Source organism: Platalea leucorodia (assembly GCF_965183815.1).
Source record: "Platalea leucorodia genome assembly, chromosome: 3".
Taxonomy (NCBI): domain Eukaryota; kingdom Metazoa; phylum Chordata; class Aves; order Pelecaniformes; family Threskiornithidae; genus Platalea; species Platalea leucorodia.
In genome coordinates this window covers 14,110,336-14,220,932 of record NC_138825.1, presented here as the reverse complement: position 1 = coordinate 14,220,932, position 110,597 = coordinate 14,110,336, and the positions used below count along the sequence as shown (strand labels likewise).

Genomic DNA, 110,597 nt, shown 5'->3' with positions numbered 1-110,597 from the left:
GGTTCATTTCATTCATGCAAATGTTACAAGTACCACGACAGCATGCCCAAGGAGGCGGATGAGACGGGAGGAAAGCCCCCACCACTCCGCACAGCCTCGGCTTAGGACACCGGACACGAGGGTGCGGCTGCGCATCCCCGAAGCACAGAGGGGGAAAGGCGAGGGGCATGTGGGGGGAAATGCTAGTCGTACACACACCAAAATGAAAAAAAAAACCAAACCCAACCCCAAATCAATGACGAAAACGGTTTGTGTTCTATCCTTAGAAAGCTCCCAATTTCCCCTTTTCTTCAGTCCGGTCTCTCGCTTCTCTCCAACAGGGCCAGAGGGGACGTTCCCGAGTGGCGAAGGCAGGCGGATGGTGGTCGGAGATCAGGACCCTCGCTTTCCTCTCCATCCCTTGCCTACTGCTCTGTTTCTCATCAGCCACTCTGGCCTTCCCTGTACCGACGCGCCCCAGTCACCTTCACATCCATCCTCCCAGGGGGCCGTGGGCAGGAGAGAGCGATGGGAAAGGGCTCGGTGGCTATCAGCCGTTCTTGTTGGTAGAGTTGCAGAAAGGGCCCTGCCGCCAGGCTCCTGGCTGGGGCTGCTGCCCGGGGAGGGGTCCTGCTGGCTTTGGGGTCCTGCCTAGTTCAAAGGATGCTCCAAAGCCGCTTTCCGTCAGCAGGTATGTGAACATGGCAAATCTCTTTTATTCTTTCTCTGTTCATTATACACAGCATTATATCTATATCTATACCTATATATCACTCTATATAGATACATATAGATATATATATATATTTACTATCTCTGATTGTCCCTTTAGAAGCCCTTTATGTGGCAGTAGGCTTCCAGAGATGAGAAGAATATGTACAAGAGCCAGAGGAGGATAAAGAGTGAGGATGTGAGCAGCTTGGAAGTCCGCGGCCCGCCCAGCTCACCTCCAATCTCGGGTCTCCGCCGGTAGAGCAGCACGCCCACACTGATAAAAGCAAAAATGGTGAAGAGGGTGACGGAGAAGGCCAGGGTGCCAGGCGAGACTTGGAAGGCTTGTCCATGCGCTGCGTGGTAGATGGCCGCGATGGACCAGGCCACTCCGATGCCCAGGAAAACGTTCACGGCATTGCTTCCGGTGACGTTCCCGATGGAGGCATCTGCGTACTGGTCCTGTGTCGCTGCTACTTTGCTGGCAAATGTGTCTGCAAAGGGAAGGCAGAGGGAAACCCTCAGGAAACAGCCAGGTAAGGAGGGACAGCAGCAGGCAGCTTGGGGCCAAATGTCAACAGCATCACTTGGGGACTGAAGATAGTGCGTAAGGGGACAGGGTACGGCCCCGTCTATGGGCACTCCCAAGGAAGGGCACATCTGGCCAGAGCCAGAGTGACAATCAGGGTCCAGAAATGCCCAGGAGGGAACTCTCAATGTCCAGAAATATTGGGCTTCCCCCAATATGGGCCCAGATGCCCCACAGTGCTTCAAGCAAGAAACAACACTTCCCAGTGCTACAGTTTGCTGGCCCCTTCTCCCACATCCACTAATTTGTTGACTTGCAAAAGAACTGAAAAGGTTGGAAAAGCTTTGTGGGAGCCAGAATGATTTCTATCTATCCTTCAGGTCCCCTGAAGTTTTGTATTTGTGTTTCTGTGTTTGCTTTTTAATGATGTCTCTCCGAAACCTTTTGCTTCACTAAAGTCCAGTGTCTTGTGCAGACCCTGACACTTTGGTAAATAAGTGGTCGTCTTTCACCCCTTAGGGAGAAAAACCATGCAGGTGAGTGTATGCTTGCCCAGGTGCTCCACCAGCTTTAATACCGGTGGCAAAAGAGCTGTGATAAAACTCGGCTGGCCTTTTACAAGGCAGATCTTGTATCGAGTAGACCAGCACGACGCTGCTCTGCACCATAGGGAAGTGCTGATTTTACATCCAAACCCACTCAGGATCTGTAGGAGGGGTAGCAGGAGGCGGGATTAGCATCTGGGTTTTGTCCAGGTGAGCACTCTCAGCTAGTGATGAGAACATGAATCCTTAACACATCTGCACTCCCAGATCACCTTGGGTACAGGCAGCAGAGTGTGGCTCAGAAAAGGAAAATGGTGAGGTCAGATTTCATATTTTTTAATTCTACAGTTTCCTTTATGCTCCTTCCCAGCAGGGCTCCAAGGTGAGATGGTGAAGAGCAATCTGACATGAAGACCCAGTTTCATGTAACAGGAGGGGCTGGGCACCTATAAGCACAGCAAGAGTGGCCATTTGCAGCAAAGAAATCAAAAGACTGCTTTATTTTTTAAAAAAATCTCCCATGGAAATGCATCTGACTGCTGAGGGAAGGAAAAGGCATTTCCCCTTGTTCTCAGCCTTGGTCATGGTGCAGTAATGTGGTTGTGGGACAGTGCTGATGCCTCTGAGGTGCTACAGCTGCCACTGCAGGAGAAGGGATGGGGCACATCTGGGGCATGCTGCCAGCGCCAGCCAGAGCGTGGAAACAACCACACGCACTTCTGCAAGCTTGAGCGGTGCTTTTAATGCAGGGAAGGCCCCTGTCAGTCTTGATTTCACTGCACGTTTTTCTGATGCCTGTCCACCTCCTGGAAAGCACCCTGTACCTCCCTGGTATGGAGGAGCCCAACTAGCACCCAGCTAACATGACATGGTCTCGACCATCTGCTAGTTCAAACAGGAGTAGCCAAATGTATCCTAAAAAGAACTTCTTAAATGCCACCTTTTGTCGACTAAAGCAGGAGGGAAGATTTTCGCTGTCAAAGGTGTGAGACAGCCCTACAAACCTCATGCCTAGAAGTGCCAGAGGTCTAAAAAATGCTCCTTCTTCTGTTCCTTGCCCAAATCTGTTCTTCATTTTGGTTCTGCCGCTCCTTTTTTGGGCTCTGATAGCATTAGGACCATATCAAGATCTTCGAGCACCCGCATGCTGATCACTGGAAGTCTGGAGTTGGCGAGGGAAGGTGTAACCGACGCGGGGGGGTGCTCGGGTTGGGTTAGAGCCCCTTGTCTGGGAACCAGGCCGTGCCTGGCCAGCACAGCCCATGGAAGAAGGTGAGTGAAAGGCCCAGGCCCTCTCACACAAGCTGACATTGGACTTCCCAGAACAACCATGTCATTGGGACCATACTCTCCAGTGCACCAGCTCATCCCTAAGAGGGGCCCTTTGCTGAGCCGGCAGAAAAGGAGGCTGGGTTGCAGCAAGTCAATGTGCATTGGGAAGACAAAGTGGCATGTAGGTATGGAAACTCGTGGTTTTTTTCTCTCCCTGGTCAGTCCTCAGTCTCTGCTGTCTTCTGACCACTTTATCAGAGGTGTGTCTCCAAACATTTGTGGGGCCAGGGCCTTCTAGGGGCTTCAGAAGTCGCATTTTGAGTAGCTCCCCCAGCTCAGCAACCTCACCTCAATCCATCTGACCCAAAGCTGAACCTGATCTCACACAAAGGTGTTTGCACTGGGCAGAGCACCCTGAGTATGGACTAGCACCTAACTCACCTGGGAGGCAAGGTTAAAGGAGCAGATGTTCAGAAAGAAAATGCAGGACTGCCAACACAGGCAGCATTTTAATCAAAGACCAATTTCCTACTCTGAGAGTGGATGCCATGCAGGCTGTCCACAGAAATCGATACTTCACAGTCTTTGCAAGGGGAAGATCCTTGAAATAATTTCCAGAGGACTGAATCCACATCCTGGTTTGATCCTCCCGACCCATCTGAAACTGAAAAACAACTTCCAAATACACTTCAAATCTGTCCTTGGGGGTCCTGCAGAGCACAGCCAACGACCTCGCTGTGCCCAGCTTTCCCAGCCCAAGCCCAAACCCAGACTGGGCAGTGATGGACTTTTACAACAAACCTTGCTGTTGTCCTTACCTGGCACCGATGTCCCCAGTGCGACAAACACAACTGCGGTGACCGAGTCCTTCAAGCCGATGGTGCAGCCAAAGTGGGATGCCAGGTCACCGATGAAAGCTGTCAGGAGGCCGATCATGAGGATGGAGACGACGAAGCAAGCCCAGCCATTCCAGTAGTCTGTCGGGGGTACGAAGGCAAAAAGGACCTTCCAGAAGACAGTCAGAAAGTGCATCACGTAGTCGAAGCAGGAGGGCAGCTTCTCCTCCCCACATTCATCGTCATCGTCATCTTCCCCTGGAGAAAATCACCAGTGCCTGATTAGACTCACCCATGCTGGGGGAGGCTGGGCAAAGCTCCTCTGCATACTGCAGCTCCCCCAAATGCTGTGTCTCATGATTTAGGCCCTAGAAGGCCTTGACTTCCAAATATCTTATTTTCTGGGCAATCATCAGAGGGGCTTGAAGGCTTTTCCTGGCCCCTTCCCACAGCACAGAGAGACCCTCCAAAGGCATCAGTCTCAAAAACCAACCTGCACTTCAGAAAACGCAGAGCCTCATGCCAGCACCTCTGCCGGGGTTTAACCACCAGATGCTTTCTGGGACTCAGCCCCTGCTCAGGAGCCCTTTCCCCAGAAGACATGGGAAACGACTGGCCTCACGCTGGCTGGAGCCGATTGGAGCAGGTGAACCTACCAAGAGCAACAACACATGCCTCATGGAGACTCCCTTAAGGAAGTTCTTTTTAAGCCACTTTTCACAAGTGCCTGTGATTGCTTCCAGCTCTCTGGAAAGACAGATGGTTTTGGTGGCTGCTGAGCTGCTAGCTCTGGTGCTTCACCTTTTCTGCAAACCAGCCATGAAGAATATCTGCCCTAAAACCTTCCTGGTCCATCACTGCTGACTGTCCTTCCCTGTTGCATTTCCCTGCCCCTTCACGTGCCTGCCTATGAGCTCTGGCTGCTCATTCCTTTCAGTCTGGTCTGACCAGGACAGTGGGCACCCCCTGCACATGAAAATGCTTCCCCATTTGCACCCCTTCCAGGTAGCTGTCAAGCACCCCAGGCCATGAGCCAGCTATGGAGTATCATCTGTCACAGCAAAAATGAACTTTCCTTCTTCTGTTTTCTGTCCCTGATCCAGGTCAGCGCTTCACTTCTCACCAATCTGTTGTTAATGCCTCGCAGGGGTCATTTTTCCCAGCATGAGCCTGCCAGCAGTCCTGGCCCCATCTCTGCTCACCAGGCACACTGTGTGGGTTGGACCCTGCCTATCCTGGTGCTGTTCTGAGCGCTCAACCCCACACAGCACACCACTGCTCACGGCTGTGGCCCCTGCAGCACCTGCAAGACCTGGGTCTCCAGCACAGATGGGGAGTTGGGGATGTGAGTCCTTGTGCCCATCCTGCCTGATGTCCCGGGGGCTCTTGTACCCCGAGTGCCAGCTTGCTGCATGCCCCCAAAGGCTCTTGGGGAGTTATGCATCCACAGCCATGCCTCCTGGACATGCAGGCTGGCTTGTGCCCACAAGCTCTCCTGTGGGTTGCAGGGAAAGAGCTCAGCAGACATCGGACTGTCCTGGCCCCCTCCCCTGGCTCTTTGGCCCTTTCCTCTGGCACTGGCCCAGCACATCTTCATCTTGTTGGTCCTGGCAGGGCCATGGGGATCCAGGCAGGTGTCTCGGTTTCTCCCTTCCCTGCTCCAGGCATCGGCACCTCACCTGTCTCTCCAAAGCCACTTGACATCCAGCCTCCAGGGAGTCCCCATTGTGTGGGGCTGACCCTGCCAGTGAGCCCCTTGGGGCTGGTGACCTTCTGCCCGACTCCAGCAGCTCTGATGAGGCACCTCGCAAGCCTGCCAGACAGCCTGTCCTCTGGGCAGGCTGTGTGGCGAACACAGATCTCCTCCAGCCTGGCACAGTGCATAACGCCAGAGTTGTGACACAGTCAAAAACTCCTTCAGCTTGCGCTCAAACCACCCCCAGGCATGAAGGGGAGGTGACGCTTTCCCAGTGAAATCAGTGGGAGCCTTCCTTCTGCCTTCAAAGAACAAGGATGTGTTTCTAAGTCATGGATGTCAGAGATTCCAAGGGCATTGCAAGTTGTGTTAAAGACATCCCTTGCACTTGGGTTGGTGATTTGTCATTGTCTTTGATGCATTTCTTTCCCTCCAAGGATGTGGACCACCAGATCTCCCTGCACGGCTGTTGGCAGAAGCCCCTTACCAAGGGGAGGACGCAATGTGCAGTCCATCCCCACCAGACGGCATGAGTGATCCTGGCTCTCCTTCCCAGGAGGACACCTCGGGATGGCAGAAAAAGGCGCCAAGTCCCAGAGCAGCCAAAAGCACCCACTGAAACCTGAGTCTCTGCTCTGCTCCGCTCCACTGCAGTGGGCAAGGGGACAAGATCCCACCTCGCCAGATGCTGGGTTTAAGGGGATGATGGCTCTGTGCCTGGGAAAAGCTGCTTCTCCCAGCAGCCACAGCACTGATCAGGCTGGCATAAGCTTTTGAATGAGACTGTGCTGTTTTTATCTGCCCCGCTGCTGGCCGGGGTGAACATTCCTCCTTTCACATCTTCCTCCACAATGTGGATGTTTGATTGAATAACAAAATGTATAAAGCCTCCCACAGGAAGAATAAAATGGTCTTGCTGTACGCTGTGTACCAATACGTGGGTATCAATTAACCCCATGTTCAAATGGTGGCTCTGTGCCATGAGAACAGTTACTCGGGGAAGCTGCTGGTGAGCTGCTTGCTCTGTTGCTGCTCATAACAATAATTGCTTTCTGCCTCATTGCAGAAGTGGTGATGAAAAGCCAATTGGGGGATCAAGACATGGCATCCTTCCTGGGAAAGTGGAGGCCAACCCTGTGCACTGAAGTTTCACCTCTTGGCTATTCCCCTTTGTGGTCCCGCAGAGAGCACACACAGCACATGGGAGCAAGAAAAGGAAAAGGCCCAGGGATCACCCAGATTGTGATCACCCTCAAAAGATTTGGTAACCTATAAGGGGAGTCAACCTGCTCTTGGTTTGGCCCAGCTCCAGTATATGTAAACTTTGCACTCTGCTGGCATCCTTGGGGCTCTCAGCAGAGATGCGGCTGCAGGGGAGAGGGTAGTGATGGAGCCAGTGAGATCAAGGCAGTAGGGAACCTCTAATGCAGATATCTGTCTGTACACAGGGGATACGGCAACCCACATGAGGGCTGGGGCGAAGCTGAAGGGGATTCAGTGGGGCCAGCAAGATGATTGGAGCTTGGAGGATGTTGCCTATAGGGAGAGGTGGGAGGAGCTGGCTTGGTGCATCAGGGAGAGAGGAGGTTGGAGAGGACCAAGCAATAGCCTACAGCGACTTGGAGGGCATGTACAGAGAGGATGGAGCGAAACTCCCCTCTGCACTGACAAGCGATACAACAAGGAGCAATGGCCACAAACTGCAGCTTGGATGGTAACATCAGGAGAAACATCTCCTACAGGAGGGTGGTGCAGCCCTGGGACACACACTTTGGAGGTTTTCAATATTTGGCTAAATAAAGCCATGACCAACCAGGGAAAAGTCCTACTCAGCACCCTGTTGGGGTGCAACTTTGCACATATTGTTTGCCTTCAAAGCACCTTTTCAGATCTAGACCAACACATAAGATAGAGGTAGAGGGAAACTTGATGTCTCTACAATAACTTGATGGAAAATTATGCGTTGTTTGGCTTTAAAGCTTCAAACTCACTATGGCAGAAACAGTAGCTAATCAGTGGCATGGTGTTATTATTTTGGCAGATATAAATACCCTATTCCTGTGCATTGTCGTGGAGATAAGGAACAGTTTTTCAGCCTGGGAAGCCTATGCTGGCCTGTTCTTTTTGCTCATTGCACAAAAGCTGGTACTGGCAGGATACATGATGCTGTGCTCACACTGTAATTTTGCAGCGGGTATTTTAATCCTCTCCCAAGCTGCACGGCAGCAGGACTGTCATGGATCTAAATCTTTACGGAGATGATAAAACAGACTGAAAAATGAACATGAGTGCCACTGTCATAACGCTCATCCAGATCTGTCTATCATTTTGTTAAGCAGCAGTAGCATCTCTCTTTCGAAGAGCTGGCCAGATCCTGTGAAGGTGACTTGAAACGCAGGGCGAGGTCAGATGGTGACCCAGGGGTGCAGTCAGGAACAGGCTCACAAACCCCAGGATGTTTTTGCTGTGGAAGAAACTTTATGGGCTGTTGGGTGCACACTGAAGGCAGCTATGGGTGAGAGGCTCCTGCTCAGCCCCACGGATAGCGTGGTATGGCACGGCATGGTGTGGCACAGTCCTGCCTGCACCTGCACTGCCCTTCCACAGACCTGACCTCCTGCTGCTCCATTGCTCTGCCTCCCTGCCAACATTGCCACCAGCTGCTCATTGGGTGGGACACAGGGTTTTAATGTTTCTTTTCTCAGCTGGCATGTTACGTTTTGAAGTGGGAATGTGTGACTTTCAACTGCTCTCCATGGTGGGCTGCAGGGAAAAACTCAAACCCAAACTCCAGTGTTTGAGGCATTTTAACTAACTTGCTCGGCACAAAGCTTGAGGAGCTAAATGCTTGCAAAATAAGCAGGTCCAGAGCTCAGAGACAAACTACTGTTCCCCAACTGCAAGGGACAGCTCATGTCCACCAAAATATGCCACATTTATTAAATCTTTATTAATCATCCTGCTAGCACTGATGGTGGCTGTATATTCAAGACGCGGTGGCAACGGGGCTTTCACATAACTGCAGTCTTTACACATGTCACAGAGATGGGATCCAAGTGCCAGTGATTATCTTTGCTTTAATATGGGATGCAATTAAAGAATTGATTCTGGCATAGATTAGTTTAGCTGTATTAGCTGCAAAACCTGCAGCAAGGATTGTCTTGTATGATATGTTCATGCTATATCTGAAATAATGGGAGGCTCTTGGCTGGAGGCTCTAAGAGTAACTATGCTACAAGAGGAGGGAACACAATTTGAGGAGATAGCTGCTGCACAATGTCCTGTCCTCCTTTTCAGAGGTGGAGGGTAAATGGTACGGCCATCACTTTTAATTACTTTGTGCTGGGCAGAGGTTACCATGTACAGCAGAGCTCGAGGTAGGAAATGTGAGTGTTCCCCCATGCATTTCAATGCACAGTTAGCCAGATGGGCTCAAATTGCCTTCCCCAGTGATTTAATTTAAGCTGGTTGATTTTGCCTTAATGCATGCACACACGCAGCCCAGGCTGGGCTGTGAGGTTGTAACATCCAGCCAGTGAGTTATAGTGTCTCCAGCTGTTAAAACCACACCTGGAGGAGACCTTTCTTTCATATTCCACAGATGTGGGAATGCTAATATATCCTATACTGGGCATGCTGGTAAACATGGCACTGGTGCCCGTGTGAACAGTACAACAGGGCATTTCTGAGGGAAAGGCAATTCTCCAAGAGAGGGAAGATATGATCAGATATGATCTGATATGACCACAGATATCACATGCTGCTGCAGCTATTGGGCTGCTAAGCTACAACCTCCAGCCACAGCTGGCTGGAGCAGCAGGAGTTCCTGAAAGCAGGGGGTCAAGGGCAAATTTTGGGCCACAGAGAGGGGGACTCAGTGGCCGTCTTCAGGGCTTGGCACCCTCGCTACCGTATTTTCCTCACCACAGCAGTACGGGGAGTGCCAGGGATGGGGAGCACTGCTGCTTTGCACCAACATCATTTATGCCACTCTGAATTTAAACACTGCGTTCGCCTCGTGAATCTTTCTCACTGAAATGACGTTTCCCCTCTGCCATCTGGTAACAGCCAGGGTGTTTCTTTGCCAGGTGCTACAGACACACTTAATTCAGGAGGTTTCCTACACATCAGACAAGGTGATCTCACGAAAGGGTTTAATCAGCTGTCTTATTTATGCAGACGCTGTAAATAACTCCACCACCTGTTTTGCCTCCTGCTGCTCCACTATGGTCTGTATTACTGGTACAGCCAAGCCGAGACATAAGCGAGGTTGATCGTAATTCACCTGGAGCTGTGGTCCAAACTCACCCGCACTGACAGTAATAGCCTCAATAAACTGCTCCCTCCAGCTGTTTGTGCCAACCACCAGGGCCAGGTTTGTCTTCTTAATGAGCTTGTCCACCGTGTTCTGTGGATGGAGACGCAGAGGAGAGAATTAGGGGCTATTGGGCTGGAGATGCTGGGCTAAAGCCCACCAGTGCTAGTGCTTACAGCCATGCACTTAAGGAAAAAGCTTAGTAGATTTTAAGCTCAGGTCAAGAGCCCCAGCAGTGAAAGCAAATGTAAGTACTTGCAATTCCCCTCGCTGCCGCTCAAAAAGACCTTTTGAAACCTGCTCATGATGGGAGTTTGAACTATCTCAGCGGAGATTTAACAGCAAATAGTGCTGAGGTGCCACAGCTCCTGTTGTTCCCAGTGCCTTGGGAAGAATTTTTACCAGGCTGCTTCAAAGCACTAACTGGGACTTGATCAAGGCCCATTTGCGGAGCTGGGCTCTACCTCTCTGTGCTGCCTGGGAGCCAGAGCTCAGCGTTGGCAGGGAAGGTGCTGTGGCAGCAGTGGGTTGGAGATGCTCCTGGTCAGGCAGCCTGTGGGCTGCCCGCACACTGTGATGCCTCAGACGCGCGCTATTGGCGGGCAGCAAAACCATGGGAGGGAGGCAGCCACCACTGCGACACAGTAAGGGCGGTCTGTTATTTTTTATACTACAGAGAAATGGAAAAGATAATGGAATGGCCAGTTTTCAGCTCTTGGTCTGGCACACGCATTCACACAGCTTGGCTTCACAACCATTACTTGCATTTAGGGTATCAGGCCTTTGTGCTGGGAGTCCCAGGCTCAGGGCTCACTCAAGACCGCCTGTAAATAGGACCTGGATGTAGCACATCACTGTGAGAACGAGGTTATATTTTAAAGCAACCTGCAGCATTTTGGAGCCCAGTCAGCTTTTAGGCTTGCCAGATTTATGTGCTTGTATAATAATAACAACAAACAGTCTGTGAGTGGGACAGAAAGTCTGGGATCATCCCCCAAGGACCATGGCTGTGGGCTAATGGACAGAGTGAGGATATAGAGTGTATTTTAACCCACCGCCATCTCACTGGAGTGACCTTCACCCTTTCATCCTGCCTTGGCTCAGCCACCTTTCAAAGTGTCCCTTGGTCCTGCTCTGAGACCTTGTGATGCCAGGAACTGCCTCGCTTTGCTGCGATGCCATTAACATCTGCTTGCCAATGCTGTGCAAACCCAAAAGGAGGGTCCCCAGCTGGAGGGGAAGAAGAACAGGGACAGGGGCCATGGACAGTACCTTGAACTCGTAGGATTCCTCAATGATGATTTCAAGCTTGGTGTGCTCCCCCAGGACTGGGCGTCCCATCTCCGCGATTCGACGGTCTTTCTCCTCCTTGCTGGTCAGTGGCTGCTTTTCTTCGTTCTCCTCTGCAAAGCAAAGAGCCAGTCGGTGAGCCAGGCCCAGCTGGTCACTCTCTGGAGCTGGCTTCCCGTCAGAGCGGGAGGGCAGGAAGCCTCCGGGTGGGAGCATGAGCGACAGAGCAGCTGAGGAGGAGGAGGTCATGGAGCCATAGACAATGTAGTTTTGCTGGGAAATGCTAGCAAGAGGTTTGCAACTCATCCAACCTCAGAAGGAGTCCAGTTCACCCTCAGGGCTGGGGAATAGCTTACCACCTGGTACCTGCTGCCTCTCCCACAGGGATGCTGGCAGTGGACAGATCATCACTAAGGCTGCTCTATTTCCCAGCTCTCCAGGTCTGCACTGTGGCATGGTCAGGACATTTCCATCAGCCTTTTAACAACCAGAGAGAGCTGCCAGCAGCCCCAGGGCTGAGATGGGTATGAAATCTTGGCTCTGCCTCCTTCTGAGCAGGGCTGTACCTTCGGGAAGAGGGGCTGGCATCCAGAAAGCATGAAACTCCTGCTGCGATGGTGGGGCTGGAGGAAATAGTGCCGGGCCATACAGGTGCGAAGAGCCATCCACAGGGCATGGCCTGGCCCCAAACCCTGATAGAGGAGGCAATGGAGAGACTACAAGAGCAATGGAGCAGGTCTGCACCTCCACTGACATCTGTGCAGCCTTTGGGGCATGGGGACCCCAGGCAGCATGGCTTTTGTCACTGTCCCTGCGCAGACCCTTCCAGTCCACCCCAGGGACGAGCAGAAGGACATCAGGGCTAAAAAGGGCTGGATTCACTGGAGACAGGAGTTAAACTGTCAGTAGGCAAACACCCTAATCAGTATGTGTTAGACCGCCATGGCCCTCAGGTGTCACGCTGTGGGTACCTTGGATGGTGACCACGGTGAAAGGAAGAGGATGATCTCTAGCCTGGACCTTCCTGAAGACTGGTTTGCCTATCAAAGCGATCAGCAGGAGATCAGCAGAAGGGAATGTATACCCCGTGCAAACCGCCGCCATGTGGTTAGTAAACTCTACTTCCACTTCACACAGGGTTAGTGTTGCTCCCTTGCCGGCTGCCCCTCATCTGCACAGGCAGCACCATGCTGCAGGAAAGCCCTTCTGTGGGTCAAAGGGACCAGCCTCGCAGCCAGAGCCTCCTTAGTCTGAATTATTATTTTCAGGGCTCCTGAGGGGCTGCTCTGCAACGTGCAGGACCCGGGACCTTCTCCCCCTGCAGTGCTCGGCCTAGGGATGGATACTCAGCTGGCTAATGATGGATGATCAAACCCTGCTGCCAGGTCTTGCTGGTGGGAAGGGCAGGGGCTGCATGCCTGAAGCAGCCATGGGGTCTTGCACCTCCCACAGTGCTGAGGCACCCTGGCTACTGCCTGGGGAGTGAGGGCAGGCTCCCCGTGGCATGCAGAGCCCTGTGCACTCCTCCCATGCAGGCAGCAGGGAAGGCTGGACCAAGTGGAGAAGACCCCCCTGCTCCAAGAGATGGGGGGGGCTGCCTGTCGCTTCAGGAGTGATGGCTCACCCTCCCCGAGGTGGGGTTAGGCATGTGTGGCAGGCTGAGCACTCTGTGAGAGGACATGGTGTTAGTGTGACCGGCCGGGGCAGCGGGGCCGCGGCACGGCGCCTTCTTACCCTTCCAGAGTTTCCCTCCATGACAGAACAAAAGCAAAGAGGAAACGAAGAGGAAAGAGCGGGGTGAGCACATGGCCATTAAGAGGAGGGAAGAGGGGGGCAGGGGGAGAGCAGAAATCCATACCTGTGATGGTGAAGCCACCTAGATGAAACCAAAAATGAGAGAGAGAGAGAGAGAGAGAGAGGATTAGCATCGGCACAGCAACATAGACACCCTGCAGCCCGCAGGGACGTGGTGGTCCTTCCCTTCCCCACGGCTGGGGACTGTGGACATAGGGAGCTGCTCCCCGACACACACCCCAGGGATAGTGCAGGGAGACCTGAACACAGGCTTTTCAACCCACATCTGCAAGCTGCCACCCCCCAGTATCTAATATATGCTGTGTAGTGGGTAAAATCAGTGCCAAACTGCCCTAGGGCTGGGGGTGCTTCAGGGAACGAGAGTGGCTTTGCTTCCCTCCCCAGCCACCCTATCCTGGCGATAGCCAGCAAGGAAATTCAGAGGCTGGGTGGGCTCTAAATCTTCCCGACTGGAGGCAAAGTTTGCACCATCTCTTCAAAAAGGATTGGCCAAGTTTCCTGTCCAGCCACAGGCATCCCTAAGTCGCCAGGCAATCCTATTTCTGCCACACCAGTGTAAGAGACAATAGGCTAATTTGCACAGTGCAGGTTTGTAACTCAGGGTGTTGGCGGGTTTACTACGGCTGTAACAACGCCACTCCCAAAAAATGCTCCTTGCCACAGTGGGTTACCGCTCATTAATGTTAGTGACTTTGGGGCTCTACTCCAAGGAAAGATGTGGCATTAGATACCTGAGCTGACTTAAATAGTGCTGACCATCCTAAAAGAGAATGTCTTGAGCAAATAAAAATGTAAAACAAAATCAATTGTCTTCTGAAAATATGCAGACAAACTGGAAAAATGGAAAAGAAAAACAAATGCGTGCTTACCAAGCTCATTCAACAACAGGGCTGTGAAGGAGACAGACAGAGACAAACACAGAAGAAGAAAAGTAAATGAATAATGAAATCAAAAGGGATATCCACAGAAAGACTCCAGATCCCAGGGCAGAGATTTCAGATCTGTAAAGCTGCAGGATACCATTAGTGTTGAGAGAAAGGCACTAAAAATAAAGGAACAGAAACATTTCACGGGATTGTGGATTTAAAATAAAAACTATTGCAAATATGAGGTGGATATGGTATTAAAAGGCACACTCCAAAAATTCATTTTTCCCCTTTGAATTGTATGTGCAAGATCTTCCATTGGTCTCGGAGGCAGTTCTGCCCTGGGGGAGGACACAAGACGTCCCATGTGCAGCGGCTACTGGCTTTGACCTCCTCCAGCTGCCTAATGGGGAGCAATAGCTCCAACAGGCAGCTGTGCTTCTGGCATATACAAGAAGAGAAGAAAAGTCTGTGGCAAGGCTTGGCTCAAGGATCTCGTCGCTCAACATTTTAGGTCTCCAAAACAAAAGAAAATGCCTCTCCCTTAGTGCACCGGTGGGTCTCTGGCCCCTGAGGCGCGGATCCCACCATGGCTACATGGCCCAAAGGTGACATTTCGGGGATGCTATTGTCTCCAGAGTGCTCACCCCCCCCCCCCCCCCCCCCCCCCCTTGCTGCCTCTCATACTAAACCAAGCACAAAGAACGAGTTAAAAAAAAATCATTGCATGGCCAAAGCAGCAAATAGCATCCTTAAAAATCTTGACTTGCCTTCCAGCTAGTGAGTTTGCAAAGCTGAGCTTCCCTCAGGTTTCCTCAGTTATCTTTGTGATCAGGAAGACGAGGAACTTACTTTCCTTTTCCTTTTATTTTTAATTAAAAATTTCATCTGAGATCTTGTGAGTTGGTACCACAATTCTCAAACCTGGGGCCTGGAAAGCATGTTTGCTCTTGCTGGACTCGCAATGCTGAGCCCATGCTGGTCCCTGTCAAGCTGGGCGAAGCCGGAGCTGCTGAGTTGAGTTGTCCATGTGTCACTTTATCCTGGCAACACTGGCTATGCTCCAGAGATGCCACCAGCACCATTTAACAATACAAATCCCACCTGCAGAGCCTGGGCCATGCCAGTGTGTCTGATTTTTTAGCCCTGCTTTGGCTACCTAGTCAGCAGGAAATCTGATGGAGGGGACAATGCAGCTGACCTAGATGGCACCTGCGCTGAAGGGGAATGTGGCATCTCTGACAGATGTGTTTTTAGCCTGAAATACATCAGCGTGTCCCCACTCAGCATGGGGACCGCTGGGGGCCCTCTCTGTCCTGAACAAATGTATTACAACTCCATGCCTGCTGAAGGGAGAGCTTATGTCCCAGAAATTAGAAAGCAGCTCCAAGGCAGACAGACCAAATGCTGCTGTCAATTTTTCACAAAGACTTTAATAAGGGTCTGTTGTAGGGCAACTAATTATCTTAAGTAACTAAAACTGCTTCTTGCTCAGCCACCAATAGTGCACAGAATTAGCTGTTGCCATTAATTTTCACTTAATTTCCTAGCAGAAAAAAATGAATGGAAAGATAAGTGAACTCTGTCTTTTTGGGAAGGTTTGCAGTTGATTTAGAAATGTGATGAAAGAGGAAATTGTTTTTATTATTCCTATGAGAAGCTATTATCCAGTGCAGAGCCATGAACCTTTATTTGAGTATAACCTGATTTCTCCTAGACTGATCGCATCTTATGGTATTACCTGCTTGTGCCATGATTCTCAGCTATTTTCAGATCCTAGTGCCAGTATAAAAAAGCTAAAATTACTGCTCTGGCCATGCATTTTATTTCAAGTGAAGGCTATTTTATCTTCCGATAAAAATGATGCAGCGTTGCCTTTTTACTTCTCGAGACTGAATTTTCTACTTGATTAAATGAAGGTGTAGCTGCGACGTGGCAGGGCAGCACTCTCAGAATGTCTTTGGGGGCTGGCAATGCTCATCGTCCCCTGCCTGGGTGCTCCGGGGCCCTCCCAGGAGCATGCCTTGCTCCCGGGGGGCACTGGTGAGTGAGACGGAGTCCTCCAGAAATGAAAGAGGAAAGAAAACAGAGCAAAAAGGTGCAGTGGCCAAGCTTCGAAGGAGGGAGGGCAAAATGGCCAGGAGCCAAAGTGCGAGGAGAAAGGAGTGTGAGAGTAGGGAGACACAGAGAAAGCGGACGGCAGCGTCTCGAGAGCTGGTCTGGTTTTACTCTCACACCTTTCACTCCTCGTCGTAGCCACACTGGATCCCCAAGCACAAGGAAGAAACTGCACTCTTTCTCATACTCCTCACGGTCAAGTACTCTAAGGGTAATGAATTTCCTGTGGGAACACAAGACAAAGGCAAACACATGATTGGCATCACACACGCATGCAGTTCACGTCCACCCGGGTGCCGTGGTGCCGGAGATGGTCGGGTGGGGGGAAGCAGCTGCACATCCCCCCTGGGGCGTATGGGGAAGGGCAGGAGCATCCCTGTCACCTGGTTGGGGTTGGACCTTGGTGGGCTGTGGAAAGGCTGAGTTCAGGGGGGATGGGAAATGTTCTTGCTCCTGCCCTTTTCCATAGGCGTTGGGGATGTGAGCTCGGTGTTGCAGGTGCCAGGCATGAGTGAGCCAGACAGGGACACACAGGCTGGGCTCAGCCCCGGAGCACGTCCCCCACCTTTCTTCTCACTCATCTCCACCAGCCGGGGCTCCCCGATCTCTAGGTAGAAGGTCTTGTTTTTCTCATACTCCTCATCATCTATCACCTTGATTGATATCGTTTTGCTGGAACAGAGAAGAAGAAATAGAGATTCAAGAGTAAGGGGGGAAAAGGGAGGAGAGGAGACAGGGAGAGGAGGAGGAGGGTGGAAATGGCAGGAGAAGAGGGCTGTGGACAGAAAACAGTGGGTTTGGTAGCACAGGCTGGAGGAGCAGCACAGACGAGAGCAAAGGGCAGGAGCCAATGGGCCGAGCTTGCCTCAGGATGAGCGCAGACCACAGGGTCAGCGCACCAGCAGCTTGCAGGGTGCCATCGTCCCTGGCATGGCCAGAGGCCATGGCTGGACATGATGCAGCCTGGACCAGCCTCCCCCAGAGGTGCCTTGGCCCAGGGACAGCAAGATACGCCCCTTTTCAAAAATTCAGGGTGCAGAACGGCCCCTTGACAGTTTGCATACACTGCATGGGCTCCTGGGGGCACGAGCACTGGGAACCAGCACAGACCAAGCCCCTGAAAGCATGATGCACTGCTTAAACCAGCCCCTGAGCATGGAATAGGCTCTGTCTTGCCAGGCACAACAGATCCACGCACAACATCATGATCAGCTGCTCAGTTTGGGCTTTGGAGGCTCCAATTTACAAGCTCAAAAGGCATGCTGGAGTTAGGGCTTTTTCTGTGGAAGGAACATAAGGGAAAGATGGTCTTTCTAGTTAGGGCATAGTGAAGGAAAGCTTCACTGACGGTGAGATTTGACTTTTTTATTTTCCTTTGCAAGCAGCACATCCTTCCCCAAGCCCCGAAGATCTGGTTCTCTCCTGTTTGGGAGTCGTGCAGCAAGCCTCTCCTCTCACATGGCCCAGGGTTGCTGAATTTGCCCCTGTGGCATCAGCAGGGCAGGTCCAAAGGCAGAGCCCCTGCTCAGAGTGCAGCCACAAAGCATGCACCATGAAGGGTGAAAGCCTCACAGGAGGCTGTGGCCACCAGCAGAGAGATTTGCTCCCTGGGACACCCAATAGAGTGAATGAATTGCTTTACCAGGGGAAAAAACTAGCATGAAAGAAGTTTTCCAGCTTTTTTCAGGGACTCATGTTAAGTAGCCCAGAAACACTCAGCTGAAAGCTGCTCACCAGAAGGTGACCAAACCCTTGGAGTACAAGGGGCTAGTGCATGGAGGGAACTACTGTGGTCTTTCCTACAGTGCAAAGCCCTTGCAAAGACAAGACTGGGGGCAGAAATCCAGCAGCCCCTGCTCCTGCCTGGAGTGCCCTGTTCACGAAAGTGAACATGTGCGCATGGCATTGCTGCCAGGATGGGACCTCCTCCTGGCTCTGACCTTGTCCCAGATGAGAAATAAAAAGGCAATAACAACAAGAAATAAAAAGGCAATTCAGTGACTGCCTGCAGCACTCTGCTTGCTGCCGACCTCTTGGCTGGGTTTGCTTTTTCCCCATGCTAGATGGCACTGCCCTCCTGAGAAAGCTCTTGCTTAAACAAGCTTCCCAGTTGCTCTCCCCCACCCAAGCCTGTCTGTCCCATCCTTCGAAGAAACGCTTCTTATCCCATCTCTGTCTTCTCTGCGCTTTCCATGGGCAGCCAGCACAAGTCGGAGCCGCCTCAAGGCGGCTCTAATATATGATCACGGAAGATCTGCTGTTCCTGGAAGGTCCCAGCACTGAAACCCCATAAACATGGAAGAAAGCCACGCTCTAGGGGAGTGAAATTCAGGCGACACTGCCATAATTTCTGGCTTTCTCCCCTCCTTGCATGTCTGTGCTGCCACCCAGAGCCCCTCTGTTAAGCTGACAAGTATTTGGCAGCAAAGTCGACATTTTATTCTCATTCAGAGCAAACACCGCCAAGCACTTGGAGGAACAGTCAGGATGATTTCTTGTGCTGTTTGCTATGAGTCAGAAGTGTATTAAGTTTGCCCTTCATGCTCATAATGAAACCATTTACTCAAGAACAAGCAATAGTTGTGAAAAATGTAACAATGCAGCATGGCTCAGTGTAATTGTATTTTATAATGAATATCTGTAATAATTTGTTCTGTTTATAATTATTGCTGCAATAGGTTTGTACATCAGAAAAATGGTTACCAAGCATGCAGCTGATCTTGCTTTGCATTGATGAGTTAGGGGAAATTATCATGTATTAAAAAACTAATGAAGGATGCAAAAATGCTCTCAGCCAAGCTATCAAAGAGGACCTGACAGAATTAACAGAACGTCACAATTTCAAAAACATTACTAACAAAATCAATAATTTTCCTGACAGCTCCCATTAAAATGTACACTTCACCCTGTCCCCATGTATGAAAAAAAAGCGCCTTTCTCAGGAAAGTTAATTAAAAAACCTGCCTTCATCAGTTCTGAGGGCAGCAGAGATATCAAGATGTAAACTTCCTATGGGTGTGCTCTGTCTTGCGGTGTGTGGCATTCCTCAAAGCCCCACAAAATAATTCTCTCTCACAAAAAGAAACCTGGGTGCCAATTAAAAAGCTGTTCCTGATGGAACACCAATAGGACTTTCTTGAATAATGCAGCCTCGGGGCTTAAGGTGCCACTGCCAGCAGGTGCTGCTATTATGCAGTTTTCCAAGTGATCTTTCTAGGGTGCGAGCAAGTGCTCTGTGTTGTGTAGACATGTGCACTGCTGCTGTTTCTGCTGTACAAGGTTGTTGGGAAAAAGGGTGGGAGGAACAAATGGCAAGTCCGCTCTCTGGATGAATCTCCAATCAGCAAGAATTGCTGAGGCAAATTTGTCCCTGGAATGAGACTGCAATCCTGGAGAAAAGGATTTCCTCCTAATGGTGTTCGAGATTACATCTGTTTGAGAAACAGCAAGTTTGTGAAAATAACACAGGCTATTCTTAGAGCATGCCTGATCTCCATCACACTGCCTTTTGCCTGCTGCAAAGCCCCTCCACAGGGTCCCACACGCATCTGGCCATGTGCCAGGGTTTGATCAGTGGAGAAGGAGGAGGATGAGGCAACTGCACAATTTATCCTGTGTTAAAGCAAAGACTGCTCTCTACAGTAATCTGGGACGTGCACTGATGACACCTTGTTCTTGCTAGACCCTCTGACATGGCCTCTGCTTCCCACTCCTCTTCCAGGCAGAGATTTGCTGGATAGCACAGGCTGTGACAATGTGAGCCGCATCAAGCTAGCGTGGGGCTGCCTGTGCAGGCTGTGGATTGCAGCCCATGTTCCTGGTGGCCTCACCTAGTCCTGTGCTCCTGCTGCATTCAGTGTCCAGTTTTGCAAGCCTGCTGTCTGCAGTCCCCTTTTTCAGAGGTACGTGTTGCTGTGCGAGGCTGATTTTCTCGCATGACAATACACGGTGTGAATGAGGCAGACCAGGAGCACCTGGCAGAGCCAGGACAGCTTGCTAAGGCTCACGGAGCAACGTGGGCTGCAGTGCTGAGCACAGCAGCTCACATGGCTGCCCCTTGGTTTCTCTAGCTGAACACACTGCGATGAAGTATGCCGAGATCCAAAGTCCTGACAGAGCAAGTACGTGCTGAAATTTGCATTTAAAATCTCTCTCCTGTGGCTCAGGGGCTCTTTCAGCACAAGACGTGATAGTGCTTGTGTAAACAGAAAACAAAAGGGACACTGTATAGCACCCTGAAACCCCCACTGCTGAGTCACTGCAGGGACAGACACCAGGAGTCCTAAATCCACGAGACGGAAAAAACAGAACATTAAACCAGAAGATTAAAGCAGCCTCTAAACCATTACACATTTTCTTCACCTTGTGCGAATCAATCTAGATGGAGTTTCCAAGCTGTCCCTCAAATCCTCACAGAGTTCTAGAATGAGCTTTGATTTGGGGACAAAAGTGGTGTTTCTGCCATAATCTAACGTCTCCAGGAGCTGGGTGTTCAAGCCAAACACTCAAGGTCTTATGAGTGGGCGCAACACCACAGCCCTTGAAAAAGCTAGAATATTTTTTTCCTGCCTTGTCCCTCACTCACACTGCAGGAGCAATTTCTGGAGCATCTCTCCAACAGATTTGGGTGCATGGGGCTAGAGGTCCCTCTGGCAAGCCAGGCTGTGTGTTGGCTTGTCACACCTCCTGCCTTCCTCCCTGCCTGCTGCAGGGAGCTCCAGTGACACCATGGGGCGACTTTGCAGCAGACCACTGTTGCTGCTGGGGTTTTCCTTCCATTGGTGTGGAGTCCATTTCACCTGAGCTAAAGAGCCCTGGCTCTCACATGAAGGCTGAGGGCATCCATGGCACATCCAACTGTCTGCACTTCTGTACCAGAAATTGCTCTTCCCTGAGTCTGTAGCCAAGGCAATTGCTGAGGGAATGAATTTCATCTCATTTCCATGTACCGGAAATCAAAGAATAAAACAAATCTTGCAGAACTGCAGCTCCAGCTCTTCTCCTCTTGCTGACTTTCAACTGCAGATTCATAGTTACAACATTCAGGGTAGGCAGTTGGGAGCGGAGTCCTGTTGCCTAAGCCTGGTGCTGCCAGCCCTGACCCCCCAACAGCCAAGCACTTCCCACCCAGAGGGTCAGCGATCGCAGCAGAATAGCCACGAGGCGTGCATGTTCTGGAGGTGACATTTCAAAGCACCCATTGGTGCTGTCCGTTCCAGCACGCATTCTCGGACTCCTGCAGAAAGCTGCCACATATTGATTTCTCATACATTTGCTTGTCAGCCAGTCGCTTAATTAGCTGAAGTTAAAGCTTGCCATGAGAGACAGGCACGTGGCTTGGGAGACTCCCTGCCTTGCGCAGCTCTTGTGAGTGCTGGGCACCGGGCAGTGCCTGTGTAGAGGGGCAAGCAGGCTGCTGTAGGGGACCAGGTGCCATGGGGAAGAAAGGTCCCGAATGATCATCAGGGCTGGGCACCACCAGAGCCAGCAACCAGGGCCATGCAAACTGGCTGTGGCCACAGCAAGGAGCCTGGACCAGACCCCAGGGCATGGCTGGAGCCGACCACCAAGAGCAAGGCAGCTTTTTCTCTCCCCATCCCCACCTTCACTACACTTTGCTCTCCATCTCCCTGTCTGTCCTTATCTGCTTGGTGAGCCACCCCAGAGGCTGCAGGGGCTCGAGGCCCTGTCCATGCTGTTAGAGACACAAAGAGACCTAGCTCCTCCTGTGTCTGTCTCTGCAGCACACAGCTCTTCTGACCGGGGCACCAGGGAGTGCTTTTATGGACTTAGCAGCTTCATTGCTCAGATTTCTGACAGCTGCTGGAGGAGGGAAGTTGTCTTGTTGCTGGGAGGGAAAAGGAACAGATCAGGCTTTTCTTCCACCAGTTGACAACAAAATTGCACCTGATGGTAAGGAGACGACAGCCTCGCATGCAGAGAGACACCCAGGTCTGTGGTGGAGGCGTTTGTCCCAGCCGCAGGGGATGTGTGCCTGGCAGGGGACATGTGAGAGGGCAACGCGATACCTGCTCAGCCAGTGCAGGGACGCACCTTCCTGAGGGACAGAAGATGCCAGGTTATGTGAATGACCTTGTGTCACACATGATTTTAGCTGTAACCCAGTGGTCTCTGACAGACAAGAGGGTTCATTAGAGTTTCTGTCCCTGCTGATAGGATCCCACCTTTGTAAGATGTCCCATGAGTCACCCATGCAGGGTCCTTTGCAGAACCAAGCCTTGCTGACATGAAATGTCTGTACTTACTGAAAATTTTGCCTGAAGCATGCTGCAAATGTGTCATGGAGGGCAACTGAAGCTAAGCCTGACGCATGCTTTGGGAAGTGTGGATGTGAGCTGATCTGATGTGGCAGCTTGGTTTGCTGGTCCAGCAGCCCAAATCTGCACGGGGCTGCACAGTCCAATGCCTACCAAAACCATGACTGAGCACAGTAGCCTGGGTGGTGCAAAGGGAGGGGGAACCGGTCCCTCTATCCTCCCCCACCTCTGGAGCCAAAATTCATCTGGCTGCTCTTATTTCTTGGTTGCCCTCTACCTCCTTCTCCAAGGCTTGCTGAATCAATCTTTGCAAGACCACAGTTGTCATTTCCATGGCTGCATAAACCATCTGCTCCCCTGGCCTCAGGATGCAGAGTTTAAATGACAACATACAGCTCAAATACATAATGCTGGCCTGCTCCAGAGCATCACTACCAGGAAAATCCTGGAAAAGGAACCAGCCTACTCTTCCTTGGCCTTGCGGAGATACAAGACGTGGGAGGTGGTTTGCAGAGACAGGAGGACTGAGAGCTGTTGCTGCTCGAATAGCTGGGAGATGACAGGCACAGCTGATGCTCAATGCCTCAGAAAACACTTTTCAGGAGCGACGATTGCCAGGTAAGATGATTTCAAATGCTAGACTGAATGCTGCTTGACTCTCTTCTGAGGAAGACCATATTGGGCAGAATTTGTCAGACCAGAAATGCTTTTCTGGGGAATCCTAGATGTTTGCTCTGATCTGATTGTGAATTTTGCACTCTGGCTAATGCACTTGTTCATTTGTCTACCAATGTCACATTTTGCAAGGGGCCAGCTAGGCAAAGATGCATGGCACTCTCTTGATCTGCCCCAAAACAGGGCCAGAGTCCTTGGTCATGCTTAAATCTTTCGCTGTCCCAGGACAGCTGAAGGTGTGGCCTCCCCCTTCCCATGGCTCTGGATGTGGTAACACCAGGGCAAAACAGTGTTTTGCTGTTCTTTCCCAACCCCATTGCCGTGCATGTCTAGTGATGGTGATCCATAGTCCTTAAAGCTCCCAGAGTGCCTGCTGGAGGCAGGATCACTGAGGGATCAAACAGGAGACACTCCATCTAGATCAGTATCTGGATCTCCAAGGACAGCATGCACAACAGTGCAATACAAGTGCCAACAACTAGGAGGGAAAACACATTTGATGTGAATTTGATCAAAAACACCCCCAGCAGCAATTGCTTAAGGCGCCTGGGAAAGCTGACAGAGCAGAAATAACTTCTCCCTTGGCTTTGCACAACCCTGCCCATGCCAGAAAAAAACTGTCATTAGTTCCTAAAAATTCAGCCCGCGCTGCAACTAAAGGATTGACTGCCCAGGGCTCAGCCCAGCTCAACATCCTTGTTCAGTATAAAACCCTGCAAATCCCATTTCTAAGCCTGCAGATTCAGAGCCAAAATCTGGCATTTCTCCCTTTTCTGCCTTTCTGGGATTTTCTCCTCATGCCTGGCTGGTCAGTCAGGTCTGTGGATAATGAAGGCAGGTAGCGAAGGGGAGAGAAACTCAGCTCCGATGTTTTATCATGGTCCCTCAGCAAGATTTGCCCCGGTTCACAGGGAGGTGGGTGACGGGGGTGGTGTGTTGTAGGGAAGAGACATGCGCTGAGCTGAGAAGGGGTCAAGGCTGGATTTGAAATCCCCACTGGAAAACTTGAAGTGGAAAACAAGCATGGTGAGGAATAAAATCGTGAAGGGGTTTGGGTGGGAGAGGACCTCTGGGTCAAACCCCCACCCCTCTCCCTGATTGTCCTCATGCATGTTTTCCCCAAAGAAAGCAACTGGAAACTCATACAAGTGCTTCTTGCTTCTCTACACACCCACATACGCATGCGGCTTTTCTTTACAGCCAGGTCCCCCCTTACAACAATAATTGCTCTAACCTTTCAAATAAATACAAGTTGCTCTTCCCTGTGTGCACCTGGCATAGTTGCCATGGCAATGCTCCTCAAACAGGAGATATCACTCTTATTGAAATGGCTCTGGCACTCCCCAACTGCCAGCAGAGACGACATTTCTGCAACCCTGTAAATCATTTAGCAAACCTTGCTGAGTTAAAGCTGACTAAACAAAACAGTGGGGACCATGCGAAATAATAGGTCCATGTCTAATAGCATAGCTTCAGTGTCAGGAATTGGGACTCAAGGAAGCTCAAAAATACATCTGCTGTGCATCAGCTGCTCCAGCACCACAACTGCAGCAAGATTTTATATCAATCATAGCAGTGCTTCCCTCCCAGCGAAGGCACATTTCAAATCCTGCTTCCCTGGGTTTCAGGGCAAGGGAGAATTTCCCTTGTTGTTTGGGAAGACACTGGACAAGGGGTCTTGATTGTGCCCTGCCACTCTGCCAGGGCTGCTGACAGGTAGCTCTGCTGCTGGAAAAGCAGCTGTAGGTGGGAAAAGAAGGAGAGGATGAGGGGATGCTCAGCGACAGCAGAGGGCATGCCACAGAAATTCAAATGGCAAACATCAAAATAGAATGTGCAGGCTCCCTTTCAGAAGCAGTATCCAGCTTCATTTTAACTCCATGCTCAGTCAGGGATGCACCTGACTCCTGTTATTTGATGGCTGGCCCTAAAGATCAGCCCCCTCTTTTCAAGATACTCCCCCAAAACTCTTGGAGTTGTGACCCAAACGCAGGATCAAGGCCTCCTGATGGTGTTGCAGAAATAAGGACTTCACCATCACTACATTTATCATCCTTTGCCTAGCGATGCAAGTGACTGACTTCGAGACTTTGGAAGTACCTGTGACTGAGCCATTTTGTGCTGTGCTGCTCACACCGGCATGCCCTGCTGCTCTCAACAGCTTCTGTGCCAGCTTAGCAAAACACGTGTGCATGCACACACACATGCACGCAAGTTGCAGTCAAACTGCTGAACAAAATGACATCTGCCTCAACACGTGGTGTGTGCATGTGTGCAGATGTGGTCCGTATTTGCGAGTGCAGCACACAGCAAACATCCTACCTGCTCTTCCTGCTGGGGTCCTGCTGATGCTAATGGACTCCTAAGCTACGGAAAAGCCTTTTGATCTTTTATGAGCTTGTTGCTAAGTGTCACACTGAACTTTCCTTAGAAGAAGTTGGAAGTAATCTCCTGTCAAGGGAGGTTCAAGTGCAATGCTTACAATTTAGCAATTTAAATGACTGGCTGCAGAGTTCACCCCTGGTCCAGACACCCTTTGGCAAGTCACCCGTGCTGGTCCGCTATCGGGCGTTACCTGACTGTAAAAGACATGAAGCCTCTGGGTACCAGCATATGAAACGCTGTTGTTATGCAGGCTTGAAGCATCAAGGATGCTCATTTCTGAAGACCATAACCCAAGCCGTGAGCTACAGCCCAGTGACACGCAATGCCGTCACTATGCCACGAGGCAAGCCCTGTGAGGGAGGCAATGCAGAGCTGCCTAGGGATAAGGCCAGCAAACTCGGAACAGGCCCTGTAAAATACTTCCCAGCCATCCCCAGAGAGGGGCTGCTGCTACAGCAATGCTGCCTTAAACAGTGACAATGTTTGGAGCATTAAGTCAAAAAATGACCCCAAAATCTCAACTCTAAGTTCTGCACTAAAGGTGCTGCATGGTATTTTCACACTGCCATTTCCATCCTTTGGGAATGGCTCTGGCCAAGAAAGGGTATGTGCGGCAGTTGAGTGCCAACAGCGGGTTTCTCTCTGCCCTGACCCCAGCAAGACATTACAGGGAGGAGGCAAACTTGGCCACATGGCTTGGCTCCGAACACGGCAGAGCAATGGGGAAAGCTGGTCTGCCTCTGAAATTTGTGTCTCTGGACACCACTTGTTTTCAGAAAGAGGGAGTAAGCGCAGGAGCTGATTTTACCTCCCCTGGTTAGAAACGCAGCCAAACCTTCAGACAGTTTGAGAGTTGTTTTCATTTTATTTTTTTCTTTCTCCTTTCCTTTCCAACAAGTTGCCTCTCCAGAGGGCAGAGGAAAAAATCATACCAGCTGAGAGCTGAGATGGGATTTTTTCCCTGCCTTTTCAAACACCTCCAGGTCTTTAGGAGCTGCTAGCAATTAATGCCCATCCCCTTGCAGAGAGCTTTCTGACACTGCCCCAAGAAGACCAGAGGACTCTAATGCCCTTGGGCTGCTGTGTCCTGGCAGAGGCAGGTGCTGGAAGATGTGCGGGGCTGTGGTACCCAAGTGGAGGGTGCTGCCACAGCAAGGAGCCTTTCCCCATCCCTGCTGAAGGGTTTTGCCACTCCGGCGGCTGCAGCATCCTGACAAGGACCACTCCAGTGGGGTCCCCCTGCTGCTGGACACACTCGAGGCTGGGAGCACATGGGCAATTTCAAGAGCCACTGTTCACGCTGTGTGACTGACACGCCATCTGTTTACTGCCAAACAAATTAAACTGTGAAATACAGCCCTCTCAACTGAAACTCTGTATAAAAACCCTTTGAAAGAGACACCAGGTCTCCCCAGTGATACATGGGGTTACAGCCTGTGGTGGGAGCACAAAAGCAAATGCATATTTGCTAAGGATCCCTCCCAGTGCTGAGATAGGCAGGAAACCAACCCTATGAGGAGGATGAAAAAATTCTGCTTCTGTTTCCAGTTACCAAGGAGATTGCTTAAACAAAGCTAAAATAAGAGGAACTGAGTGGCCAAGAGAAACGTGAACGTGGAAGAGCACTCGAGTGTTTTGTGACAGCTTGCTGGCTTATAAACTGGGCAGGGTCCCTGCGATGGGCTCGAGCTTGGCTAGCAGCTCTTCCCCTCTTCCTGGGGATAAAAGTCCACGTTTCAGTTTACATGCACCTGGGCGAAAATGGCAAGGAGCGTTTAAAAATGGCAATACAGAAAAGTCCCTGCGCACAGAGGCCTCAGCCGTGTGTCAGCCCCATTTATGGCAATTGTGGCAGCAGGACACAGCATTTGGTTCCCTCAGCCTAGACCTGTCTTTGTGTGTTCAAGCCATCAGAGGAGACCTCCCTGTGGGAGCAAACTAAATCCAGCTATATGTGGGGCCAAAAATGACTCCCCTTTGTGGGCAGCTCAGCAGCTCCAGTCCCCACCTATAAGCTCGGAGGACTGGTGGATATATAGAATGCTGGACAGAAAATCCTACTGCAGAGCCCTGTGGACACACACATGCTGGATTTGCTCCTGTGACAAAGGTGAGAAACTGAAGCCCACCAGATTGTTTGCAAAGACAGGGCTCTCTCAAGCCCCACAGGCTGCACACCCCACGTCAGGAGCTGCACGGGGGCTGCCCTCAGGTCCAGCTACACATTGCTGTCATGCTAGAAACTGTTGATGTTACGTGAAAGCAGTGATTCCCACACAAGCCCCAGAGCCTGGGAGCTGGTTTCCGTCCCTCTACAACCCTTAGTTCAGAAAACAAGAGGGAAAAGTTCCCAGATGCCGTTTCTCCAGCTGATTCCCATATCTTACACATGCTCATCCAGATCTCTGATGCCCTCAGGGCTTTGAGTTTAAGGCAGAGCATGTCAAAGTGCCTGTTGTTAGACTTGCCCATGACTTTCCACTGTTTTAGAGTCTGTTTCAGTTGCTTGATACTTTGCCAGACTTTAGCCATTCAGACTGAAACTTTCCATGTGGAGTGGCCACTGCTGAGAGAGTTTCGAAAAGCCCCACCATCTTCACCGCTGAAGACTCAGTTTCAGGAAAAAAATATGCTGCTTTGCCCATGCAAACATTTTTTTTCCCAAACACCATATTGAGTAATTCTCTCTTCCTTTATGCTTTGCTGCAGAGGATGAAACTTCGCAGAAGGATCTCTCCAGTGCTTAGGATGTGCCAATCCCATAAAAATTTGCTTAAATTAGACCAAGTTCTAAGACTCTAAAAACTTGCAAAATGCGTAGGCTTCTTCGAACTGGCAGCTCAAGGTCTTGGAAGATTTCATCTGCTCTGGAAATGCTCCATCCTTTCCCAGTGCCAAACCTGCCTTTGCACAGGCTGTGCCCCCAGCAGGGCTTTCCCTGTGCCTGGGAGCTGCCGGGGAGCTGGGAGCTCTGGCCATGACACGGAAGCTGGCTGGCCTGGGTGCCCGCAGTAGGGGCAGCTGAAGGGCGTGGGGAAATCCCACACCCATGCCTCCCCTCCTCCTCCTTACTGTTGGCCTCTGAGCTATGAATGTCTCTCATCACATGGACTCCCGCTTGCTGTGACGATGACAGGCTTTCAGCAGTAATTTTGGTAGCCCTCCTCATCAGCTTGTGCTAGGTAAGCAATGATGCTTGCTGGGGCGTCTACATCTGCACCCTCGTGCTCAGCTTGGGATCTGTGGGGGATGATTCTTCTTTTTTGGCTGTCCTGATCCTGAGCTCGACTTAGTGAGCCAGGGCTGCTAGGGAAAGCCAGAGGCACATGGCTGGAGTTTAACTCTGGGCCAAAGCACTTGGCTTGGTAAGACCATGCTCCCACCTGCACATCATGTTGGCTGGCTGCAGATGGAGTGATACCGCAGAAAAAAACTGCCACTCCTGGGAAGGGCAATTTAAAACCAGAACACTTAGAAGTATGTAAAGCACAATGAGGTAAAAACACACCTCAGTATTGTGCTTGGGATTTTCTCTCTAGCCTTCGCCTGGTGGGAACCACAGGGGTGGTTTAGGAGCTGCTGGGTGGAAGGAGGGCAGGAGGGAGGCCAAGGGAACAAGGGCTGCCCAGAGAGCCCTCCCAGTGCAAAGCCTGGGAGGAGAAGAAAGAGGGAGAGAAACAAAGCTAGCATTAATTGCCTTTGGCTCCAGAAAGCCATGCTGGTGATAGTAATTACACTGTTAAGAAAAAAGGTGCTTTTAAGAAGTGTTCCAAAGACACTGTCTGTCAGGATTCAAGGAAACCGTAGCAAAGTGTAGTAAGAGGAAAACAAATTGACCAAAACAACCAGCCAGGAAATAAAGGCTGCCTTTTGTATTCTGCCCCTTTCCTCTCTGAAACTCATTAGCTATTCCTTCAAGCATGGATAGATGCTGTTGTGGGGATATCAGTGCTTTCGAAGAAGAGAATGAATCTCAGCAGGAGACTCCATTCAAAGAGCCTGTTTCAAACAGGCTGAGGTGCCCTTCCAAATGCTCTGTGATGCAGCCCCCACTGCTGTCATTCATCACACCAATTCACACCATCTCAGCATGATATCGATTTTTTCACTCAATACCAGGATGCCAAACTGACCGTGAGCATGTTTGTTTATTACAGCCAGGTAGGGATCCTCTAGTAGCCACACACACTTGCTGTTCTATTTTCTCACCAGAGCTCACATTTTTAAAGCTCTTTAGGTATTTAAGGTTAATTTAAACCCTAACAACAACAGCTGTAGCAGGGCTCAAGCATGGTCAGGGTTTCTTCAGTCTCCAGCCTGAGCCTGACTCGCCAGAAGCTGTAAGCACCCGTGGCAGCACAGTCCCAAAGACTTGGCTGATGGTACCACCATGTGCAGAAAAATCTCGGGGGATCTGGACCAAATCCGGACAGAAGGGCCCTGAGGCTGCACAATAAAGTCAAATTTGCTCCCTTGCAGTTTTCAGCATGTTTTGACTGCATTTCAGAACGAATTGGGAAAATCTAGGCAGCAAGCAGTGAATGAGCCTCCAGAAGTCCTCAGAAGATGGCAGCACTGGAGAGCCAGGGTGAGTCCCAGCTCAATGGGCACTGGGCTCTTACCTTTGGCCGAGCCAAGGTGCCCGGGCACAGCTGCTGCATCCTTGGAATCGGGAGCCATCTGCAGAGGTGAACATTTGTTTATGGTTGCCGTTTCCCCAGAGGAACCTTTGCAGAGTACATTTTATTGGCACTACTCAGGGAAGATGTCAGGGCATGGAAAAAGAAAAAGCTTAGGAATTTGGAATGGTGCTGCATGCATTTGCTGAGAGAGATTTTTAATTTGCTGCCTCCTTTCCTGAGAGCTACACAATGTCTCAAAGAACATGCATTTTTTTTTTTTTTTAAAAAGAACCCTCTAGTAATGGTCTTTATTGTTTTCCAATTCACAGCTGTCAGAGAGCCTGGAGGATTATTCTGCACAGAGCTATAAATGATGCCCCATATTAATGATTGCTTTCACTGATCTTTGGAGGAAAATTCCAGGGTGACTTGTGAAGATGAGATTTCCATTTCTACACCTCAAATAAACAGCTTCATGTCAAAATCCTAGCAGATAGGCAGAAAAGTGTGCTTCCAAGCTCCCAGAAACCCAGATAAAAATGCCCAAGGTGTATTTTAAGTGGATGACAATTTATGTGCGATGGGCCCTGCCAGAAAAGCAGCAAACAAAAACAATCTCCAGCCGAAGAGCAAAGACGACCCTGCACCACATCCTTGGGCCAGGCAGCACGCTCAAGCATGAGGGAAGACCACAGCTTTTCCTGGGGCCAGAAAATGCCATTGCTTCCCGACTGAAACAGCTGTGCCATAAAAAAATATCAGAGGGAGGCTAGTTTGAAAGCTGAAGATAATACAGATTTATGTCCAATTCACACAAGATCTAGGTATAGGCACCGATTCCTCTGTGTTTCCTAAGAGGCAGAGCAAGTCACACGTCAGCCTGGTTACTCCCCTGGTACGCATATGGTGTCCTACAAATAGCAGGGCCATGTATATTTAATAGGGGCTGGGCACACACACATGCACAGCCTAGAGGCACACAGACAGAGCTGCAGCAGCCTCAGATGCAGCCTCGATGCTGGCTTGTGTTGGTTTTGCCTTTTAAAGTCCAGAGCAGCCCTGCTTCCCTTCTGCTACTCCTGTTTGCGATCATCAGCCAGTCACAGGTAAGGGATTGTTTTTCAGCCGATGGGCACACACAAACCCTATAAATGTAGTGTGTCAAGAAGGGACGGTAATGCCACAAGCAGCACAAACCTGTTTGCTGACATGATGGGAGTTATATTCACCATGAATTTTGTCCTTTATTAGGCCTCCTGTATTCACTCTATTATTCATGAATCCAGCCTCATTTCCTCAAACTGCAGGGGAAGCCAAGAGCTAATTGGGATGAATAATTTTTGGGCTGGCACCCTTCACCTGCCAGCACCCTATGGGGATGCACCCGGTGCCAAGGGAGCCAGGATTTCCATTCCAGGGCTGTTATGAGCACTAGGAAAATGAGCAATATCCACGAAAATCAAGACCAGCTGCAAAAGTCATTGCAGCCATTGGGAAAAATTTGACCAGCCCATAGGGCTTCCCTTTTTCTAGCATGTTGATAGCTACAGGAAACAGACACTTTTTAAAGTTTTCACAACTGGGTTTCAGGAGGACTCGTCAGCCTTATTAAATATAATATTTCACTCTGCGAGCCCTTATTTATTTATTTGTCTTGGCCCTGCTATCCCCACAAAGCTGCCTGGAAGCAAGGAAACATGGCCTCACTGAATTTCAGACTGAAGCAATGCTCTGGGTCTGCAAGTCAAAGAAGAACAGAAGCCAAGTTAAAAATATACATGCATATATATGTATATATATTTGCAATTATTCTTTGTGGCAAGGGTTTGGGAATTTGTTTTTTGCTTTCACTGTGTTTATAGATCTTCTTTCCAAATCTGATACTTAGAGAAACATATTTTGTTACTATATCCAGCAACCATTATGGCATTTTGATTTGCAATGTGACAGGCTATTCCACAAACAGGACTCCAGCCAGGCCCTGGTAAACAAGAGAAACAAGGCTGGGAAGCGAGATATGTGGAAGGCTTGTTTGTGCGGTTTGTAGCTGTTTATTTAATAAAGATCTTTGCATAAGCTGGATTCCATGTATCAACGCAACCAAAACAGATGCCACTCAGTAAGTGCATCCAGGCGGTGTTGATTTTTCCCACTCTCTCCGCGTTGTTTGCTTCAGCTATGTGCTCAGATCACAAGTGGGTTTGTCCTGTTCCTCCATGTGGATACTAAAAGAGCCCAAATGCCTCAGAGGAAATGAAAGTGCCTGACTTTGGAGCTGGCTGTGCACACCAGCCATTTGCACCAATTTGCATATGATTTGCATTTCATCACTAATCACTGCACAAATGTGTGGAAAATACCATTTTAATCAGCTGACTGTGGGCAAACAAAGTAATCTCTCTCACAGTTTGGAGCCATCGATTTCCTGTCACAGCATCAGAAGTGATGTAAATAGCCACTCAGATGGCCTGGGCTTTTCCCAGGCAAGCCAAGCTGCCAGCCTGTGGCCATCAGGACACCCTGCCCTGCCCGTCTGCTCTCCTCTGGTTCCCTCTCCCTGGCAGCGATAATTTCTTCTAGGAAAGTGGTGTGATGCTCTGTGCTACCCATGAAGTTCTTACTGTCAAGTATATACCAGCATCCCAAAGCTCACACCTACAAGCAGAGGCTGGAGGCACTAAGGCACAGGACTCATCCCAGCCCTGCCAAAACTGATGGACTTGCTCTCAGCAACCCCCTCCATCACTGGACAGACAGATATCTCCAGGGGACACCATTCAGGCTATAGGGAAGCCAAACATTGCAGAGAAACCTGCTTTCACACTCAGGGATGGGCAGTTCATGGGAGCACCAGCAGCTTCTCCTCCTGACCCATCATTTTTCCTGTCTTTGCTTTGCACTTCAGCTCTTTCTAAAATCTGCATGTGGCTTTCAAAACATGCCATATGAAAACGTGGGCAGCCCACAAAGTGCTGTGCCCTTGGATGGACATGGAAAAATGAACCACAGCTGCAGAGAGCTACTCGAGGAAGATAAAGGTGGGTGCCCATCACGAAATGGGCAGTGAATTGCAGTGATTTCATGGGGGTAACTGGGCCTGTCTGTCCAACTGCAGAGGCTGTCAGAGTGGCACACACACTCCTTAAAAGCCAGCTACATTTTGAATATGTATTTTAAAAGTTTTCTTACCAGAAGGAAATAATCTAGCAGTGATTTACAACTCCTGTTGCTTGGCACTGCAGGAAAAATCTCCTTTCTGCTACGGCAGTGGGAGGTGGGGCAAAGTCAGGAAAGATAGCTTTTGCCAATGCCAAGTGATCTCAGACACACAGCCAGCACCTGCTGCAGCCCCTCTCACCAGCACGGCTCTGCCCCTGCACCCTCAGAGGAGACAACGCTCCAGGACCTGCACCACTGACCTGGGGGACCGTGGGGTGTCCAAGGTGAGATTGTAGTCCTCTTGCTTTGAGGGTGAGGCTTATAGGATCACCAATGCATACTCGTTTTCCTGCCCTGCCTCCCTTCCCTCCCTCATCTTGGGAAGTCCATGACTGCTTGGATGTTTTTAGCCATGTTCAAAAATGCATTTTGGCATAGTGTGCTTATTAGACATTAGAAAGTTATGGCCTGCTAGCAGGCTTTCTGCTGCTAACCATGTGCAAACTCCACATGCAGCTTTTTCTGCAGAAGGGTCATGCCTGATGTCTCGTTCCTGTGTGAGTTTTCAGGTGTCTAATAGTGTTCAGCTACTCCAGCCTCCATATAATTCACTCGAGACATCAATCAGCCATAGGCAAACCAAGTCTCATCAATCAGCCAAATCACAAACCAAGCCTTATTCATGCCAGCACATGCAAAATGGATGGTTTTCCTTCCCAAATTTCTCAAAAAATGGCAAACCTGTTCAATTCACCTTTTAAAGGCTTGCTGATGGGTCAAGACAGAAGATGGGAAGTTCTGACCAAAAGAGGAAATTTCTGGGCAAGTCCAGTGTGACTGGGTTTCCTGAGGACAGAAGCGGATGTTTGTGAGCCTGGGGCTGAGATATTCAGCAGAGAAATCCCAGCTCTGCTCGTGACCCACTGTATGAGGTCTCAGGAGAATGAGCCAGGCCACATTTCAGTGCAGCCTTTGGAGGAGGATACTGAAGTCACCCAGTCAAACTGGCCCAGTGCCCAGTGGCCAGTGTCACCCCAGTGGGCAACGGGCCAGTTCGGGAGCTCTGTAAATACAGCCTTTTTAATGAAAGTACTGAACTGGATCTGGATGTCTGGCCTTAACAAACCCAGATTAACCAAGGACTGACTCCACTCTCCTGCTATTTTTAACTTCCAAAACCAGTCTGACCATGCGCTGCCCTACACCCTCTGCCTGTGAACCCTTTCAGCTTGATTCGACTCAGAAACTGATTTGACACAAGCGTCCCTGTATCTGTTACTCATCTCCAATGTCGCCTTGGTGCTGATCTTCCACCTCTTTCCACGTCATGCCCACTTTGGGCTGTATTTCGATCCACGTGAACCAGTGGGTGTCTCCAAGTGTTGGTGGATGGGTTCCCCAGGAGTTTCCTTGGAGCAACCGGGCTGCCAGGCTCAGTGGGATTCTTTCCAGCAAAACCACCTGAACATGCAGGTGGTGTCTCCTCTGAGCCTTGAGTACTTTGCTAATCTTTCTTACAAACTGGTACATGCCCTGCTTCTCAGGTTCATTTTGCCACTGACAAAACACATCTCTGGAAACAGCAGCTGTTTGGGCTCATGCACCAAAATCACTCAGCAGCTTTAGGGAAGGGGGACCTGATGGGGCCAAACTGGCCGTGAGGCAGAAATGGCTTAGCCATGTTGGATTTGATCAAGCAATCTTGGTAGGTGCCAGCTGAAATGTCCCAGCCAGCTGGTGGCATGGGGAGGGCTGCTTGCACATCAGGATGTCCAGATCCGCTTGGAGCATGTTGGAAAAGTGATGTCCTACTGGGTCGAAGCCAAACAGATATGGCCCCAGCTGCCTTTCTCTCAACACCTCCAGGGCTGAGTGCAGGCACTCCAGGCAGAAATACCACATGCCTCCTCCCAGATAGGTAAGGCACTGCACAGGCAGAAACTTGCTGATACGGAGGTGTGAAACCTAGCACTGAGCTCATGCTTAAAAAAGGAGGTCCTGCAGGACTCCTTATCTTTCCTGCTCCATGAAATGCAGTCAGATGAAGCTCTGAAAAACAAGTCACATGTCTTTTCCCCCCACTTGTGATTCTCATAGGAAGATGGGCTCTTTAAAAGCATAGGCAATTATTAGTGGTCTGGCCCTATTGTTTCCCAAATCTCAGACCACCAGAAAAGGACAATTAAGTTTGGATCTGGAAGTCAAAATCTACTCAAAAAACCCACACTCAATCCCACCCCAAAGTCCTTCAATGTGAGCTACAAATCCTGCTGGACTGGGAGCTGCTCCTTTCTAACTACTGGATTTTGTAAGTGGAAGGAGAACATTTTTTCCACTGCAGTTCAGTGGGGATTTCTTTTTTTTTTTCTTCTTTTTTTTTTGTCAAAAGGTATAAGATGAAAATTTATTAAAGGTAAATATTTCCTGGAACTCAGATGGGGCCCTATTGCGAGATGTGAGCGTTAAGCCTTATCTGCATCACAGTTTCCAGGAAGCTGCTTGCTTTAACTCCCCAGTCAGCAGTAACACACAGCCCACACCTCACACGTGGACACACGTGGTCTTGCCTCACTGAGGACCGTGGTCACCAGCAGGCCATCCACAAGCAATGGTGGGGAGGACGGCTGCACGCAGAGAAGCTGAGCTCCAGCTCCGCCTCAGCCTGGCAGTGGTGGCAGCACCTGCTGCCAGCTGTGGGGGAGTTTGGTAGCACGAGTGAGAATGCCTCCGCTGACGCTCGAGGCTGGACTGGCTCTGTTACCTCTCCCGTCATCAAAACCTCCTTGCCCTGAAGGAACAAGATGCTGAAGGAGGGGAGGTCACCACAGACCCGTTTCTCAGATATGCTCTTTATGACCCCAAATGTGTAGTTTCCATTTTTATTAAAAATGACTCATTGCAATATGTCCTAGGACCCATTTAGCATACCTTATGTTATTGGTTAAATGCCAATTCATTTACAATCTTACTTTCTATGTTAATAACATAAGGGTCACAGTGCCCCTACAAACACCCTCATCAGATCCTTGGCGAAATGGCTGAAGCTCTCACTTCTTGTATGAAAGCAACCTCACCATCCTGAATCAAGATATCCTTACCTCCCCATTCAAACACACACCAGTCCAACAGACCAGCAGATTACAAAAGCTGTTTGGCTTTCTGGCCCAAATCACAAAACTCAAATGCCTTTCCCCACGTCAAAGGCAAACCATGGGACTCCCATTTGTGTTGCACCACTCATCACAGTTTCCAAGCAGACGGGGCCCAGCTCCATCCTGCTTACATCACTCCAGCTAACCGCAGATGGACTCAGCAATCCCATCCAACAGACATCATGAAATGAACTCCATGATATGACCAATCGTCTAAAAATACTGCTGTTTTACAAGGGGGAGGGCCTGGGTGGGAAAGCGCCAGCATTTCTGCTCTGGCACATTTTAGTCTGGCCCTACTCGGTTTTCAGCCTGTTCAGCATTATGAAACAGCAATCTCACATCGCACAATTAAATAGAAACATCTCCTTCCTGCACGGGGTCATCTGTCGTGGGGAGAATGTGTGTGAGATGGATCCCCTCCATGCTCACCATCTCCAAGGAACGTGCAAAAAGACTTTGCAAATCTTTTTTTCTTCCCTAAGTAGTCATTCCTGTCTGCTTTCTGCTAAGAACCTGGCTTTTATGTGGAAGGATAGGGAACTGGACACAGAAGGTTTGGGGAGACCAGGCAGAAATTTCCGTGCCCCTGTGAAACCAGTGGGAGATGTGCTGCTGGTGCCAGGCGTGGCAGTGCTTCGTCCCTTGCCCGTCGCTCCCAAATCCTTCCTCACGCCATCTCCTTGTCAAATGCACCCATGCCATTTGGCTCTTCATTTAATCTCAAAAGCAGCTGTACTGAGGCTGTTGTCCCTCTCCTTGCACCATGCTCCTGCCCAAGGGGCAGACCCTCTCTCCAGCCAGGGCTGTGGACAGTGTGCAGCACCTGTGGGTGTCTCAGACCTTGGCAGACCTGGGCATTTTTCCCCCCTGAGCATGCAGGATCAGTCATCTTACAGAATGCCCCCCCCTGTTTATTAACCCTTTCTGATCCCTGCAACCCATGCAGGGAGCAATGCCACTTGCCAGGTATCATTCAATAGAAAGCCCCCAGGGGCAGGGTAGCCCCTGTTTGATGCGTGCTCTTCCCCAGCGTGTTCACTGTTGAGCCCCATGAGCTGGGTTCGCATTCACCCCTGCTCCCCGGCACTTCTCCTCCCACTGCCTCCATCCCTCCCTCCCCAGCAGCAGGGGCTGTGGGGCAGCCCTGACACCCATCCCAGGAGGGATGCTGAATTACGCTGGAGTCAGCAGCGAGAGCCGCCTCCTTGGCTCATCCCTGAGTCTTGATCCGCCAAGACAAACCAAGGCCGGTCACAGAGGGCTCCTGGCAGCGTGCCCAGGTGCTTCTCTCGCTTAAGTGCATTTCCTCTGAGTGCATGTCTGGTGGAAACAGAATTAAGGGAGACCACTGCTGCCCCTTCCCTCACTCAAGGAGCCAGGTACTTCCCACGTGCTGGCCTGCCACAGAAAGGATTATGAGCTGTAATTAATGCCTGACCCGTTTCCCAGGGTCGTCTTTTCCTTCTTGGGAGGAAAGGGAAAGTGAGTTGTGTGGTCGCTCCAGCCCTGCCAGCATGATGAAAGTGCTGTTGTGCAGCCGAGCCCAGGGACATTCCTGGAGTCCAGCATCAGGCAGAGGCAGGCTCCAGCCCAGGCTGGCAGAGCAGAAAGCAGTGCTCATCCCTAGCCTTCATCTCATGCTAGGCTGCAATAACAGGGGGTGCCCTGAAACACGTGCTGGGAAATGCAGTTGCCCCTGCCCTCTGCCCCAGCCCTTCCCCAAGGCATGGCCTTGGTTTTGGGGAATGTGCAAGATCACCGGGGCAGTGGAAACACCTGACTGGCAGCAGCTCTTTGGGCAAGGATACCAAGGGTAGAAGAGTTGTCGGGAATCAGTGGGAGTTATTTCTGCAGTAATAAGGAAGGTGGACAGTGCACGGGGATGCGTAGAGGATTGCCATCTGGAAGATGGCAGGGCATGCAACTGTTTTTCTCCAAACCCACCCTGAATGCTACATGATACCTTTGGAAAGATGAAGGTGACCTTGAGATGTGTTGGAGGACGTTTAAAAAGCTCAGGAGGGGCCAGTCATGGAATAGGAAAGTTTTCCTGAGAAAAACTCAGGGTATCAGGGTGAAAACACCCTGTCTGTTGGGCCCGGGAGGCAGTGGTGCTGGTGGCCCAGAGGCAGGTCAGGCTGGCTGGCAGGGAAAATCCACGGCAGTGTAGGCTAGAGGCACACTGCTGTGCAGCAGAGACCACGCCGCAGCCTCCACCGCACCAGAGGAACACCTGGAGTTACTCTTCACCAGATCTCCCAGCTTTCCTCCCTATTTTCCCCCAATTGCTCTATCCTTTTTTGCAGTGAGGGAAATCTTTTCTCTGCCTGTATCATAGCTGCCCTATGAGCGAAATGAGGCCAGAGTGAGGTCTGTGATGCCGGGAGGTTTTGGCACAGTGAAACCTGGGGGAAACAAGAATGCCGCAGCCCGGCCCTGAGGAGGGGATTATAATGTACCTGTTGCGTGCGGGACTCGATGTCCAATATAGTTAATGCCTCCTTAATCACTCATAAGCCACTCTGCTCTGAAAGAGTAATAATGATAAAAAACCACTCTTTAGTCTCTTTGCTTTCTATTTTCCTGTTTGTAAATCCCAAGGCCTTCAACAAAACACTGTCGCTGCTGAGTGAACTTAACCGTTAACCTACAAAGAGCCACTGATGATTATGCCTCTGAAAATAGATTTTATCCATTCCCTCCACTCCCCTTTACCGATCTAGACACAAATGCTTAGTGATTGTTACTTGGCAACCATGGTAAAAATGTACTGAGCCACAAGTGGCTACAAAGGATGAAATCACTGTCATGAAATTTCCAAAATAAGTACTGTAATACCAGACCTCTTATTCCTAAAAGGAACAAATACATCTCTTCCTTCCTTATATCTTTTTTTGTCTGTTTTAAAAGAATTTATTTTTTTATTAGCAAGGTACAGTTTTTTCTTCTTGCTTCTTTGTGAAGCTTCTTTGTGACTTGATTCAGCTTATTTTGCTGCAGTGAGCATCACATACATTTCTACACGTATATGGGCACACGGTGTTTGGGAAAGCACATATACCCTCTCCTGAAGTCTGGTCAGAAGTACACAGTTGTAGAGGGCTTCAGGTGGGCAGGGACCTCTGGACGTCTTTGGTCAAAGCAAGGCCAATCCCAAAGCTACGGCTGGGTGCTCATATATGTCTCTGTATAGATGCGTGCATGTGCACACACACCATCTGGCATGCTTGCCAGATGCTCAGAAGCACATAATAAGCTCAGAGCACATAATAAAAGGTTAATCCATCTGAGACTGCTTTAAACTAGATATCACTAGTGCAATGAAAAGCTGGGATAGACACCAGTTATTGATTAATCAACTGTCTGAACCTACAGTTGTCAAACGTCCAACTCACATCGCCATAAATCCATTCTTCTCCTATGGCTTAGCTCCTGTATTCAATGCTATGTAGCCCCAGGGACTACCAAAAAGAAGATGCAACTTGTAGGAGATACTTTTCCAGATAATGAACATATGAGCTTTAATCTTTGATAAAATATTTCACAGTGAGAAAATGTTTGTGTTGTGGCTCTTCTACGGAAAACTCTGTGCCTTTATATCTGATTGATTGAAAGCCGTCCTTGGTAGCCTTTGATTAATATATGTTTCTCTGTTGGTCTCTCAATAAAGCAGGGAAGAAATTAATGTTTTTGTTTTACTCAAAGGTCCGGAGGCTGGCCAGCTTCTGGACAGACTGAACTCCACACAATCAGAGAGATCTAAAACCAATGTACACCAAGCTTAATTTTTCAAGCAGGAGCCTCTTGAAGTTGTCTAACTTCTCACTAGGGAAATATTTAATTCCAGAGATTAAACATTCTGTCTGGAGACTCAGAGGCAAAATGTAATGCTGATTAGCATTTGTCTCAAAGCCTGATTATTCACACTGTTCCCCTTTTAGGGAACATACTTCTTTCAAGCTCGCACATAAATTTGTGCCCACAGATCTGCTTTCTCCTCTGATCAATACCCATTAGTTGCAACTTTTCCTAGATCTGACTTGCAAGGGCATCTGTTCCTCTCCAGACCAGTGCTAGATGGGATCAGCAATCTGAAATCAGATTCACCCCAGTTTTCAACCCAGCCCCGCCCCAGAGCCCTGCATGCTACGCTCGTGCTTCGGACGAGGACAAGGAGCACAAGGAGGTGCTTGTCCATCGCTGCCATGCTCCCCCTGGGAGTGGGAAAGGCTGCAAGGGGGTTTCAGCTCCTGCAGTGGTAATATCTGCTCAGCTCCCTTCTGCCTCTTAGGGTGGAATTTATTGGCAGTGAAGCAACCCACACCATCTCTTCTTTCAAGAAAGGGCTTAGGGAACAGGGTCTGTCACTTCTCTAGGATATTTCTGGGCTGATGCAGGCACTCCAGCATGCTTGCAGTGTATGGTACATTGAACGCCCTGGTTTGAAACAGAAGAAGTCTTTCCCTGCTGTGCTGCTGCAAAGGAATGAAAAATCCTGGTGGCAAAAGCCGTGCTGTGAGCCCCACACATGGTCCAGCGTGGCTACCCATTAAGGATGCTCCCTGTGCAAAGGCAGCAGTGCTTGTTCAGCCCAGCACAGCCAGTGCTCTCTATCTGAACCCACTGGCATCCCTGGGCTCTTACATGGCTGAGACTGGGCCCCTCTGAGCCACGCATTAGTGGTATGGCCTGAGCAAGGAAACCCATGAGCCAGGAAACCCATGAGCCTTGGATGGACCCTGGTCCCTTGCTGACATCTCCGATCCACTCTCAAATGCTGCTTTCTTAATTTTCCCGTCTGGCTATAACACAAGCACAAGTCTGGAAAAGACATCTGCATCTCCCCAGCCTTCCCTCTGCCAGGGTTTGGGACCAGCACCCAGAAAACTCTGGAGGCCCTTGCAGACAGTGAAATGGTGGAGGAAGCAGCCCAACTGTGCGAAATGAGATGATGCCAAATAAACATGGTCTTCCCTCTTCTCTGGATTCATCTTCCCCACCAACCTATACCCGCCTTACACCTAGCCAGGGCGTTCGGGCTCCTGGGCCAGGCAGGCTGTGGGACAGGGCTGCTCTGATGGACATAGCGTCAGCATCTGGCCCACCTTGCTGGGATTTCATCTTAGGCAAAGCCAGGGAGGAGGCTCCCCAGCTCCCTGAGGTTATTTCATGCCTCCTCCCCAAAGCCTTCGAAAAGCAACTGCCAGAAATCCCATGGGCGCAGGGAATAGCTCTGGGGCTCCCTAGCTCAGAGGGAAATGCTTTCATCTGTAAAGTAGCATGAAACAACACTGAGAAGGTAAGAGATCCATGCAAACAGGGCGAGTTTTTAACTAACCTGCCCAGGCCAGTGACACAGAACTAGCCTTAGAAAAAAACATACTACAAAACCATCCATAGCATTTTGCATCTGTTTCCTGAAGCCTGTGTTCAGCTGGGCTCTGAACTCCCACAGGAAACATTTCTGCTTCCTACTAGCACTTTAGAAATGGGTTTGGACACTGGCTTTTTAATTGGTGAGAACTGCCGAGCCATATAATATTTCCCATACTTAAAAGCTGATTTTTCACAAGTGCACTTTTAAAAGATTCTTTCAAAAAAATCCCCTGGCCTGCTAAATTGTACCTGCTTTCTAAACGTACAGCGCAGACATGCAGAGCTATGGCTGCCTAATAGGTATTTAAGCTAGCTGCTATTTTCCTCTGCAAACAGTGGCAAACCACAAATGCTAATCATATGGGATTTCATTATCTCACATGCCGAAGACTTAGCACTCCAGACAGCTGATGCACAGGGAGAAATTAAAACTCTGCTTCTCAAAAATGCAGGCCCTAAATGAGCTGCTCTGAAGAATGACGACCCAAACCCACCTCAGCAGCTCTTCTGCAGGGTCAACTTGTTAGCATCGACTTGCTGGCAAATTCCCGGCACAAGTGGTTTGTGGGTGTTTAATGCTTTGATTGCAAAAGAGGTGCCCAGCAGCAGGGTGGTGTGACCATACAGAGACACAGCATCGTCCCTGACCCTATGGCTTTCTCAAGTGCTGTCTTGCCTCAAGTGAGTGCCCTTATAATTTCACACTATGTTCTCGGTGTCTTGGCAGTAGCTGCATTGCACTGAGGAGACGTGTATGTAGAGAGCTACATGTGCACAGAAGTGCCTATGGGCAGGAAAGCAAAGATTGTCCATGTAACCTTAATTCTGCACAAATGCACGTGATCATACATCTGAAGTTCAGTGTTCATGAACTACATCTCCAGCAGCCAAATGTGACGGTACTGCCTGTGTAAATTGTTCTGACCACACAGGAACAGGGCCAACACACACACCTGAGTGCTCCTGAGAGAGCGTGTGTGAAACATTCCTTTTAAACCATTTCCACACTGAGCTGCCATCACTGGGAGCATTCTGAGCTCAGCAGCACTTTTAAGATTCAGCCACAACTAAAACCCTTTTTCTGGCTGACAGACAATCTTGGCAAAAAAGCCAGGCCCTGCCTGCCCCTGCTCTGCACTACAAGGCAGACAAAGAGCAGGAGAAAGGAGGTATTCCTTCTGTCTTACAGGCAGCAAAAGGAGCCATTTCTGTGAGATTTTAGAAGGCTGGTTTTTGTTTTGTTTTTGTTTTCCCCAACACCTGGAACAAAAAAAGGATTCCTATTTTAATCCCCCAAAAGCTGATGACCTCCCTGTCTCAGGGTCAGCACATTCCCCACCTGCCAGCAAATGACAGATTAAAACAGCCACCTTCACTGCAGTTCTCCAGTCTGGGAGCTTTTTGAATCAAAATGAGACAGGCTATTTGCCAATTCACTTTTAAATAAAATGTGGCTTTTCAGCAGGGCAGCCTCCCCTGCCTCCTGTGCCATGCTGGCAGCCGGTGGCTTGGGCATATCACACCGGGGCGGGAGGCACAGCAGCAGGGGTGCGGCAAAGGGACGACCAAGGTACCAGTGCTGTTGAGGGTCCTGTGTCCACTTTCTCCTTCCACCTCTCCATCCCACTCCCGTTTGGCTCGTCTCTGCCCTACTCTCTGCCTGCCTCAGCTTCCAGCTCTCTTAGGGACCAGAATCCCAGCAAGCCACCAGGGCAAGCAGCACAGCAGCAGCCATTGGCAGTAGAGGACATCTGCTTAGCTTGGACAAGCGAGGATCAAATCCCCTCAACAGCAGAGAACAGACACAGTAGCCTGTCCAAACACTCTTGTGCAGATGCCTTTCTCCATTGCCCTGCTTCTCTCTCCCTACCTTTCCCTCTCCCTCTCCACTGAAGACAGGATCAGTCCAGGCAGGGAGCTTAATAACCTGTCCCCAGCCTACAATAAGCATAGCAGCCCTTAAATAACTATTAGTTGAGCAAGAAGACTGCCTGTTCCCTCCAGCCTCCCAGCCAGCGAGAGTGGGGATTGTGGGGGATTGTATTGGGGATTGTATTGGGAAGCAATGAGCTTCCCAGTGGCACAGGCAGTGCTGGGGGTGGGCTGGCACCCCTAACCCTGGCCCCACCACAGCCTCATGTCTGTGGCTGGGTGGAGAAGCACAGTGAGGCCGGCTGCACCATCAGTGTGCAGCAGCGTTTGAAACTCTGCCAGCTGCCAGAAGAAATCGATTATATTGATTAAATCAATTATATTTTAACATGGGTTATGATTCCCTCCTCTCTCTTAAGAGCCCAGGGGCAGCCCAGCAGTCCACCAGGCTCTGGCCAAGGCTAGTTTAGCAATTTATCTTCACGTCTGGGACAACATCCTACAACAGGTGATGAGTTGCCCCTACCTCCACAGGCATCCTGGGACACACGCAGACACCAGACGAAAAGGACATGTTGCCTCAATGTCTCTAAAACTGCTCGGAGAGAACGAAAGAGGTAAAGGAAGGAGATGTCAGGAAGGCAGCAGCTGTTGGAGGAGCCAAGGGATGGATTAGTTTGCATAATTCATTCCTGCACTTCAAGGGGAGGCTCAGGAGCCAAGGTCTCCTCTTGCTGAAGCTGCTCTCCTCCTGGGGCGTGCAGCAGAGACGTGATCAATCATGGCCACTGCAGCTCCCCAGTGACATTTCTAAGTGCTCCGCTGAGCAGAGATGAATTAGAGATGTTCGCGGTGTAACTGTGGGGTGCCCAGGTCTCTCTCTCGGGCTTCTGCAGCCACCGAGCTCCATCCTCGCTCTCCTCTCAACCACATTTCCTGAGACAGATGGGATCAAGGAGATAACGCTTGTACATAGCAGCACCAGTCCTGATAACAAGCTATTAACAAGAGGCGTTTTCAGACTGTACCACTTTTAACAGGAGACTGACAACTGCGGAGTAAATAACATAAAGCAGATAAAACCCAAGTGTTTCTCTGTCTGTATGAAGTGCTGCTCACAGCCACGGGGCAGCGTTCAGACTGCGAGCCACACGCTGGAAAACTCAGCCATGTGGTCTGATCCAGCACACATCACCTCTGTCTCAATCTTTCTGTGTCTCAGTTTCCCCTACCTCTATGACAGCATGATACCAGTCAGGCTTTGTGAAGCACCTGGAGATCTCTGAGCTAGAAGTGCTGCATAAGACTCTAGATGTTGCTGCAAATTGCTGAGCTACTGCAGATTTATGCCCCGGCTTCCTTGGGTTAAGTATGGGACGTGTATAGCAGCATGACCAGTTGGGATTTGGCCTTCAGAGCCTAAGCATGCTCTGGATTTCTTGTGTGACCACTTCAGCCCTGTCAGTATCAGCTGCCCCTCTGTAATCAAGGAGAAATCCTTTGCCAGGCTCATCCTTGTGCGCAGTGTACTCCCTGGGGCTGCAGCTGCTCTTCACTCTCTGCTTGTCCAACCATCTTGATCTCAAGAAGAAAGCACTGAGCTGTGATGCATTCCCTCTCAGCTTCTTTGGAGCCTCAGCTCCTGCAATGAAAGGACGGGAGAGCTGCGTGTGACCTTTGCTCCCACCAAGGGCAAGGACCGCTCCATCCTGCAAGCGCCTGCTCGCAGCGTCACGGCCTTTGCCCAGAGGGATGCTTCCCCTGTTGGGGCTTTGCTCCCCAAAGCCAGGCACAGCTCCCAGCTGCAACTATTTTTTACTGGGTTGCTATTTTTACTGGGTAATGCTTCTGCAGATCACAGGACCTTCCACTCTGCCTCTGCCCAAGAAGCCATCAATCTGCTGGGCAGCTGTTTCCACATCTGGGAAGGAAGGAAGGAACCCCTGAGCTGAAGCAGTGCTGGAACAGCACAATTTGAACGTGGTGCTCTCCATCGCCTGCTACATCTGTTCCCCCAGCAGCCTGGGGGGCCTTTATTTCTCACCAGCATTACCAGGGCCACAAACCTCCTGCATGAGGTCCAGAGCAGCGTGCAGAGGCACCCGAGGAGTGCGTGGGAGCCCCTCCAGGGCATGAGGAAAGCAAAGGGACAATTCAGCACCGCTGATGCAATGGCTGGATCTAGGCGTGATCCCACCTTGACACCCAAGCTCACAAAAAGCACAGACTCGCTCCAGCCAATGCAAAAGACATCCCACAGCAATTTAGGTGCCAGTGAAACCCTGAAACTGCTAGGCTGGACCAGAGGGTCAGCATGGCAGGGGTGAGCAAGAAGGCAGATGTAACCTCAAACCGCAGGGCAAACACAAGTGGCTCTCAAAAGCTGATGGAAGGAAAGATCGCTCCTGAAAGAGGAAACAAGGTGTGAATTAATGAAGCAGCTGAGCGAGGAGACAACAGCACTGTTCGTGCCAAGCGCTGCAGAGGCAGCTTGCAAACGGAGAGCAGCAGATGTGGTGGGAACAGGCAGCGCCCGGGGAGCCAAGGGCCCCGCCGCCACGCAGACACCCGGCCCCGGCACCGAGAGCTAAAAATACACCGCTCCCAGCATGACGCCTGGGAAAGAGTGGGATTCCCATGGCACGGCCAAAAAAGCAGGGAGCATGCGGGGGGGTGCAGCGGCACCAGGGCTGCTGTGCAAACCCACCGTCATCCCTGAGAGGGAGCTGGGCTGGGAAATGAAAGGCTGTGGAAGGAAGCAGGAGGAAAACGTGCAAGTCATCAGCGATTCCCATCCAGGGGACAATCCAGATGCATCAAAGGCAGGTCCAGCTCTGACACTGCAGCTTCAGTGGAAGACCCTGCCTCCGTTGCCAAACTTTTACTACCGTGGCTGACATCTGTCCAGGCTCAGCGTCAGCCCCTCGTGGACCCTGCTGGGTCACTTGGCTCGAGCAATGCACCAGCCCTCCCTCTCCACAGACATATGGCACTGCACCGCTGGCATGGTAGAGCAGCCCCTCGCAGCCTTCCCACCCAGCTCTGCTGCCCACCCGAGGCCGATGTGGATGGGAGCATGCAGGCAGGTGGGCAGCGGGGCAGTTGCTGCCTATAGGAAGTCAGTGTGTTTTCTATAGGGCCTGGGAGATGTGGTGTGCATGAGATGGGGCTGGACAGGGGGAGAGGGGAGCCTTGGGGACAGCTCAGCTCAGCACTCCCAGGGGAGAGCACCCAGCGAAACCAGTAGCTCCACTCTCAGCTCAGTTTGGGGGGCGAGCCATTGACAATCCACAAAGCCACCCACCCAGTGAGGAATTTAAGTAGATGACATCTATTAAACAGATGAAGGGGATGTTACTTATCAGTGCAGGGGGTGAGATCTAGGCTCTCCACTGGAAGAAGCACAGGTTTGAGTCACAGGCAGTGGCATTTTTGAGGTTGCCCATCTACCCACTTAGGTTGGCACGAGGGTGTGCATGCTGGCTACGACTCACTTTGTTCAGAGGCAATGTTCTTGCCAATCTCAGCAATACAGAATGATGTAAGTCTATCATCCATTATTACTATTTTCGTTCTTGACACATGGAAAAATTAATTTTCTTTTAAAAAGTGATGTATGAAGAAACCAGATTTGCCTGAATAATATACGAACCTATAATATGGCTGTTACCCTTTGTGTCTGAAGCATTAACATTAGCAGAAGGCAATTTAGGATGATTGCTTTTAAGTTGTAAAGCCAATGTTCAATTAGAGCATGAAATGAAAGACTTATCACTAGTACTGGCATAGAGATTTATTCCCAAAGTATTTCTTTTCAGCCATAAAGATGCTGGTTTTGTCAAAAGTGACATGTTTAGAACAAGCCACTTTTGTCTAATATTACTATGAAAAATGGTTTGGAATCAAACATTTTTATATTTAGGATAATGACAGCGTTTTGTTAAAAAAATTCAACATCATGCTTTGAATTTCAGTTACTGAGTTCAGATTGAGGAGATTTCCATTCCTCTGGTGGGTCCTGCTGCACCGCGGGCTGTAGAGGATACTGGCAACTTCTCTGGCACCTCTTTTGCTAGGGTGGTGGCAGTGGAAGCTGCGGTGATATCACAAATGTTTTAATGACCAAACAGAGCTCCCAGCAGTCTCCCACAAGTCTGAAGCTTTGTGGGATCCCAAAATGAACTTTCTGTGAATCAAGTTTTTGTGAAATGCTGGGGACCAGAGCTGGAGGCAGCCTTTCTCCCAGCAAGCAAAGAAGTAACTGCAAATTCATGGCTTGTAAGGAAAAAAAAAAAGATAAGCGTGCCAAAGTGTGGTGTCAGAGGGGTACCCACAAGCTGAGCTGGCCCTTGGCTGCACGCGGGGAGAAGTGCAGGAGTGGGCAGCTGGGCTGAATGGAGTGAGGAAGCCCGGGCTCTGCCTCGGTACCTGCCAGCACTGCCAGCGGTACCCCCAGTGTGGCAGGCACAGCTCACAAACTCCTGTCTGTATGCAAACCCTGGGGCTTTCACGGTGCTTCAAAATGGTAATTCCCAGTTTGTTTGCACCTTTGGATGGCCAAGACACAACAGGCTTTCTAGTGAGATCTCAAGAGCGGCATGGAGAGGGATGGATTTTTGAAGATCCGGCAACTACAGCAGGAAAAACTGTGCACGCAACACATGGGGTTTCACTAGGGAAATAAAAGAGAAAGCAGTGACAAATAGCCTGCTGGTATATAACGTCGTTATACAGCAGCGGGTCTGCATGCTGCACAGGCTCTTCAAGTGATTGCTTTGTCCCAGATACTGCTGATTTTCTGCATGCAGTACCATTTCTTTGCTGCATGCTCCTCAGGCCCCAGTGTCCATTTGGCCCCATGCTTTCCAAAGGGAAGCAGTATGTGGTCAAGCCACTGGCTGCAGACTCGGGGTTTGTGCTGGACTAGGCACAGAGAGCAACTGCTGCAGGAATAACAAAAAAACAGGGCACTTTGCTGCTTTCTGTGCCATCAGTGCTTGGCAATATCTGGCGGGCACTGATGGGGTGAGCAAGCTCCAGGTGACATGCAGGGGACAGCCATGGTCAGGGGGGCTCAGTCCACCCAGCACTGGTGGTAGGGGAATGGAGGAGGTGCACAGCTGTGCACAGCCTGCCTCTCCCTAATTCGTCCCAAATCAAAAAGACCCCTAAGTGGAGCTTAAGGAACCCTGGGGCTCCCGGAGCTGTGAGAGAGCATGGCCATCGGGGCTGAGCTCTGCCTGGGAGACGGGAGCTCTCCCCTTTGCTGGCTCCCGTGGGGGGCAGCTACGATCTGCGTGGTCGCAGGGAAGCTCGCCAGTACGTCTTGTTCCCGCTCAGCACTATTAATTTGGCTAAGTGGTCAGAGCTGGCAACTCTCCTGCAGAGTCCTGCACTGAATAATAAGCGCTGATGTTGAGACACAAGGTAGGGCCAGGACGGAGCAGCCAGCAAGCTCTGTGAGCTGCTCCTCTCAGTCTGGCGCTGCCCGCCATGCCTGGGGGTCTGGCACTACCATGCTTCTTGCCCCTCCAAAATGCATCGCTGTCTCCCAGTTTCTTCCCCGTTTACAAAGTCTGATCCAGATGCCCACATGCCTGCTCTCAGCCTAGAAGCACAGTACAGACAGAGTTTAACTTCCTGAGACTGCAGCTCACATTTTTCTCTGATCCTCTTGCAACATTCACGTATACAATATGCATGCAAGCAATAACAGACACAGCAGCTCTCTGCTGGCATAAAATGGCCAAGTTTGTCACGCTAAATGGAGAGGCACTGATTTCTGCAAGGCAAAGGTCTAGACCTGGATTGCCACCAGGACTTTTTGTTTTTGGTAGAAACATTATCCAGCCATGCTTTCATGTGCTCAGGTTGGCAGTTGTTTACTTTAACCGTATGATATGGCTAGTTAGAGCAAGACAGCTGGGTATCTGCAATTAATCTGTGCCTGAAACAGACTGAAAATGAGCAATATAGTCATCTTGGGTCTTAGGGTGATGATATGGAAACCCCAAGGAAAAGATTAAAGGAGGAAAAGGACATAATATCTCCAAGGGAAGTTTATTCCTACAAAAGAAATTGCTGGATTCATTTATACAAAGCTGTTTCTCCAGGCTGTAGCGATTATCATCTTGCTGAGATATTTTCCAGCCACACTTTGCAGAGGTTTGGATGGATCAGAATTACACCTTGGTTCTGGGCAGCCTCTGGCAAAAGTTTATACAGCATCAAGAAACGGAAAAAAAAGTACTAGAAAGTTTCTCGCAGTGAGAACATTTGTCACTGAGATGTTTCATGGAATAAACCCTGGGCATGGGACCAAGAGAAGTAATTGGACTGGCCATGCTCCATGTTTAAGATACTTGTCTTGGGCTTTTCAAATGTTAAAAGAATATCAGGTGTTTCCTCCAGAGAGAAAGGAAGAGAGGGGTTGATGGCATTTGTTTCTCAGGCTCACATATCCCTTAGGCCTTTACCCCGCAGCCATGCTGCTTCATCCCTTGAAATCCTGCCAGCATGAAAACCTGCTGTTTATTGCTGTCCTGAAAGCCCTGCAACGCACCAAGCCACCTGCACAGTGTTGCCAGAGCAGGCAGGAGCAGGCAGGAGCAGGTAGAAGCATGCCCATGTGGGAGCATGCCATGTGCGAGTCATGCTGCAGCACATAGTGAAATGAGCCCTGGAGTCATGCAAGGACAGTGTCTCCAGGGAGGCACCTTGTCACATGCCTGTGGCTCAGGAGAGCCAACAGAGATGTTTTCAGCATGCCTTTTGCTGGTGGCTCCCCTAGGCTGTCCATCTGCTGCCTTGGTCCCAGGGTGCCTCCAGACTGCCGAGGAGCAGACAAACCCCAGCCCTTTGTGCACAACCCCCTGTCCCTCCCCAGATTCCTGATGGCTGGGAAAGGGAGGGAAAAAGATGGTGCGAAAAACGATTTGAACACTGGCAGGGTGGAGAAGACTGTGGCTGGAGCTACCACCATGGATCAGGAGATAAGGATACCACAGCTGGATCTGAAGGAGCTGGCGACAAGCGGCCAGCTCACACACTGACAGATCTGCACAGGGAGAATCTAGCTTGTAAACGCCTCTGCTTCTTGACTCCATGCTGTGGATTAAACATTTGGGCTGGCACATGTGATGGACCCTGCTGCCTTCTGAGCTGAGCACCAACCTGTCTCATTTCAGGAATGACTTGTGAGGAGCTCGGGCTGCATGGGCGGGCCCAGCGAGAGGCCAGGAGGGAGAAAAAAAGCAGATCCACGGCTTTGGGGTTCACTTGGAACAGCCCCAAATTTATCCTCGTGCAGGCAGCCCCTCTTGGGCTTGTGGCTGGTTTTGAGGATCCAGCTCCTGTCGCAGGGGTGAGGTGGCCTGGGGGGCCAGGGGTGGGATCTGCCTGGGAAATTCGGGGTCCCATGGGTCCATGTGTTTGGAAAGACCGAGTGTGGCTGGCCTGGGCAGTAGGGGAGAGACCGTGCCAGCTGCATTGCAGCCCAGCCTGGACTCGGTAAGCTGCTTCTCGCTGTGCTAGTCCCTCAACCCAGTGACTCCTCAGGCTCCTCTGGCATCACACCACCTTTCTCAACAGGGATCTGTTGATTTGGATTTTTTTTAACTAATCTTCCATACTAATATGATCCTGGCAGGTTTTGAAGTAAAACAACAGCAACCGGAGCCACCAGTTATCCAAGCAGTAACACAGACCTAACAACAGCCCTGTGATTACAGATTGCCCGTGCTTCTTTGGGATGTTCTAAGGATCAGCATATTAAAGACTGCAGCTAGCTGTTGCTGTATTGCCAGGTAGGTAAGTACTCAAGCACAGATTAATTGCTAGCTTCAGGGGTAATTAAAGGGACTCTGAGCCCCTCTTCCACCCTAGGCAGCACAGACCACACGTCTCAGCCCATGCGGCTGCAACTGCAGAAACCCTCTGCCTCCTGAACTGTGGCAGCGAGCTGAGACGGATAGATTTACACAATATTTGTTTGCCAACAGGCGATCCGCCATCAATATTTAAAGCTGAATGAGTCTCAAGAGTGGGATGAAGAGCCCTTCATAAGGCAGCATCCATCATTTTGGTTTTTAATTTTGCGCTTGCTCACTTGCTGCACAGCATTATATGCACATCGGGTAAATGAATAACGAATAAATAATTCACCAAATTGCTCAACCTTTTGGTTCTCCCAATCATCACAGAGCTTGGGCACCTGGCACAGGGATCCTGGAAGCACCAAGTGCAGGGAGGTGGATTTTGGGGGTAGTACCACATCGATGCATTACTCAACACTTCTGAAATCCCTCTGCTAACAGCTGTAACACCACAGCTGTCCAGATGGCTCTACAGAGGCACGTCAATGCCTGATGTCCTCCCAACACCACTCAGGAGCTCTCAGGAGTTGCAGCAGCCCCTGAACCATGGCTCTGCTTGCTCTGCCTGTGTGGTAAGCACTGGACTCACATGCCTGCCATTCCCGGTGTGCTGCAGGAGTGCCAGCAGCACCACGGGCAAGTGCCCGGGACTTTTTGCTGCACAATCTTCATGCCCCAAGGGAAGCCAGAGGAATCCCGGTTCTCCTGAAGCCTGCGCCGAAACTATGCTGGCCAGGCAAGCAGAAATGTCAGCCTCTGCCGCCATTGCTGAATGGGGAGGATGGGCTTTTGTTACCCCCCTGGGTTGTTTGGCACAAGGGCCTTGGACACTGCACTTTACAGCCCTCATTGGCACCTTTTAAAGTGGCACTTCTTGAGCTGAGGGTAAAAGGGAGAATGCTGCCAGTTTCTCCTCTAGGAACGGCAATGAAACCAAGGATGCAACAATGCTGGGAAGCCCTCCCCACACCCCCTTGCAAGGCTACGAGCTGGCTGCACCCCACTCCACAGCCATAACACATTTATTTTTCCCATTCCTCCTGTGTACTGGGCTGCTGCCCAAGGTTTGGCAGGTCCCTTCTGCTCTAACACAGCTCTCTGCTTACCCTTCACTTTCCATAAACAACGTTGAGGTCTGCAGGCCATGCATGCCAGGTTCAAATCCTGCAGGATCATTTATTGGAGCACCCAGAAGCGCTATCTGCAAGAAATGCTAACAAATGTGTAACTAACTGGATGGTAAGAGCATGATAGGCGTGGGAGAAGCTGTGGAGCAGGGACTTACCATGTGCAACTTTTCTGTCAAGCTTCTTCAGGGACCAGACATTTATCCTCACCAGCCAGCTCCCAGTCACATTGACAGCATTCAAGACACCTTCATCTGCTTCCACCCTGTCTCACCCACATAGCAATAACCTCTCCCATTGCTCAGCTGCGCACAGGTATCCTGCCATTGGACTGGGGCATCTTGAGCTCTGTTGATGAACAATCACAGCCTAACCCCAGGGCTGGGCCACCCAAACAGGACCTACAAGCTGTCGGTGGCCAAAAGCAGAGCCACAAAACCCCCAGAGCCCTGATGTCATGGCTGGAAAGGCTTCCCATGTTTGCTGGGCGCTGCTGTTCCTGCAGCAGGGAAACTGCCACATCACTGCCCGTTTGCAATGTTGGCATGGTCAGCGCAGCAGCCCAGCTCTGCCTCTCAACCATCAGCACAGCATGCACCTCTGTTTTGAGGTCTTAGCCTTAGCCTTGGTCAGACATCCCCAGTGCACCACCAGAGAAACTCACCTCTGCTGGGAGAGTGCCTCGGGACACCTGCCAGAAGTGCTGCAAAGCTTCCCTGGTTCAGCTTCTTCTTGCTACCAGACACACAACTGAGCTGGTTGGGACAACCTTGGTCCCCAGCCCCACACTGGGACCTGTCTTAATTTATTGTGGCAAATAGAAAATCAAGTCCATGTGTTTGGTGCAAAGGGCTCTGCAGTTCCTGCTGGAAGATGCTGTATACACAGGAGCTAATTTTCTGCAGCAGTGATCAGTAGGCTCTGAACCTCTGTAAAGCAGCTTGCTTTGTGCTGAAAGCTTTGCAGCTACACCATGACTTCTGCAACCTCTGGTCCCAGGGGGGTGTGCAGGTGGTGTCACCTGGTCCAGAACAATCTCAGCCTCTCTCTGCCTGCAGAAGCGCTTGATCTGAGGTGACAGTCACGATCCAGGTCTGCTCTGGCTTCAGACCTGGTTTGTGAGAGAGTTACCTCCTCATAGCTTTGTGCATTTCTGGGTCTCCAGATGAGATGTTGGAACTCACCAGCTCCACCTGGTCAAAGCGAGCTAATAGGATATACAGCATGTCTTAAGTTTAGCAAGCAGATTCCTAAAACATGGATCCCGAAACATGGAAACCAGTTTTGGTTTTCCTGCAACATGGTTGCAGTAAACAGTCATTTCCCAATCCTAAACCACTTCAGCACACCCACAGTAATGCTTAGCTGGTGTTAGCAAAGGTATTTTCAGACTGCAGGCCACCAGTGTACAAAGCCCATGTACAAGTGTTGGTCATAAGTACCCTGTAAGATGAGGCAGCACAAGGGATGCACAGAAATGCTTTGGGCTTCCCCGGGGAGCTTTCTGCTCATCTCCTCACCCCTCTTCTCATGTGTTTCTCCCAACTGCAGCTGTCTCACAATGCACACACGGAAACTCATTGCGGCAGTGAAAGTGTTGCTCAGCTTCAGCAGGAAACACGCACAGGAAATCCCTGGGAAGCCATGAGCACCCGAACGGTGGCAGGGGCTAGGAGAAAGCCTTTACAAACCACCCCACCAGGAAAAGCCACGACTTTGCTCCAGTACCTGCTGCGCTGCTGCAGTTTCAGCACTAGTTGTCACAGGGGATGCAGAAGTGAAATATCCAAGGGGTCAGCGTTAAGGCAAGGAGAAAGCTAGCGCCATGGCAAGAGGGGATCTCTCAAGCTCTGGTACAGCCTGGCAGTAAAATTTGACTTTTTTTGGGGGACACTATTTATTATCTTGTTTGTGTTTTTTTTTAATAAACAACAACAACAAAACTCATTCTTTTGGCAGGCGCATGGATCTGTGTTTTGCCTTGAGAAATGGTTCAGCATGTGCTAGCTGAGTTCATGAGCAAGTGGAGTGGTGTCTTTAATACACTGCATGGATACCTCTTTTAATGGGAAAATTCGTGGAGGTGCAAATGAGCAGAGAGCAGAAGGCAGTGGTGTCGGAGACCCCTCACCAGCTGCCAAGGACAGGGCTCCCAGCAGTAACAGTTGAGCCCAGGTCTCTGGCCAGCACTGTGCCCAGGGCAGACACACAGGGATACAAGCAGAGATAGGGCAGTTCACTCCTATTCCTTCCCCCCCCCCCAATCCAAGGAAGAGAAACAAGAGCCCAGCATCAAAGCAAAAGGTGACCAGATCCCTCTGCCTCCTTGGTTTGTTTTGTGCTGGCCTTTAATAATTGCAGAAGGGGAAATGGCTGGGTCAGTTTGCATTAGAAATCCACTGAAGTGTCTGCTGCTTTCTTCTGCTTATCAAATCCAAGCCTCTTGGATGAGCCCAGTGAGCAATTAGTGCTACAACCTACAGCCAGAAATTTTAGAAGGCCATTTGCATATATTTAAGAACGAAAATGTTGATTGATTAATTTGTTCTGATACACTCCAGAAAAAACTGCTCAAATAGCGTCAGGGAGCTCAGGCAGATTATAAATTGCCTTGCTCAGGATTGTAAATATTGCATCCGTGCCTCCCTGTGTGTTTTAAAGACAGCTTCATGGGCTGTGCCTGTGTGGAAAAGATTTGTTTTAATGTTTTACCAAGGAATGCACATTGCATCTGTGTGGTGCTTGCAAGGGAGGGATTTTTTATTTTGAAAAGCTTCTTCAGCTGTGAGGAGAGCAAGTGTGGACGATACACAGACATGCAACTTCAATAAGCCAGGATGCTGCAGCTGCCCTGAGATATGATCAAAAATGCACAGGGCAGGAGTGAAAAAAAAAAAAGAAAAAAAGGAGAGCAAGAAAAATGGAGCAGGCAATGCCTCAGCGATGAGGGAAAGAAGGCTCAAAGCACAGTGCTGAGCCTTGAGCCTCTCATCACCACAGCTATGAGTGCGCCAGGGGCCAGCCGAGTCTGGGCAGAGAAGGACCTTTAAACAGCGGCTGCTGTTAATTCAAAGCGACCACCTCTCGCCATCAATATCCAGGCATTTACTGATCAGGGCTGGCATGGCATTAACGTCAAGGGATCTTATATCTGTATTTGCATCAGGGGATGGTCAGCAAAATATGTTGAACCCTCCAACACAGGATGACAAAGCTTTAAGGCACTTGGACCTCCTGATGGCCTCTCGTGCAACATTAGCAGCTATTAGCACATTTTCTCTTTTTCTCTAAGGCAGAAGCTTCAAACTTCAAACAACTTTTTGACCATGAGGGTAACAGATTCAAACTCCCTGCCTTGGGAAGTGATCTTCACAGATCCCTTAGAGGTCACCCATGGTCCCTCACAAGTCAAAAGCAACAGTGCCCAGTGCAGGATATTGCCCAGGATGTGCAGGGCCCCATTTCTAATGCGCAGTGCTGCAGCGAGTGTTTGTTTGCAGGGCTTTGTGCTGTGCTGGCTGATGTCTCCTCGAGCCTGGGGGCTACGGGAAAAGCTACACTTTTCTTCAAACATAACCACGTTTCACCTTATACACTTGCAGAGGAATAACTGAAAGTGTGAACTGGGTACAACCTAGCAGCTCCCATGGCCAATGCAAGAACGCTCCATTGTCACTAAACCAGCTGCCTCATTCAGGGATACTCTGACCCAGGAGGTTTCTTGCAGCACCTGCCTGACTTGATACTCCTGCACCAAGCTGTGAAGGCTGGCTCCCCTGGAAAATTTCTGCCTCCTGCAGCTCCTTGGCCTGGTGGGCTGTAGCTCCGTGTGCTCAGGAGTGGGCACAGCCAGCTCCCAATAAGATATTTGCTGGGGGAAGCAATGAGACTGGACTCTGATGCATTTGAAGACCAGGAAGCGACCCCTCTGCCTTGCTGGAGCCAAGGATCTACCTGAACAGAGGGCTCCTCTTCTCAAACAGGCAGCAGAAATGTCCCTGGGACCTGCACTCCCAGTGAAACCATCATACTTACGCGGGAGGGTGACAAAACCCCACAAGACCCTACCACAGCAACTGCTCCAAATACCAGCAAAGCTGCAGACCTCAGCTGCAAGACTGGGAGAAAACAGGGCCCATTCTGTGCAATAAGCAGCATTTTAGGGAGACAGTTAGGAAGACAGACTGAAAGAGCTGCCTTTTAAAGAGCTGCTAACATTTAAAGGATGCCTTGAAGAATTTTGTCTATTTTTGCGCTGTGAGCTGAGCTCTGATGATCTATATCCAGATCGGCTGCACTTCACAAACACAGCAGTTCTGAGTTCAGCCTGGTTAGCTCTGGCCTTTTATCCTTGGGAAGCATGGCCCACTCCGAAGAAGGGAGGAAGCACATAGAAGAGAACAGTGCTATGAAAAATGCCAGGAGTTCAGTCCTTGAGGCCAAAGAAACAGGCAGGTGCTTGCAGGCTGTAAAATCCACGGGCAGCTAACTGCAGTTATCCTGAGACACTGCAAGCAAATGGCTAATTCAGCAGCCATCCCATCCTTCCAAGGCAGCTAAGAGTGGAAAGACCTAATAGAAATTATACTGTAACTCATTTGCAATGCTATGAGGGATGGATTCGGCTTGGATGGTGATTCAGTTTGCCAGTGTTCAATGTGACACTAACAGCAAGATGCAGGGCATGCTGAAGACACATGCCAAAAAAGGGCCCCTTTGCTCCTCTGAGACGTCTCCAGCTTCCAGCACCTGATCCTCTCTGCCTTGCCAGTGATATCTGTGCAGGTTGCAGAGGCATTTGCAAGCTCTCTGTGAACTGGGCTTCGCAGAGGATGCCTGCCACGTGTCACGGCGGTGGCTTGGCCAGGACAGTGACTGTGCTGCAGGGTCTTTGTGGAAAACCAGATCTGAGGGCTGGGATAATACAGACAGAGGAGGCAGAGTTCCCCTCCCAGGCTGCCAGTGGGTGGATGGGGAACACACAGTCCTGCAAGTTCGCACTGGCACCTGAGCTCTGTCAAGGCCTTCAGCTGTGCCGGGAACTGGCAAGGTTTCAGAGCAGCACGAACACCCAGCAAAGCCTGTATGCAGCTGGAAACAGCCCAGCACCTTGCTCCTTGGTGCTTACCCAGGCCTTTCACTAAAACCCCACCATGTTTTTATTGCACGCTGCTGTGAGGTAGAGCAATGCTGTTGTACAGAGAGGAGACATGAGACACAGGCAACACTTGTCTTCTGCAGGGGTCAGAACAAACCTCAACAACCTCAGAGCTCCCTCCTAATGCAGCCTCAGACACATCCCTCTGGTGAGCTGGTGGCCTGGCATTCTATTCTCTGATTTCAACCACAACGCACCAAACAAGGGAGAGCGTTGCTCCATGTTGGAGCGTCTCCAGGCTTGGATCAGTATGCACTGAAAACCGCTACTCTGAACACTCAGCTGCACCTAAAATCAACTGTTTGTATTAAGTGGGGCCAGAAGACCCAGAGTTGCCTTCTCGGGAACAGTGGGGGAAGAAAAGGTCTTCTGCCCCTGCACAGCAACTGTCCTGCAGTGTGTCTTCCACATACCGACAGCTTATCTAGCAGGCATAATCTGCCTGAAATTGCCTGCATTCATCACTTTTGCCATGGTATTTGAGCGCCTTGCAATCTTTACCAGCTCTCTGTGATACAGGGAGCTGCTGCTACCTGCTGGGAGCTGGTGGGGAACCGATGGGGATGGCGTGCATGAGTCCTTGGGGTGGGAGATGTCCCCCCTCAGCCCCTCCCCACCAGGCTGCCCAAACCCCATTCCACCTGGCCCACGACAGCTGGCTCCAGACCACTAACGTCTCCACCCTGGGGTAAGCAGCAAGGACAAGGAACTTGGTTTCCACTCCTCTTTTCTCCTAATGTTCTCCGTAGTGTTTTAAAAGCTCCTGCTTCAATCTCCTCTCCTTGGCTGCCAGCAAAAATCCTGCAGGGCGTAAGAGAGGTAGCAGGCAAGTGCCCCCAGGCACCCACTTGGAGCCTTTTGGGGACACCCATTATTCCCCCAGCTTCTGGCCATCAGCAGGAGGCCCCCAGCCCAGTGGACATCGGCAGTGGGTGAGCTTGCTGCTTCCCCTGCTGAACGCGTCTGGCCCTGGGCTGTGCTACCGCAGCTCTCTTTTTCTGTGAGAAACCGTGCATGGCATCTGGCTGCAGATGTTTGGGTGGCCACATGCCCTGCCTGGCCTCCAGCAGCCAGCCCCCAAGGGGAAAGACGAATTGCTCTCTCAAACACATAACCTTGTGCCTTGATGGGCAAGGCAGGTCTCCAGCAAAGACCAGGCATCGCAGGCAGGGCACTGCAGTGACCGAATATTTAGTTGTTGTATCTGCCTCTGGTTTCATCCCTGTCAAGTGGCATAAACAATCAAATCAACATTAATAAGGGCATTTGGTGGAGGCTTTTAGGTTCTTATCTTGCTTTTAATGATTCATTCAGCTTTGCTTGGCTCTTGCAACCCAAGCCCTCTCCATCTCCTCCTTCCTGAACAAAACCTGCTGGGAGCCACCCCAGGACCTCTCAGCAAAGCCTGGAGAAATTAAAGAGGCTTGGGCTATGTACTAGCTGCGAGGACTAAAGGACTCATGGGGGAGGATGATTTCTCTATAGAGGCACACAGAAAACTGCCATGTTCGCTTGAGCTCATTATTCTTAATTAACAGCTCCACGGACCGGAGTAACCAAGATACTCCTGCTGCCACCAGGTTCAGCCACACTGTGTTTCATGATGGCATGCCGGGATCATCCTTGCCAGCCCCCGTCCCCCTCCCACCACCGCCACGGAACAGGGACACACCACCGCGCCGTGGCCCCGCGGCCAGGCTGACGCTCTGCTGAAGCAGTAGCCACCACGGAGGGGACGGGGGAACACAAGTGGGAGGCTTTTTCCTGTGCTGCCCCCTCCATTTTCTTTTCTCCACCAAGTCCTGGTGGCACAGTGGGGAGAAAGTCCCCGTGGCTGGGGGGGCAGGAGCCAGGGTGCGCCCCACACCACTCTGCCCCCCACGTGACTGCAGCAAAGCTGGGAGGGAGCTACCTTCACCTCTGCACCATGTTGGCCTGAGCAGCTCTCACCCCAGTTCATCTGGAGCTGAGAAACCCTCTAGCACATCCCGCATCCGTCAGGCAGCTCTCCCTGCTCCTCAACGCTGATTTATGGTCTTCTTGTCCAGCTGCCAGAGGAACCCTTTATACCAGATAGCTTTTATCTCAAAATAAGCCCTGGAAAAATACCACAGGCTTTATTTGTCATTCGCTCTGGGAAAGTTTTGAGCTAATAAATAAAGCGAAGTTATTTTAAAGGGCAGCAGCTTTCCTGAAAACTTAAACTCAGGGCTCTGACAGAAACAACAATACCTCCATTGCCTAAATACCCATAACCTCAGCTCCTGCAAAATTAGGTTTCTCAGGCTGAAAAGAACAAAACTTTGCAAATCAAATTGCTTCACACTCATGTAATTAGCAATTATCTCCCTGGTGGAAAATGATTCCCGCACACAATATTTGGGTGAATCATACCCAAGTGGGTTTTTTTAACTTGCTTTTTGCATGTGCACACACACAAACACAGAGGCACATCAGGATCTTGGCCAAGTTCTCCCCTTTAATCTGCCATTCATTTCAGTGCAAGTCAGACCACAGGTCTCAGATCTTAAAACCACAGGAGACTTCCAAGTGTTAATGTTGGTACTAGCAACCCCACTAGGACTCCTGAGGACAGCTGAAGAGTTCCTGCAGTTTTGCAGAGCTGTTTACAGTGCTTGGGCAAACAGGTGGGAGCGTTAACTCCCCCACAGAGGTGCAGACATGCAGGAGGTACACCATCATGCAGGAGAAGGACCCTTCACCCTGTATTTTGCACCCTCATTTTCACATGATAGATCAGGGCTCTCACATCCTCTGCCAGGACTCGCTTTTGCCTAAACCTCATTGGAGCAGCAGCCTTGTGAGACACCCCTCCAGGAACAACTGTATTTTCCTTATTCTCCTGGTCTTGTGGGAGCAGACGTGGCCTTTCATCACTTTCCCAGCTGGAAAAGTTGGCAGGATGATGAAAAAATGAATGGACTTCAGTCAATTCACCCAGTGATGTTGGCCAAGATTAATTGAGTCCCCCTGCTCAGGACGCTAACACAACCATAAGCACTCAACGCAGCCATTTGAACAATGTATATCTATGCATGTATCTATATTTTGATGGCAACTCATGAAAAGCTGGGCTTCAAAGCCATTTAAACTCTTGAATCCGTTCAGCTCCCAAATGAACAAGAAAAAAACACAAAGAATGAGACCACGTGCTAGCATAAACCAGCACTGCCTCCACCATCCTCTGAAAAACACAGCCTTAGGGCTTTGCCCTGATAGAGAGGGTTTATATACACTTTGGATCTAATCCAGGAGTCTTTAGTCACCTCAAAAAAGCAAAATCCCTGTGGCCCTGCAAAGCATCATGGCACTTGTACCCATGAGAGAAATGCAGAACAGGAGCCACGGGAGGGTTTTTGCTTTCTTTTTAGACTGGCTGAGACAGGGACCTGTGGAAGTAGTGGAAAGCCGCCTACACCCAACAGATAAAGCTCGGGCAGGCAGGGCTGGAGGGTGCTTGGAGCAGGATCACATTACATGTAGAGCTGTCCGCATTTGTCTGCAGCCTGCACCGGCCCTCTCCTATATTATTTCAATATCCATCTTGACGAGGACTGCTCACTTTAGGTTGCTGTTGGCATTTCTGCTTGCAAAGTGAATGGTTCATGGAGTACCTAGTGCTTTTTTGTTGGGACTGATTTCCCAGTTTGAAAGGAAACGTGACTTTATTGAAATGTGAGAATTCTGAATTCCACCCCCAACACACACATTGCAATGCTACTCTGGGATAAAAACACCTTGTAGTCTGCTTTTATGTTCTCTTTCCCCTCTATACTATTTAACATCGTTTCACAACAGCTCAGTAACAGCATGCATGATACACTCCATTTCTCCCAGCATGGTGAACCAGAATTTTATCTATAAAACTATTAAGAGAGCAGGTCCTTGTGCTGAGTGAGACACCAGACCTCACTAGAGCAAAACACTCCCCCCTTGGCTTGTCATCGGGTAATTTGTCACAAAGGGACTCACTGAACATGAAGGTAGCTTAATTTTTTTTTAAAAACTTCATAATATGAAGGAATCTGGCTCCTCTCAAGGTGGGTCTAAAGCTGAAAGGCTACAACACAAGGCAAGCAATGCAGCAACCCTCATCATGTTCACCGAATGGGCTACCACTCATCTTAGACACAGAGTAGCCAGACATCCCCATTGCTTTACGTAAAACTTGCTTGTGTTGTTCCTGGCCTCCTTAAGGATTCCCAAAGATGCTGTCCACCCTGCTCTGCTAACAGAAGCTGTCTGGATCTGCAGTGGTGGTATCACTTCATGGCCCACCTGGAAAATAGAGAGCCTGGCCCAGACCCTCCATGGACAGCTTCATTGGCTTCAGCAGGCAGCGGTGATTTACACCCCATGAAGAGTTGGCTGTTTGCGCCTGGGTGGGTTGCTGGAGGGGAGTTAGATCTGATTGTGTGCTTGCTTATTCAGGTTTCAGTGCATCAAGTGGGGCGGCTGCCCTGTGGGACGGGCGGCCGATAGCCACATGGGGCGGTGCAGTGCCGAGCCCTGGATCTGCTCGGCCTCATTAGTCTGCTGGCAGAGCAATAACAGGCCTTCGACATTTTGGCTTCCTCCCCTGCCCCCAGCTGACATGTGGCACAAAAATTTGCAACTTTTTTTTCAGTGTACCAAGTGGCTTTGGGCAGTAACCAGATTAAATTTGGAGAGTGAGCCATCAGCTGGAGGCGTCTGGTGTCAGAGCAGGAAACTTGAGGATAAGCATCTAACAGCACTCTGTGCAGCACTAACAACTCATGCGTAGTTCAGATGGCTTCAACTTGGTCCAGGCCTCACGAAAGAATGGCAACAAAAGCCAGTAATCAATAGTTAAGAGATCTGAGAGAGGTCGCAGCTTTGGAAATAGCTCAGAAGTGGAAAACAAGGAGGAAGAATAAATGGTCAATTTTCAAGAGAACAAGCTCACCGGCGGGGTGCCATACAGTTTCATGGGAGGATATACAGGGCTTCATAAATTCTTTAACAGTCTGAGAAAAACGCCCATACACACACTTGCCTCCATATATGTACACATATGTATACACATACAAATATGCATATATACATGTATATGCATATTTGACTCAAGCTCAGAGAGAACTGCGGGAATCTTCAAAGGCACCCAAGAAGGGAGAAGTGGGAAGATGAAGTGGGAAGATGAAGTCTGAAGAAATTAATGCAAAGCAACGCACACATCGATGGGAAAAAACCCAAACTACTCCTACATGCCCTACATTGTAAATCAGCTGTAGCTGCTCGTGAAAAGGACTTCGCAGCAGTCAGCCCAGTGAAGAACTCCTCTCTGACATCAAGAAAACAAAAGAAACCCTTGGACGTGTAAACAGTAGATTGAAAAAAATAGTATCAAACCAGCACGGTGACATTCAGTAAATCTGCAGCGAGGGCACATACGTGGTTTCTGTCATTCCACTTCAGAAAGGGAGAACATCAAGTAACAGGGTGACAATTGATAAAGGGGTGCAGAGATTTCCATAGTAAGCCAGGCTGCACACAGTGGATTTGTTTAGCTTCAAGATAAAGCAATATATAAAAGGTCTGCCTGACACTTCTCATTTATCCTTCCTTGACACAAGAACAAGTGATCTTTTGGTGAAATTAAAAAGCAATGGATTTAAAAGAAATAAAAGGATTTTTATATTCCCACATAAAGCACACCAAATTGTGGCACTAATTGACAAAGTATTTTTGAGGTCAGGAGATTAGTATGATGAAAGACAGAATCAGACGTTTAGGTGGAAAATACAGGTACTTTAAATGAAAGTTTAGAAAAAAGCATGCAAGCCCCTGTGTTTTTGTCAACAATATGCTTTCTCATTCAGTTCAGGTCAAACAACTAGGAATAAAGAATTGGTCCAAAGGTGCTGGAGGAAGGTTTGTAGCCCCAAAGCAGTGACCCTGGAAATGGTGCAGCTCTCCCACCACAGCGCTGTGTGTCCTGAGCTGGGTGCATAGAAAAGGAGATGCCAGCTTATGGCAGGGAGTCAGGGACATGACAGCCCAGCACCAATGAGACCATTACTGCGATATTTTCCAACTCCCATGCCCACCTTTCAGTATGGTTGTTGTAGGGCCTGATAAAGGCTGAAGGCCGGTTGAAGTCTGGAAAGCTCACCTGACAGAGTGGACGCAGAATAGGCGGGCACCCTTCTGCTCATTTGGGAGAGACTGATCTAACCTGAATGGCCAACAGTGTTATTTGTGCTAAGAGGAGCCTGAGAAATCCAGATGGTTATTGAAACATGTGTAAATGCATGCAAATAAGTAAGATGAACAAAAAAAAAATTGCTATATCTACAAACAGAAAAAAGAGTTGAATTTATTGGATAAGGGGAGTAATGTAACTCCCTTTTCTCTGGATCATGTAAGACTCAGCATAACCCCCTGTGGAGGGTTTCCCCAGGCACCCCGTGGATAGGATTTCATCCATCAGCTGTTTTTATCCTATGGCAGCCTTATTTCCCCATCCTCCCTCCCTAGATTGACTCCTCTCAACCTTGTGTTTCACGGCTGCGTGCTTTGGTTGGAAGAGATGGGTTTGGAAATGAAATTACTGCAAGATGCAGAGGGCAAGCAGGCAGCCCAGGGTGCACTTCCAGAGGTCACGTTCTCCTGGCCTTTCCTATGGGAAAGTGCTCTCTAACCCTGCTCACACCCTTCTCCATCAGGTTCAGAGCCCGAAGCTAACTACCCAGTTACATGCCTGTGATGCCTTTCTCCAGCTGGGTTACCCTGGAAGGACCATTCTGCTGCAGGGAGCAAAAGGCTTTTTCCTTTCTCCTTGCTGGAACCCTGATGGTTTGCTCAGAGTCAGAAAGCGACTCTCCCTGGGGAAACATGAGCAAAGTGGCTGCTCCATGTCATGGGTGGGGATACAGAAGGGGATGAGATCTCCCCATGGTGGGCTCAGCTTTGTGTTGGGAACAAAACTCCGGTTCCTGGCTGCTGTGAGGCAGAATCCGCAGACCGAGCCCAAGCAAACCACTCACTATGGTGGGGGATGTTTGCAGAGTGAAATAGCTTCATTTCTTAGCTTCACGTGCCCTTGAATACTTCAATATTTTCCTCTTGTGCCACAGAAGCATGGATGGCCTTCATATGGAGTGGCTCTGGGATGACAGACACGCAAGGAGCAGCATCGCAGAAACAGTGTGACTCTGCCAAGGTCCTTCTGTAGCTCGGCACCTGGACTGGGTGCAGGACTGACTCTGTTGGTGCTCAGTGGGCTCTGCCCACCACGCCATGCTACCTCCTTGCTGCAAAGTCCCAGGTGTGCTCTCCAGCAAGAACAACAGTGACTGTAGTTGGCTCGGGACTTCCCAGCCACGGAAACAAAATTGAGTTTTGCCTGGTACTGTACAAGTGCAGCCAGGGCCTGGGCAAGGTGATGCCTGCAGCAGAAGAAGGGGTGCACAGAGGCCTGCTGGTCACTAGAGTTGCTTTCTAGCTCCCTTTCAATGGTCCCACCAAGGGGAAAAAGACCCTAATGCTATTCCCAGCCTCTGCCCTGACCTTGGTAACCCTGGTGGGCCACCATCTGTGGTCCTCTTTTGTTTGCTATGGGATGATTCAAAGAGATGGGTGACATGTAAAAGCCAGCCTTCTCCTGGGACTGCTCAAGCACACATGCCTGCAGGAAATCTCCATTGCAGATCTCACTTCAGCCTCTTTATACTCAGAGAAGAGTGGAGTGATAACATCTATGCACAGTTTTCAGCTGCTGCTTTGTTTTTGAAAGCAGCATGGTTCACCAGATGGAGGAGATCTGTGCTTGGCCTGGCTCTCTGTGAGATGGTTTGTTTGTGGGAGAACAAGCAGAGTCACCCGTCACGGTTACACCATGACCCTGTGGCCTGCAACTGGTATAGGGACCATCTCACAGGGGACCCGTGAAAAGTGATGGAATGAGCATCTGGTGCCTTCCTGCATTGGTGCAGGGGCTACCACACGCCTGACATATTGCTCACCTTTACAAATAGCTTTGCTAAGCCTGAAAGCTCCAGTGCACATGTCTCCTTCTGCTTATCGTTGCCATCCACATCTCCCGCGGGCAGGTGTGGGGCAGCCAGGCGGGATAGTGCACTGGCTGCACCTGACAGACAACCTGGTGCTGCTCACAGCCATTTACCCCAACAAAGGGCTTTTCAGCGCTGCTGGAAACAAAATACTTATGCAAGCCAGAGCTGGAGGGGAAGGTGAGTGGCCCTTGGTCCTACCAAGGCCCTGCTCCTCCAGTGCCAAAGCCCAGGCTCCCCAACACAGGTGGGAAATGTCTAGAGGGAAGGAGGAACTTGTACATCCTTGATTTCTTCCTGTTGGACCCTCTTCATCCTGTTCAGCATCAACAGGCTTAAACTGGCTTTCAGACAATTTGTGATTTTTTCCAAAGGTGTCTCATGGAAAATATTTAGAGGTCTTCAGCCCCAAAGCAGCTGCCAAACACTACTACAGAGAGGCTGGGGGGTCTCCTTCCTCACCCCCCCCATCGGGGCTGTTTCACCAAGAGGCAGCGGGAAAGCCTCCAAGCCTCACCTTGCATTGCCTCTGTGAGACAAACAGCCCCCCCAGTATGGGAGCAGCTTCACTGTTGGCCACACGAGGGGAATCATGCCTGGCCAAGACTTGGTTCCACCACTGCACTGGGGCAGGAAGAATGGCTGCAACATGTCCCTATGGCAGTTAGTGGGGCCTGGGGAGGCCTCCTGGTCCCTGGAGTATCCAAGAAGAGAGACTGGGCATGGTTCATAGTAAAGGGAAACTCAGAGCTGGAACACCACTGAGAAAGAGAGAGAGCTCTGGGTTTTGCGTGGACAGAGAGGAGGCACACAGACACACATAACAAGAGGCAAGCTGGATAGTCACACATATAAAAACAGGCAGAGAAATCATTGCTACCAGTGGCTGCAGGGTCCTCCCCATCCCATAAAACCCTGTCAGAAAAGCAGGGAAAGGGGGGGGGGCGGCAGCTGATAGGAGGAAAGTGCCAGAGCTGTGTCCAAGACACTCACCTGGGATGTACAGAAGTGCAGCTGGCCCTGTCTCTGGCACACCCCCAGCAATTCCCCCACAGCTAGGGATCAGATAGATTTAAATATAAGGTATCTTGATCCTTATGCAAGTTCTAACCCTACACTGGAGTCCTTTGGGAAATAAAACCAACAACCACAAGTCCCTTCCCTTCGGAGCAGGAGCAGGAGCTATGGCTTTGCATCCCTAAGCACATCAGCACATATTGGACATGCTCTCCTACAGCCCCAGCTACTATTTCTGTCCCTGGGTTTCTGCAGCTTCTTCCAGAGGTGCCAATGTGGTGTCCAATTAACTCATCAGTCACAGCACCATGAGCATTGCTGGGTGAAAACTCTCAACAACATAAATAATAAATAGGAAAATTAACATCTTGTCTCTGTTTCTCTGCTCCTTTCAATTGCAAATGCATCTGGTGCGGGCACCTTAGTGTATACACACACGCGCGCGCGCACACACACACACACGCACATGGAGAAGCTAAGTGCCTGCACTCCAGTTTGATTAATTCTGTATTTGGTGATGAGTTCAGTTTGTGGCAAGGCTGTACACACAACTAGAAAATAACACTGGCTTTAATGGACCTAATTTTCATTAATCTTGCTGCTTCCCTCTCTGCCTCACCAAAGAAAGGAACTGAGGTTAATCAGAAAAAAGAAGTCTCCTTTGCAGAGCTGGTGGGAGTTCGCAACAGGGCTGCGTTGGTTATTTTCCATATTCCCCTGAGGCCCATGTAGGAACAGACACTTAGTCCAAGCTATATTACTTGGCTAATAAGATTTACAAGCAGTTTGAGATAATGCAATCATTTCCAAAATGAAGGAAAGGCATTCTCTAAAAAGTAAAGCTGGGAGGAGGGAGCTGAGGGCTCATTTTCTCAAAATCCATTATGTGCAGCTTGGGTTTTGCATGTGTGAGTGTGTGTGTTGCTTTCAGACTATGAAGACTGAATTAAAGGCCGACTCTGTATATTCACCGCTAGCCTTTATCTGCAACATCATTTTTCATCTTCATCTGGATTTTTTTCCCTTCCTCTGCCTTCCATGAATCTATACAAACAAACAACGAAATCTAATCAGGCTGCCCAACCTCGCCTCATCGCCGCTGCGTGTTACTCCACACAGCCTTCGCTTGTCGGCAGCAATGCAAGAACAGAGCATGCATCAATACAAACAGGAATGCTTAGCTAATGCAATAACGTTCTCACAGACGGATGCCTGCTTTGCAGTGTGTCAGATCCCTGGAGATCATGCCTGCTCCTTATTCACCTGAAACTGTGGTGTAATGTGATTAACTCTCAAAAATGATCGATGGTCATTGAATCATAGAAATCAGAGATGGAAAAACCAACTGCATCATACTGCTGTCCACCATCTCACCTATGTATGCATCCATGCATGTACACACAAGCTCCCTGCTGCCGATGCAGGATCTCTCCCTAGGGCTGAGTACAGTTGGGTTTTAAATAATTACTCTGGTGATGGGGTTTCCAGCATCTCCCTGGGAGTCTGTGAGCTAACCAGGCAGACATCACACACTGTACCGAGAGTCCTTCCTCCCCAAATGACTAATTTTCACTTGCTCCATCATCCTTGCTATGCATCCTGCTGAGTTCCCTGCCAGAAAGCAATCTTGTCATAGTTCCGCCAAGCTCTGCACACACATTTCTGCTGTTTCACTACAAGCGAATTCCTCAGGCTTTCTCCACCCCCATGTCCATGGTCCTCCTGGGGCTGTGCACTGAGCCGTGCCCATGTAGGCAGCTGAGGTTTCACTGCAGAGGGATGAGGAGATGGAGGTGGTCGTGGTGCAAGGGGCAGGATGGCCAAGGCAGAGGAACTCCAGGATGAGTCAAGGACCGTGGCTCAGCACAGGAGAGGATGCACTGAGGTGTGGCTGGAGGAGTAGAGGGAAGAGCAAGGGAGCAAACCTTGCCCCCCCAAAAAAAGGAAGGTGGCACATTAGAAATCCTGCGTGGCTTTAAAGACAAACTACCTTCATGCACTTCATTTGCCAGGTTTCACGTGCACAACAAGGTCTGGTAAGTGCACAGGCTCTTTAATATTAAATGTACTATTTATTATTTACACAGCAAAAAGTGCATGCTAAGGAGCTCTTTAAAGGCAGACGTGCCAAGCCTGGCCCCAAAAAACCTCCCAGCAAGGCCAAGAGGAACAAACTCTTTAAAAGTCTGGGAACACATCCACCGGCAGCACGGGTGTATGTAGGTCATGGCGATGCAGCGCAGCCCGGGGTTGCAGCCAGGCTGGGCCATGCTGCCTCGGGCCAGCGCTGTGGCTGGGCCTCTTCCCCCAACCTCTTCCTACAAACCAGGTCTGCTCACCGCACTGTTTCCCTCTGTGCCTTCCCTCCTGAGCTACACCATGGGGGCGTTGTCCAGCCTTTGGTATTTCTGACAAGGTGAAGGCAGCAAGGAGAAAAATAAACCATTTTGAAACAGGACAATGCTGTACATCGACAAAAAAAAGGGAAGAGTGAGGCTAGACTTGGAGCTCAGCAATCCAGGGTGCGAGTGCAGGGGGAGTTTCTCCGGGGCTCTGGACATGAGTGTGGGGGGACGGGACTGCAAGGCTGCAGGGAGGGATTCTCGCCAGAGGTGGTGGGAAAAGCTCCAGATCTCTTCGGAAATCCCTCTCATTTCAGGTGGTTACACAATAGTGCCGGGTTGCCAATTAAATACAAGAGACGTTAAAGCTAAAGGTACCTGCAACAGCCCTAGACCCCTCACGCAATGCTTCTTTGAAAGAAAAAAGGTTATTTCTCATAACTGGTTAATAGCTCAGACTCTGGCTAAATTCGTAGCAGCCTGCAGTAAACCCGGGGGTCAGCTAACATCACTGTCTGCCCGCCATCCTCATGCCGCTGCTGGGAGCATGGGACAGCCCCTTCCTCCTGCGGCAGCTTTCTCCTGGGGGTGCTGGCTACGCCTGGCAGTGCCAAACCCAGCCCCACTGTGTCCAAAATCACACTGCGGCTCAGGGCCAGGCAGGCAGGCTGCCTCCCACCCCCATACCCTTGAAAGTCCCGAGTGCCTTATTTTGGAGATGTTGATAGCAGAAGTCATCTTCTGGAGCAAAGAGTGGGCTCCTGGATTATGCCACCAGCAAGGCTTGTCTCCTGGCGTGCCACCGAGATGGCTGTGACATAAATGATCTCAGTGGCTTCGAGGGGGTTTCACATTGATGCATTCAGAGTACCTCACTGCCTGCCTCTGAGACACAGGAGCCATTTAGGAGGCATGACTTTTTAAAGAAAGCAGCTGCGATATTTTCCCCTTGCACAGAGCAGTTTCTGGTAACTTCTAAAGAGAAAAAATTAGCAGCAATAGCTGGCACACAGTGCAAGAGACTTTCAGATGACCATACCATGATGAGCCAAAGTTTGACACTTTCATATCAACGCTTCTCCCATGTAGCTTCCATCAGCCTCTTTGCCAGTACTTCAGTGCTTTTCATTCCTGCACAGACTTGTATTTTTTGATGACAAAATGGAAATCACAGCTCCAGAAAATCCATGTAAAATCCTATTGCACTCAAACACCCTGCAGATCAGACGGAGACTGTGCCTCCACATGCATGTGTGCTTAGCCCCAAAACACAGACAGATAGCTGGGGAAAATTCATTGTCCAAATCCCACCATGCTGAAAATTTCTATGTATACATGATGGAGGCCCACACCCTTTAGCTTCCAGATACCTACTGGTTTGCACAATGCATCTCAAAACTGCTTACTGCTCATTGGCAGGGCTGTGTTGCACTGGGCCGGCAGAAGCTGCCTGATAAACTAAAGCAGCCCAGAGTGCAAAGTGATGGAAGAAGCAGCAGGCAAAACACTGTAACTCATCAGACAATGTAAGATATCATAAGTAATAAGCAGCAGCAGCAGTCTACAAAGTGGTTTATAAAGGGCTTGATGAGTAACTCAGCTGAGCCTCTGGATTACACACAAGACGAATCGTTTCATTTCTGTCCTTATGCATCAGCCCATCTGCAGTGTGCAAGGAACCATCCCTGCTCCTCACATCTCAGGGGCTTCAGACAAAAGGGTGAGAATAGCTGCTAAAACCAGGCAACACAAGGCAAATTTTTCACTTACTCCTAAAAGAGCTGAGTGATTCTGCATGCCCGATCTCTATAACTGGGGAGTACTTGATACGCACAGATGTGCAAAGCCCTAAATGGACACACAACTGTGAAAAGTTCAAGAAGCGAGCCATGCTGGCTGATAGCTGTTCCCAAATTCAAAAACAGATTTGGCCAGAGGCACTGACTTATGCCTTATAAAGCCGCACTGATTTCTGCCCTGTGCAATACTGTTGAAATTCAGCAAACAAAATATCTGCAAGGGGACCCATAGTGAACCTGCATACTGTCAGGTGCAGAAGCTACAAGCACCCACTTCTCTGACCCCATCCAGCCACCACCTCCAACGCATCAGTCCTGCTTCCTTGACAGATCCTCCCTGGCTGTCTGCCAAGCGGGATCCTACTGCTTCAGCTTCCCTAATTGCCCAGGATTTTTCCCCAGGCTATCTCCATTCTGGCTTCTCATGAAGAGTCCCCGAGTAACCTACTCTCTACTTTGAATTGTGTGAATCATGCAGAGACATGGACAAGCCAGCAAAGAACTTGCCTTATTCTCCTGAGGGATTTAGGTCAGCATCTTTGAAGTGTTTCCTGTACTTGCAACAAGGAAACTTCTGCCACACATGCAGCATGCGTGTGCAGGACACATTACATCTCAGGCATGTGCTTCCTTGCAGGTTCATCTACAAATGCACAGCAAGGCTGATGTGGCCAAAAGGCACTTGGCTCCTTGCAGAGCACTCGTACGGTCAGACCAATAGTGAGCTGTGTGCATTCACCCTGGACTGACAGGCCTCTGGGACTTCAGCGTCGATAGCCCTATTCCTCTGCTTGCACAGAGCCGGTGTATTGTGAAGGTCCTGTCAGGGGAGAAGCAGATTCCTGCAGCCTGAGCCTAGCACCTGGCTAAGAGACAACTGAGGGGGATGATGGCCTACTGGAAATGGTGTCTGTGGTTTCAGAGTCACACAGAGAGACCAAGCATTTGGAGTGTAACCACCCCCAAATGTTGCTCATCAAAGCAACATTAATTAATTAATTGCATTTGCAGCAAAATGTACAGGTGTGTCGATCTTGCCAGGGGAGCTGGTGCATTCTGGAGGGTGTTGAGTTTGGGACATATGTGCAGCTCACTCTCTAGTGAAGCCCAGGCTATGCTGTGCGGGGTCCCACGGACACCCTTCCTTTCCCCCTTGCATGATGGGTGGGTGAGCAGCTCCTGTCCCCAGGCATGGGCTCTGCCAGTGAGCTGAGCTGCCAGGCGGAGGAGCCTGGGGCTGGGGGGGCAGCTGACCACAAGCCGGCTCATCGCTGTGCTCCCTGTGAGGCAAGTCCTGCTAGCTGTTATCAAGTGACAATGCATTTCTGGGCTCTTGCCAGGCGAGGTGGGTTCACATCAAATGGGAAAACATCAGGAGATAACGTCTTCAAAATGCTTCAGATCACTGCCTTGCATTTCAATTCACTGCACCGAGGCAGAGTCACCCCAGCCGCCCTTCGCTCTGCATCCCTGTGTGCAGTGGCACCACTGCCACCACCTGAGAAAGCCCCCAGCTGGGCTTTGGCATCTCTGATATGCCTCAGGCATGGGGACAGCAGGTCCCGGCTCACCCAAAGGAGAGCCATTCCCCAAAACTCATCTGTCTCTCACATAGGGCTCTGCTGCTCGATGCAGCATAGACAACATCCTTTAGCCCCCACAAGCTCACTTGGCTCACGCTCGGCAGCAGCAGGCAGGCTTTCCGCTGCAGATTTCACCAGCAGCCCCAAAGTGGAGTTCTCCATACCATGACATTTCAAGGCAGCCCTGCTGTTCCAGCACCTCTTGCTCTAGATGCTTCAGCATTACCCAGAGCTGATTTTAAGCCTTAAAGGGTTGGTTTTCACCATGCCACAAAAAGCCGTATAGCTGCAACCTGGGAATCACCCAGTTGCTAGAGGAGAAGGGTTTATTATGAAGGAGGACAGAAGTGCCTGGGAGCTTCTGGTAAAAAATTAACTTTAAAAAATCCTCACAGCAATCAAATAGTTAATGTTGTTTATCTTAAACCCTGGGCTGCCATTGTTCCTGGCTGGTTGCATGTAGAAGCCCCTGCAGCAGCCAGCTGTCTGGTCCTGCTGGAGCGTGGGGTGTGGGAGAGGACTAGGCAGAGCTTGTGCCACAGCTGACATTTCCAAGCACAGTTGCATCAGCAAGGCTGGCTGGGTGTGAGACCAGGAGCACACCGAGCTCTACGTAGGGAGCAGTCTGGCTTCCCAAAGCATGGCAAAATAACAGCACAGTCCAGTCTGTCCTCCAAACTCATGACCATGAGACATCTGCGCTTTGCTGCCTTCATCCATCTGCTTCAAAACAAAGACCCACATGCCTGATGGCAAAGAACAAGGCACAAACAGTTCACCTTCACCTGAGAACCCCAAAACTGTCAGGGGAAGTGTGCAAACCCCACTTTCCCCTGCTCTACAGCTGGTGGCTTGTCAGTGAGGTGAGGGGAACAAACCCTTTCTGGCTGAAAGATGGCTTCCAAGAGGGCTATGGTGAGTGAGAGTGTTTCTATTCTGAGCTACATCTCCCAGGGTCTCCAGCGCCCGGCTGCTTTCCCAGAACTTGCTTTAATTTCTCAGGAATGAAAGGAGGGAGGGGCAGGCTGCAGAGACCCCCTTTCTGGGGGGCTGCCTTTTGGCACCGTGACAGTGGGCTTTCAGCTTCGAGGCGGTCACAGGGAGGCAGGGGCATGTGAGTATGCCAGAGCGCCACGGGCTCTGCTGTTTGCTCAGTTAGGTACGCCTAATCCTGCACCATCAAACATGTCAAGCTCTCCATCTCTCTTTATTTCCTAATTTATTCTCCCACGCAGAGACGTTGGCTGGTTCTTACCAGTGTAACTCCTCTCCAAGGCAGGTTCAGAGACTATCCCAGCTTCCACCAGCTGGGTAATAAACCAGGCTAATAATGTGTTGCAGCAGAGCAATTAGCAGGGGGAAAGGAAAGCAGAGCAAGGGAACAAGCATGAATGAGAGCTGGCGTGAGCCACCACGTTTGTGGTGATTTATTTTCAGTTTCACTTATTAAAACTGCTCTGGGTACAGATTGCTTTTCCCCACTTTGTCTTCGTTATTGCTCCACCTGCCCTAAGCCTGGGCAACATGGGCGTTTTGATAGACTAACTGGAAGCCTGGCTAATTTCCCTGGTGCTTCCTCTGCGATGTGATGAAACCACCGCTCCAGAGAGCTGCGGCAGCCATGCCAGGCAAAGCCCTTGCTTTCTCCAAGACAGGTCCGTGCTGCAGGACCCTGAAGCACAACTGTGTCCCCACCCTTGAGGCGATCTCTGTTTGCACTGGCATGCACAGGCCAAGAAAACAGCAGGCAAACATATTTCTCCTCTCTCCAGATGTCCTGCCATCAGGATCAGGGGACAGGAGGATACAGGTGGGCCCCTCTGACTTGCTGCTTCAGGCATGGCACTGAAGCCTATAAGGCTTTGCCCTGACCGAGAGGCTCATGCCCGCATGAACCTGGGGTCAGCAGGACTGCCTGTTCTCATGGACACAAATGATTCCCAAGGTGGCTACTCCAGGTGGATGGCTTGAGACATTACAGTCCACATGTGAGCTGAGGGTTGATGTAGCACAGATTTTTGTTCCACTTAAGACCCCCATTTCAATACTGCAGAAGAAATGAGCTTTTGCTACAGTCCATAACGGGCACTCCTTCCAGCTTGTGGGACCTCTTCAGAATAGGATATGGGATGCCCAGTACAACATCTCCTACCAGTCACAGTCATACCCTGGTCTTCAGCATTTGCTTGAGTCATACTCGGCGGGCACCAGGGCTTGCTCTGTGCTGGAGGAAATTCAAGGCAAGAACATTTTGCAGCACCAGAAGTTATGGTGGTCAAAGATATCTTTCCCTTTGTATGGGAAGCAAAAAGCAAACAGGGAGTTTCTCCCTCTTGCACTGATGGAGACCACGAATATCTCTCTTGCAGGCAGCAAGCTGCCAATGACTCCCAAACATGCTGCAGTCTGGACCATGCTCAAGAAACCATCCTGTCACATGAATAGCTTCATCAGTTATCATATCAGCTTTTTTTCGCTCCTGCCTTTAGGTCACCAAAGTGTTGAAGGCTGGTGCTGCTCCAAACAGATTGATTTCCTTCCATAACAGTTCTGCACCTATCTCTTCTCCCCAGCTTGCTCATGTCTTCCACATCCCCAAGGGTCTGTGAGACGTAATCAGCCAATTCAAAGGTGTTCATGGCCAGATCCAGCAGCATCTGCCATCCTGCATTTTGGATCCTGAACAGAACATGCTGCAGCAAAACCAAATAAAGGTCACTGGTTTCACAAGTCAAAGGTTTCTTTGGAGCAATGGAAAAACACCTACTTCCCATGCTAAACTAGGATTTGTGTATCTGTCTTCAGTGCCTTGCATAAGGAATTATGGCTGCCTCATTGGCAGGATTTAGAGCTGCAGTCAGCTCAGAAAGATCATGAGGCTGTATTTACTTTCTGACAGATGTATGGGTTTATTACATCCTCTCCCTTGAATATATACGTCCTTGAGTATATATACACCCAAGGTGTCTTTGGAGAACTCCGAGAATACGACTGAGAGAAGATCCTGGCCTTTTCCTGGGCAGTTAAGCTTCCTGTCCAAGCACAGCAGGATTGATAGCACAAGGCATGCTGGAGAACAGGTTTCCTAACTTGTGCAATGTACCAGTTTGGGTGTAATTTGCCCTGGCTGCCAGCTACTAATATGACAAGTGCTTTAAATGGACCTGTTCTGAGAGTGCTCCCCTTGCTCCTGTGCGCTGGGCTATTTGGTTGCACACTGTGATTGTGCATCTAAAATTATGGCAGCTGATAAACTGAAGGCAGAAAAGGAAGTTAGAGCTCAAGCAAAAGTCTGCCAAGTTTCTAATAAAATTCAAAACACAGCAATATTTAAGAGCGTACACGAAGCCAGCATTTGTCTGTGTTTCAGTCTGCCTTAAAATCCCCTGAGCAATCAACCCACGTGGAGGCAGCTTAAGGAATGGAAAAATCAGTCACTTCTATTTCTCATGTCTTTTTTAGTCTGCAAAGTACAATATGCAGTGGGAAAATGAGATCCAAACCACTTACTCGGCAACAAAAGCAATTTTGGTTGTTTTCAACTTGAGAAAACCAGTGATACCTCTTCCTAAGGCCTCTTATGACAGAAGTCCATGGATGCTTAACCAATCACCTATCCTCAAATATGAAAGTTTCTCAAAAGAGTGCGCTTGTTCACTAGCTCCCCAGATGTTCCTTTATTTCCATTGTCCCTGGGCACATGTGTTGTGATCCAAGAGGCTTGTTCACGAGTCTAAGTAACAAAAAAATCACTTCCTCCCACCATTTCAACTGTAGTTCTAGCTATTTAGTGCTGCACTCCCAAGCACAGGCTTTTAGTTAGTTCTTGTGAAATATCCAAAAGGGCATTTGTGCTGGGTCTGTGATTGTGTTCTCCATCTCTTACAGACAAGGTCTGGGACATCCCAGCTGCCCAGGTCCCTGTTCCCCCTAGACTTGCAACGAAAAAAGTTCCTCTAGTGGTTGTAGACACACACAGATACCCTGGATGAGTCAGGAGGAGGTGAGGGTCACATTTATTGCTTGCATATCACTCTGTGTCAGCACATCCATGTGCTTTGAGCTCTGAAAGGAAAGTGCAAATGTGATTCCCTGATGGTTTCCCATCCTGGAAACACCTCAGCAAGAACATTTCTTTTCTCTCAAGTCCAAGCGAGAAGACAAGGCTGCTTTCTCCAGCATAACCAGTGTCTCTGCAGGCATTGCTGTGGTCTGGAGCTGGGCCAGCATGAGCCAGAGGGCCACCTACATGACTTACTGCTGTGCCATGGACACCACTGGTACAGCTGAGTGAGTCGGGAGGGAGAGGCCAGTCTGGCCTGGGTCACCTGCAGAAGTATCCTAAGCTGTTCCCTGGGTGAAAGGAGGGGACAAGGTGTCCCTACCACGGCAACGTGCAAAACAGAGTGCAAGGACTATGCTATAGCTAGCTTCCCCTAGGTGGAGGGGAAAGCTTCTTGTAAACTCTTCATTCCAACCCTAACCAGGTTATGGCTATGAGGAGGTCCACCCTACAATATGGGGAACAAGCTCCAATCCCAAGACAAGGTGGGACACTGCAATTGATAACAACCTAATATTGGGGTCAAAGGAGACCCAGGTCTCCTAAGTAATCTAACCTAGATGAAGGTAAATATTTGGTGGGTGGAGAGGGACAACCCTATGGCTGCAGAGAAGTAGGAACCTGGAAAGAAGCAGACGGGGCTGGAGCTGCCCATGGCTGTGCAGAGACCCCCTGTTTCCCTTTCCATCTGGGGCAAGCTCTTCACTGACATTTTGACTCATATCAACATATTTGAAGCTTTCTCCACTCTTGGAGAAGAGGGGAAAGCTCATGAGAAACAGCTCTCAGCTGCAAAAAAATGTGCCTCTCAGAGGCCTTAGCCAGGCTGAGGTGGATCACTAGAGAAATCCTTATGAAAGCTTTCACTAAACAAGATGCCAATGGCCTCGAGTTGCACCTGATACTTCCTGAGCTCTGATGATGTGAAGTCGCATGCCGGTGTTAAGTCGCATCCCGCACAACCCCTTAAAATCACCACTTTGTGCAACAAGACCAGTTTTCTAAATACCATAGCTCATGTTTTAGCTGCCTGTTTTATTAACTGTAATAACAGCTCACATAATGTAAGAAGTAGTGCCCTACAATCAGAAACACCTTTGCTTGTGACAGTTTTGGCCCTCAATTTTGCCTCTGAAGTACTAATTGCCCTTATGGTGGGAGTTGTTCCCAGTTTTCCTTTTGAATATAAGGGATCTCAGATCCTTAAACAAAGCAGAGTAAATCACTGCATTTGAGTAGAGGCAACGTGCTGCTCTGGCTTAAGGAAAATGTCTTTATTTCCTCTAAATGTCCACAATTCTCTTTAGAGGAATAATATTTACTATATCAGAGCTGTCCAAAAATGTCTTGTTGAAAGATTTTTTCCCCCCCACAAAACTTCTTTTGCAATTCTTTGCTGAAAATTTCAAGCCCTCTTTATCCTCCAAACTAAATGTTTGAATACCACATTTTCCCTGCCTATTTTTATAATATTGTTTTTAATATTATTATTATATTACTTTTATTACTAATTTTATTATTATTATATAATAGGAAATACCTATGTCCCTGCCATTTCTTTAAGTCCTTGTTGCTGTTTCCTACCCATTTCTTTGACTTTCCTTCCAGCATTTCATTAATCTTTCAAAACTGTCAAAAAATGGAGGGGAAAAAAGGAAAAACTACTCTCTCACTTCTTTTTGCTAAAGCTGATGAAAATTTTGAAATGATGACTTTCTAAAGCTGATGAAATTCTGAAATGCTACAAAGTTACCATAGCCATGGTTTTTCTTTTCATTTGCCATATCAGAGATTTCTTCCCACAAACCCAAGGAATTCTGGAAAAGATGGAGAGCAGAAAAAGAGAGAAGTTTAAGAAAGAAAGAAAGTAAAGAATTTCTTCCCCAACCCTCCCTGTGACTTGACAGTCACCTATAGTCCTGTTTGGAAAGATGGAAAAAGAGACACAAAGCAAAAAAGGTGAAGATTCTAGGTTTTGGGTTGGTTTAGGGATTTTTCCTGGATTAATCTAGCATTTTCTTATTTCAGTACTGTGAGGTTTTGTATTTTTTCAATTAAATTTCTTTTTCCCCTCTTCAACCAGCTCAGACTATGTAATAATTTTTCCTATTTAATATTTCTCTAGCTCATCTTGCATGTGCTTCCAAAAATAGGGCTCAGCACTAATTATTTTTGTTTCTGGGAATAATTAACTCAGACAAGAGCCCTCCCCGTACGCAACCTGCATCACTCCTGCCCACACAGCGCATTGTGTCTACATTTATCACATCCAAACACAGTTCTATAATTCTTTGTGCAAAGAAAATTGTAAGACACGGGGCACTATCCCCTGCCCTGGTATTTTGGTTTCCCTCCACTCAAGATACACCCCAAAGCCTTCATCCCGGCGAACTGCTGTCTCTAAGGTCATGCTACCTCCAGGATGTCTAGGGGTAGGCAGTTTCCTAGTTACGAGGTATTTGTCTTCCGCACCAAGTGTCCGTTTACCAGTGGTGAGATATGGAGAACGAAAGCTCTGGGGCATTATCAGCCTAAGTCAACACATATTATTAATAATCATTACTTATGCACTGCATATTGCTTGGCACCCTCAGCCAGATTAGCTCTGCTTTTTGCATCACAGCTGTACACATGCTTATTACCACACAGTTTACAACCAATGCAATTACTCGGGTGATTACTAAAAGCTACAGATACGGTAGAAAGACTTTTTTTATCTCTTGAAGCATCAGAAAACCTCCAGGGCTAAAAAAAACCAACAATAAAGTGATTGTCACAGGGATTAAATGATTTTTCCCCCAATACTTGCTTGAGTGTTCGCTTTTTTTCTGGTTTACATGCAGAACTGTCCTAATCATTCTGGCAGTAGCACCGCCAGGCCCCATTTCTTACATTGAGAAGAGAAGCAGAGGAGCACGAGCCTGGGGGAAGATCCTCCCTGTGGGTGCAGTTAAGCTGGTGGAAAGCAGCAGCTTGGGGCAGGATGGGTGAGAGGTGCCCGAGTGACCAGCTCAGACAGGGACAGAGGGAATCGCTGCCCCCAGAATTGCAAATTTCTGGCTATTTTCAGAGCATGACCGAATAAGTTTGTCTGCTTTTAATTCTGAAGCATAATACTTACAGTCCTTTAAACTGTCTGAATTAAGAGAGGAAAAAAAAGAAAGGAAAAGAAAACCTGGAATAAGGACAAAGAAAACAGAAATTATGTTCACAGAAGCCCCCTGATACCTCTCAATGTCCCATGCTGGAGAGAAAGATAAATACTAAAATCTTAAACTTTCCTACTTCCAGTGTGTGTCATAGACAGAAAAACCTTGCTTTGCAAGGGGACACCAGGGACCCACACTGTTTTGGCCAATTATACCCTCTGTTTCTGCTGTCCAGTATCCTGCCCGTCCTGCGTGATACGGATGTGTCCTTGTGTGGACCAGCAAGTCAATGCTCATAGGTTTTCGGAAAGCCCCATGTCTCCAGGTACATGGCTCAGGACCTCTAAGCTGCGAGCAGCTGCCCTGGTTTTGTCCTTATAATGCACATCAGGAGACATAGACTGACTAGGAAGCAGGTGCTAAGCAAGATGAAAAAAACTCAATGAATTATTTCAAACAAACCATGCCCAAAACCCATGAGCTTCTACTTCAGGTTTGAAGTGTGGCATGGAGAGCCGAATCCAGCCTTCCAGTCCAGCAATAGCTAAAGTATATTAGAAAACCTGTGAAGGTCCGTTGGTTTCCCTTGAGAACGCTTGGCGATTGAAGCCGGTAGGAGGAGGCTGTGGGCAGGACACGGCTGCTGTTTTTCTCCTCCCAGCAGACTCAGTCCCACCTGTGTGTTGCTGAATTGCAGAAAGCTCTCGCCAAAGCCCACCAGCTGGCAAGGGAGCTGGAGCAATGATGCACACCAGCAGGTTCCCACAGGCTGGTCCCAGACCCCTGTGCTTCCATTTCCCACCTGCAAGGGCAAGATTTATGGCTTTTTTTAGGCTTGTACAAAGTCTGCAAAGTCCTTTGGGCAGGATGTAGTGCTGGCATGGTAGGGCCCTGCTTTTGGTCCCTGGTTGTGGAAATACTGTTCCATCATGTGAAGCAGTAAGCTGCTGTGGGTGCTGGGAGAGAGCAAGTGAAGAAGTGGTACACAGGAGGGAGAATGCTGCAAAGGTTGGGGAGGGGGTCAAAGCACGTGGCCCACATGGTGACGGGTAGAGGCACAGCTGTGGGGCTGCAGATAAGGTGAAGGACAGCAGAGACAACATGGGGGTAACACATCTGACCTGGGTGCTCTCAGGAACCTGCATCATGGTTAAACTGCCTGAGGGCAGCCAGTAACACATCATGTATAAAGGATCCTGCATGCACCAAGAGGACTGGCAAGCAGGGGGGTTCCCAGCACAGGCAGGATGATTACACAGCAAGGAGAGCCAGGCTGGGCTGAATAAATCCCAAAGGGCCACTGCTGGACTAGCACAGGAACACAAGTAGGAGCAGGCTGGTTTTCCCTGCACGATGCCTGTGCTGGAGGACAGGAGCTGAGAGGGGCAATTTTGGGGCAGCAGCTGCCACACATGCAGGTTCCTATTCACATAGTCTCAGGCAAACAGGAGATGCTGGATGCTGGTTTCAGCCACACACAGCAGGGCAAAGATTTTCCTCACTGCCCTGAGACATCTATTTTTAAACTATTGCGTATGTTTTCTTTCATTACCAGTCATACGCATTTGCTTTGAAAGGAGGTTACAAATAAGGAGAAAGCCCCTCGTTAATTAAGTGACTGGATGGGCCCATGCCTTTGGCTGAAGTGATTTATTGCCTCCTCCCTCTCTTAGCAGCCACACAGGCTTAAAAGCTGCATGAGGAAGAGCTGCTCAGCTCTTGTTTGGAAATGAACTGGGTGAACACCAACGTGGAGATGGGATTGACTTCAGTCATTGGCTGCCAGTCTTTTAACCTCTAGACAGTTCTTTGGAAGGGAGATCCCCAAAAAGGGGACTGATCACAGGTCAAAACCTGCCCCCAGCTCTGCCGGGACCGAGTTTGATGTTATTTACTCTGGAGCATCAAAATTTGCTCCCACTTGGCATTTCTGAAAGGTGTAAATACAGACAGCATAAATGGACAGAGATTTCCTAAAATCTCATCCACAGACATTTTTCCGCACAGAAATACCCCTACTATCTGCTAACCCAGAGGGCAACTTGTGCCATCCTTAAAGTCAGTCCCAGCAACTGATTTATCAGACAGGTTTCTAGCTGCCTTCAGAGAGAAGGCCAGAAAGTACCACTGGGAATTGGGCTTCCCTGGGTGATAAGAGAGGAAGGAAAAAGATTTAGAAGGCTTAAAGGAAAGGAAAAAAGGTATAAGGAATAACATAATGTAAAGGGGGATGGAAAAAAGAAGGCAAAGTGGAAACAAAGTTTAAAACAAGCTTCAACAGCCATCAAGGAAGCAGAAAATAAAATGAACCCCTGGCCTCCAACGAGGTGTTCAAATGCCTTGGTTCTGGGTATCAACAGAAGAGCTGAGACAGGCAAACCACAGGGATGTTATTTGGAGCAGCTTGCTGGCTTTCCCTAGAGTTTAATAATAGCAACTGTATTTATACGACTAAAATGTTTTTGTTAAAAGGCTAAGTACTGGTATGTCACACTAGTCACTTTAATTTAAAATAAATTCTAAAAGTTCTCACTGGAAAGGCTTGCAGCTAACTATAAATATATGCAATATGCAGATGGATTTTTTTGAAAGCAGATTTATTCTTTTTCGGAGGCACTAAACTGCACAACAGTGCAGCATTTCTGTGGCACAAATTTCCAGAGGCCCTGGGAGTCAGGATTTCTAACTGATCTTGCTGCATCTTTTTTTAGCCCTTCTGCATGGAGCGGCAGCTCTGGCTGGTCTGATGTGGGGTTTTTGATGTGTGAAGAGATTTTAAAAGGTAGAAGAGAGAGAGAGAAAGGGGAAAATGAAAAAGGAAGAGTCCTGGGCAGGGTGACAGCCCTCATCCTCCCTGTTACTGTGAGCATTTGGAGGAAAAACCTGATCAGTCAACTATGAGACTGAAAGCAGCTACCCAGACTCCAGTCCTGGGGCTTCTCTAGGTGAGTGACAATGGCCCCAAACACTCACTGCATTCATTACTTTTCCCTAAATGGAGACTGCAGAAAGTTTCCTCCAGGAATGTCCAGCCCGTGCCCTCCGCTGGCTGCACTTAGGCGAGACATTACCCCTTGCAGTAGGGACAGCCGGGTGATGTGCTGGATGGCCCTGACTCCCCCTTCCTTCCCAGACACAGGGAGCTCTTTGCTGGCCAGCAGCAGAGAGCAGAGCCCAGGTGAATCCCTTGATTCCCTCAATGTGGAGAACACCCAGCCCCACCTCCCATCCTCCATATGGCCACACCAGGAGAAACCACAGGAGGATGCAGGTGGCCCTTTTTATTGAACGCTTCCATCTCCTTTGCAAGCCTCAGGATGGGGCAAAGGAGGTTCATCTGCATTTCAAACCCCAGCTCCTGCAAACTGGCCCAGCCCTGGCCACTCCACCACCCCCTTATCCAGACTCTGGCCAGCAGCACCCTCCCAGGAAGGGGAAAGCAGCCAGGCAGGTTTGAGCCTGCAAAGGGAACCGTAGCGTCCCCTCTTTTTGTGCTTGCAGAGAGTCTAAAAACATCCCCGATGGTCTTTGCATGCGCTTTTTGTAGCTTGTAAACGTTGCCGGAGCGCGTGACATCGTACATTTGCGTTGCCCTAGCAGCGGTCCCACAGCAAAGCAACAGAGCTACAGCACCGGTTGCAGAGGCCAGCAGCACCGCAGCAGGCTTTGCAGCAGAGCTCTGCCCTCACCTGAGGCTTCGGCCCTGAGTGAGCCCTTCAACACCTGGTGTAGCCCAATCCCACTGGGGCAGCTGGAGGGCATGCTCCCTTCACAGCCCTTTGCCAGGAGCAGAGTTTTCATTGCAGCTGTTACAAAGGATAATTATGGTGAATTCCTTAGAAGGGATTGAAGTCAGCCTGCTACCAGATAGCAGGAAATATTTATAACAATCACTTCCAACTGCAGCCTTTCATCTAAAATCTAAACAGAAAGCTGAAATCCCCAGGCCTGTAAGTTGATACCTTGGCTATATATGGTCAAAGAACTACACAGGGGAGAAAAAGATGCTAAGTCCCTAGCAATCCTCGTACATGCAGCACCAACAAGATCCATTAACCTCTGTAAAATTAACAAGCCTGTACTGTCAATCAGCTTTGAAGTATGATTGTCATGCTGTTGCATTAAGAGCTCTGGTCTCCCAGGGATGTCTCAGCATGCCACACTCACAGCCACATGTATGACAGGGCGCAACATGCTGGAAATGCACAGACGTCCCCCGGCCTCGCACGCCTGTGACAGCAGGTCTGAATTATAAAGTGCTATTAACTATTACAAAGTCATCGGGTGACCCACTGCACTCTTGAAGTAAAGCACTGCCAAGCAAAGGCAGGGCATTTTACAAGATGCTCACTGGCAAACAGGGGAATGGTGTTTTCTGGTATTCAGGCTTGCAGAAATGAGAGCAAAACCAACTCCTGCATGAAAACAGACCTAGAAAATCACAAGGCAATGAAATTCTTTGCTTCAGACACTAGTAGTGACTACAACTTACCCTTTGTGGAAAAGTTCTTTTGATAGCAAAAGTCCACATTTTCCACTAGAATTTAAATTTTTTTTTTAAGAATCCCCCACATGCCCTTCTGCAGCAGCAGGAAACGAGCTGCAGAGCTTTACTCAGAGAGGTGCTTCATGTGTCACACGTGTTCCCGCAGCTGCCTGGCCCCCCAGACCGTGAGCAACAGTACAGGGGTGGCACAAGGCCTGACACAAGGTCCTTCTTCACTACCTGGGGATTAACAAACTGGAGCTTGGCTGGGACAGCGGTGTTTTCTTGTCACCTTCCTCTGCTTTTAGCTGAGCATTTGCTAACCTAACACCACAGATGTCAACTCTGTCCTCACTTCCCCTTCGGCTTGCAAACTGTTGCCCATCTCCCAGCTTTCAGGTTTACTGTAATGCTGGAAGAGCCACTATTTCTGGCTTTGCTGTGCGGTTGGGAGGGCAGGGACATTACCTCTTAGGTGAGACACAGAGTAGGGATGTATGCTCACAGAAGCATGGGCTTGAAAGCCAGCACTGTCGGCTTTTCTTCCAAGGAGGAAGAACAGGTTCATAGCCCCTGAAGAATCAACAGCTTTGGCCCTGTGATATTAAGTGTTTTCTTTTTCCAAGACACTGCTGTGCACATGCACTCCACCATGGAGATGGTCTCATGCTCAAAAGCAAAGAGCTGGCATTCCTGCCCTCAGTCTGCTGCATGTAGGTTTTTAACAGCTCATCCGTGACATTAATCGCAAACCAGTCAAGTGAATTCGCCAACACACATAAGCCTTGAGCCAGAGCTCACAATGCTTGGTCCTCATCAAGAGATCAGCCTCTGCATAGGACATCTCATAAAGCAGTCTGACAGGCAGATGAACCCATGTGCCTCTGGGGTAGCCTGTTTCTTTTTTATTGCAGTCGAATGCCTTCCTGCCCACCCCCAATTCATTACTTGCAACACAGTTTCAAGAAAACAGCAGTGAACATCTGAATTAAAAAAACAGAGATTATAGAAGAAAAGCCATGTTTCCTTTTGTGAGATCTAACATACTGTCTCAACCTGCTTATTGTTACTAGGCAAACAGCAGCAAATTCATTTCTGCAATATGTCCCTGCCATATGTGGTGACAAAACCACGAGAACCATTTCTATTTAAATACAAACCCTCTTTTGTTTCTCTTTCTGTAACTCATGCTGTATCTCAGCAGGGCATGGTCACAAAACCACCAACCAACCAAATCTTGGTCTCAGTGCCAAAGCAGCAGCAATGCCAGCTAGCTACACCACAGCAAATGGTGAGTGTGCAGTGTGGAAACAACCATCAGACACAACAAACCTCTTTGCAGTGATGGCAAGTAAAAAGATGCAGGCTTGAGAACTGCAGTTTGAAATACATTCCCCAATAGCTTTTGCTGGTAGTTATTATGTGAGCTCTATCACAGTGCATATTTGGCTTATCCAACCAGTGCTGGTGCATTCACAGCAGGAGCTTATCCTGCAGACAGCACCAGGCTGTACGCACATGCACCACCGCGCATCCGGGTGCTGCCTGGAGCACGTGCCCAAAGAGCACTGAGGCATCCTGATTTAGATCCCATTAAAACATAGCTCATTTATTAATTCTTGACACCTGAGGACTAAGCCCACCAGACATCAGTTCTCTCTGCAGGGAGCCTGCGAGGCCAAACCAGGAGCAGCATTATGCCTGTGTAGGTACCCACAGCATATTTTGGGGCAGGATGACTCAGGCCCACCTGGTTTGAGGCAGGGTACAAGCCTTCTTCCCCTGAGCCCATGACACTCAGAAGACGAGCAGAGGAAACTGGAGTGGCAGGACAGAGGGGAGGTTGGGGTGGAAACAGGGACAATACGAGGAAAGACAAGAGGTCTCTGTGGGAAGAAGGGGGTTTCTAACCCCAGAGGAGGACTAGGTGTGGTGAGGAGGGACCTTGATGCCTGCTGACCCTTCCCACCTTCCTCATGTACTCCAGAGCCACTTTGCTGTCAATCTTCATTCTGCATGCCTCAGAAGCCTGGTTACCTCTGACCACCAGTCTGCATTGCTCTCTGCCTGCATGCCACAACAAAACATGCGGTGCTTGCAAACACCAGATAGGAAACGTGGAAGGACTGCTCTGAGAAGGAAGGTGCATCTGCTAGATGTTCCCAGTCACAAGGTTGGAAAGGAAAAGGACTGAACCCCAAAACAGCAGCGATATTTGCATGCAGACTCACGTAGTTGCAACCCAGCCAATTACACTCCCTAGCTGACAAGCAAGAGCTGTATGTGCTCTTTCAGGTGAGTATGCAGCATCCTCAGTAGAAATCTGAGTGTTACAAATATTTGTTGAATCTTCTTTTAACAATTTCAACAGATAGATATAACCCAGGGGTTTAGCTACTGGGGAAAACTCTTCAGGTTTATCTGCAGTCTTTTATACTCCCCTAGACTTTAAAAATGTGCTGCCTTTGCTGATAGCTTTGAGATTTGAAAAGTGCTCCTTTGCTGAAAGAGCAGCTGTGGAGCCTACCAACAGGAGCAGTGGCCAGATGATTAGCCCTCCTGCTTCAAGGCATTTTTGGCCACAGCTGTGGCTGAGCTGGCTTCCCTCTACCAGGCTGCAGCCACCCTTGCAACTCTTCCAGCAGAAAGAGGAATTATTCTCCCTTCACCTGGCAGGAGCTGCTGCTCAGTGCCCACATCCACAGGACAAAGACAATACATTCTCCTTCCTCCACTCGATGGAGTCAGTGCAAAGAAAGCTCCCATTGACAAGATAATGAGAAGGAAGAAGTACAAGCCTGAAAAACACATCTCTGATGAGAGCATTTCAAAAGGTAGCCAGCTTCCAGAAGGCAAGAACCATTCTCCACCACATCAGTTATCTACAGAGATGTAAGAAACTGGTTGACAATGAGAAATTAGATAATAAAAGTTCTGATTTAACTCATTAAAGGTTTCCACTATGGCTCCAGGTTTGTGTAGTCCCAGTGCATGCTGAATTTTATGTATGCCTGCATTGTAACCATCTTTGGAGAGCACTGCTACAGGGTACAGAGCGACAGGAGAAACTGAAGGTAATTTTGTTCTGCAGCTCAAGAGATGTGAGCCATTTCCACTGTCACAGTATGCAAGCAAACCTCCACCTCCCTCACAACTGCACCTCAGCCAATGAGACTGCACCCCTACAGCAGGATCATGGCCCAGGGCCTTCCCAGCCCAGTAAATCTCTGCAGGTCACTCAGTGTTAGTATTGCAACGTGGATTTCTGTCATCGAGGACTGAAGTAGGCAAGGGTGACATTTTATTTTGTCCCAGGTGTCTTCTCTAAAAAGCAAGCCAGCCTCCCCTCTAAATCTATGCGGTTTCTCCTCCTCCAGCTTTTAAAATGAAAAACAGATATGCTTCTGTGGAGTTTCCAATTTTCCCCATTTTCACTGAGACAAGAAAATGCAGTGAGGTACTTCTGGGGAAAAATCCTCAATCAAACATTTCCCCAGTTCCAGCTGTTGTAGGAATGACAACCAACGAGCCTGTAGAACCTCTGTCACACAGGGAGGTAAACCAAATGACCTTCACAGGCCATCTCTAGCAGCTTTGACACACGTAGCTACGTTGTATTTGTAGTTTAGACCAGCTGTGAGATGAAGACTTTCTTTACATGCTATCATTTATGTTTAAAAATCGATGGTCTCCATCTCGACCAAAATCTGCCTGAAACCAGCAGAGAGATCCCACAGAGCAATGAAGAAAACCTTGCTCGAATGTCAAGGTCACCCAGGCTGCTTGGACACACCAGTAGGCAGAGAAGATTCTCAGGAGATACAAGCTAGGTTTTCCTGGGAGGGTTTTACCCTCCTGGGTTTTGCCTCTCCTGGCGAAACCACGCTGGTTCCCCCTCACTTGTTAGCACTGGGGCTGTGTGGCCTGTTTTGTAATGGGACTGATGGAGAAACCAAGGGAGGAGCAGGAGAGAGCAATGCCATGTGCTGGCATGTCTCCAGACCCACTTTGCTCACCCTGCAGCATGCCCCCATCCTTGGGAGGACGTCCGTGCGGAAAGGGCTTCCCCTCATAGCCCAGCTGCCAGCCTCCCAAAGGTTTAAACTCAGCCAGTTAGTCTCGGGTTTGTCACAAGCTTATCATAAACTAGTCTGTCTCAGCCTCTCCTTTTCATATAGTAGCTTCAGACCACCCTATTGTGTTAATGACACAGTGTTCTTTCTGCGTTAGAAGTCATCACTGCAGTGGCGTTGGGGAGATAACTGCTGGCAAATCAAGGCCCCTGCTCACAGTAACTGGTGCAAAGAGAAAATCATTTTACTTCATTTTTAATGATCCAAATGCAAGCCTAAAGCTACTCGTGTTCAAATGCGTTAGCAGAGCCCAGCAGTTCTCCTCTAACTCGTACATGTGCCTAAGCTCAAAAAGAAATAAATGAACAAAACTCATGCCACAAATCAAAGAGTGCTGTACCCCAGCAAGGACTGGAGGGTTGGCACTATGTACCGCTCCCCATGGTTGCTGGTGGAGATCACCATCATGCTGAGCTCTGGGTCCAAAGCTGGCACATGGCTTTGCGACTCCCACCTGCTCCTTTGCAGGACTTTCTGTCACATAACTAGGGTGCTAGAAGCAAATCCCTACTTGCAAAGAGCTGTTGCACAGGTTTCCTGACAATATATACCTTTTCAATGTACTGGCTTTCACAGAGAAATTGAGATGCTCAAGTGTTATTGCTTCACCTTCTGCCACAGTTGCTGTTAGCAGGGGTTTTCAAAACACTTGGCCTGAAATCCATCCCCTGCTTAAGTTTCCAGAGTTAATGAAGGAAAATTTAGTTCAAAAATTCAACTAAAATTTTCTGTGAAGCAATAAATAAAAAACCCCAACAAACCCAACTCCAAACGTCAATTAATTTCTTCAGGCTTCTAAACTAATTTATTCAGCTGCAACTTTCCTGAAAGGTAAACTTCTATTCCCTAATTAAATAATGTTCACACAGATCAGTACATTTCCCCTCATGTCCAGCAAAGGAATTTTAAACCTCTGCTCTAGCTGGGAGGGAAGGGATTAACACAATATTAAATATGGAGCTCTTCATGTTACCTTTTTTCTTTCCTTCTCTCACATGCACATACCCATCCACACAGAGTGTGACTACCTTGGCACCAAAATGCTGACCAACAGCAGGAAAATTCAGATCAATTTAGTTCTCCCTTTCTCATGTGCAGTGATTTTTCTTGGCAAGGCCAGAAGAATTCTCTTTTCCTCATTGCTTTTACCTTTGCTGCCTAGTGCCAAGCCAGGGCTCTCCCTGAAAGCACACTGAAGCCGAAACTTGTGCAAAATCAGCTCAATGCACTTAAGACATGGATGTCAAACTCATTCTGTAGCAAGACCCAAACAGCTTTTTCCAACTAGCTGTTGCAAACTTGAGCAGCCCAACCTTGCTCTAAGCTTTGATTGGGACTAGGGGCCTCTGAACATGACCCTGAGCATGTTGCAGCTCTGGAAGGGCTCACCAGCAGCTGAGAGGAAGCATTGATATGAACCATTGTGATTTTGGCCCCCCTTTCATTTTTCATTCCACCCTTCCTTTTCCAATTTTCATCATGCATTCAGCTCTCTTACTTTATCCTGCCTTATCCTCATACATGCACTTCCCTGGTTGTTCTTTCACCTACTCTGATTGCTGAGGCATGGGCATATGCAACCCTTTTAGGTATATGGGCACCTTGAGGTATATGCATCCCTTTTGGAGATGGCTACAGTTGCAGCATGAGTAAGTCCATTTACTCACACCAAGAGGAAAGGGCAGTAGTGCAAATTAGCTTTGCAGCTGATCTGTGCAATAGCTGAAGGTGACAAACGCACTGTGCCTGTGAAGCAGAGCAGTGGCTGAGCAGTGCCACACTCCCTTTGATGTACAGGATTAAGTGCCTGGTTTTTAAGCCCTTAGAGTCTGACTGTATTTTCCATAAGATCTCTGTTTTATAGCATGTGTGTGGCTAAGTGTCCAAGTAGGCTGCTGTGGCTCTCCCTTCTCGCTGGTGCTGGACTCTGCTCTCCTCCACTTCGCACGTGAGACCCCAGCACAGTACAAGCGTGCCTATAGCCCGGCCATGAGATTACAACAATTGGGGGTGGAAATCAGTGCCTCTCATGCCCCACCTGCACGGCCTGGCTGCCTTGCCCCCATTGCAAGCCAGACCCGTGCTTGCACCGACCTCTCACAGGTTTCCTCCCAGTGCTGCCAAGCCTCTCACCCTGCATCACAGCCAGCAGCTAACAGCTTCCCAGCATCTCCACTAAAAATGCACTACTTTAGCAATGTAATGAGCTCCCCAGGTTGAGTCTTTTACTGACTCCCCAGAAATCACTGAAAGGACAAACTGCTGTTTTGGTTCATTACCAAGTGCTTTGTAGAAATGTTTTTATATTTGCAAGAGACCAACATGCTCCTTCATACTAGGTCTAGGAAGACTTGAATTGAGAAGCAACTTAAGCCTTCCATCTTCCCTTCCAGCTCTGCAGGACTGACAATAGAGAGCAATTCTCCCCTGCACGGCAAACTCCCCCCTGGCACACCAAGGGCCAGACAGGGCACTCTAGATGCTAGTCAATATTTTTCTTAAAACCCCAACTCTTGGAGCTCTGGGATTCAACAAGAAATTTAATTTTCACCTAAAACACAATGAGCGAAGAACCCCCTGAGGCTTTAGCTCTTGGCACAGCAGAGGAAAACATCAGTAGCAAAGCTCAGGCAAATAAAATGAACCTCAATGGCATTGGCATCACTTTCTGGTCTTGTAACATTTTAAGCAGCCGAATCACCAGGGAAGCTATTCCTGACATCGTAGATGCAACTCATGGGTTCTGCACGTGGACCTAGAAGAAAGCGGGGGCAAAGACCAGGCAAAAGAGGAATACCAGGAGACAAGGATGCAGGAAAAGGAGCTCTAGGTTTTTGCTTGTGCTTTTCAAAGTTATTGCCTTCAGGAGGTAGAAGCCCTCTGGCACTTTATATTTACAAATTAAAATAGGCACCACCTCCTTTGGCACCCAAGGCTGAACTAAAGCCTTCCTTAAGGATCTGAAGTTGCTGAGGAAGAGGAATTTTGGAAAACTTCAGGCTGGTTCTGCAGTTCTACTCTGCCAGATGATATGAATCCATCCAAACTTTCCCTCATTGTGGTTTTACTACATTAACACCCAGAAGCAGCTATGGGATAAAAGCTACTGCTGCAGTCCACAAAGCTTGCTGGCTCAGCTGGCACAGAGTGCAACAGTGAATGTTTCAACACAAGGCAGGCACTTTACAAGGAAATCAAACAGCTCTCCTGGCTTGGAGAGGGCAGGCTAAAGGATCAGAAGTTGGGGGCTATATATATGCTATGGCAAAGGAGCAGGGAGGGGAAGTATCTGCTTTAGTGGCTAGACCAAACTTGTGGTAAAATAATCTAAGATAACTTTGAAGCATTGCAGAGCAAAGGAGAACATTGGCATGGTGCTCCCAGGAGATACCAGGAAGCCCCTGGCTGGCAGGCACAGGGGCAGGAGCTTTGTCTCCTGAGCATTGGGAAAGAAGGGGACAAGACTGTTTCTCTTCTTCAGGTCAAGTATTTACAACCCTCCCCAATTTCCCCTACGTTTTCAGGATAGCCTCTCCTTGCATAGGTGTCTGCAATGGCCTGTGCCCAGCTGCATGGAAGAGTAGAGCAATCTCCCTTTCAGTGCCAGAGCTTTGGGTTCCCATTACCTGCTCTGGGAGAGGGAGGACACCACAAAGAAATAAGGAGCCAGTGGTCCAAGGGAATTTTCCTAGCTCTTCTCTTCAGATGTGTTTCCCAGGTGAGGTTTAATAAGCACAGGCCCTAGCCCACCACTGCCTTCAGATCTGTTCATTAGCACCTTTGTGAGGGCCTTCCAAGACTGCCAGTTCTCAGGGGTCTGAGATGCAGTGTTTTAATTGTGTGTAATTAAATACTGCTCCCTTATCTAGATTTCAAAGTTTACTGTTGGGGCTGCAGTACGAATGCTCTCTTCCCCTCTAATTAGCTTCCTTAATCTGTGCAGCCTTGCTTCTTCCCCCATGGGGACAGGGCCCTCCTGCAGGGAAGCTTGGATTGCATCTAATTATTAGCAAAGGAGACAGACGGCAGGCGAGCACTGGCCCTGTCCCAGATATCGGTTGTGAGCAAAAAGCCCAGATTGGGTGGCCACAGGGAAGCTCTGAAGGTTGCATATGTATGCATGCATTTGGTCTTTCTGCTCCATCTGTAGGTTGCTTTGCATGTTACCCCATCATACATTTGTGGCAGAAGACCATGCAGAACAAGAGGCCACCTGACTGAAGTGCAACTCACGTGATGAACGCTTTTGCCTGGCTAGCACGTAACGACAGGAGAGGAAGAGTTCCTAAGACCTCATCTGACCCAAATCTGTCCTAAAAGAGACAATACACCCAATATCTTCAGTAAATTTTTGAACAGTGTCTCTAAGCTGTCCTCTGCTGTTGACAGCGGTCACCCACTCCCCCAAGCTACTCCTTAGTGGACCCATCTGTACTAGGAGGAAATTTTCCCTCCTGTGTAATCTGAATTGCCTCTGTTGCTTCCTTAAGACCCCGCAGACACAGAGAATATCTTATTGCCCTTTACATAGCTCAAGGCTTAGACCTTCCCTATGCCTGTGTCTTTCTAAATTCTCTCCCCTGCTCTCACAATCTCTCACCTTGGGTCACATTTCTCAGACCACCAGTCATTTTCTGTGCTTTCCGTTGGACTCTTCCCAACTTCTTCTGGAGTCGAAGTCAGAAGCTGGACACAGCTGGGCAGAGAGAGTGTAAGGATGGCTGCACTCCTCGTGAATATCTTCAGGATTACGTGTCTCTCATTCATTGAAAGAGCATGATGTTGTGAGCTCAGATTTGGCTGCCGGGTCACAATGGCACCCCCTGACTCAATCGTTCACCTCTCACTTGAATTTGTGCTTATGACTATTCTTGCACAAGCACTTTACAGTGTCTTGCTTCTGCTCAAGCTATTTCCCAGCCCATCTCTGTAAACTCCCATCTTACCTTCGATAGTGCTTCCAGCCTCTCCACTCTTTCTATCTGCAAGTTTAAACACCAAACTTCTCTTTTCCACACCCAACAAGCTCCAGTTCAGGACAAGCACCTGCCGAACAGCTTTTCACTCCCATCCAGTGGCACGTTTCTCTTTCCAGACAGGTTTGACCCCATCACCCCAGTGGCCCATTTATCCAGTGGTGCCTTATGACAGGACTGAACAAGGCAACATTAAAAGCCCTTCTGAAGCTCAGTAATATGACAACCACTGTTTCTCTCTTACCCAAAAGGCTGGCATAAAAGGAAATTAGGTTGGCTTGATAAGATTTGTTCTTGACAAATATATGGTGGCTGTTATTAATCTCCTTGTTATCTTTGAGGTACTTACAAATAACGTGTTGATTTATTCTAGGCTCTTTTAGGTACAGAAGCAGTCCCTATCACCCAGGAAACCTTCCAGGGGGACTGCTAGCAGCTCTAAGAGCCCCTCAGGCATTCCCCTAACAACATGAGGCTAGATTTCAGTATGCTTGCTGGGTCTGAGGACAGGTAGGTTACATCATTTGGGTCACAACAACCCCATGCAATGCTACAGGCTTGGGGAAGAGTGGCTGGAGAGCTGTCTGGCGGAAAAGGACCTGGGGGTGTTGGTCGACAGCTGGCTGAATATGAGCCAGCAATGTGCCCAGGTGGCCAAGAAGGCCAATAGCATCCTGGCTTGCATCAGGACTAGTGTGGCCAGCAGGACTAGGGAAGTGATTGTTACCCTGTAGTTGGCACTGGTGAGGCCGCACCTCGAGTGCTGTGTTCAGTTTTGGGCCCCTCACTACAAGAAGGACATTGAGGTGCTGGAGCGTGGCCAAAGAAGGGCAATGAAGCTGGTGAAGGGTCTAGAGCACAAGTCTTATGAGGAGTGGCTGAGGGAGCTGGGGTTGTTTAGTTTGGAGACAAGGAGGCTGAGGGGAGACCTTATTGCTCTCTACAACTACCTGAAAGGAGCCTGTAACGAGGTGGGGGTCGGTCTCTTCTGCCAAGTAACAAGCGATAGGACGAGAGGAAACAGCCTCAAGTTGTGCCAGGGGAGGTTTAGATTGGATATTAGGAAAAACTTCTTCACCAAAACCGTAGTCAGGCACTGGAACAGGCTGCCCAGGGAAGTGGTTGAGTCCCCATCCCTGGAAGGTATTTACAAGACAGGTAGATGTGGTGCTTAGGGACATGGTTTAGTGGTAGACTTGGCAGTGCTAGGTTAACAGTTGGACTTGATGATCTTAAAGGTCTTTTCCAACCTAAACGATTCTATGATTCTACCACCTCTGTCCTACATCTGCAGGCCTTGGTGGAACCTGTTGCTCAGCTCCCTTCCCCTTCTCCCTCTGCACTGCTAAGGCATGGACAGGACATCTCCTTCCCCTCTAATTCTCGTCCAGTTCATGCTTGGCCTGACTCTGACCCAACTCTCCCACACCACTCTGTTACAATCCTCCCTACTAAACTGACCCATTTTCAGCTTTTTTTACGATTCTTTCTGAGTTCCAGGTCACTGGAGAGCCTTTGAGTCAGGTAAATCTCCTGTTACACTTGCCTCCCTTTCCCTTGCAGTAGGATCATTTGTGCTTGAGGCATTAATACTGACTTTGTTTATATTATTTTTACCCTATGTAGGATTGATATCTTATCCCCCTAGGTTCCATCACATATCGTCGCTAAGGAGGAACATAAATTTAAATAACCAAACCTAAAGCGTGAATGCAAATCTACTGAACTAAGCAAATACAAAGCCCTGTGCAGACTCTTGTGCCAGGTAAAACCTGCTCCCCACCTGCTGGAGCCAAAGCAACAGGTTTCATCTCAGATCCAGCCTCCCGTTCTCAATGAAACCAGTGCATCTCTCCCCTGCTCATCGCAGCTGTATTTATTCCAGGCTCCCTGCAGAACAGACTTTTTTTCTGCCTCATATGCTGTGACAGGGCTGCGCATTCATGTGAGAGCTGTGCAGTATTAGGACAGCAGAGCCTGGGCTGCAGAATGGCACAGCCAAGAAGGAAAGGAGGGCTGCGTCTGAGGATGCACAACTCCTTGGAGCGTAATGCCCGCAGTCTCCAGACAGGTGTGTTTCTTGCCCATATCTAAAGGCATGCCAGGATAAATCATCTGTCACAACACTGGTGAGAGGAGCGCTCAGGCTGCACGGGTAAGGTCTTGGGTCAGAGGACAGCAGAGCCAAGGCCACACGAGCGGCGCAGAGATGGGAAGGTGTGTGCTGGGGAGAAGGGACAGGCAGGGGAAACTCCTGCACAGGCTGAGGAGCTGAGCCATGAGCACTGTAAAGCTGAGAGTCTGTCTGGGCAGTTTGAGGGGCTGATGAGCGCCTTAACGGATTGATATATTTCTACTCCAAAATTGTTTGCAAAGGCCCAACGTATAACTATTTTGTTCTCCTGGAAGCAAGCAACAGACTTTGGAAAAGAACTCAGAGCAAACCAATCTTTTTTTTGTTTTGTTTTGTTCTGGACCCAGCAAGAAGCTTTATGTCCTTCTTATGTCCCAGCCAACGAGACAACAGCTTTGTCACCTGGTGATGGTGCATCTGGCCTCTGAGACAAGGCTCTCCTCAGGGCGTACTGGGCCTGTGGTTAATTTAGAGCCACATCGCATGACCCCAAAATAGCACAGTGTGTGACTGCCGCACGAGTGTTGTATACAGGAACAAATAACCAGAGGAATCACTCAAGCACTCAAAAGAGTGAAGAAGCTTCCTGACATCAATGCCATAAAATTTAAACCACCTCTAGAAAAAAAAACAAAGGTAGTATCTCTGCACTGGTCTCCACTCAGGCCATCTCCATCCCTGCTCTCAGCCATCTGAGAGCATCTGCACTCAGAGGACCTTCCCCTGGAAAGGACTTTGCTCTGATGGGGCAGGCGTATGCCATGAGCTTCATCTCTCTCCTTCCAGCACCCAGTTCATGGGGATCCAGTCTGTGCCCCCGTTCTTCATTATTGCTTTGTTTCTCATTGCCAGACTCATTTTATTGTTACTTTGATTGTGTAGGAAGGAGTCCAGACACTAAGGAAATGGAACCATATAGGGACTGGACGGAGGAGGCACATGTTGGTCACCCTCTTACTTGCACAGCAGTGGGAATATTTTCTCTCTTACACTAAGATATTTTTAAAACAGAGAATGCCATTATTATTTGTTGTCACCCAGGATCCAGCATTGCCATTCTTGGAAACCAGCGCAACGCCTCCAATGTCAGTGTCAGAAACATTATTAGCAGAGTTTTTGATATCTCCCAACATGTCCTCAGGCTAAATGGCATTTATGACTGGGAGAGGGCTGACCTTAACTCCAACCATGCCCAAGACTGCAAAGCAGAGAACATACCCACTAGTACCAGTGCAGCTAGGCCATGCTCCCAGCCATCACAAAGACTATGGCTGTGAAAGACTAACTTTCAATCAGAGCTCCTCATGTGAGAGTACTGTAGAAATACAGATTGTTCAGCAAGAGCAGATTGTGAAGGTTAAGCTAACACAGTTATCCTATGGTGCTGGAGAACAGGGCAAGGAGCAGAGACAAGGGATAGCATAGGTGTCTTTCCCCTTGCACAGCAGTGACGTGCATGTCCTTGCTAGTGAACATGCAATTTTATCCCTGGTGTGAGCAAAGCCATTAGGGACACATACAAGGCAGATCCAGACATGGAAGACTGTGCATCACCTTTGGTACGCCTGCCTGCCAAGGGACATCACATCCCCCCCGCCGGCACAGAGCCAGACAACAGCACTCCATCCGCCTGCAGCATGCGGGATGATGCCTCTGGGCTCAGCCTCTCCCCCCCAGGAAGGGTCTGTTTCTGACTCAGTCAGTTGTCTGCCAGGTCCAGCTTCTCCTCTCTGTTTGGCTTTGGATGACAGCAGATGTTTCTCTGCCCATCTGCACAGATGCTTGGATGCTGGCTGTGGTCAGCTGTCTGCTTTTTATTTTGTCGCTCTCATTTTAAGCCCACAAATGCAGCCCTGCTGCTGGAAGAAAACTACTGAGTGCCATCCACTGAGGTCAAACCTGGGGGCAAAGTGTCAGAGGAAAGAAGCCTGTTCTCAAGGCAGATGCACAACTTGAACTCAGCACTTGCATTGGGGTACTGTGTACCAACTATTTACCTCTCCCTGCTCAAGGATTGGCCACAGTAAAGGATCACACGTGCACAGGAGGGAGAGGGATGGATCCTTGCTCTGTTGACAAGACCTGCATATCACAGCTGGTGCTAGTGCTGCTGCCAGCAGTGCTCAAGCACATGCCGGGGAAAGAAGAGAATCTGCAAAGGGGGACAGGACTTCTATCCCCCACTCTCGTCTCCCCAGCAAGGAGCTGCAGAGCAGCGCTTCACTCCAAGATAACTCTTTCCGACGCCAACAAGCTTCGCTAGGGTTGCTGCTTTAATTTCTTAAAACAAGCGTAGATCCTGTGTTGTATAAATTACTACAATGCATTTAATAGGTAGCCTTTTCATAAAGGAGCACAGCGGATGTGTACACAGGCCCTGATGAAGCTAATAACTGCCTCTCAATGGTTTTCAGAGAGTTATTACATATTTAAGATCCAAGCTCCCTTAATCAACCACAGAGATGCAGCTGGCAGCAGTAAATTGCCAACAACAGCTCATTACAAATAAGGAAACATTGGTTTTTCAAGGACAAAAACTGTGTCAGTTCTTCAGTGAGAGCTAACCACTCCTGTCCTCACCCTTCTCCCCCCCGTTTCCCCCAGTGATTTGCTAGCACAACTTGCTTCATCCAATAACACAACCTTGCTGCCTAATCCCCTCCACAGGGGACATCATCAAATCAAGTTCCTAGATTTCATGACTTATTTGGGCAAACGGCACAGACTGCATCCCGTGCTCACCCTCCCCAAGCAAGCTACGAGCAGGACTTGTCCTACAACACCATGACGATATGCCACAGAAGCACACCCACTGGCCTTACTCTGGAGAGGAGAGGACCAGATCAGGCCATAAGACACTTAGAGACACAGTTGTGAGTATGTGCTTTGCAGGCTTGAGACCTGACATGGCACTTGGAAATTATTTTTTTTGGTACACACCGTGTCTGTGTCACTCGGTGCCCAGTCCATGTGCACAGGACAACAGCAAGCACCTGCAGGGACTTGGGCACAGGAGAAAGGGGAGGGTCTGTGAACACCACATGGCCTTATTTCCTTGCTGTCTCCTAACAGAAATGTGGGGGTTGTCCAGTGCAACCAAGACAAGAGCACGCAGTTTGAGAGAGATGCACATGGCTGGGAGATATTAAGGCTAACATTTTAGGAGTGTTCAGGAAAGACTAAACATTGTGTGAACAAAGGAGAAAAAGCTCACCCTGTTATAGCTGTATCTTCCCCCCTGCAGCGGGGACAACCAGCTTTTGGCCTTCAGGACCCAAAGCAATTATACATTTCAGCCCCAGGGAACTTGTCCTCCCCAAAACTCCCCTGGAAAGGGAAACAGGTCCCCATGCCATGCCTCAGCCCGGTGCAACACACGTGCTCAGCTCGCTGCTGTGGGCCATGGCCAGGGCCACCTCCCATAAGATGGACCATCCAAGGACCCAAGACCTAGATCCTGCTGGCCGTATTTGAACTGCCTGCACATCCCACTGGGCCAGGCGAGACTGACAGTGGCGAGGGGAAAACATGCTCTAAAACCCAAGCGGGGCACTGGAAGCAGGCCAAATAAGAGATTAATCTTTGTTTTGTGTATTTTGATATCTCGCACTATGCCTCCAGACATTAACCCTGCGCAAGCCAGGGCTTGTGAGGGAGGGGATGCACACTGACCCACGCAAACAAAGTGGGATGGACAAAGAGAGAGAGAATGTGTTCAGCGATGAAAGATGAAAAGGGGAATGTTTGTTTGCTTCACTTTCAGCCTGGTTTACAGCGGTCTCTCAGCCACATCAGAAGACTGCTCTTTGACTGCATCCTACTGCAAGGCTGACCATGCTGGAGGTTTCATTTTCTTCTCTGAAGCTGCAGACCATGGATGCAAAACTGAGCTAGACAGGTCCCAGGGCTGAGTCAGGATTTTATTTTTACTGTTTCTTTAGAAATACCTCACCCAACTTCTTTTGGAAAAGAAAAGAGGAATTTAAAAAAGCAGTAACATTTGGTTCCCCCTCTGCCACAATCTATGTTTATTGACATTAACATTTTTAAAGGGCTCTTGGCATGGAGGCTATGTGGTCTCTGGGGATACTTTCCCTAAAAAATCAGAGGATTTAGCTGATGTTTGTGTCACTGTTAGCATTTGGCTCCTAGATTTATGCTTGCAGAGAAATGCCAAAGCTGGCTTGAACAAGTCAAATTCAATGGGCCAAGAGTGTCACTTCCTAAACCTGCAATAGACACCTTTTATGAAAACAGCTAAACTATATATTATGAACAGCAAGATCTATTGACATAAGATTCTCCATGCATTTACAGGTGTAAGGGCATAAGTGAAATACCAGTTTATTTGGTTATCCATATAATTGTGTGTACCATCTTCCTCACTGACTTATTCACGCAGTAAAATCTTTTCTTTTGGGGGGGGTCTGGAATGCAGATTGTAATAGATCTCCAGTTGCAATGTTATATCTAGGAAAACTACTATTTTTTGAACATGAAAGAACACACAGTTTTCATATAGCTTTGTAGTCACATCTGGAAGAGGTGTCTCTCCCGATGTTTCAAGACAGCAAGAAAAGATCCCATCAGCTGGGGGAAGGATTGCTTCCTCCTCTAAGACAGGAGGCTAGACTTCTTTTGAATTATTTGGCATTTGGTCAGGAGATAAAAATACACTGGCTCGATGAACCAGTGACCTCTTCTATGATCACAATAGCTGTGGTAGAGGGGTGGGCAGGAAGAGTCTGCAACTACGTATCTTCTCCATGTTCTCATCAAGAAAGCTTTAATCATTAATGGAGATGCAAGACAAGGCTGGAGTCACCGTGTTGAAGATGGCCTCAGAGGGAAGGCTCTCTCTTACACTTTAAATCATAGCACCCTGTCCTGCACCGATGTCTCAGAGCAACAGGTACCCGTGCAGCATCACTGAGACTGACCTTGCTGAGACCCAAGTCGGACATCTTTAGCTTTCTCACACAGCTTGGAACAATCTGTTGTGCAAACACAGCTAACCCCCTTGCAAAACACATTTAAATGCTGTTTCTTTCACTTGCCAACATGCACCCATTGAACAGACAAGCTGCACTTCGGGAGCAAGGAGCAGAAAAGCATCATTGCAAGAGGCTACCAGGCAGTGCTGGGATAAAATGTTCCATAGGAGGACTAACATGTTCTCCATTACACATCTTTTTTGGTAGCATCGGAATGAGATCTTTGTTTAAATGCACAGGAGTGGCATGGCTTCAGCAGTTACACAGCTATTTTGCGTGCTCTGGGAAAGGGGACATCAACAGATTGCAAAATGGGAAGTCTCTTTGGACACTGCAAACGAACAACATGTTACGTAATTGGGCCTTTTGGGAACTGGAGGAAGGTCTCCAGAAGATCAGGGCCCTCCCAGCGCTTTCTAATTTTACTGGGACTTACCAGCAAGCCAGCCCTCTAATAATAGAGACTTGTACACAGTTTTCTTTCATCCTTGTGTCCCCCTGCACTGCCCTACCTTTGTTGTTAGTGCCCTAGAAAAACACATCTTACTCGATTTTATCAAGCTGATTGATACAGCCTAGAATGGCAGAGCTGAAGGGGCACTGAGGACCTTTAGAAAGGGCAGCAAAACCATCTCTTGACCACCAAAGCATGGGAAAACCTGAAGTTTTAGAACTTTATTGAATCAAATGTGCTGGGGAATTGCACCATTCTACATAGCTGTGATTTAGCTGAAGCACGGCACTAACAAGCAATGACATAGCAAACAGGCTTTAGCTCTATAATCCACACATTGTGCTAGCACATTTTCTTTATTCCCATTAGAGCAAGTTCTTTCAAGGGAGGATGCCTGTAAGCAGCACCTCAGCTTCAGGACCACACTGCCTCTGTGCTGCAGGGCTGTCCTAAACTTGTGCCCAGGCAAACACGGACCTGCAGGAAATCTGCAAGTCAGATTGTACTATCCAACACCTGAACATGGACTGTAGCAGCTAAGTTTTAGATTAATACCTCCTGCCTTTCAGGCACATGAATAGACTGCAATTTGTACAATCAGTTTCATCCTTCTCTCAGAAAAATAAGGTATGTACATGTCCTCTCCCACCTGAAGGGAGCAAGCCCCTTGGTCAACATATGGCCCTGCAGTCGCCACCTCCTCCCACGCCATTGCCCAAGCCCTCACCTGTACCAGGCTGCAAACTCCTGAAGTGGTGCTTTCTATGTACTGTCCCTCCCTGTGATTTCAGGGAGAGATAGTTTAAAGGCAATAGAGATATGATGGCAATGCCCTGGCTTCTGCGCAGAAAAAACACACTTGGCTTTCCAAGAAAGCTGTTTTCCCCCACTTCTTGCTGGCTGTGCACATGCTGACAGCCAGTAAGAAAAGGAAGGAGGAAGCTTGCTGCTGTGGCGAGAGCACACCAGCACGCCCCGGGAGGCCAGGCAGCAGCTCTGACAGGATGCGGTCAGTCCGTTTCCAGCACACCCCTTCATTACTGGGCTGTTGGCAAAAGTCAGCAGTGAACAGCTTAGTGGAGGAAAGGCCACCAGCAGAGGCAGTAGGCACAGCACAGCAGGCCCCGGCACAATGCTGGGGAGAAGGCATCATTCCGCTGCAAAACCCCACATCACAGACTTGAGCACCAACAGGCAGCACAGACACAGGTGACACTACGTGTCTTTGATGAAGGACAGCACAGAGATCCTGGCCAGAGTGATGAATCCAAGACAAGGGGGAAGCCCAAGCCCCTCTGAATGCAGTCGCAGAGCCTGTGGCTATGTGTTTGTCCTGCCATGTAAACATGTCACATCCCAGGGGAATAGAGATCAAACGTCAAAGTATTCCTGCCAGTAGCCCAGTTTTGCTAGTGCTGAGTGACCTGGTTAAGAAGTAAAGAGCCTTTGGGGGATATTCTTATAGCCTAGTTCATTGCATCTCTGCAGACAACTCCCTGCTTCTCCCAAAGTGAAAAAAAAAAAAAAAATCAAATAACTGCATTCCTCTTTACTACAGTTATCATTCAGGAGCCAGGAACAACGGCATATCATGTGCTCTCGACCCTTGTGTGAGCAACATGCATGTTCTGGCCTCCAGGTTGCTGGAGCTGTTAAGTTCTTGCTCAGTTTTTCCTGAGAAGTCAAAACCCCAGCTGGTCTAATACCCTGTCTGAGAACTACAAGTCACTTTTTTCTTTCCCCCTACTTCAAGAAGTTTTATGATTCTCCCGTTTGCTTCATTCTCCCTGTGCACGTGGAGCAGATGATACAAGCAACAAACAGAATATAAGGCCCACTCTCACCACTCATCATGGGTCTGTCTCAGCTCCTGAGAGACCAGTTGTATGATAGGCAACACCCAAGCCAACATTTAGCTCTCCCTTTACATAGCAGTGCCCTTTATCAGTTACTGTTCCAAGTTCTACGCAGAGGTTTTGTGCTACAGAGTCTACTGTTGGACGGGACTGACCTACAGACACAGACTTCACTGTAGGAAGTGCCTGAGGCTGGAACAATGAAACTCCCAACCCTTGCTCTTCCCAGAGCCCCAGCTGGGCAAGGAAATGTCTTCATGACATATTCAAGGACAGATGTTTTCTACCATGATTTACTGGGCTAATTATATTCTCCACATAATGTAATAAACAAGACTAAAGCACTAATAATTTTTCCACCATCCACCTAGCCACACTCAGGAGTAGCCTCCATCAGCTTTCAGACTCTTCTTTATTTGCAAGCAGCCAAATGTGGCTGCAGTTGCATCCTAATCATGACGCTTCTCTGCATGACAATACTTTTTCAGGACATGCATTGGACAATGACCCAGGCCTGCAGCCTTTAGAAGATGAGGAAGTGAAGTGACCTTCACCAAAGCCCTGAACAGAGCATCAGTGGAACCCAGTCCTGGATGACTTGACCCTCAACAGGCAAGGGGAAGTAGGTACCACAATTCATACACTCAGTTTAGGCCCTTGCAAAGGCAAGACGGGTACTTGTGACTGAGCGGTAAGAGCCAGCTTGGTTTTGTTATCTGCTCCACTGTAGAGCCGATGCTACAGAGATCTGCTCAGCACATGGGTAGGGAGCGGGAGGCTGGGCTTACAAACCAGTCTCACCTCCCTGCTGCTGGAAGGGTGGAGTGCCCCTGAGCAGGCATCACTCTGGTCTGTTAGCAAGGCAGGAACGCAGCATTTGAGGCTCCCCAAAGCACATAAGGCCATTCATGGCTTACTGCAATGCGCTGGCACCCAAACACCTCCAGTGCAGCTCTGGGAGCCATGCGTATTTATTTTCAGGAGAACCAGAGACTGAAAGTAACAAATGAAACCTTCACTTACACTATCTCATCGTTCTGGAACTCCAGCTCCCCACAGGTGTCTTCAAAGTCCTCTCCTCCACCTTTGGCTGAGCCTTCAATGGTTTTGTAGGGCACAATAACATTTCCTCGCGCACCAGAGGTTCGCAACACTTTCACTTCCATGGTCCCCACACTTTCACTGACATGCGTTACTGGCTCCTCAAAGGTGAAGATGCCAGCGTGGTCATCATCAAAGATGGTGACGGTGGCAGTAGATGGTGATCCCAGGCAGGCAAGTGTTGAGACATGACTGGCCTCAAGAATGCCCTCATCTGAGGTCTCAGTGCTCACGCGGACGTTGCTGAGATGGACCAGGAAGTTCTCATCCTCCTCAAATATGTCATCGTCAATTATGCCAACTCGGATTTCCTTCTGGGTCTCTCCAGGCTTGAAGACCACTGTCCCTTCAGTGAACTCATAGTCAGAGCCAGCATTGGCCGTCCCATCCTCTGTCCGGAAGTCAACGTACACTGTGTTGGTCAAGTCACCTCCCCGGCGAATGATGGTCAGGGCGACAGTGCCACAGTTCTCCAGACACTGGTAGGTACCCTGCTCAAAGTAGAGCTTGCTGATGGGATCATTTTCTGCCACCTCACTGTTGACCTCGTGCATGCTGACGGCTTTGCGGGCCTGGTCTGCAGCATGTCTCTTCAAGATGTTGCCAGCTCCCGTCATGAGCCGAGTGGCCTGAATGCGGTAAAAAGCCCTGCTCTTCTGCTGCTGGCTCAGGACCTGGTAGTTAGCCAACTCTATAAGCTGTTCAATTTCCTTGTCGGGGTGCTTTTGTTTCAGCTCCTTCAGGATCCGAGCCATTTCCCTCCTGGCTTCCTCATCATCCTGGTCTTTCTCATCCACCTCCAACACCAGTGTCCCATCCAAAAAGTTCTCCACATGAGAATTAGCAACCTTTCCGTCCATCTCGATATCAGCTTTGGAGGAGGGCCGGTCACCCTCATGCTCAATGATCATGCCTCTCTGCTTGCCAGCTCGGTATTTCTTGTAGACGTACTTGTAAAATAAAAGCCTCCTGTCAGCTATCCAGGCAAACACCACACAGATGGGGAAGAAGAAGAAGGTGAGCAAGCCTTCCCAAACCTCCACAATCCCAGGAGAAGACACAGATAAAATAATGTAAAGCCAAGTGTAGGCAAAGATGCTCCAGGCCGCTGTAACAAAAAACACTCGCAAGTGCTTGATCTTCCTTATCTCTCCATCTGGAACAACGTAAACACAGATAGCAATGATGACAAACATGTTAAATGCAGCACTCCCCACAATTGTGCTTGGCCCCAAGTCCCCTGCTGTGAAGCCATGGCCACACACTTCGATAACAGAAAGGAGGATCTCAGGAGCAGATGAGCCCAAGGCCATCAGTGTGAGGTTGGAAACGGTCTCGTTCCAGATCCTCACTGTGGTTTTGCTGGTCTCTCCATTGGGCTTCTTGATGGTTATTTCCCGCTCTTGGGATGTAATGACTTCGATGGAGGACATGAAGCGGTCAGCTATGATAGATACTCCCAGGAACATGTACACCATCGCTACAAAATACACGGTTGCCCGAGCGATTTTGTCACCGAATGAGGGGTCTTGGGGTTCCCATATTGGTAAAATCACACCCTTTTTGCAGATGTATGAGCCAGTGCACTCCTCGGTGTCGTTCACAGGCAATTCACTGGGGCTCTCCGCATGTATGCCGTCCGCATGGAAGAGCAACACCAGCACAACACTCAGGAGTTGGAAGCTCACTGGGAAGGTGGGTGGGTGAGTTGCTCGCGACATGGCCGCTTCCACCAAACAGGTCCCAAATGTTCTCAACCTGCAGAGACGCAAGGAAAGATGCGTTAAGTGAGGCTGACCAGAGATAACAGATTTTCCTCTACACCCTGTTTATTTCCCATCTTTCCTAAATATATAATCAAGTTACCCTGTTATTCAAGAAGAGCTATCTAATGAGCCCATTTGTGTCATGATTACTGTAGTTTTCTATGTACAAATCATCTAGTTCAGTTATCTAAACAAGGACAGATTCAGATGCTACCAGTGGGCTAGCACCTACCCCCTTTAGCTGCTATGATGTTTAATGCCACTTTCTTTCTCTTCGCTGAAAGCTATTTGTTCAATTGCATTTTCTTGTTTCTCATCTAATTAAAGCCCATCATTCTGCTTCACAGCTGGCAGAAGTGTTTCCCATTTCAAAATTGCAGTGCACTCACTCACTGGAGTTCAGGGTAAGAGCAAGAGAGGACAGGGAAATCTACTATCCCCTCATCATTTTTAAAAAATGTTTCTATACTTGCCATTTTTAATCACTCTAAACTATTATTTCACATCCTTTTCTTGCTCACAGTCCTCCCAAGCATCTATGCCACATCAGAAATCTGCACAAAGTGCGCTCAAGCCCTGGCAAAACCTTATTCTTAACAGTAACTTGGTCATAAGGTGCACCAGAAGGGCAGTCTTTAATTAATGATTTTGGAGCCATTCCTTCCACAGTGCATCACTTTGCACCTTCCCAAAACTGGAAAGAGCCCCATATGCATCCAAGCCTGGCTCTCTTGGCATGCTTTGAGAGGAAACCTGTCCCTGCACTCTTTTCCCACTAGGTCAGCTTTGATGGCTTCCCCTTCAAGGGCCTTTCTCACTCCATTTACAACATCAGTCATCAGGCATGACAGCAGTACTTGCCCTTGTCCTGCCTCAGGATTTTCCAGCAGTGTAGAGGAGCTGTTAAAGAGGTTTGCAGTTAGTTAACAGTGCATAAACTGACAGAACAGATGCCTTTAAGTAATGATGCTTAGTACAAAAACCTGAGCATGCTCAGTGTTACATTCTCAATTTTACTAGCCAATAAAAGCCAGATTCCTAGTTATTAAACTATATTTTCTCCTCAAGGAGAGCCTTTGCCATATTACACTTCTCCATTCCAAGTTAATTTAATCGCACGGTATTTAAAAATGTTTCTATGAAGAGAGGAAAACACGTATGTCAATATCTTTACTTTGCTGGAGAATACAAAAGGCTGCAGTGGTTTTGCTCATAAAAAACCCACACCCCAGAAAGAAAAAAAAAAAAAAGGGCCCAGCCATGAAAGGTTTCAACTTCTAAGAGAAGGATGGTATTCCCAGGCCCATATCAGAGATGGGACATAAGCAGGAGATCCAGTCAACGCCTCCCAAAGTTGAGCCTCTGCAATGCCTGGCAGGTCTCACCCTACCATTTGCCATCTGCCTGGTATCCAGCAAACTCAACGCCAGGTCTGACAGCTGCACAGCTGCATGTGCTGGGAGACATAGACCAACCCATCCACGCTAAAGGCTGCATCCAGTGACAACATCCTAGCTGTCACCTGGGCCCAGTCATGGCAAGTGTGACCCAAGCAGGATGGCTAAGCACACCTTCCCTCTTCCTCCTGAAAGAGGGCTTGTTTCACAGCACAGCTGGGAAACAGGCTGGCTGTCCAGCCACACAGCAGGCTACACATGTTGCATTGCTGACTGCAAAAGTACAGCCAGACAGGCATTCCTGGGGAGAAACATTGACCCTCCTAAGCAGGGACACACAATTGCGACCTTGAAGAAAAGCACCTGGTCACCATCACCCATCTCCTTATCCTCCATGACACAGAAATCACCCCTCCTCATTCAGGCAGGAGCATATTACGCAGGGACAGGGATGTGTGCAAGTGAAGAACTGGCTGGAGGAAGCAATGGGTACCATCCTGCACCCACGTTATGGGATCTGCTCCACAAAGAGACATTGTAATGGTGGACCAAAGTCCTCTCCTCCATTTGCTTTTATTTAAGGATGCTGTAGTAGGATTATTGGGCTGGAAGAATAATACTGAGAATTTATCAAGACAGTTTTATATAAATGGCATTTCCCCACCAGGAACTGTTGGTCTGCCTCGCCCCCCCCCCGCCCCCATCCTCCCAATTTTCTAATGAAGAAAAGAAAAAAATACACAGAGCAGGAAGTGAGCAAGTCAGAGAGCTTCATGATAAGAACAGATAAGATGAACAAGAAAAAGCAAGTCTCCTGTATGAAGACAGATTTAGGAGAAAGGAGTTGTTTGCATTGGAAATCCTGCTAACGCTACAAAAAGCTCCTACTGCTGGAATCAGAAGCCCTGAACATCGCTCCCCTGATCACAGTCCCTGGGTACCTTCTGCTTCCCAGAATGCAGGCTGTAGCCACCACTTACAAATCTGAAGCAAAAAATTGAAAACATGATGTCTGTAAAGAAGCACACCTTGTTGCAGGACGTTTGGTGGATAGCTAAGTTGAAACAGATGTGTGCTCGTGGTCATTGAAGTTTAGCCGAAGCATGAATTAGTCACCCAACATCTGTACTCCTGTGTTTCACACTGCTCCAAACCAAGTCTCGGAGACACTTGATAAAGGGGCTGTCAAAACACAGGCTGACTTGGTATCTACTCTGTTTATCCCAGATAGCTCCTAAGTGCAGTTTTGTTTTTTTTTTTTAAATATGTAGGCTTAAAAAAACTTTAATGTGGGCACAACATAGTACTCAGCTGCATGGTTTTTCAACCTCTCTTTCTGAAGGGTAGTAGTTTCAACAGAAAACTCAAAAGCATCCACCTGCCCTTGTTCAGTTAATTTTCTCCCTGTGGCAAATCATATCCTTGCACATGTACAATTATTCAGAGCAACCAGGCATTGTGAAATCCCCTTGGCAAGAAGAGGAAACAGATGGTTCTAGAGAAAATATTATGCTTTGGGTCACTGATTTAGGTCATAAAGAATAGGAGAGTCCCATCACACTTTGGACAAACTCTACAGTCTTAAAAGGATTTGAGCACTGGAAGTCTCAGCCAGAAAAAGACGCCCACTAAATCAGATTAATAAGTCACTTGAACTTTATTTGCCATGTTCTTCCCTTTCAAACATTCTAATATAAGTTGGTTTTGGTTTGTTGTGTGTGTATTTTTTTTTTTTAAATCAAGTCCCATATTATGTTAAACAGGAGGAAAAAAGGCCTAGAGACTTGCATTTGAGCAATCCATCTTCCTGGCCTTCCCATCCAGCTCTCCATGTACAAACAACATTTTTCCCTCAGACGGCAGGAGATAAGAAACATGGAAATTTTCTGGAGAGTTCAGATGGGTGGGGAAAGGCTGGAGCTTTGGAAGAAAAACCCACTGGCCTTGGCAATGTGCCAGGACCCTTCTTTGAGAGGCAGTAGCATCCCCCAACTCTATGCTGGACTTTCTCCAGCATTTTGTGGTGTGGTCATCAAGCAAGATTCACAGACCCTCACCAGCTTTCCTACTTGAACCAATTCACAATGAGTGTTATTAACACCAGCCTCAGGAATTATGGAGGGCTAGAAAATGCTTAGCCACAACATGCTGGTTACACACAGACAATCAGAGCCTGACATTCAAAATATCTCTGAGAAGCAGCTGCTATAAAATTAGCAGCATTTGTTTATTTGTACAATCCAAAATAAACAGCTTGGTCCCCAGAGACCCTCTTACTCTGCATTTGCATAGGGTCTCGGCCCATGGTCAGCACACTGCTGCAGGCGCAGTGGTAGGAATATTCCCAGAAAAATCATTCGTATTATTCTATAATGAGAAGCAAGGCTACCAGAATGCCAGCCCTCCCTCCAAACCCAACTTTGTTAGCTTTTCATTAAGGTGTCTCAATTGCATTTCCCATCCCGGCCATCAACAATAAAAGCAAATGCGGTAGCTGATTCACAGCACGCCAGGTTAGCGGCCCCGGCAAACCTTGCCTGCTGCAGTGCTCATGGCCTCGGCATCACTCCCCAAATGCCTCTTGTGTCAGATTTATCACAGCAGCACCAGGTAGGGGTGCAAGCTGCTCTCAGGCTCAGTGCTAGTCATACGTGTGTGGTGAAGAGCACCAAACCACCACCCCAGTCCAGCACAACCCTACCCATAAGCACAACCCCACGCCCAGGGGTAGCACCCAGAGCCCTTTTTACCACCAAGGGATCGGCGCTCTCCTGAGGCTCCCTGGAACCAGCTGCCTGAGAGCTTTCAGGTAAAATCATTGAATCATAGAATCGTTTAGGTTGGAAAAGACCCTTAAGATCATCAAGTCCAACTGTTAACCTGGCACTGCCAAGTCTACCACTAAACCATGTCCCTAAGCACCACATCTACCTGTCTTGTAAATACCTCCAGGGATGGGGACTCAACCACTTCCCTGGGCAGCCTGTTCCAGTGCCTGACTACGGTTTTGGTGAAGAACTTTTTCCTAATATCCAATCCAAACCTCTCCTGGCACAACTTGAGGCCATTTCCTCTCATCCTATCACTTGTTACTTGGGAGAAGAGACAGACCCCCACCTCATTACAGGCTCCTTTCAGGTAGTTATAGAGAGCAATAAGGTCTCCCCTCAGCCTCCTTGTCTCCAAACTAAACAACCCCAGCTCCCTCAGCCACTCCTCACAAGACTTGTGCTCTAGACCCTTCACCAGCTTCATTGCCCTTCTTTGGCCACGCTCCAGCACCTCAATGTCCTTCTTGTAGTGAGGGGCCCAAAACTGAACAGAGTACTCGAGGTGCGGTCTCACCAGTGCCGAGTACAGGGTAACAATCACTTCCCTAGTCCTGCTGGCCACACTAGTCCTGATGCAAGCCAGGATGCTATTGGCCTTCTTGGCCACCTGGGCACATTGCTGGCTCATATTCAGCCAGCTGTCGACCAACACCCCCAGGTCCTTTTCCGCCAGACAGCTCTCCAGCCACTCTTCCCCAAGCCTGTAGCGTTGCATGGGGTTGTTGTGACCCAAGTGCAGGACCCGGCACTTAGCCTTGTTGAACCAACAAGGTAGAGCTGGAGCTAACCAGGAGAGCCAGATCCCAACT

General features: G+C 49.1%; 1 protein-coding gene across 2 annotated transcripts; it reads right to left on the bottom strand.

Moving 5' to 3' along the window:
• Nucleotides 1-807: 807 nt before the first annotated feature.
• On the bottom strand, nt 808-105,374 carry SLC8A1 (solute carrier family 8 member A1; the record flags this gene model as incomplete). Of its 2 annotated transcripts, XM_082306160.1 has the most annotated exons (7): nt 103,717-105,374; nt 16,092-16,195; nt 13,032-13,049; nt 11,156-11,286; nt 9,877-9,976; nt 3,855-4,130; nt 808-1,184 (listed from the first exon to the last, which is right to left on the bottom strand). In XM_082306160.1, the coding sequence occupies exons 1-7, from the start codon at nt 105,270-105,272 to the stop codon at nt 808-810; spliced, it is 2,562 nt and encodes an 853-aa protein (XP_082162286.1). In that variant the 5' UTR covers nt 105,273-105,374. The 2 variants fall into 2 exon arrangements, with proteins under 2 accessions (XP_082162286.1, XP_082162287.1); XM_082306161.1 differs by lacking the exon at nt 13,032-13,049.
• Nucleotides 105,375-110,597: the final 5,223 nt, after the last annotated feature.